Source organism: Bos grunniens, chromosome 8, assembly GCF_055505025.1.
Source record: "Bos grunniens cultivar Pamir isolate PY7600 chromosome 8, Bosgru_T2T1.0, whole genome shotgun sequence".
Lineage (NCBI taxonomy): Eukaryota > Metazoa > Chordata > Mammalia > Artiodactyla > Bovidae > Bos > Bos grunniens.
Window position 1 is genome coordinate 6069113 of NC_141172.1, and position 144179 is coordinate 6213291.

The following is a 144179-nucleotide window of genomic DNA, read 5'->3' on the forward strand; positions in this document are numbered from 1 at the left end:
CCCTTGAGCCAGCCCACTGTTCTAACAGCATCTCCCACTCTAATAAACTTTATTCTCCTCTCATTCTGCCTCCTCATATCTGGAAATTCTTTTCCAACCTGTGCATGGACCATAATTTTCCCAACAGTTCATTATTTGCCCAAACTGCCCAAACATACAGTTATGTTTAGTCCCTTCTAGTCTCTTTGCATTCTGCTGCTCGTGGAGACATCTGTCCAGGTCTAAGCACTACAGTTAAGGGTCCAGGTCCCAGCCTATCTCAGGACTGACTGCATTCTGATATATATTGTTTACTTATGATGTTTAGTGTCTGCTTCTCCTTGTAAACTGTAAGTTCAACGATGACAGACCTTTGTTTTGTTCACTAACATAGCCTCAAGTTTTACAGTGCAACTCTTTGATGTCCCCTGAACACTGCAAACTTAACATTGCCCCTAACTGGAATCTCTTGCCCATTGAAACTCCTTCTCCTTCTCCACTAACAGCCTCCCGATTGCCTAATTACAAAATCCATATGTCATCCCTAAGTCCTCCTTGCTCTCCCTACACCCAGTCATTCATCAAGTCTCTGGAGTCCAAGAAACACCTATATTTCATCTTAATCTCTGCTCCATCGAGGTTCAAGCCCCATCTTCTCTCTCCAACTATTTTGAGGACAGTTTCCCATCTCTCTCTCTCCATCCAATCCCATGTGACAGTTTGAATAATGTATCTAAAACATATATTTGATTATATTACTCTCTTGCCTACCATCTTTCCCTTTCATAAGGTATTATGATTTTAATCAGCTTATGGTGAGGCCCTGTGGGCTTTTAGACTTTGCTTTCATGAATTAGTCTGGCAACATAGAAAAACAGACTGAAGGGAGTTTCACGGAGAACTCATGTATCCATGATTTAGTTTCGTCTTACCTGATGTTTCAGTCAGTTCAGTTCAGTAGCTCTCGTGTCCGACTCGTTGCGACTCCATGAACCGCAGCACACCAGGCCTCCCTGTCCCACACCAATTCCCAGAGCCTACCCAAACTCATGTCTATTGAGTCAGTGATGCCAAACTTGATGTTTGGTCCTGCTTAAAACTCTTGTCCTAAAGGAAATCAACCCTGAATATTCATTGGCAGGGCTGATGTTGAAGCTGAAGTTCCAATATTTTGATGTAAAGAGCCAATTCAATAGAAAAGATCCCGATGCTGGGAAAGATTGAAGGCAGGAGGAGCAGCGGGTGACAGAGGATGAGATGGTTGGATGGCATGACCAACTCAATGGACATGAGTTTAAGCAAACTCCGGGAGATGGTGAAGGACAGGGAAGCCTGGCGTGCTGCAGCCCATGGGGTTGCAAAGAGTAGGACACAAGAGCCACTGAACAAGAGTAACAAAAACTCTTGTCAACTTGTAACATTATATCACTACTTGCATACTGCTTTTGGCCAGAAAACACAAAGCTAAGAGTTTTAGCACTCCTTCGCTTCCCTGTTACAAGGATCCTGTAGGAAACATCCCCTTCTTTCAATTTTAAATTCCACAAAGGAAATGCTTTCAAGATAAAATCGAGGATTCTGGCACAGAATAAAAATTACCTCATCATTTGGCACTTAAATTCCCTTTGGATTTCAGCCTCCTAGTCAGTCACTTGACTACTTTGAAACCTTTTTTGAAGCTTTTCTGAAGCTCCCTGGCCTCTCTCCTTTGTCTGTTCTTCAAATTTAATAAGCATCCATTAAACACCAACAACATGCCCCACACTGGGAATAATGAAGACAAGGTGGATGAGGTTCTACCCCAAAGAGGGAGAGGCGGAAGAAGTCCAGTCCAGAATAAGAGACAGATGTGTCTGACGTGATGTTGCTGTTCGCTAGAGACACACCTGGAGCCTCATCCAGTTCCCCAAGTCTGATCCAGGTGCCCAGCCAGAAACAGTATGGACAAATGGACAGTGGCCAGACCAGATAAGATGAAAGAATTCTTACCCATAACCTCTGCACCAGTTGGCCTGGAATGGTCAGGACTTGATCAACTACTTCTCTATCTTTTGTCCCTGCTTCCAACTCAGGACCAACCACAGAAAACCAAATATACTCCCCAAACCAGTCACACAAGACACCCCCACTTCTAGTTAGCTTGCTTCCAGCATCCCCTTTCCAACCTCCTCCCATCAGAGCAAAATGATTTCATTTTTTTTTTTTTTTTTTGACTATAAAGTCTTCCCACTCCCTGCCTGCCTCTGAGTTTCAGCCACATGCCAGTGATGGGGGCTGAGGCCCTTGCTATAGCAAGCTCTGAATAAAAAGCCTCATTTGCTTGTTCTTATTCCGGTGGACTTTTCTATTTCCACAAACCTCATTACTTCAATCATGTTTACCCATTACTCTCATCCAGAACTTTATGCTAATTATCCTTTGTCTGACTCTTCACCTCACCTTGAACCCCTCAAGGTCAGGGACTGTGTCTAAACAGGGCACCTGGCACAGTACTTGCCACGTAACAAGTCTCCACTACTTTTTATTGAATACCAAGGCTTGAAATGAGAGACTGTATTGGAACTTTTAGACCACAGATAGGCAATGGCACCCCACTCCAGTGCTCTTGCCTGGAAAATCCCATGGACAGAGGAGCCTGGTGGGCTGCAGTCCATGGGGTCACTGAGGGTCGGACACGACTGAGCGACTTTACTTTCACTTTTCACTTTCATGCATTGGAGAAGGAAATGGCAACCCACTCCAGTGTTCTTGCCTGGAGAATCCCAGGGACAGGGGGAGCCTGGTGGGCTGCCGTCTATGGGGTCGCACAGAGTCGGACACGACTGAAGTGACTTAGCAGCAGCAGCAGGCAGTCACTTGGCCCCCACCCTGACACATAAAGCACTTTTTCGTAACCTACTAAAATGTTTCCAACACTGTTGTAACAAGCTGGCCTTCTCCTACTAGTGTAGAAGTTTTCTTGTCTTGTTTATCATTGTATTTCCAGACCTAGCATTTAGGAGGCGTTTACGAAATAACTGGGGGCTCTTTATCCCTTCTCAGTGTCTATCCTGAGAGATTTGTACTTTCCTTCTCTTTAATAAATCCTATTCACTTGCTACCATGAGTGTCTGCGTGTTCATGAAGTTCATTCTTTGGCTCTGTGAACAAGAACTCAGATTCTCATTTCATCTTTTGGGGGCTCATCCGGGATCCTTCAACACCTATATAAGATCTGAAAAGTCAAATCCAGGCAATGGCTGATTCCACTCCTCCTTTTGAGACCACCTTATGGAACTGGGTATCAACTTCCACCTGGTGGAAACCCCTGGTCCTGAATGGAAGTCTTATTTTGCTCATATTGTTTTTTGGCCCTTGTATTCTAAATTGTCTTTCTTGCTTTGTAATGTCTCACATTGAAGCTATCAAGCTTCAAATGGTTATAGAAATAGAGCCTAAGATGACATACCGAGGTTCACTAGATCATCCCAGTGGTGAAGATCTAACTGCCATCCCTTCATGATGCCCCTACACAGCTTGGAGAAGCCAGATTGGTCACTGCCCCTTTCCCCAGACTGGCATTTAGTCTCCATCTCTAGAGGCGAGGATTGAGGGAGAAACTGCTAGGCAGTCAGTGTAGGACTCTGAGACCTCGGTCTTGTTTTCAATAAACATCTCACTCCATTAAGCCTAAAGCTATACCCTCTGTCCTGAGTTCTTGGAATGTGTCCTTTTGTTGTTGTTCAGTTGCTCAGACGTGTCTGACTCTTTGTGATCCCATGGACTGCAGCACTCCAGGCTTCCCTGTCCTTCACCATCTCCCATAGTTTGCTCAAACTCATGTCCATTGAGTTGGTGATGCCTTCCAATCATCTTGTCCTCTGTCATTCCCTTCTCCTCCTGCCTTCAGGGTCTTTTTCAGTGAGTCGGTTCTTTGTATCAGCTGGCCAAAGTACTGGACCTTCAGCTTCAGCATCAGTCCTTCCAATAAATATTCAGGGTTGATTTCCTTTAGTATTGACTGGTTTGATCTCTTTGCTGTCCAAGGGACTCTCAAGAGTCTTCTCCAGCACCACAGTTCAAAGGCATCAATTCTTCAGAACTCAGCCTTTTTTATTGTCCAGCTCTCACATCTGTACATGACTATTGGAAAGACCATAGCTTTGACTATATGGACCTTTGTAGGCAAAGTAATTTCTCTGCTTTTTAATATGCTGTCTAGGGTTGTCACTGCTTTTCAATGTGTCTTTGGCCTGATAAATGATCAGCAATCAGATCCAAGGAAGCAACCAAAAATGTAATTAATACTAGTAAAGATATAAAACTGCTATAATCCCCACCTTTTGGGGGACTCTTTACCCACCTCAGTGTCCATGCTGAGAGCTTAGTACTTTCCTTCTCTTTAATAAATCCTATTCATTTGTAAAAAAAATTAAAAAAACAATTATTGAATGGCTAAGGCCACTGAGAAGAGACTCTTGAGAGTCCCTTGGACTGCAATATCCAACCAGTCAATCCTAAAGCAAATCAGTCCTAAATATTTATTGGAAGGACTGATGCTGAAGCTGAAACTCCAATACTTTGGCCACCTGATGTGAAGAATTGACTCATTGGAAAAGACCCTGATGCTGGGAAAGACTGAAGGCAGGAGAAGGGGACAACAGAGGATGAGATGGTTGGATGGCATCATGGACTTGACGAACTTGAGTTTGAACAAGTTCCGGGAGTTGGTGATGGACAGGGAAGCCTGGTGTGCTACAGTCCATGGGGTCACAAAGAGTCAGACACGACTGAGCGACTGAACTGAAGGCCACTGAAGCCTCACATTAAATTCCAAGCTTTTTACAATGTCAATCATCATGAAACTCCAGCTCGTAAGTAAATCTTTTCCCTAACACCTGCGGAGTCCAAATATCTCACCTCTTACCCCTAAGTGAAACCTGGACTTTCCACCCCTCACCTGCAGCCTGTCAAGCAAAGCCTTTCCTCCCGTCGAACAGGCACACGGGCCACAGGCGTCATTCCCACTGTTCACCCCACCCTAGCCCTGCAGGTCCTGTAGCACCATCTTCTTCTCTCATCCTCATTCAGTCTGCCTCTACTGGCTTTTCCTTTCCTCCTCGCAGAACTAACCTGAAACTTTCTGCCACGAACCTCCTGCCAGGATGAATGGTATCTCAGAGCGGGCATGGCAGCCGTGTTTTCTGTGTTTTTGTTTCTTTCATGTTTCTGCTTCCCTGTCACCTCCACATGGAACCCAGTCCATGCAGTTCTGCTGAAGAACTGAAAACGTGGTCATCAACCTTCACAACTCAGCTACTAGGTGCTACTATTTTCCTCATTACAGACTGAAGTCAGAGAAGTGATAAGTCAGTTCCTGAGAGGACAGAGTAGACTGAGAATTATTCTCCCATGTTTTGCTCTATAAAATTTTATGTGGCTTGAATTTTAACAACTTAAATGATAAAATAAGGAATCTCCTTTTCCCTCTTGGCTTTCTACCATTCCTACCCTGACAACCTTCCACTATGGGTTCATCCAGCATAGCTCTTCTTTTTGACCCTAAGCTACTAGAGACTGCTGGACAAGGTCGGGAAATGGAGCAACTAACTACTCTGGTCTCCAGCCTGGTTCTACAACCTTCCCTTGAGCTCTAACTTCCCCTCACAGATGTTACAAAAGCTCCCTAACTCCTATTCTGTGCCTCAAAAGACCTCACCTCCAGCTCATTTTCTCTGTGTCTATTTTTCTTTTCCTACTCGAGCCCAGGCTTCTCTACATGCTGGCACTTGTATTTCTCTTCATCCTGGTTTCCCCCTCACCTGATCATACACACATCCTGACATCACTTCCGTCTGTGATCCTCTTTCTCATTTCCTTCAAGGACCACCTTCTTGAAGAGCAGAGCTCCCTCACAGCTCACTGGGCTCCCACCCAGTCCTCAGCCCCTACAGACTGGCTGCCATTCTGCACAATTGGCTCTCGAAGGTCATGACCTCAAATTTGCCCTACTGTCAAATTCAGAGGCCTCTTCTCTGTCCTGTGCACCACTGGCTGCCCCCAGAGTTCTCTCCTCCTCTTCGATCTGATCTCCAGTTGGCTTCTGTCATCTCTTGCTTCTTATACAAAAGATCTTAAGGCTCTCTTGTGACCATCCTTCTCAGGCCGCACGAGTACCCTTGTTAACCTTCTCGAACTGACCCTCCGCTCCAAGGAAAGCTCCCAAATCCATGTCTGCAAGCCTGCACTGGCAGCGAGCTTCCTGGCTGTTGTCCTCCTGCTTCGGTACAGGTACCCCAAGCTCAGCGCACAAGGTCTGTCTCCTCATGGAACCTGCTCAGTTCCCTCGACTTTCTATCTCAAGGGCAAAGTCGGGGTGGCTTCCTCTAGCTCTCAGCTGCCAGGCCTGAGCCATCCTCAGCCCCTCCCCAGCCATATTTCCACATCCAGTCAGCTGACATCCATCACCTTGGTGACCCTCCCATCTCTGCTCCTTTCCACTTCCACTGCTGTTTCTAGTTCTGTGGCTTCTTTTCTCAACAACTGCCAACAGCATTTTCCCTTTTCTATTAATCTCAGTGAGTGTCCACTCACATGCAGGCTGTGATGTCTGTCCAGCCCAGCCCTTCTTGTACTCCAGCCCCTTGCAGACACTAACTTACAGGAAGCGGCCTGTGTGGGTACCCCCTGGCCCCCAGCCAGTGCCTGCCATCAGGTGGCTTTCCCCACCCCACCGTGGGCAGCTCAGTGACTTCAGACAGACAAGAGTAACGAGTGCATGGCTGCCTTCCTCCCAGCCCCGCTCCTTGTAAGCAGACCCATCTGGCCAACTCAACACGTCTCACACGGTGCCTTCACAAAGAGCTCAGTTACGTATGGTGAAAGAATCTTTCCTACCAAATAAAGATGACAGCACAAAGTAATGAACAGCTTTATTTCCATGTCCTGGTTTCTTCGAGGTTTCGCTAACAACTTTGATCCCTGTACTGGTGAGCTTGTCAGTAGTCACAAATACATCACCTTGAGGAGGAAACAAGGTTTTGTTTTTGTTTCTATAACCCATTGGACACACCAGGAACATGGCCAGCTCCCTGATCCTGTCTCTCCTCCTCCTCCTGGTGTCTCTGTCCCACGGGAAGGGTCCAATCGGGAGGCTAAATTCGAGCACTACTCTCCTGTTACTTCCCCCTCAGCCCTGGATCCCTCTTGAGGAAAAAAGAAGGATGATAATTCCCTTTTTCTGGTTCTCAAATGGAGGATCTTAACTCCAGCCAGTGTTTTAAAACCAAAACCAAACCAAATAAAACATCTGCAAAGCAGAGCTGGGCCTGGCTGTCTCCCACTGGCTCTCACTTGCTCTGCCACACTGTCATTTCGGGAGGTCTTCCCTAAAGTGCCATTGTGACTTGTCTCATCTTTCACAATGGGGATCAGATAGGAAGAATTAACCAAAACTAGCAGAGAACAAAATCAAACTTTGTGAAAACCGCCCTAGACCGAACTCCAGTGAGATGGACATCAACAGTCCTAGCATCCCAACCACCCAATTCCTGTGCCCAGTCCCAATCTCTGCCCACAGCTCTGTCTGCAATACTCAGGCATCACAGTCCCTTCAGGGCAAAGCTCCATATAGGAGGAGGCTGGACGCTCTAGGAGGGCTGCAGCTGCTTGGGCTCATCTGCTGACAACCTGGGCTGGCACTGGGGGCACCACCACGTGAGCCTCTGGAAGCCCCCCGGCGGCCCCAGGGACTCTCTGACCACCTGGTGCCCGGCAGGGCACTGCTCCTTCTGGTAGATCTGCGTGTGCTGCCGTGTGCCCTGGAATTTGCCCTGCAGCCAGTCTGCACTGAAGGCCACCACATGGTCCACCAGGGCCTCGAGGCGTGGAAGACCCAGGAGGGAGCCTGGAGAAAGCGGGTGGATCCCGGCTCTGAACAGGGCCTCATTCTTAATGATGTTCCCTGGAAGAAGGTGGGGAGGGGACGAGGGAAGGCAAAAGGAAACGTCCATAAGAAAAGCTGGCCACAAAATTAATAAAACAGAGCAAAGCTAGCGTAGGGAGCACCTCAGGAGGAACCACGCGTCCTTGGGGCTCTCAAGGGAGTCACTGCACTGAGTCAGTCACACCATCTGCGAAGGATTTCCTAACACTTACCCATCTGGTGGATTACAGTCCATAGAGTTGCAAAGAGTTGGACACAACTGAGGTGACTTAGTATGCACACACCCCAGAGGTGGTTGTAAAGATGAAATGACATAAAACTCACACATGGCCCAAGTTATAGCAAAGAGATTAACAAAAGAGGCTTGGATCTGAGTGCCTGGCTGTGAATCCTGGCCCAACCAGACCCAGCTACCTGACCCTATAGAGTTTCCTGCCTTCCTTCAGCTTCTGTCTCCTTCTCTCTAAAATGGGGGTGGGTTACCCGGTTTTCGTGGGCGGAAAATGAGAATTCTCACACATACATACAAATGCTGAGCACTATGCTGGTATGTAGAGAGTAATAATAAATACTGCCGCTGCTGCTGCTGCGTCTCTTCAGTCATGTCCGACTCTGTGCGACCTCATAGACGGCAGCCCACCAGGCTCCCCCATCCCTGGGATTCTTCAGGCAAGAACACTGGAGTGGGCTGCCATTTCCTTCTCCAATGCATGAAAGTGAAAAGTGAAAGTGAAGTCGCTCAGTCGTGTCTGACTCCTAGCGACCCCATGGACTGCAGCCTACCAGGCTCCTCCGTCCATGGGATTTTCTAGGCAAGAGTACTGGAGTGGGGTGCCATTGCCTTCTCTGATAATAAATACTAGCTGCTATTATTATTTAAAATGTCAAGCTTAATGCCTGAAATATAGAAAGTGTTCAGAAGGTGTTATTTTTTACATTTTAATTTTTTAAAATATTTACTTATTTTTAATTGATGATTGCTTTATAATATTGGTTTGATTAGAAGGTGTTATTTTATTTTTTTCTACTCCTGTCTCATCTGCTGTGACGTCAACTTTGACCTCTCCTTTCAAAATCAGTAAGTTTCTTCAAAATGTCCCAACAGTGCATTTTCTTTAACCTCCACTAGGCATTTATCACAGTCTATCTTAAGTTCCAGGAAGTTGAGTCCAAGTCTGCTGGGTTATTAACACTCTCCTCCAGGAGAGACAGTGGGCTTAGTGGCAGGCAGACGTTTAGCATTCGTGGAGTGATGGATGGGTGAAAAGACTGCTCTTTCCAAGCACTTCACAGTCAGACAAAATTTCTAATTCACCAGTGGACTACCTGGTTCATATCTCAGCTGTGCTCTTAGAGCAAAGGGTCTTTTGCTTCAATTTTTTCATCTGAATGAAGGAAAAACTGGTAAGTGGCCATCCTGCAGAAGAGCAGTAAGGATGGAACTGTGTGCCTGGCAAGGCGGAGTCAGTCACCTGAAAAACGTCAGCTGTTATGATTACTGTCCACAATAGCAGCTAGTTTATAGAGTATTTCTCTTGCTGCTGCTGCTGCTGCTGCTAAGTCGCATCAGTCATGTCCGACCCTGTGCGACCGCATAGACGGAAGCCCACCAGGCTCCTCTGTCCCTGGGATTCTCCAGGCAAGAACACTGGAGTGGGTTGCCATTTCCTTCTCCAATGCATGAAAGTGAAAAGTGAAAGTGAAGTTGTTCAGTCGTGTCCGACTCTAAGCGACCCCATGGACTGTAGCCTACCAGGCTCCTCCATCCATGGGATTTCCCAGGCAAGAGTACTGGAGTGGGGTGCCATTGCCTTCATTTCTCTTGCTAAATTACCCTAAATGCTGCTCCTAGAAGCCTGTGCTCCTCTGGGTGCAGGAACTGTCATGATCCTACTATATGCTGCTAAGTCACTTAAGTCGTGTCCGACTCTGTGTGACCCCATAGATGGCAGCCCACCAGGCTCTGCCATCCCTGGGATTCTCCAGGCAAGAACACTGGAGTGGGTTGCCATTTCCTTCTCCAGTGCATGAAAGTGAAAAGTGAAAGTCGCTCAGTTGTGTCCGACTCTTCACGACCCCATGGACTGAAGCCTACCAGGCTCCTCCGTCCATGGGATTTTCCAGGCAAGAGTACTGGAGTGGGTTGCCATTGCCTTCTCCAGATCCTACTATATACGACAATTTAAAAATAAATTTAAAAAAAAAGGATGGAGGGATGTGACCCCTGCTCTCTAGAAGGTCATGCTCCAGGAGGCTGTCAGGCCAACTATGACTAACAATATAATCAGGGTAGGAGAGAAGTCAGAAAAGCCTGATAACTCCCTCATTTTAAAAAACAGGGAAGGGACTTTCTGTGGTGGTCCAGTGGTTAAGATGCTGCACTTCCAATGCAGGGGGCATGGGTTCAATCCCTGGTCAGACAACTAAGACCCCACATGCCACAAGGCAAAAAAAAAAAAAAAGAGGGAAGTAGAGCCAAGGAGCCCTGAGAGCTGTGGTGGGTCCCAGTGTCCCACCTCCCGGACAAGGGACTTTCTCACTAGGTCTATCGGGGGACCACCCTCTGCCATCAGCCGTACCTAAGCCTGAGAAGTATCGCTGGTCCAACAGCGTGTAGCAGATGGGCTGCTCCCGGCCCAGAGCCTCCAGGGCCTGTCCTCAGTGAAACTTTTCTGACAAGATGTCAGAGGTGGGACTGACCACAGGGGAAGAGAAGCGCCATGTCATCTGACAGTTATAGAAGGCCAGGAAGCCACTCCCGCTGAAATGTAGGACCAGCCTGGGAAGAGAGGAGAGGCCACAGTCCACAGGGTGATGCCAGCAGCATCTGGTCCTGCGTGCACACACGGCTCCCACTCCACGCAGGACAAACCTGGAGAAGCTCAGGTCCCAGAGGACAAAAGGGATGGCTCTGCCACAACTGTCAAACTCTCACAGCCAAATGGAGTAATTAGAAGAAAAAATATATATTCTCCTTTTTCCTGATCAAAACAATACATAGAAGACAACTTGGGACATACAGAAGAGTCTCAAGTTCAGGAGGTGTGGCTACGGCCCAAAGCAGGGCTTGTTAGGAAGGAGGGCAGAGCCGATGCTAAGGAGGCCCCTCTCCCATCCTGGGCAAGATCACACTCATTCCCCTGGGCTTCCTGAATTGCAGACACAGAGAAGAAACCTCCATGAACCCCGATAAGCAACAGTGGGTCACTCTGTGAGGGGAGAGACTCAGGCTGCAGCTGGACGCCAAGACTCACGCATCTTTATGTGAAAGTTAAGGGACAATTTGAGAGGAACAGGACTCAGAAAAACACCTGTGCATGGTATTTGAGGTGATTACTCAAGGAAAAATACATCCCAAATGGAAATGAAATCAGCAGGATTCAAGGTGGAGGAAGATGGAAAGGATGGGTGAGGATATCAGCACAGGACCCTGTAACATCTACTGCACGATCTGAGGTCTACAGTCATGGCAGAGCACCTGAGAATGTAAACCAAGTGTGAGGGAAGGAGGCGCCTAACAAAGGACACCCCTCGTATGTTTTTAATATCACTGAATTTAATTATACATAACTAACAATTTAGTTAATTAGCCATCTGGAACTAAAATTCTAAACTAGCTCAGCAGACACAGAAGATGGGGTACAAGTGACAGAAAAGTATAGAAGTAGAAATAGTAATATTTTAAAAGTCTCAACTTGGAGGGAGGGGTGGCAGGAGAGTGAGTGAAACACCAGTGTTCATAATAAGGGAGAAGATTATTAATGTAAAGCTATCAAAAAATTGATAGTTATTAACCCAGGGGGGAAAAACAACAGGTATCATTTAAAGATAAGATTACCACCAATAGGATGAAGATGAATAGCAGTACTTCCCAATTAACAGGGGTTTAAAAAAAGAGGGGGAAGAAAAGAAACGTGATAAATCCTGATAAATCCAACAGAAGAAAACAAGGGACAGTAAGACTGCAGATGAAAGAAAATCCAAATAGCCTAGTTACCCAATTTCAAAACAAGGAGTTTCAGTTTGAGTTTAAAGAGATACAAAAGCCTGCTATTCACTGTTGATAACAAACTTACCTAAAATAAGTGGAAAAAAATGAACCCATAAACAAGTGGAAAAAAAGTACGGGGAGTGAGCCAACCAAACATGGAACAGCACTGTTAATGTCAAAAGAAACCGAATTAGGGCCAAAGGCAGTCAGAAGGCACAGGATTATTTAATAATGAAGCTATAAAGAAACTGTGAGAGTCAGGGACCCTGATGCCCGCGACCCAGGGCAGCAAAACAAAGCCCCTAAAGTGCTTAGAAAGACACACACACACACACATACAAGTCGCTCAGTCGTGTCCGACTCTTTGCGACCCCATGGATTGTAGCCCACCAGGCTCCTCGGTCCATGGGATTTTCCAGGCATGAATCCTGGAGTGGGTTGCCGTTTCCTTCTCCAAGAAAGACAAAGAGAACCTATAAAAACACAACTACTGTGGGGGATTTCAATGCTCCTCTTCCCGAGCTTGGCATATTAAATAAGCAAAAAATAAGCAAGAATGGAGAAAATCTGAGTGATCAAAACAACTACCTGTTCTTAACATTTACAGAGTGTTTTACTTTTTTTGTTTGGTTGGTTTTTATCAGAATGTTTTACTTTTAATGAACATTTTATCTTCATTTATGTGTATAAAATGTAAGCAAAGATCAATTATGTGTTTGGCTGCAAACTTTGATGCCAAAAGTAGAAAATGTACAGGCTATTGTCCTGATCATAATCCAATAAAAAACTTAAAAACAATGACCCCAAACACTCAAAGAAAGTAGATATAACTCGGGCCATGTTCGTTGGGAAAATTATCCCTGCTCTCCAAGCCGCCAGGTGGTTCCTGTCCCTCCCCTGGCGTAGACCACAGTCTCCCTGCCATCACGGTGGCCAGGGAAGTGGGTTCTCTCTCCTAGAAGTGGGCTGCCAGAGGGCAGGTGGAGAGCCTGGCCCAGGCAAAGCCCGGAGACCCTGCACAGCCGCAGTCCCAGCCCATGGCCTACTCGACCACGCCTCACCTGGGAACAGGGTCCCTCCAGTCACCCCTCTTGTTTGCCTTCTTCGCTCTGGAGAACTCGTTCACCCGAATGCTGCCAAACAAACCAAAGCTGACCTGCAGCCACCTCTCAGCACCTCCTGCAAGGGTGTCTCCCCCCAAACACTGCAGACCATCGTCTCCACTGGGGACAGCACTGTCTCCTCCCGGGGACCAGGAGGACGGGTCAGAGGCTTCTTGGTGGTGCCTGGCTTTGTCCTTCTGCTCTCCTTCTCGTAGAGGCTCTGACAGTGGGGAATTGCCCAGGGACACAGCTTCTTCATCTGGATCAAATCTAAGGAATAATTTCTTTCCATGGACCTAGAAAAAGATGAACATGATCTAAGGCTTGGTATAGAATTATTTGTGTCTTCCCAAAATTCATATGTTGAAATCTACCCTCAATATGATGGTGTCTAGAGGTGGGGCCTCCAGGAGGTGATCAGGTCATGGGGATAGAGCCCTCATACATCGGACTAGTGCCTTTATAAAAGAGACTGCAGAGGGCTCCCCCACCTCTTCCTCCACATGAGGACACAGCAAGAAGACACCTGTCTACAAACCAGGAAGTTGATCCTCACTAGACACTGAATCTGCTGGCACCTTGACCTTGGACTTCCCATGCTCCAGACTGTGAGAAATAAATTTTTGTTGCTATAAGCCACCTGGTGTGACATGTTCTGTTACTGCAGTCCACAAAGACTGAGCCTTTTAGACCTAGAAAGGGGAAGACTGGAAGAGGTGCATCCAGCCATTTATCCTAATATAAACGTCTCCCCTTCTGCCTCTTCTACGAAGCTTTCCCAACTTGAGTATTCGGGACTTGCCTTTTGTTCCAGTCATATGAGCACTTAGTATACAGTTTTCAAAATGATTAGTAGCAAGTGGAACAATCGTATCAGCAATGAAAGAGATGCACGCTGGATGCAGGGCCACTCTAGAATGCCCAAGAGGAAATGCTTCCGATTTTTTAATGGATTAGCCAGTCTTCTGAGTCTGTTATGAAAAATTATTTTCTACGAGCCAGCTCTGTGACAGCAGATGCTAAGATGCAGGCCTCTGGGATCCAGAGACAAAGGGACAGTAGTCGTGTCCTGCAAACTTTGCAGGACAGTGTGGACAAAGAGTACAGGTACTCTCGTGCAGACCTGGAGGTTAGAGGGCTTGGGCTCCAGTCTCTGCCCCTTGCCAGCCTATGTCAGCTTGGGCTAACCACTCTCCCTTCCTTGAGCCCCTCCTTCAAATGCAGAAAACATGTGAAGGTCTAGCAGACCTCTTACAAACATCTTTCAGTTCTGAGGTTTTATAGACTGGGATGTATGTGTGAGACAGAGAGAGAGAAAGGAAAGAGAGATAGAAGGGCAAGGTGGAAGATAGAGAACTAGTATTTACTGAGTGCCTATTATGTGCCAGGCATAAAGTCTACTTAGTTCAATTTTAACTGGTAGGTGGTTTACCCCATTTTACAACTCAAGCAGACACCTGAGCTGAGACGTTGAGTACCTTGTTTAGGAGCACACAGCTAAGAAGCAGCAGAGCTCATAAGTTTCTCTACCACCAATTACTGTAAGTCTCCTAAGTACCGGACACTCAGTTAAGTGCTAGGAATACAATAATGCTGAGGTCACAGCCCCTGTCCTGTTTATTTGTCTCCTGCAATCAAAAGACAGGACAAATTTAGGAATGAGGGGCCAACAGGAGGACATATAAAGTACCCTGGAAGCGCATCAGGGTCTCTCCCCCGACCCAGCGCAGGCAGAACAGGCTTCTCAAAGGATGTGATGGCAAGGCTGAATCCAAAGGAGACTAGGAATTACCGTGGTAACATGAAGGTACAGGAATGGGGGTGGAGTAGGGAGAAAAAGGAAGATCAGCATGTCAAACCATAAGCAAGAAGGGCTGTGAGAGGAGCTCCAAATAGTTCAGCATGATTGGGGAGAGATCTAAGGCAGGGTGAGCTGCAGGCCAGAGGGGGAGGCATGAAATCAGATTGGCAAGTAGCCACGTGAGCCCTTAAGGGAATACCGACTGATGCTGAGGGCAAAGATGAGCCAGGCTGAAACCCAGAACAAAGGCTATGCTCAATTCTCCACCAATTAAAAAGTAAATTAAAAAAAATTTTTTTTAAAGGCTATGCTCTTTCCTCACCTCCTTGCTGGCCCCAGAGAATTAAATACTGTTTCCAACCAAAAGTGCACAGTGGACTCAGCTAGAGTCACCAGAATCACTTCAGACCATGAACATGAATATCCAGCTCACGCACAGTTCCATGGGCCACTGTGCCACTGACCTGAGGCTGAGAAACGTCAGCGGAGGAGTTGCATGGAGTCCCAGTGTGGCTACCCTCAGGAAAAAGGAAATAACTGCATGGAAAGTCTTAACAGAAACTGAGGGGAAGGACAGGCTGTGTTGATGGAGCTGGCCCACCGGGGTGAGGTATGGAACGAACCTGCTGGAAGACAGTGAACTCACCTGGCTGTCCTGCAGCCAGAGGGACTGGAAACTTGTGGGGTTTAGCTTCTTGCTGCTGCCTCCTGTCTTGACCACCTGCTGCCCCACAAAGGGAGAAACCAGATGGTGAAACTTCCTCACAGACGGCCCCTCTGGCATCCCTGCAGGCAGAAACGAGGAAAGAGGCTGCTGACTTAGCTGGTTTCTCCAGCATTTCCGGTGGGTTCCAAACTTTCAAGTAGCCACGTTTTTGCCATCAACTTTAAGAGCATATACAGCCAAAAAGGGAATGTGGTTGGGGAGGGAGGTGGTCAGATCAAAGAGAAACCCCAGGAATTCCCTGGTGGTGGAGTGGATAAGAATCCCCCTGCCAATGCAGGGGACATGGGTTCGATCCCTGGTCTGGGAGGATCCTATATGCCACAGAGCATATGTGAATCCCGTGAATTACAACTACTGAGCCGAGAGTTGCAACTACTAATGTACAAGTGCCTAGAGCCTGTGCTCTGTAACAAGAGAAGCTCCGGCTCACTGCAAATAGAGAAAGCCCATGCAGAGCAAGGACCCAGCATAGCCAAAAAATAAAAATAAATAAAATGTCCCCCCAAAATTTTTAAAAAGTAAGTCCAGCTGCAGCAGGGTATAAGCCAGTTTCCCAAGGAGGGTTGCCTCATCCAGACCCTCACCTTTCTCCAGGCAGCACCAACAACATGCCAGGCACCACACCACAAGCGTCCTCCGCTTTGACCCTGCAGCCTGAACAGGAGCCAGCCCTTGTCAACTTTTTTCCTGGACTGCGGCCCTAGCTCATCTCCATGCTTTCTCTGTCCTCCTCTGTCTGCCTTCCCAAATCATCTCAGCCCACTGCTGGTGCTTTGTCTCCCCTCTTTCAGTGGAGAGATGGCTGGGACAGAGAAAGCTGTAAGGGACACAGACACAGATGCCGATTCAGCATGCCCGGACCATCCTGCTAGCAGGAGCACTGTATATGTGACAACCACGCAGCGCTCAGGACCGTGACAAGTCACGGGGTCATGTCATGTCAGATCCACATCCAGCTTAACTAGAGAAAATTAGCCCTGGTAACTGAGAAACAGCTGGGGTTTCATTTTAACCCTGATGTAGGTCACCTGGCACCCCCATCTCTTCCTGCCCCAAATCATCACACTCCACTGGGGTCTTGTGGGGGGGCATTCATATGTTTGAGTCTAAGTGCTCAGCACCCCAGCTTCTAAGACACTGAAGGCATCCCCCCCACTCTTATACTACTTATCCACCAGCTTCCTCAACTGCACAGGCCTGCAAATGATGATGAAAACACAAGGAACTAAGCAGCTTCCTGGCATGGTGGTAGCTACTGCATTTCAGTAACTCTGAAAATAATTTAAAAATCTCAGAAATGGGTGTGGCTCTTACAATCCATGTTTTCTCACTGTTTAATTAGCACCACATTCCATAACATTAATATGTATTTTTACTTTGATGGCGCTTTAGACTCACTAAAATGTAATGTGGTTGCCCCTAATCAGACCTTCAAGACACTCGACAGAGTATCCTGACAAAACTGCGCGGCTGCAGGGAGACCGGCCACAGTTAAGTCGACCTGAACTTCTGCCAGCTCTGCGCCCTGGTCCTCTCCAACAGAGGAAGCTTCTGGAAAAGCTCCCGTCTGAAATGCATCTGATCCTTAAGATCTTTCGACACAAGGGCATGTGTTTTTTAGGTTTACTTACGGAGATGGAAAGCTGGGCTCAGTTACAGCCTTAAGAGGCAAGAAGCCAAAGGGACACCGGTTCCAAGGGGACACCCCACCCACCCTCGAGCCCCTCCCCCGAACGGTGAACCGCGCGACGCTGGCTAAGGGGCTGGCTTGCGGACCACAAAGAAAGGAGGAGGGGAGGGGGCGTCGCCGGCGTCCCCTTTCCTCTGCAGATCGACGCCCCCCCACCATCCCCACCCCTCCCCCACTCCCCAGAAGTCTAAAATGGCTGCTTTTCCCAACGCCGCCTCCGGGTGCTGTGCGGGAGAGGCGGGTGCAAAGACGGAGCAGACGGTCACTGCACTCCACTGGGGGTGGTGGGGTGGTGGGGGGTGGGGCGGTAGGTTAAAAAGTGGTAAACAGCCGAAAAGAAAGAAAAATTCGACCCGGGGTACGGGTTTTCATGAGGGATGCTTCTAAAATGTTCGGTAACTGAGTTTTCATGCGGCTAACAGGTGATGAGGGTAAAGCTGGGGAAAAGCCCTGCATTTCCAACTCGGGGTGGGGAGGTCGCTACCGCCGAGGACGCGACTTCCAGTCCTCACCCGCGCAGGTCGTGCGACGCCGCTGGTGGGGCTCGCGGCTGGACTCACCTGCTCTGGGCCCGTCCGGGACCCCAAAGGCCCGCACGGAGCCTCGTGGAGAGGCAGATGCGAGGTTGGGGACCAGGACGCGTAGGGCGAGGCTCCTCCCTCGAGGGTGGGGTCGCTCGGGGCTCCGCCCCCTGCTGAGCGTTGGAGGCGGGGCTCATGCCTGGGGCGGTAGGGGTTCCGGGCTCCTCAGTCCTAACAGGTGCAGTGAACGAGCTGGGGGTCCTGAACCGCATCGCGGAGGTTTCATGTGTCTCCAGGGGCACCTGGGGAACTTGGAGGGCGGAAAGTGAGGCTCCGGGCAGGGATCTCTTCCAGTTGTCCCCTTCTTTGGACTTGTGACTGTCGATAGTGAGCCGTATTCCCCAGTGGTTCTAGCTGAAGAGAAGTTGAAAGACTTCAGCTTGGAGTGGTACCTAGACCCAGGTTGTGCGGGGTTTCCAGGTCTTAGGTTTCCACTCTTTGGGAGTGGCGGGGGTGGGCTTTAATAAATGTTCAAGATTCTGGAGTCAGATTTGAATCCTGGTTCTGCCTGTACTAGTTCTGTACTAAGCAAGCTACTTAAAATCCTTGGGCTAGGAATTCCAAGGCTGGCCGTTCAGTGGTTAGGACTTCATCTCCCAACTTATGGGGTGCGGGTTCGATCCCTGCTCAGGGAGCTAAAATCCCACATGCCTTGCAGCCAAAAAGCCATAACATAAAACAGAAACAATATATTGTAACAAATTCAGTAGAGAGTTTTTAAATGGTCCATATTAAAAAAAAGATGTTAAGAAAGTCCATGTCTGTCTTCTTCATGTGTAAAACGTGCTTATAAGGATTTCGGAAAACTTGAATAAGTATATACAGCTGCTAGCGTGTCTGACGTGCAGGAGTGCTCAATAAGTGGCAGGTACTTTTTTAAGTCGAATTTCTGGGCTAGTCTCAGATGGAATGTTCGAAAATCACGCTGTTGCATTCTGGAGGCCATAAGAGAGAGAACGCTGGCGCCCTCACATGGTGAGTGTGTTAACTGCAAGGGCGGTATCTGACAACCTTTATGCCTAGTTAGAGTAGATGCTCAGGAAGCACCCCTCTTTATGGGGCTCTGTGACCTTGGGGGAGTTGTTGTTGTTGTTGTTTTGATGATGGTGGGACAAAAAGGTTTGCACCAAATGATCTCTAAGATCCCCTCATGATCTTTAAGTGCATCAGGCATGGTCTCCCAATCCGGGTATTCTTCTTTCTAGCTGGGTTGTTTCCCTTCCATTTGACTCTCCCTAACCAGCTACTGCGGAGAAGGCAATGGCACCCCACTCCAATACTCTTGCCTGGAAAATCCCATGGACGGAAGAGCCTGGTAGGCTGCAGTCTATGGGGTCTCGAAGAGTCAGACACGACTGAGCGACTTCACTTTCACTTTTCGCTTTCATGCATTGAAGAAGGAAATGGCAATCCACTCCAGTGTTCTTGCCTGGAGAATCCCAAGGACGGGGAGCCTGGTGGGCTGCCGTCTATGGGGTCTCACAGAGTCGGACGCGACTGAAGCGACTTAGCAGCAGCAGCAGCAGCAACCAGCTACTGGTGGGTGAAGGCAATGGCAACCCACTCCAGTACTCTTGCCTGGAAAATCCCATGGGAGGAGCCTGGTAGGCTGCAGTCCATGGGGTCGCTAAGAGTCGGACACGACTGAAGTGACTTAGCAGCTGCAGCAGCAACCAGCTACTCGAAGGAAACCTTAGCTATACTGCCCCTAATCTTTAGCAGCTTGTGTCTTGTAACTCCCCTATACTCCCACAGACCCCAGACTCAAATCCTCCTGTAAGGAAGGGGCTACCAGGAATTCCTCACACTTATCCTTGTGTGATCTGGTAGTACTTGTCAGCAGAGGTGAGCAGTTACGCTTTTTGTTCTTTAAAAATTGAAGTGTAATTTATATGTGGTTATGGTTTTAATCTAAAGTGAGGAGAAGCCCAATAACTATGCAGGCAAAATAATTTCCAAACATGGGCACTATTGCAGGGGTAGGCTGGAATGGGGAAACTAGCTGTGGTCAGGATGGAAGCCACATTAAGGAATTCTGCAAGGATGTCACTGAGAGGGGCTGGACCAGAAGACTTCCTGAAAGTGTTTCCAGGACACATCCCTACAGCGAAGTCTGGGGATTCTTTGAATAATGAAGCGACAACTTTACATTCTAAAGCGCCTTAGCTGGCATCACTCATTGCTTTGTTCGGCAGAGAACAACCCTATTTAGGATTCTGTTATTTCAGTCTTACCGTTTTTGTCCCGCATCCCAGCCCTAAAGTCTTAGATAATCAAGAACCCTAGAAGTAATGAAATTTTCATTTTTTAAAAAAATTTTCATAAGTTGGAAAAGGACAGGGGAACGAAAAATCTAAATGTTTCACATCTCTAATTACAACCCATTTCATTGGACTAAATCTTTTTTGGCGGAGACTAAACCTATCTTAAAAGAGAAGCAGCACAAGAGACTACAATATCTTTGTTGTAAGAGGGGTCTATTTGTATTGTTCACTGGTATCATTTACTAGTATTGAACTTCATCTGGATGAACTCCTTGCTGTCAGAGATTCAGTGATTTGGAAACTGAAACCACAGGCAGTGATTTGAACTTCAGGTGCATCTGGTTAAAAACCTATGCGGTCATGTTTATTTCTCAGGTGAAGCAGGGCCACCACAGCTGTAGGACAGAAGGCAGTCACCACACAGCTCGGGGATGCAGTGTGAGTGTGTGTTGTGGGGGGCGATGGGGGTTCTCATTTATCAGCCTTCACTGGAGATGCTCCCTCTTTGGGTCCTTCTGAAGACCTCCTGACACCACCTCTAAGTCAGGGCCTAAGAGCACCAGCAGGCACCTTACAGGATTTTTCTGTTTCCACTGTTCCTGTGAACCCAGAGCACAGCTGTGTGTGGTTGCCCCTCTCTCCGTACAACTGAGCCCACAATTTCCCAGGCTTCAGCCAGTGTTCTAGCCATGCACAGAACCAAAGAAAACTGGACTTTGAGAACCTAGGTATGCTTTAGTGCCATCTTTGCTTGGATCATTTAGTTCTCCTTGTCACTGATGTCTTTTTGCAAATTGGTCTGCCGCAGCTACTGGAGGGGAGATAATCGCACAGGAGCCAGGGTGGCACAGAACAGCTGTGCTCCCAGGAGGCTACAGAACAGAGGCTCAGTTACTGTAAAGAAAGGAACAGTGTCCAGGGCCCAGAGTCCCCTGGAGCACGGATTCCACTTCCCGGGCTACACTTGGAAGCTCTGAGCCTCGTCCTTGGTTCTGGGAAGATACCTATTTGTGTTGTTAAGGATGGAGGCCTGTTTGTGTTCCAGCTTCAAGCAAGGCAAGGATATAATCTGAAGAGTAGTCTCCAATGTCAGAAAATGATTTTTAAAACTGAAAACCAATCACCTCCACTCCAAGAGCAGCTTGCCAAATGACCGAATTTCTCATGCATTAGTGTTCTGGGGGCTTAGTAGGTTCTGGGGGCTTAGAAGAGGGGGCATCAAATAATCCCCAGCCCAGGTCTAGTTGGTGCACGTTCAGTGAATATAAACTCATGTTCACTACTGTCACCCAAGCCAAACATCTGGGGTGAAGCACATAATCATGGCTAAATCTGCTACTACTTACCCCCTAAAGGTATCGAAAAGTCAAATATTAAGGACTCATGCTCCCGAGTGTTAAAATGATTTGATCTGCACTTCAAAATTTTTGTCATAGTGAGGGGTGAGCCTGAAAGGGACCATGAGGGATGTCTCAACCTGAACAAACATCCCCAGGGGCTGCACTCACCATGTTAGGGCAGACACTTATTCTAAGGATGCCATCTCCCACCCCCACCTCCCCATCCTTCCTCTAGCCACTTTCCAACCATCTGGGAATTGCATCCTTTCAAATATCCTGATTGGTAGCAACTTGGCCTCCTCTTGACCTCCTGGGGCCTCCCTGGTGGCTCAGATAGTAAAAGAACCTGCCTGCAATGCAGGAGACCCAGGTTGGGAAGATCCCCTGGAGAAGGGAATGGCAACCCACTCTGGTATTCTTGCCTGGAGAATTCTATGGACAGAGGAGCCTGGCAGGCTGCAGACATTGGGGTCGCAAAGTCGGACACGACTGAGAGACTAACATTATTATTGACCTCTTCTAAGGATACATTAGGAGAAGATAATGGCACCCCACTCCAGTACTCCTGCCTGGAAAATTCCATGGACAGAGGAGCCTGGTGGGCTGCAGTCCATGGGGTCGCTAAGAGTCAGACACGACTGAGCGACTTCACTTTCACTTTCCACTTTCATGCATTGGAGAAGGAAATGGCAACCCACTCCAGTGTTCTTGCCTGGAGAATCCCATGGACGGGGGAGCCTGGTGGGCTGCCGTCTATGGGGTCGCACAGAGTCAGACACGACTGAAGCGACTTAGCAGCAGCAAGGATACATTTGATTTGAAAAATCAACACAGTCTGGTGAGCAAGGAGGATGAATAAAGCTGGATTTTACCATCTGGGGTGAAGCACAAGTTATGACCATATAAGGAATGAGGTCAATCTTCTGGTTCTGTGTGTGTAGGTATATATATATGTATCTCCATCCTCTGAAAGCCATTCCTAAAGGGAAGTGGCAAAAATGTTTTCAGCTAAGACTTCATCATCAGAAAACACATCTTCCCCAAGACTAATATAAATCCTGGTAGGTTTATTTTTGCTTCTGAATCTTTTTTTGCTACTCTTTGCTAGAGTTATCAATTACTCATCTTTCTGGATGGTAGATGCATCGAATAGGTTTGGCTATTTTATAGCCAGTTTAAAGGCTTTTCCAATTTTATATCGAGTGCTTATTACAGTTTTTTATCCTCATTTGCTCAAAAAATAACGTGGGTGCTGTGAAAGGTCAAAGACCTTCAGTTACCAACTGGGTATAAGCCATCTGAGAGGCAGGAAGCTGCTACCAACAGTTCTGAGTGGGAGCGGATTTGCCTGTCTGGGTTCTGTTCCACAAACCTTGGAGTCACCCCCCTCAACCCCACGCCACTTTTAAGATGAAGCAAGTAAGCAAGTCTATAAGCCTAAGTGAAGACAAAATGGACAAAGGAGAGGTTTTTCCCCTCCTCTCCTACTGGTATGGAACCCTTGGGGGGCTTGTTTGGATCAAACCATAATGGAGAAGATGGCAAACAACTCAGCGTGACCCTCCAGTACACACTGTAAAATAAGGTGGACTGGAGAGTACTACCTCGCAGCTCTCCTTCACACTCCAGCTACCGGTGTTTGCCAGCAGCTCTAAAGATAGCCCCCTTCCTGGGGTGGCAACTTCTAAAAGGCCACAGGAACTTCAGTTAAGGGCTGGTTCAACCCGCCCTAGGTAACCAAACCTAGAGGTTACCTGTCAAGTCACAGACTAGTCAGTAGCAGGGCTTGGATGCGTGTCCTCGTCACTAACCCCCAGCACCTACAGAGGAAGTCTCCGCCAACTGCCAAAAGGAATGGACGGAGAAGTGATTCAGCAAAGGGGCCTCGGTGGCTCAGGTCTGCCTTGCAACCGGCAGCAGTGAACCTCTTAGAAAACACCGCGGAGGGAGGAGGAGAAGGGAAAGAGGAATACAGATAAATTTATTAGTTAAATACTGATTTTACAGCCATTTCACCTTAAGACAACGTTAGCAGTTTTGTGGGTTAGGGAAGGGTATACAAGGGGTGGGGGGCGGCTTTCGTAGAAGAAAGCCGATGTAAATGATGATTAAAACAGAACCTGGGCTTAAAGAACTCTGCTACCTCCGGGAGGATTGCGGGGCGGGGGGCTGGGTGTTTGTGGAGTAGCACAGAGGAAGGGCAGTCAGCTACACTCTGCTGGCAGCCAGGGCACGGAACGCAGCATCTTCGCGAGCCCCGGGTCACAGATAGTGAGTAGAGATGGCGACGCGGAGAGGAGGCCGATTGCCAAACCGAGGGAGCAGTAGGCGCCCCCTCGCGCCCTTGTATCTTCTCTCATCACCCGTCGTCTTTCTTCCATGAGTTGTGTTGTGTTTGTTTAAATATATATTGGAAAATCCCTAGCATTTTTGCCTCCTGGACAGACGCCTTCTGCTGGAGAAAGGACGCGGGTGCAGGCAGCGCGCCCCTCAGATGGACTCGGCCCGCGGCCCAGGCAGCAGGTGCGTTTCCAGGGAACCACAGCGCATCCGCAAGTTCCAGGCCAACAACCCGGCCCCACGCAGCGCAGCCCCCGCCGGGTTGGGGGAGGCCGTCCACCAGACATCCTGTCCAGAAGGATCTCAAGTCCTAGATGACTGCTAGTCAAATTCGCTTCAGCAGCAGGACCTTTCTTGTTCTTACTCAGGAACCCCCCTGAGCGTGATGGGGCGGAAGAAGGATTCGGGGACTAGTACAAACTGCAGGCCGAGCAGAATCACCAAGAGCAGCGGAGGGGCGTTTCTTTTCAGAGGCCTCGAGGGGGGCGGGGGTGAAGAGAAGGAGCGATTTGAGCCGCGGAAGGAACTTGCAGGGAGGCAAGGTTGCCAGGTAGCGAGTTTGAGGAAGCCACTCTCCCCACGCAGCATCTGGTAACACTGGCCCTACACGCAGTGTTTCTGGAGTCAAGATTCAATATGAGGGATGCGGGTGCACTGAGCCCGAAGGGGAGTGTTGGCCGAGGGCAGGACCGGCCGCGGGGCCGAGGGATCCCAACACACGTCCAACAACAGATGACCGCTCTACCTGCCCTGGGATCCCCGGTGCCCGCAGCACCGTGGAAAGGCCACCATCTTGGGTGCAGTGGTGGAAACAGGGGAGAAGGACTTCTCGTCTCTTGTCGGGGGTGATGGGGCAGAAAAATGAGAAAGTCTGCAGCTCCGTGGGAGGGGCTGAGGTGTGCTCCTAGTGAAGGGAGTGGGCTCCTCCTGATCAGAGTCTGAGCTCTCCAGTCCCCCACCTTAAAAAGGTATGCGCTAAAATCCCCTAAGCAAATCATTGACTTCAAGTTTCTTCCCAGTTGTTGTCTGGAGTCATTCCCAGACAGAGCAGGCCGGCACCCTGGAGCCCAGAGCCTCGTCTCTGCTGTCCCCCGTGTCCCCAAGTCCGGGCAGAAATCCGAGGAGGGAAGGGGTGACATTATGCAGTGATTATGTCCCCGTGACTGTCAGCTAAGGCCAGGCTGTTCCAAGGGTCCTGCTTGGAGCTGGCCTGTGGTGACTGGCTGACAGAAGACGCGTAGCCTTGCGGGGAGAGCTTCAGAGCAGAGAGGACCGGGTGGATGGAGGACCCGTGGCCAGACATCGCACTGACCGAGAACGTCTGAAAGCGAAAGGTATAAAATACCATCAGTGGGATCCTTCCTACCGGAGAGGGGAGCCCTGCTCTGTAGCTGTGCCCAGGCTGGCTCGCACCCCAGGAAGGGGAACAGAGGACAGGGTCAAAAGACAAGGGCAGGAGAGGTACCATGCCGCACTGCTGGCCCCCTGATCCCCAGGTATGAGAGGCAACGGGTCTTCCTGACTGACCAGCTGCTTCTGAGCACTGACCTGGTAACTGTGACTATTCTGGTTTCTCAGATGCCTTTGATGATTGCATCAGACATTTTCTATAATCTTAGCACCATCAATCTCTATTTTCCAAAGAGAAGCCATTTCCCCCTGCCCAGAGGGGGCTCCTGGCTCTCCTGGTCCCACAGGATTCTCTTCACTCTGACAGCACAAAGCTCATTAGGACATGCTCACCTCAAGTACAGGAGGAGAAGAGGTCAGTTAATGGGAGACCATGACCAAGTTTGGAGGCATTCTGGTCCCGAATGGGGGAGCCACAGAGGGAAGAGGGTGGAGGAGCAGGGTTGCCATCTTATCTGACAGAGGGACAGGAGGGTCCCGCTGGCCCATCTCTGGACACGTGTGAAGCTGGACCTGCAGCCAGCTCTCATTACAATAGCATCCTGCCTGTGACCCCTCATCAACCCCAAGCCTCCCACCCTGCCTGCTGCAGCTTCCACAGGCCAGGAGGGACCTCATCCTCCTGTTGAAATCTACCTGCCGCCAAGATCAAGCCACCCTCATTGAGGAGACAGACTTGCTCAGAAAGCCCCGTTCTGCCTCCCAAGGCCTGCGATGGGTTCGCCACGTCCCCCAGCGAGCCCACAGTCTGATTCGGGTTGCAGTCATGCTGTGTGCCAGCCCGTCTTCACTGGCCTTGGCACAGTTGTTGCCATTTAGTCACTAAGTCGTGTGTGTCTCTTCGCAACTCCCTGGACTGTAGCCCGACAGGCTTCTCTGTCCACAGGATTTCCCAGGCAAGAGTACTGGAGTGGGTTGCCATTTCCTGCTCCAGGAGTTCTTCCCAACCCAGGGATCGAACCTGCGTCTTCAGCATTGGCAGGCATGTTCTTTACCATTAAGCTACCAGGGAAGCCTGGCACAGAGTGTATCACGGCTGTGTATCCAAATCGCTGTAGCTTGATCAGATATGCTGAAATATACCCCTGTGTGGACAGCCCCTTGCCTCTGCTGGGGGCCTGGCCACCCAGAGTCTACTCCTCCACGGGCAGTACCTGCGACAGGGAGCTGCTGGGCCCATAGTGGGATGACAGCCCGGGCTCTGTTTTGATGGGGCGCATCTCCTCACTGCTGCTGGTGGCCACGCTGCTGGAGCTGCTGGAAGCACTGGTGGCGGGAGGGAGGCTCTCACTGCCTGAGGGACCTGGAACAAGGCAGAGTCAGCACACCCAGCCCAGGGCCCGGGACACACGGACGGTGGCCCTTGGAGCCAGCCAGGGCAGATCAGCTCTAATGGCTCTGTCTACACTTGCTGGGGAGAGAAGAAGCAGGGCCCTTCATCAGGGCAGGGTGGCAGTTCTCATGATGAAGCAGAAGCAGCAGAATTTCAAGGGAACTTTTTCAGATGACTGGCTCATCCCCCCTTATCCCAGATCCTTGGGGCCACATATGTCTCAGGATTCAAAACTTTTGGATTATAAATGGGGCAAGACCTGTATATTATAGAATATCTGAGGCAGGGTCTGGGACAACACCCAGTAATTAAATACATTAATAGTTCTCCAGCAAAACGTGAATATTCACACGTGGGATAAATAAAGATTATAAGTAGCCTGTGTCAGTCCAGATTACATCTTGCTGCCAAATCTAGCTCCCTGGGTTTGGAGTTTCGGATTGGGGATCGTACACCTGAACTGACACCTGATCCCCCAGGACTCCACCATGTAAGGAGATGAAGTTCCCAGGGGAAGGTGCTGGACACACACACACACAACGTGCAAGGGGGAGGAAAGGCCGAAGACCAGCTACGAGACACTGCACGTGCTAATAATACGTGACTGCCAGCAGGGGCAAGCCACTGTGGAACCTGGAGAAGGAGCACTTCGGTCATGTTCTCAGCAGTGGAACAGGGAAAGTCATCCGAACTTGTCAGGCCTTACGTTAGAAGATAAAATTCCCATCAGATCAGCTGACTTATTTTCCCTGCCCCTGCCACATTTTCCAGTAAAATCTTTGACAGTGGTACTGACTGAGAAGGAAGTGCTCTTTTTTTAGATTTTTTATTTCGTATTAGAGTTTAGCTGATTAACAATGTTGTGATAGTTTCAGGTGGACAGCAAAGGGACCCAATCATATGTATATGTGTGTCCATTCTCCCCCAAACTCCCCTCACATCCAGGCTGCCACGTGACATTGAGCAGAGTCCCCTGTGCTACACAGTGGGTCCTTGTTGGTTATCCATTTTAAATATAGCTGTGTGTACATGTCAGTCAAGCAGGGAATGCTCTTGGTAGGGGACCCAAGTAGTCCTCATCTTGAAATCTAGAAATTGAGAGGCAGAACGTATATTGAACAGAATTTCCATATTTCCTAAGTGAAACCACAGGGGTTTCACCCATTCACAGCTATGTGACCCTTGTTAAGTCACTGCCCTGTCTGAGCCTCAGCTTGCTCATTAGTAAAATGGGGATCATAAATGGGGTCTAGTGAGGGTCTTTAAGGATCTACGAGACAGTATTTGTGAAGGAGGTTTGTAAAGCACAAAGTACACACAATGTTAATTATACACTAGCTTACAAATCAATATCCAAGTCTAACTGAACACAACTCATGGGCCCAGTGTTTCTTGACCCCATTTAGCCCAAAGCGAGCCAAAAGGACTCGAGTTCTTCAGTAGCTGCAGCACTAAAGATGGAGGGGCTGAGTAATTTTCCTTTCTCCTCCAAGATCGGTCTAGCTGGACCTCTGCAATCTTTGTAACTGGCAAAAATCAGGCATGACAAGAGTTGAACCTGCTTTAAAAGCTCCCAATACGTTCCATGGCAATGTTACTTTTGCACTAAGTTATTCATTCTGTCTTGAAAGGCGGGGAATGGACGACGCTATCATTACACCTCTGCAGCCTGGGCTGGCCCACCTGAGCATACAGGATGCTCATTCACTCTGAGGGCTACTGAGTTATTCATAGAATTCCACAGAGATCTTTTTCTCACCTGCTGGTGTCTTTGATTTGTTAAGGTTCTTGGGCTTCCGTTTTCTGGTTTGAATCCCCTCTTTCCTCATTGCAAGAGGCCTGGGGACCTAGGAGGTTGCAAGTCAACACACATGATTTTCCAGTTGTACATGATCTGTGACAGTATTTACACAACACACACACACACACAGAAATACACACTGGGAGGGCCAGATCTGTGCAATTCCTCTACAAACTTTGGGACTGAGCCTAAGTCAATCAGGCCTGGAACTCCTTTTGAGCAAGAAATCAATTCTATTAAAAAGATGAGTTGAACACTTATATTTTGGGATACTGTACTAGACCCTGGGGAAACAGACTTAAAGACACAGTTCCTTGCCTGTAGAGTTCACAGTGTGTTGGGAAAGACAGACAAATAGAAAATAACCAGATTTTAGGTGATGTGGGAAAACAGAAAAAATAAAAACACTGAACTCTGTCTTGGGTTGGGGGAGGGAAAGCAGCAGACTGGCAGGGTCCTCTTTCTAGTATTTTAAAATAGTGTGCCTTGCCTACATCTGACTTCTTTCAGGCCTGGCCAACCGAACTGTTCAGTCCCGGGTCTATGCTAGTCTCTCCTGTGGGACTAATACAGGCCACACCTGCAAAAGCCAAAGGAAAAGCCACAGCCACTTTTGAGATATGAACATGGAATTGTTAAAGAAGGAAGTGTAGGGAATTCCCTGACAGTCCAGTGGTTAAGACTCTGCGCTATCACTACCAAGGGCCCAGGTTCATTCTGTGGTCAGAGAACTAAGCCACCAGAGTGGCTAAAAAATAAAAGGGGGCAGTAGCATCCGTGAACTTGAACTGCCTTCCGGTCGACCTAGTCAGATGAGCCAGCACCTCCACCTTTGGAAGAAAGTGTCCTTCCCTCCCAGCCCTCCTCCCCTCCGCCCACCTTGAACCTTCTTGAACACCATCCTGACTTCAGAAGAATCCTGCCCTCATGTGCACCCCCGCCCACATTAGTACTTTAGAAACATTGTCATAAAGTGCACGTCACATGAAACTTACCATCTTGACCATTATTAAATGTACAGTTCAACACTGTCAAGCATATTCACGGTTATGCAACCGTCTCCGCCATTCATCTCCAGAACACTTTCATCTTGCAAAACTGAACTCTCTGCTCATTAAACAGGAACTCCTCATTTCCCTCTCCCCTTACCCCCTGGTTTTACTTTCTTGGGGTATCTTTTTCCATATACTAATATGAATTGGTATACAACCAAATATATCTTTTTCTTTTATGGCTTTAAGAGTTTTGAAAATTTGCCAAAGAAAAGTTCTCCTCCCATCCCCAAGGTTATATAACCTCTCCCTCTATATTTTCTTCTAGTATTTTTACTGTCCCTTTTTAAAGAGGTTTTACATTTCATATCTTTAATACACCCAAGTTTATTTTTGATTTTGGTAGGAGGCAGAGGCCAAGTTTCATTTCTGTGTTCCAGACTGGGTCAATACAAGCATTCTTAAAAAGCTATTCTTTATCCATTGAATTGTTACCTTTGTTATATATCATACTACCACATATACAGACTACTTTTGAGTCTCTTTCATCGGTAAAATGGGAATTAGACTTAGGTAGTATTAAAGATGGAAGTGATGTTCCCTAGCAATGTCTCTGCTATGGTCTGAATGTGTATCCCCCTCAAACTGACATGTTCACAAACCTATAGTCCAAGGTGATTGTATTAGGAGGTGGGGCCTTTGGAAGGTGATGAGGTCATGAAGTTGAGCCCTGATGAATGGGATTAGTGGCCTTATACAGGAGACCCCACAGCATCCTTGCCCCTTCCACCATGTAAGGACAGAGTAAGAAATCTGCCACCAGACAGGGGGTCCTCCCTTGATCTGGCCTCTGATCTCAGACCTCTAGCTTCTAGAACCACAGAAATTAATTTTTGTTGGTTAAGCTGCCCAGTAGGGCTTCCCTGGTAGCTCAGACAGTAAAGAATCCACTTGGAATGCAGGAGGCCTGGGTTAGATCTCTGGGTAGGGAAAATCCTCTGAAGAAGGGAATGGCTACCCACTTTAGAGAACTTGCCTGGAGAATTCTTGCCTGGAGAATCCCCCTTGGACAGAGGAGCCTGGCAGGCTACAGTCCCTGGGGTTGCAAAGAGTCAGACATGACTGAATGACTAACACACACACACACACACACACACACACACACACACACACAAGCTGCTCCGTGGGCCTCCCGGGTGGCTCAGTCAGTAAAGAATCCACCTGCAATGCAGGAGACCCAAGCTGCCCAGTCTATGGCATCGTTACAGCAGCCTTAATAGACTGCTGTAAGACAGTCTCTGGACCTTCCAGATTTAAGTATATTTAAGGAGACAATGAATTATGATCTGTGGGGAAGAAGAGGGATGAGACCCAAGCTGTGGAGGAAAGTACGGGACGTGGTGCGGAGGGAGCCTTACGCCATGGAGCTTCATGTAGAGGCCGCAGGCATTACACACTGGCTCGCCCTCGGCGTTGCGGCGCCACAGCGTGGTGGTGGTGGTCTGGCAGTTGGCGCAGGAGAGGCCCACTCGGCGCGAGGCAGACTGCAACACAGGAGACAGACCCTTCAGGCCCAAGGCAGGTGCCATGGCATCTGCTTCACCAGGAACAATCGCGGGGCGGGGCCACCGCAAGGGATGCTCCGATGCTGCGATGCCCGGATGATGGGAATCGGGTACCCCAGCCTCTCACGGGTGCATGGGACGGAGGGCTGGGCTGCCGGAGACAGCAAATCCTGGTTGTTCCTGCTGCGTCAGCGACATTATCTGTCACTCACGTCAGGGAAGAGCCCAGCAACCACTGGGCACTGTAGGCAGAAAAACTTCTCCGGAAAGTAGAATTAACCTGGGCCTCAGGGGCGGGAGTTGACAATTACTGTATCCCAGAGACTTCAAACACTGACTTCAAGAGAGGGAAGCAAGCACCACGGTTTATCCCCTCTGTTCTTCCTTCCCTAATATCTGTGAAAGCTATTGGTCAAAATTAAATCGTGGTAGAAATGACCAGGAAACTAGGAGCCAAAAACTTGCTTCTATCTCCTCCCCAGCTACAGGGCCCAGCACACCCTCACATAATCTTTGGGTTTGTCAACGGATCAGCTGAAAACTGAGTGAGTCACAACAGAAAAGGAAGAGTCAGCCTTCCTCACAGGGTTGACGTGAGCACAGGAGACACACCACACAATGCAGGCAAGGCACAGCCTCACTTTTCACTTCTGCATAATTAAGGGGTTGAACTGAATGGGCTGGACCATCCTCACAGTTCAAACTAACACTGAAGGTGGACGAAATGACTCTTTGCCACCCACCCAATCCTTCAACCTGCACCTTCTTTGACAGATAATTTGAAACCCCAGATTTGAAACCAGGAGCTGCCCACTGAGGCTGAGCCCGAAGCCGGGAGCTGAGAGAAGCAGAGAAGCCCGCTGCCCCCGCCCTGGCCATGTGGCACCTGCCCCCGCCCTGGCCACGTGGCACCAGGCCCTGCTTACCAGGCGGCGCTGGGGTTTGATGAGGGGCCGGTTGATGCCGTTCATCTTGTGGTAGAGGCCACAGGCGTTGCACAGGTAGTGTCCCGTCCCGTCCCGCCGCCACAGTGGGGTGGACATGGCCCCACAGTTGACACACTCTCTGCCTTCCGAGAAGTCATCAAACATATCTACTGGGTGGGAAGCAACACAGAGGATTAGCTCTCTGCTTATGCCCAGAAATCAGAGACCACAGAAACGATGGCCTTCCCTTGCAAGGAGTGGAAGACGGGCCACCTTGGGCTGCCATGTTGTTCCTCACTCTGCCCTCACCCTGGAGAACTGGCTCCAAGGCCTGTCCTGGGGAGTGGACGTTTCACCGCCGACATCACAGACACAGCAGGGCTCTCCCTGGTTGTGAGAAGGGGAAGGCAGGGCGGCAGAGACCACCAGCACCTGGACCCTCCGCTGCTTCAGAGCTGGGGTCTCACCCGACACTGCGTTCCACTCAAGACCTTCTTTCTCTCTTTTTTCCCTTTCAGAATTGAGATTCCAGTTCCTTTTCCGTAAAAATATAATAAATATTTACTTCAAGAAAGTTAAATGCTGAAATGTGTACAAAGAATATAGTAAACACATGTAATCCTATAACTCAAAGATCACCATGTTATTAAGTTTGTTCTATTACATCCTTTGTAATACTTTACACATTGACACAGGTTTGCCTACTTGAGGTCAGGCCATATCATTTTGAGCCTGTCTTTTCACTTCATATCAAAGCATTTCCCCATATTAGAAATTCTTCAGAAACTTTAGTGTATATTATCCCATCACAGAAATGCACCATCCTTTATTCTCACTGAATTTTTACTAAGTCATTACCCAGTTTCTGATTTTTGTAGACAAAGCTCATTCAGTAAACTACTCTTAGCATTTCTGGTTATTTCTCAGGATATTCCCCTAGATATAGAATTACTGAGCAAAAGGGACTCTCTTTTTTGAAAGCTCTTGAAATTTTCAAACTTCCCTGCATGAGAAGGTCGTAATTCATTTTTCTCATTTCAATATCTGTATGATCATGCTATGTCATACCTTGACATTTTTCTTGCTTATTGGAACAAAGGGATAAAGGTGCATATTATGAGCAATGATGCCTTAGAGTGGAACCTGTCCACAGGAACGTGGCCATCCCTGCCACTCCCCTGCACTCGCTCACAGGCCCCTCCCTCCCAACCCCCTTTGTCTTCCATTGTCTATAGAATTTTTTAAAATATTTACTTATTGATTGATTGATTAATTGATTTGGCCATGCTGGGTCTTAGTTGTAGCATGTGGGACCTAGTTCACTGACCAGGGATCGAACTCAAGCTCCCTGCATCGGGAGCTCAAAGTCAGCCACTGGCCCACTAAGGAAGTCCTAATGTCTATAGAAGGTAACAACGGACACATCTCACTCGTGTCATCCTGCTGAGATAGGTTGGGCCGGTTTTCTTATTCCCTGTTATCTATTTAAAGCCTGGCTGAGAACTCCCAGAAGTCTCTCTGACTCCATAGTATTGCTTCCTGTTTTGAAAAATGTTATATTCTTTCTAATTTTCTGTCCCTAAATACAGCCACTCTGGTGTCCAGATTGCTCTTATCGTACTACAAGAAGCAAGAGTGGATTTTTCTCTAGTTCACGGGGAGACTTGAGGAGGAGGGTAACGCCTTTCTCTGCCATCAGGACTTAGCCCCCTTGCCTTGGGGGTTAAGGTCTCACATTCTGCCAGTTCTGTGGCCCCACTACCTGCTCTAAGGGAACATGAGCTAAGAGAGGAAAGGATGGTGGGGGGCCCTCCCCTCAAGTCTGGGTACACAAACAGTCATTTGCACCTGCAAACAAGTAACTGTGAGTCAACAGTGTGCAGGTGTGAGGGGCTGTTTGCTCAGTCTGGGGAGCTGAGCACACACAGTCACAAGAGAGGCTATTTTTGCGCCCAGGTCACACTGAGAACCCTCCAGCAAGGTCACCGGCCTTCAGAGCCCCACATGACATGACGGCTCCTGGACTCAGCTTTCTTTCCCAAACCCGGGGGAGGCGTCAACAACCTGCACGTCACCCTCCACCCACCACTGCCACCCCACCCGTGCCTGTTGCCCTGCTCCCTTGGCCCAGCCTTCTGGTGAGAGGGCTGGAAAGGCCAAGGGAGTTCATAAAAGGCCCTCAGACCAAGGAGAGGCGCTTGCAATGTCCTCATTTGTAGCGTGTTTGCAATCAACACTAGATGGCGCTACAGCCTCAAAAGATCCTCGTCATTCGGGTCTAACTCCGGACAGAGGACTTTCTACAGCACCTTTCCATTCCAAACCCAGTACAACTCAATTATTCTTTTTGTTGTTGTTTGTTTTTTCAGGCCCAAATGTGGCCTGAATGGGAAAACGAACTCTTATTTAATTACCATCCAGCTTTCAACATTTTGTGGCCAATCGTATCTCATGTATACCTCCACCCACTTTCCCTACCTGATTTTTTTTTTTAAAGAAACTCTCAGACTTTCTGCCATTTCACTCATAAATATTTCAGAACGTGCCTCTCACAGATAAAGATTCACACTCTTTTTCTTTTAAAGATGAGCAAACCAACCTCTTTCCTATGTTCCGATTCATCTAAAGAAGGCTGCACAAACAGAGGTCTCTCAATCCATTCCTCTTTTTTTGGAGGGGACATTCCCTTTTCTTTTCACACTTACTGTTTTACCTCCCAGACAGGGTCTCATCTCAGGAGCCTCCCTAGCAGTTCCAGTCTTTCTGCTGGTTACTGGCCTGGAGCGTTGAGAACCCAACACCAAGGTTTGCCTTAAAAATACCTTCTCACCTGCCACACAGAATGGGTTACACAGTCAAGCAACTATTTTACAGGCTGGGGAAAGGCACTGGAGGTCGGCAAGTATGTATTTGTCACTAACAAATATTTACTGAGTACCTGCTATTTAAGCACTCTGATGGAGGTCATAGGAGCTATGAACACAGGAGCTAATGCCCTGGTTGGGCAAACTGGGCCACAGTATCAGCAATGAATAACAGCATAACTGAACTCATTTGGGCCATGTATCTTTAAAAAAAATTTTTTTTTTTTTTGGCTGTGCTGGGTCTTCATTGCTGCACAAGGGCCTTCTCTAGTTGTGGCGAGTGGGGGCTGCTCTGTAGTTGCAGTGCATGGGGCATATATGGGCTTCTCATCGCGGTGGCCTCTTTTGTTGCTGAACATGAGCTCAGTTGCTCCACGGCATGTGAGATCTTCTCAGACCAGGGATGGAACCTATGTCTCCTGCGTCGGCAAGTGGATTCTTTACCACGGAGCCACCAGGGAAGCCCCGGGACCCATATCTTAAGCAAGTGGGGTATTATGGTGGCAGAGACTGCTTGTCTAGGGTAGAAGGTGCAGAAGTCTGACCCAGATTGAAGAGTCGGGCATTACAACAGCAGCCAAAGGAAAGCCGTTAAGGACGAGCTTCCTAAAAGCATCGTAAATGTACCACGTCTGCCTACAACCTACCACACCTCCAAATGGGTAAAGTCTCCACGTCTTCTACCAGACAGATCTTGTCATCTGACCTACTCAGTGGGATGTTGCACACATGTAAATGATTATGACGAAGACAACCTAATGACAGAGAAAAATGCCTACTTCCCATGTTAAATAAAAAAACGCAACTTGCAAAACATCCTATACGCTGTGACAGCAGCTGAGACCACCAGGAAGGGGCTTCTATTAGGCTAATAAATTGTGTGGCTTTTTCATTTTTAAAAGTATCATTCTGAAATGTTATAATTGCTTAGCTTTTAAATACGATAAAAAAATAAGAAAACCAAAACTTCTGATCACCTACAGCAACTCCCACTATGCCATGGGGAAGGCACCTTTTATTCTCTTACATCTGACACAAGCAGGAACCCGATGGACTGAAGAAGGGGAAGAAAGTTCAAACACTACTGCTTAGCTCCCACTCTGGGGAAGGTGAGAGGCTACAGGCTGGGAGCCCCAAACCAGCACTAACATCTGTGTGAACCTTGGTAACAACCACCTCATTACATAGACGTGCCCTGGGTGGAACTTCCCGAGGGCAAGTGGGCAGCAGCCTGATTTCTAATGAGGAAGGCCACGGCCATGGCCTTGACTTTCAAAAGCCCCACCCACCCAGTGCCGGGCATCTTGGGATCTGGACCAACCACTTAGAAAGGCAATGGGAATCCAGCTCTCAGAAGTGGGTCAGTGTTACCCCACATTCAGAGGAAAGACTTGTAATAAAAGTTGTAAAGTACTTTGCAAATAAGAGGGGAAAAAACCTCACAACAATGGCTGTAAAGAGGTCTGCAAACACCCAATGAGATAACAGTGATGGGTTATTGTCAGGGCTGGTGGGGTTGGGAGAGAGTGGGAACAACCAGGGAGAAACTGGGGGCTGGGATTTTGGGAGCGGGAACAGATAGAAGAGCTAGATTTGGGAATCTGGCCTTTTCTCAATTGTAAGGTGTATCGCTCTTAAATTTGACCCAGTTTGAGACTCATAGGCAGAGTGAACTTGCAGACAGGTTGAGTGGTCTGGGGCTGCTCCTCATGGGAACTCTTAATTCACGATCATTTTAGCAACCAAAAGCAGAAAATGAATTGAGCCCTCACCCCAGGAATGGGGATTTAACTCCTCACTTCCATCCATGCCCAATTAAAAAAATGTTTTAAAGGAGGGGCGAAAACCCAGCCTGGTTTGTTCTGTGCCCAATTTATTAATAGTACGGATATGCCTAGGAATTAAGGCAGACTACGCCCACCCAAGTGCCTGCAAGAAAAATGTGGGCCAGGAGGTTGAAGGATCCCACCCTGACTTCCCCCATGGCTAGCTGACGCAAACACAGGCTGGGAGCTGACCTCTCCCGGCCGGCTCCATCAATCTTGGGGAACCCACCCACAGGCTGGCCAGCAAGTCAGGGCTGGGAGAGGGGCTGACGGGAGAGGAAGAGAGGGGAGCTGGTGGGGGAGAAGTGAGAGGACTCAGAGACCGGGATTACAGCTGGCAACATCCACTGGGTACTGCGAGAAAGCTGTTTTGTCTCCCTACAGCCGGAGAGCGAGCTCAGGCTGATGGACTCGGCCACGTTCATGCCAGCCGCTGGGTTGGAGCTGCAAAGCTGGCTCTGCTCTGCTGCAAAGGTGCCCCTCGTGCCTTCCCTCTTCAGGGGGGCTACCACTTGCTGGGTCTTGAGCCAGAGCTGGGAGGGAGGAGACCCTCCTCTCCCTCAGTCCTCAGATGCCGAGTCCGTCAGGTGCCTGTGTTTCTGGTGGGGGCACCAGAGCCCAGATACATGCCGTGTGTGTGTGTCCACTCTGTTTGCCTTTGAAGCAAGTGCTGGACACAGAGATATATTAGGCAAAGTGTAAAACGTGGAAGTGTTAGTTGCTCAGTCGTGTCCAAGTCTTTGTGACCCCAAGAACTGTAGCCCACCAGGCTCCTCTGTCCATGCCAAGAATTCTCCAGGCAAGAATACTGGAGTGGGTTGCCATTCCCTTCTCCAGAGGATCTTCTCAACCCATGGATCAAACCCAGGTCTCTTGCATTGTAGACAGATTCTTTACTGTCTGAGCCACCAGGGAAGCCCATATTAGGCAAAACTGGGGCAAAAATCTCTGCCCTAAGTTGTCTCAATCTAGCTGGGGATGCACAACTCAAAGCAAATAATTAAATGCGACAAATTGCAATGAAGCCTGGGCTGCATCACTAGGCCCCACCCCTCACCTCCACCCCCAGCACATCCTCAGCTGCCCCAGGTCACTCTGCAGTCTATCTCGGGAGGGAAAACACACAAACACAATGGAAATTATCCATGCCCAGAGCGCCAATTCAGTGGTGCAAAATCAAGGCCAGAGTGGGTGGGAGGCCAGGCCGGGTGAACAGAGTGGAGGGGCCGCCCAGAGACGGGACAGAGCCAAAGGGGCTTCAAGACGTCCAGCCCCACCCAGAGGTCCCTGCTGAACCCCAGCCCCAAGTCCCATCCAAAGTTCAGCGGAGATTGTGCCTGGATTTCCTGACAGGCCAGGCTCTGTCCCTGGGCTGGCGCCTCGGTTTGAGGCACGAGCAGCAAACAAATCCCGAGGTTTTTGGGCAGCGACTGAGCCTTCGGTCTTCTGGGCTTCGTCAGGCCCAGCCGGTGACAGGCAGCTGGGCGGGGAGGGCAGACACAGCTCAGGCAGCGACCGGCTGGCTGGCAGGATTAGAGTACCTATTTTGGAAGCTCCTGCTAAACAGAAGCGGTTCCTGCTGGGCCGGGCTGCAGCTGCCCTGCGGAGCGAGAGCTGGGGGCCTGCCTCTGAGTGCCCAGCAGGGCACGCGGGAGCTGCACAGAGAGTACCCACTACATCCCAACCCTGACCCATGAGGGTCAGGATAGCTTTAGAAATTTACAAACAAGGAAGCTGAGAAGAATCTGTATGAAACATGTGACCCACTATATTTCTTTTTCTTTCTTTCCTTCCTTCCTACTTTTTTTTGGCCACACCATGTGGCTTATAGGATCTTAGCTCCTGGACCAGGGATCAATCCCATGCCCCCTGCAGTGGAAGCACAGAGTCGTAACCACTGGACCCCCAGGGAAGTCCCTGAACTACATTTCTTAATAGCCACTGAGCAATATGAGAGACCTTTAAACTTTTCTTCAGGTGAATATTGTAATTGTACTGGAAATAGATTTCCACCAACACACACACTCCAGTAGCATTTACCGAGGAGCCTGGCTTTGGACTTGAGGTGAGAGTTAAAGAATGAGTCAGGTTAAGAAAAAAATCACAAGTAAGCAAGGACATCCTGAAAGGAAGGAACCACCAGAAACAGGGAGGGAGGGAGGAAGGAAAGGAGGAAAGAAAGAACAACCTCTTGCTATGATAGACTGGAGGAAAATATTTGCAGCATGATGCCAAGGATTAATACTGCCTAATATGCTTTGGCGGGGAAGGCAGTGGCAACCCACTCCAGTAGTCTTGCCTGGAAAATCCCATGGACACAGGAGCCTGGTGGGCTGCAGTCCATGGGGTCGCTAAGAGTCGGGCACGACTGAGCGACTTCACTTTCACTTTTCACTTTCATGCATTGGAGAAGGGAATGGCAACCCACTCCAGTGTTCTTGCCTGGAGAATCCCAGGGACAGAGGAGCCTAGTGGGCTACCGTCTATGGGGTCGCACAGAGTCGGACACGACTGAAGCGACTTAGCAGCAGCAGCAGCAGCAGCAATATACTTTGGGCACCTGATGTGAAGAACTGACTAACTGGAAAAGACCCTGATGCTGGGAAAGATTGAAGGCAGGAGGAGAGGGGGATGACAAAGGATGAGATGGTTGGGTGGCATCACCGACTCGATGGACTTGAGTTTGAGCAAGCTCTGGGAGTTGGTGATGGACAGGGAGGCCTGGCGTGCTGCAGTCCATGGGGTTGCAAAGAGTCAGACACGACTGAGTGACTGAACTGAACTGAATATGTTAAGAAAAATGACACATCACACAGAGAAAGGCTCCGTGGGGCAACCAATGATGACACTGAAGAAGCTGTGGGAAGAGACAAGCCTTTCCATTCTGTGGACCAGCTGATCCTTTCTTGAAGCTCTAACCAACGATGACACTGGAGAAGCTGTGGGAAGAGACAAGCCTTTCCATTCTGTGGACCAGCTGATCCTTTCTTGAAGCTCTACAAGCTCCCAAGTGTCTGCCTCCATTCCTATTTGGTCTGCATTCACAGCAGGGGCAGAGTGGGAGGGAGGCCCAGAAAGACGTGTGTTAGTGGGGTTCAGAGAAGTAAGTCTTGTCCAGTAAATAGAGGAGCTCAGCTTTCAACCCAGAAAGACTGGCCAGTCTCTTAACCGTGGACCCAGAGTTCCACCAGGTTCTGCCAGCAGATGGATGGCTTGACCATCTTGCCGGGGGCCTGATTCTCCTCCCAGTAGCAGACAGTGATTTTTGAACATGAGCAATTCAAAAATCACTTTGTGAAAGACAGTCATGACATGACATGTTAGCAGCGAGGACCACAAGAAGTCCAGCACCCACATATGTATGCCTGTTTATCCAGCTCACCGGCACCACAGAAGCATCTCAAGGCACGTGCGTTTCAATGCCCTTCAGCACACCAGCTTGGGAAATGCCTCCTGGCCTGCCTCTTTGTGACCCTCAAGAATCCCCAGGTACAGGGATATAATTACAGTGTAAAGATTTCCCCATGACTGAAGGGGTAGTCACTAACGTGGGAGAAATTTCTGGGAGCTTTAAATTTTTATTTATTTATTTGGCTGTGTCTTTTTTGCTGTGCGAGTTTTTCTCTAGTTTCGGAGAGCAGGGGCTACTCTCCAGTTGCAGTGCTCAGGCACCTCTTGTTTCAGAACACGGGCTCTAAGGCACGATGGCTTCAATAGCTGCGGCACGTGGGCTCAGTAGTTGAGTCTCCTGGGCTCTAGAGCACAGGCTCAATAGTTATAGCACGTGGGCTCAGTTGCTCCATGGCATGTGGGATCTTCCTGGATCAGGAATCAAACCTGTACCTCCTGCATTGGCAGGTGGATTCTTTACCACTGAAGCACCAGGGAAGCCCTCTGGGTGCTTTAGAATTCACAGTTGGTCCTTGGTGAGCATGATGTCCTGAGCCTCCTGCATTGTGCAAGGTTAAGTCCATGAAGGATACAGACCGCCTCATGATTATCCATGGTGTTAGGTTCTGAGAATACTACTTTGCTTGCTGTATATATAAGTGAAACACATGTAGACTCCTGGGAGAGGGTCACCATGGCCCCTTTCCACTTGTGATGCACAGGCTTGGGAAACTGTCTTCAAAGTAGACAAACAAACAAAGAGACACTCAAAAGATTGTGTTGTGTTTTAATTTCGATCTTAAAACTCTTCCTAATGTTGATATTTTATCCTTCTGACAATAAATGTTTTTACAAACACTGTTGTGCCCAGTGGTCTCCTGGTCCTCTGTGGGCTCCCCCTCCCCACATCCTGTCCATTTTTACCCAGTGGCTGAGCTGCCCAGAGTCTTCCCCAAGGGGCCTGGGGAAGAACCCTGCAGACATGAGTGAGGACTAGCCTGGGTCTCTGTCAGCTGCTGCATCCAACGGACACCCTGCCCTGCAGCCTCCCTCCTCTAAACCTGGAACCAACAGCTCCTCCTCTTTGGCTCCCCCCGCCTCACCCACTCCGTTGGACTGGCTAGGATACCACATAACTCACAAGTTACAGTAGAACACTTCTGAGGGAAAGGTGCTTGTTACTAATTATTCTGGGTTACCGTTTTGTTGTTCACTTGCTAAGTCATGTCCAACTCTTCGCCACCCCGTGGACTGCAGCACGCCAGGCCTCCCTGTCCCTCACTCTCTCCCTGAGTTTGCCCAGGTTCATGTCCATTGGGTCAGTGACGCCATCCAACCATCTCATCCTCTGCCACCCTCTTCTTTTGTCTTCAATCTTTCCCAACATCAGCATCTTTTCCAATAAGTTGGCTGTTCACGGCAGGTAACTGGCTTAACATCAGACTTATGGCCACTCTTGACAGAACTCAAGTATAAGACCTACAACCCTGACACTTACTCCCCCGGGGTCCCCCAGACACTCGTTTCTCGGTGTCACCACCTCCCAGACAAGGTGTATGCAGAATGCAAGGAAAGAGGTGCCCCAAACTGCTCTGAATGCTGGGTTCTCTAGTTGGCCACCAACATCTCCCATCTCCCCAGGTTCAGGCTGGGTTTAGCCTTTGGCTCAGCTACAGCCACAGGAGCCCTGGGTGGGCATCGGCCACTGAAAATATTTGCTGCTTCCTGGACTCTGGGTACTGAGCCCAAAACACACCCCCATTCCTTCTCTGCGCCTGATAAGCTCTGAGCAGCCCCTCATCCTGGTACTCTTGTGCTGGCTCCTGGAGGGTGGGCACACAAGTCTTGAAAACTAGAAGAGATGTCTGGGTGACTATGTGGACGTTTGGTGGAGGAAACCAAGGTCCGAAGATGGTGAGTAAGTCATCTAAGCTTCCAGAACATTCTGTGACCTGATCTTTGCCCTCCCCAGCCCCATGCTGCTCTCAGGCTGGTTCACTTCATCTGCAGTGCTCGGCACACAACAGAAACTCAGAACATTTTGACCGAACAGATTTCAAAATCCAGCGCCCTAAAGCATTCAATGAGGCAGCAGTCACACCAGTAGGACAGTGTACATCTGAAGGCTCCGCTCCTGGCCTGCCTGATTGCCTGGTTACTGAGATCCATGTTCCTGGACACACATCATAATTCAGTTGAGGGAATTATATACACAGGGCCACAAGTTCTCCTAGCTATAAATACACATATACACATAGTGTACATATACACCCATCTCTGTGTGTGTGTATATATATATATGTATATTATACATCCATCTGGATGTATGGATGGATGGATACAGGAAAGTACTCCACGAAATGCATTAAAAATCAGCCAACTCTAGTGATAAAATTGCTCTAATAATTCATTAAAATACATCGAAAAGACTCCCCAACACTCCCAGAGATAAAGAGACAGACAGGAAGGCAGAAATATTTATATGTTAGGTGTTAATGGCAAAACACTAGCAACAACTCAAATATTCACTGGTAGGGGAATGAGTAAGAAAACTAAGATACAGTAAAAAAAGAAAAAAAGAAAACTTGGGTTGATTTTTTAAATGACAATTAGTAGACTATGTCAAGAATTTTCTCTTCCTGTAACACAGTTCAAAATTCACTAAATCAGCAGCTAATTAAGCAAACATCTTTGTATTGGGGGGAACAGCATTGGAGGCAGAGGGAACAGCAGTGTGAAATTCCTGAGCTCAGGGGAAATGGATGGTTAAAAATAACATTAATACCGCGAAAGAAGCCGGTCACAAAGATCAGAGTGCGTGGTCCCATTCATATGAAATGTTCAGAATCCACGGGCAAATCCACAGAGAGTAGATTAGTGGTTGCCAGGGGCTGGGGGAGAAGGAACGGGAATGTCTGTTGACGGGTACAGGGTTCTTCATGGAGTGATGAAAATGTCCTCAAGTTGACTGTGAGACAGACACACAACTCTGTGAACATATTACCATCCATCCACTGTAGTGCACACTTTAAATGAGTGAAATTTACAGCCTGTATATTACATATTACTTGCATAATGCAGATTAATAAGGCTGTTGCGAAATAACTAATATCATGTTCAATTTACTTTTCAAAAGCATCTCTGCCTAGGCGCCAGGGGATTGGAGATGTCAACTTCATTCCTGCAACTTCCCAGGATCCTCCCATTCCAATGACCAAATGCCTTCTGCAGGTGGACCTCAGGGCTCAGGTAGCCACTAAGGCACAGGCTATTCTTCCCACCCCACAGAAGGAGAGAGGAAGGTCCTTTCCACAGTGGGCAGGACCAACAAGTGCAGGCATGTACGTGACAAGCCAGTCAAAAGCTGCCTGCCAATCTCGCTGTGGACAAAGTCCGGCGCTGGTTCTGGCTCCCCCAGAGTCCAGGCCTCCCGCCAGCCTGCCTCAGTCTCCTAATTGTGCCCTGGGAGAGGACTGTGGGTAAACACGCAGACCGGACATTGATGGAGAGCAGGGCACGGGGATAGGGAGGTGGGCAACATGAGGATATCTTGACAAGAGGATAAACAGAAGTGCATTTGATCCAGAAACTCCACTTCCAGGAATTTATCCTGTGGATGCCCTGGCACTTTCATATAACGGCTCACGTACAAGCATAGTTAATGTGGCATTTTTTCCTGTAACAGCAGAGGATTGGGAAAACAACTTATATGTTCATCAATATGGGACTATTATTAACTCAATGAGGGTGTGCTGTGTAGCCATAAAGAATGAAAATCTTTTATACACTGATAAGGAATTCTTTCAGAGAAAGCACTGGCGACCCACTCCAGTACTCTTGTCTGGAAAATCCCATGGATGCAGGAGCCTGGTGGACTGCAGTCCATGGGGTCACTAAGAGTCGGACATGACTTCACTTTCACTTTTCACTTTCATGCATTGGAGAAGGAAATGGCAACCCACTCTGGTGTTCTTGCCTGGAGAATCCCAGGGACGGAGGAGCCTGGTGGGCTGCCGTCTATGGGGTCGCACAGAGTCGCACATGACTGACTCGACATAGCAGCAGCAACAGCAGCAAGGAATTCTTTACAAAATATGCTAAGAAATATTAGACGGTACAGAACAGGGCATAGAAGACTCTCTTAAAAAAGAAGAGGCGTCCAACACTGCTATATTTAAAATGGATAACCAACAAGGACCTACCGTATAGCACAGGGAACTATGCTCCGTGTTATGTGGGGGAGGAGTTTGGGGGAGAATGGATACACGTATCTGCAAGGCTGAGGTCCTTCCCTGTTCACCTGAAACTATCATATTTGCTAGTACGCACACCAAGTATCTCTAGGAGGACAGACAAGAAACTGATAATACTGACTGCTTCTAGGGAGACTATAATCTGGTGGCTCAGGAGTACTTTTCAACTGTATTCCCTTGTGAACCTTTCGAATACTGAACTATGTTAATTTATCTCCTCATTGCAATTAAATAACTCTTTTATAGGTTAAATAAAGCAATAAAGCAAATAATAAGCCTCCACCAGCATCACCACTGTTTCATGTAGTGATGTTTTTAATTTAGAGCAGGGAAGATTCCTTTTTCTGATTTCCCATCAGAGCATCTTATCTCCCACAATTTCCCAAGCAGGTTCTCAGTCTAATTGACCCACTGCCATCTCTCAGAGCACCCCAGTTCTTATCCCGAGGTGCCCCCAAGTCCAGTCTCCTCGACCAGCTTAGTTCCCAGCCCCCTGGCGAATCCTGCTTGGTTTCTAAAGCTAGGCTAAACCCATGCACGCTGCCTGTTTAGATCCTGTTCCTTTTATTAATTAGGAAGACTGAGAAGGCGCTATGGCCAGGCCCTTTATCAGGGCCGTTGGAGGAGACTTATACCAGGCCAGTCTGGGCCCTTTTGACTCTGCAACCTCTCTTCAAGTTTGTGACAGGTTGGAAGGACAGAAAGGAAATACTGAACAAATTGCCAGACCAGCTCCCTCAGGGATCCAGACAATGGGTCTGGAGGGAAAAGCCTTTTCCTTCCAGCCCAGTGGCCGTCAAAAGGAAACAACTTCCCTTTCACCTCCTGGAATGGCAGCAGCCAGCCAGCCAGCCGGGGAGATTTATGGAGATATAATGTGACCTCTTTATTGCTCTGAATGCTAGGGAGGCATTTCAGGGAGATTTACGCCTTTTAGAAGGGGAGGGGAGCTAAGGTGTAGCACTGTATACATGGGACTACTTTCCTCCTCTGGGGGTTTCTTAGGGATTATTTAATCAAACCCAGGTTAAATTCAATCACCAGCAGTTTATATTTTCTTCTCCCACTAATCCACCTAGTTATCCTGCAAGCTTTTTGCATGAAACGTGGATTCTAAGGAGAGTCAGGAGGGCTCTGTTTAGCTTTGCATTCACTTAACATAAAACAAAAAGAAGGATGAAGATCACTTACAGTAGGGCCAGGAGACTGTGTTCCTCCCAGGCAATGGACCGGATAGCACTCATTTTATGCACCTATGTTTAGGACCTTCTTCGTAAAATGGGAGTGTTAGACCACATATCAAGGTCCTTCCTAGTTCAAAAATTATCTGGATTAATATCAGATCAAATGTATAAATGACTCTGTCAGCGATTTTTCTGTCATTTGGGTTTTTTTAAAGCTGCAGAACCCTTCCTTCAATGAAAACTTTATTTAGGATTGATGTATGGCAAAACCAATACAATATTGTAAAGTAATTAACCTCCAATTAAAATAAATAAATTTATATTAAAAAAAAAAAAAAAGACAGAGAAGTGCAGCTGATTGAGTGAAAGGATGACCCAGACTTTTCCCAAATCCCCCTCGATACATTTAAACTCACACAGTGGCCTTGAGGAGGTCCTCCAACCACCAGAGTACTTTTCTGTCATTTGGGTTTTTTTTAAGCTGCAGAACCCTTTCTTCAATGAAAATTTTCTTTAGGATTGATGTATTTAGGATTAGTATAGCTGCAGGAGTGTTACCCAGGACTCTCTACCAATGATGTGAATGAGATCCATCTACTGCTTCAATACCACAAACTACATTTACTAAACTTATAGGCTGGGAGCAATGAGAACCTGCTCCAGAAGCATTACAAGCCAAAACATTCACCAACAGCAGCTTTACCTCTCTTGCTTTGGTCTCCAAAACTCAGAAATAAAATATTTGGAAAAGATGATTTCTAACTCTCTAGGTTGTATATTTTTTTTTTTTAATGTGGACCACTTTTAAAGTCTTTATTGAGTTTGTTACAATATTGCTCCTGTTTTATATTTTGCTTTTTTGGCCGGGAAGCATGTGGAATCTTTGCTCCCTGACCAGGCACTGAACCCGCACCCCAAGCACTGGAAGGTGAAGCCTTAACCACTGGACCACCAGGGAACCCCTTTAACTCCCTACTTTTTGAATCATCTGACTTGGCACTACACTGGAACTCTTTCCATTCATGTATATATGTATTTTATTTATCCCTATATTTATGTTTAAATTGTATAAATCATTATTGCTTTAAGAATACAAACAGTACAGAAAGATGGCACACGAAAGATACAAGTCTCCACCATTACCACTGTCCTGCTCCCTAGAAGCAATGGAGGTTAACAATTTTTCTATTTCCAGACATTTTCTATATTATTAATTATAATTTTCATATTTAGAAATTATAAAAAGTACCAAAAATAATATAACAATTCCTTTTATTCTTTATCACCATCCCTATCCAATCACTATTTTGAATTCACTGTATATTCTTCCAATTCCTGTTCATCCTCTTACACACATAGATATGTATCTCTGAACATGATAGGCATGGCTTTGTATAAATTGAAATTTTACTTTACATGAATACCCTCATACCGTACACCAAGTTTACAAATTTACTTTTTTTTAACTGTGAAATATTTCAGTAATTGAGAAGAAAAGAATATTACACCACTTTTGAAGCCAGCATTTGGCTTTGTTAAATCTTAACATTTTACCATATTTCCTTCCAATTTTTTAAAGAAATAAAGCACTGCAGATTGTTGATTCCTATCATCCCAGTCTCTTCTTTCCCTCAGTGGATCTTGAATATGTTTACAATTCATGTGAATGCTTTTACTCTGGTAAATATATGTGCACAGTTTTCCAAAAAAGTACATAGTTTTTTTGCATGTCTTAAGCTTCATTAAGCTTCATAGAAATAACATGATATTTGTAGCTTTCTGTAAGTTTTATTTTTGCCTGTTAATATGTTTCTGAGTTTTAATTATGTTGATACATATGCAGCTACTTTATTTGCTTTACAGTTTTTCTTTATATTAACACAGAGCATTTAATTTGTCTATTTCATTATGATGTATATTTAGGTAGTTTTCAATTTTTGCCACAATAACCACTGCAACAGGAATCCTTGTACTTATCTCTAGGATGTATTAGGCTTGTTCAAAACCTTCCATCCCTGGTAGTTATCCATTGCAAGTGCCAGACCTCTAGAAATTAGCATGTTAAACTGAACCAACTTGAGGGGAATAACTTCCACAGGACTTATTTTCCAAAGAAAAACATTGTTTAGAGTAGCAAAATTATAAGCCTACCAAGGCATGTTGTAAAACCTCTAAACAGTGACCCAGCAAGCTTTGTGAATGGAAATGTAGTACTCAAATCACATCTGCTTTAAAAGTTGTAACAAATATAGATGCATTAAAGAGAAACATATACATTCAACAAACACTTATGTTTGGCTGGGGTGCTGTTTAACAATGTATCAGACATCTTTTGCTAGGTTATGTTGTAGTAAGCAACCCCAGAATCTCAGTGGTCTACTATGTTCAAGCGTTGTTTCCTGCTGTTCATACTACACGTCAGCTGGCTGCAGTTCTGTTGTATGTGTGTAATTCGATTCAATCTGAGACCCAGGCTGACAGTGCAACCTCTACTTGGGTCATGCTGGTCTCATGGCAGGGGCAAAAAAGTGATGTCAGCTCTACATAATGACTCTTCATACCTGTGCTTGGAATCTGTGCAAGTGACTTGTAGTCACATGGCCTTGATCAAAGCAAGTCTCACAGGCAAGCCTATGTTATCAGGGTGGGAGATGTAATCCTCCCCCAGGAAGGGGCACCTGGAAGGGCCCCAGGCATCAGGGCACAGTGCCATCTGCCCTGAACACAAATGGGATCGCACCATACAGGCCTTTCTGCAGCTTAGTTTCTTCATGGAAGCACATGTATTTGGACACTTCCCCCACCCTCCCCCCAAAAAAGGCCTAAAAATATTAGATCTTTATTGACATAGGATAGGAAAATGGACTGAAGTTCCCTTATGCCCAGGACTTTCTCTTATAATCAACAGCCTGGGGCTGATCAAACTCAGACCCCCACTCCCCCAGAGGGACAATCCCTGCTGGTATCAATCTGCCCTTGTTATCAGGGCCAATTTGAGCACTATCTGGTCTAAAGTTTCGTTATAAAACTATGACCCTGGAAAAATAAGGTTTTTGACAGTGTGGTCATAATATTCTTTAGACTCCAGAGAAAGCTTGAAAAAAAAATTCTCTTTAAGAATTCTTGCCCTGAGGAAATAACTCCTCCTATGCCTTAAGAGGGGCTTCCCTGGTGGCTCAGATGGTAAAGAATCCGCCTGCAATACGGGAGACATGGGTTCGATCCCTGAGTTGGGAAGATCCCCTGGAGGAAGGCATGGCAACCTACTCCAGTATTCGTGCCTGCAGAATCCCCATGGACACAGGAGCCTTGTGGGCTACAGTCCATGGGGTTGCAAAGAGTCAGACACAACTGCCTGACTAAGCACACACCATCAACAAAGATCTATCTCACTCTTTGAAGAATATTTATTAGTTTTACATGGTAAAAGTACATTTACATTCTAATCCATAATTCCCAAAGTTGTTTAGCTGCACTTTGATATCTGAAAGGATCCACTGCTTGCTGCCAGTCTTTTTATACCATGGGTTCCCCTTTCCTAATGCCTTGGCTGTCTTTCAGCAAGTAATTTTTCACTGCTGCATACAGCAGGGCTGTAATGAACATCATTGCCTTAATTTCTGTGCCAGTACCTGTTTATTTTAATTTGTTTTGATTTCTGGCAGGACAAGTTCTCTCTTCTTACATCTTATTCATAAAAACTATCTTGGCTATTCTTGCACAATAACTCATCCATATAAATTTTATAATCATCTTGATAAGTTGAATTTAAGAAATCCTGTTGGGATGTTTGCTGGGACCGCATTAAATTTATAGATTTTCTTTGAGGGGGAATCTGGAAGGAAGAATACTGCTAAGCTTTCCAATCCAAGAACACAATATCTTTTCCCATTTGTTCATGTCTTTTTTATATGTCTTTAAGTTTTATAGCTTTCTCCACAGTGATCTTACATATTTGTTTACCAAAGCTGACCATTCTTTCATCTGCAAATAATGAGAACATTGCCTCTTCCCTTCCAATCTCATTTATTTTATTACCAGGTAAATAAATTTACACCAGCCAGAGATCTGAGAGGTATGGACCAGTTCTCAAAGTCTTTCCCTCAATGTGGTTTGAATTTCCATCCTATTTGAGAGTATTTCTAAAGTTGGGGGAATGAGTTTTTCCCCACTTTTCACTAGAGATGAAGACATTTTGTTCCTAAACCAAGACATAAGTACATGGATATCAGAATATATTTTATATTCATTTATTGTATTAGTTTTATTTTCTTTTTCCTTTTTTCACTCTCAGAGTGTCTGCTGGGCCTCAGTGCCACCAATAAATGTCACAACTTCCTCCAAATGGCTCTCCAACTGGACAGGTTGGACATGGATGAGGATGGGGACCCAGGCTTCATATTTCTCCTCGCTGCCTGGACCTCTGCTGGGCTGTTGTCCTCAGACCCTAAGGAAAGGCCCAAAGACCCCTGCTTTTGCCAGTAGCTGCATAAATCATCCTTCAGAGGTTCCTGTTTTTTTCACTCTATTTCTATTTGTGCTAAAGTCATTAAAATCCACCCCCTCCAACACACACCCCAAGACTTCACCCTCACTGACTCTCAGAGGGTCAGAGCTGGACATGAGGTATATGGTTCCAATCCACTTGTTTTTACAAAGGAATCAGAAGCCGAGGGAAGCCCATATGGACAATGCAGTTTTCACCTTATAGACAGCCTGATCACCTCTTCTGAGAGGGACACCAAGCCCACATCACTCCCACAGTAGAGACAGAGGTACAGAGAACCCTGGATCAATTCTAGCCCCCCAAATCACTCAGAGGTAGGAATGTCCAGGAAGATGCATAAATTGGGTTACTTAAATAAATTAAAAAAACAAAAACAAAAACCCAATACACAATTCCTCCTTTTCCTCATATTCTTATCCAAATCCACTGGGAATCCAGCAGCCACCGTGGGATAGGTACATTTCCTGGCAGAAATCCACCATGCAGGCGACCTGGCCTCTGCTTTCTGGCAAATACAACTTAGCACCATGATGGTGTGAACCAAGTGATGCTGGCCTGGAACTCTAGGAAGAGTCCACTGAAGGGGCTCAGTGAGGAAGAGGGTCTCGCTTACTGTCAGATTCCCAGAGACAGACCCTGTCTGGGCCTCCTCAGGGCCTGTACTCTCTTCCTTTCTAAGTGCAACCCAAAGGGTTTCTTTGCTTTCCCCTTTTTTTCAGCTCTTGATGGAGGCAGACAACTGGCTCCAACTTCCTTAGAAGGATTTTTAAAACATTCCAAAGCTATGACAAAAGTCGTCCTCCAAGTACCTACAACCCCAATTAACATCTGCATATGTACATGTGGCTTCCCTGATAGCTCAGTTGGTAAAGAATCCTCCTGCAAAGCAGGAGACCCTGGTTTGATTCCTGCGTCAGGAAGATTCCCCTGGAGAAGGCATAGGCTACCCACTCCAGTATTCTTGGTCTTCCCTTGTGGCTCAGCTGGTAAAGAATTTGCCTGCAACTGTGGGAGACCTAGGTTCAATCCCTGGGTTGGGAAGATCTCCTGGAGAAGGGAAAGGCCACCCATTCAAGTATTCTGGCCTGGAGAATTCCATGGACTGTATAGTCCATAGGGTGGCAAGAGTCAGACACGACTGAGCAACTTTCACTTCACTTCACTCATACACGTGCCCCCATATGTAGAAAAAAATCAGATGTTAAGCTGGATATGTCCAACTGTATGCCTAAATGTACACTAATACTGAGACAGAAGGTAACTCCTAACAAATATTTACAAAACTCCAATTTAATTCCACCTGGCAACCTAATCTTTCATTAGTAGAAGTGAAAAAATCCTATTCGAAATAATACCTGCTTGGTGATAACAGTGAGTATTTATTAATAGGTGACTGATGACTAACAGTTAAGGATGCTATGCTTTAGGAACATTATTTCTGTTACTCTCAATAACCTGATGAAGCGGACGTGAACGCTGGAGAACACTGCAGTGAGTAGTAGAGCCGGAATTTTAAATCAGGTGTCTTGACTCCAGACTCGTGCCCTCAACCACAAGCCTCTTCTGCCGCTCTGTTATCAGCTGCCAAATAATAAAAAGATGGAGGTCCCAACACGAAATATAAGCAAGAGTTCCGAACATGCCAAAAAGAGGTCTGGCTAATGGGCTCTGCCTTCACCGGGAACAGCTGGTCAGACGGTGCATTCGGCCAGCTCTCCCTGGCCCAGCAGATCCGTCCTCCCAGTCCTTCGCCCCCCACTGCCCCTTGTGCTTTGTCTTGGGAAAGGGTCCCCTTTATTAATGCCATTCCTGGAGATGTGTTTACACAGGGCAGGAAACTTAATATCAACATTCCCTGAAGGAGAGTGTCTTGTCACTTCTGTGAAGCACTTCAGGCAGGCAGAGACCAGCCTTCCAAATCAACAGGCACTTACGCCCTTTAAACAGAGTCTGATGGGAGAGTTTGTTTCTACAGAGAATCTTTGAGTTCCTGAGCCGGTTTGTTATGATGAGGTTGAGAGGCGGTTACCCGTATACACAAAACCCTCCTGGGTGCCTTAAGAGGCTCTCTAAAAAGGATCTCAAGGAATCTATTCGCAGTGAGGAGGAGGGAGAAGCACAGATTCAGACACTCAATGAGTTGCAAAGGACAAATCTGCTGAGGGAAATGCTACAAGTCTCCATATGTTGGCAGGGGGAGATTGTATGGTTCTGGCTCCAGGGCCAGAATCTAAGAGGATGCGAAGGCTTGGTGTGTGGTTGGCGGGGGTCAAGCAGTTTAGGAAGTCAAAGAGGGCACCGCCAGGGCCCAGCAGAGCATCACGAGATCAAGGAATGAGGTCGCATGAATTTTACAAGGTGAACATGGAGAGCACTGCTGCTGCTGCTAAGTCGCTTCAGTTGTGTCTGACTCTGTTCGACCCCATAGACGGCAGCCCACCAGGCTCCCCCGTCCCTGGGATTCTCCAGGCAAGAACACTAGAGTGGGTTGCCGTTTCCTTCTCCAGTGCATGAAAGTGAAAAGTGAAAGTGAAGTCACTCAGTCGTGTCTGATTCTTAGCGACCCCATGGACTGCAGCCTTCCAGGCTCCTCCATCCATGGGGTTTTCCAGGCAAGAGTACTGGAGTGGGGTGCCATTGCCTTCTCTGCACATAACTATCGATTTTTTTTTTTTTCAGCTTCCTTTCTTGGTTCCTCTTGCCAGGCATCTCTTAACCTGTTACCACTCCCACCTCCACTAGAGGCCAGTGCTGCCTAGCCACCCCCACCCTCCCACCCCCACTCCCCCACCAACTCTCCCCACAACCCTGGGGGCTCTCTCCTGTTCTCAAGGCTTCAAACAGAGTGATGATTGCAGACTCCAGACTGGCTTATCTGCCTCCTGCCACCTACCTGTCCCTCCCCCACGCCTCAGGACCACCGTGTCCAACATACTGACCCACCCCTAGATCCCCTGTTGTCTTGTTGTTACCTCTGAGAACACATCACTGGAGTTTTCTATGCTCTCCTCTCTCCCCTGGCCTACTAGGTTTGGGCTGCCTGAGCCTGATTCTTTTTTTTTTTTTTTTAATCTTTATTTGGCTGCATTGGGTCTTAGTTGCAACCTGTAGGCTGTAACTCCCCGACCAGGGATCGAATCCTGGCTGCCTGCATCGGAAGTGCAGAGTCTTAGCCACTGGACCAAGAGGGAAGCCCCTGAACATGGTTCTTACAACTCCTCAACCGCCTCCCCTCCCACACCCAGTCCCACCAGTTCCTTCTCCCTGTAAAACTGATCATGCTCCTCCCTGGACCTCTGCCTCTCAGGTTCCTTTTACAAGGATGATCCCCTCCTCTCAAAGTCTCAGTGGGGCCAGACTGCAGGCATGAAAATGTGAGCCGAAGGGGCCACAGACTCTGATGAATTCCTGATTTTATCTTTTCAGATATTAAACGCTCACTTAGTATCTTCCCTGTAATTGTATCACGGACGGCAAAATAAGTGAGGTGGGATTCTTACCCTGGCAACACTTCCCGTCTAGTAGAACTATAATCCAGATTAAAGGGCAGTGCCAAGGATAGACAGGTGTGTACAGGTTGAGAAAGCTGGTCGTGCACAAGTCTCAGGAATTCTGTCTGTGGGCAAGTCAAAGGCTGCCCACAGAGACGAGCCCACGGTGAGATTCCCAGCCCAGAGCCTACCCCAGCTCTCGTGCATTCATGACAAGATCCAGCTCTGCTCCCTCTGGCCTACAGAGAGGCAGCGTGAACCTGATTTCTTTAATTCTTCCTTGTTTGCTTCTAGTTCTTCCATGGTCAGGTGAGTGAGAAGAAACAAAGTTGTTTGCCTTAAAAAGCCAGAATGAACTGACTAGGGTAGAAGGAAAAATGAGGCCACGCATGCCTAGTCGCCCAGTCGTGTCCGACTCTTTTGCGATGCCATGGACTGCAGCCCACCAGGCTCCTCAGTCCATGGGATTCTCCAGGCAAGAATACTGGAGTGGGTTGCCATGCCCTCCTCCAAGGGATCTTCCAGACCCAGGAAACAAACCCACATCTCCTGTGTCTCCTGCGTTGAACATGGATTCTTTAGCACTGAGCCTACCTGGAAAGCCCCGCCTCTGTGTATACATGTTCTCAATTTACTGTCTCAGTCATGTTTTCCCTGTTCACAAAGCCCGAACTCCTCTGCCTGATTTTCAAGGCCCTCCACATGCAGCCCCATGGTGTCAACCTGGGCAAACCAAAAGGAGAACTAGGCTGCACCTGGAAAAGGTCCATGATGTGTGTGGGGGGGAATATCCAAGATGCCAAGGTGGTCCTCCAGGCTGCAGAGCTGTATCAGGGAGCAAGAGGCAGGGGGCGTCGCTGTGAGCAACCAGCTCACGTACTTGCACAAGAGCCCAGAGCCCAGGGCTGGAAACACTGGAGGTAAACCCAAAATCAAAACAGACAGAGCAGGTTCCAGCAACCAAGCTTCAGTGTTAGCATCGATACTGCTTTTCTCAGACTCTATGGATGGCATAAAGCAAACGAGGAATTCTGTTGGGGTTTTTTGAGAGTGAGATTCTTGATATGGATGAAAGGATTTAAAGATGTAAAGATGCATGCTGCTGCTGCTGCTGCTAAGTCACTTCAGTCGTGTCCAACTCTGTGCGACCCCATAGACAGCAGCCCACCAGGCTCCCCCGCCCCTGGGATTCTCCAGGCAAGAACATTGGAGTGGGTTGCCATTTCCTTCTCTAATACACGAAAGGGAAAAGTGAAAGTGAAGTCGCTCAGTCGTGTCTGACTCCTAGAGACCCCATGGACTGCAGCCCTCCAGGCTCCTCCGTCCATGGGATTTTCCAGGCAAGAGTACTGGAGTGGGGTGCTGTTGCCTTCTCCAAAAGATGCGTGAGAGATGTAAAATGGTGCAGTTGTCATGGAAATCACTATAGTAGTACCTCAAAAACCACACACAACTACCACATGACCCAGCAATCCCACCTCTGGGTATATTCCCAAAAGAAGTGAAGGCAGGAACTTGAAGAGATATTGGTGCATCTGTGGGCAAACAGCTTGATTCACAACAGGCAGAATAACCCAAGTGTCCATCAACAGGTGAATGGATAAATAAAATGTGCTCTATCCGTGCAATGGAATAGTATTCAGTATTTAAAAGGAAGCAAAGGGACTTCATTGGTTGTCCAGTGGTTAAGACTCTGTACTTCCAATGTGGAGGCATGGGTTCAATCCCCGGTCAAGGAACTAAGACCCAATGTGCCATGTGGTGCTGCCCAAAAAGGAAGGAAATTCTGACACAGGCTTACAACATGAATGCGCCCTGTGGACATATGCTACGTGAAATAATCCAGACACAAAAGCACAAACCCTGGATGATTCCACTTACATGAGGTAACTGAATGGTCAAATTCCTAGGGACAGAAAGGAAAATGGTGGTTGCCAGGGGCTGGGAGGAGGAGGAAAAATGTACAGAGTTTCATTTGGGGGGGATGAAAAAGTCCTGGAGATGGAAGTGGTGGTGGACGTGTGAACATGTGGACACACTTAGCGCCACTGAAATGATAGCTAAAAATTGTTAAAATGGCCAATCTTATGCTGTGTATATTTTACAGCAGTTAATACAAAAGGTACATAAAGGGAAGTGAAAGCCTTTCAGTCCTAAATTTGAGTTGGAAGTATTAGCTTCACCACACGATGTATTTTATCTTATCTTCAGGTGGACAGGGGAAGTATTTCCTATCTATTTTGAATGACTCATCCAATAGCAGAGAGCTCAACTAGCAGAGCCAACTCTAAGAGTGGTGTCCAAACACCATTTCTCATTAAAAGGAGCCAGTGTTTCTTGGAGACTTGGCCAAACCCAGGTCTGGGAGGAGGAAGTGCATAAGAAGAACTTGGAACATTTTACAGTATGCAAATCAGGAAAGGATCAAGCCAAGATTTTGTCAAAAGAACTCAGGAGACAATTTGAACAAGTTCCCTCTGGCAAAGACGGGACAGCGTGAACATCAATTAGGATAATAAGGAAATAGACTAAAACACATCAAGTATGTTTAAATCCATGAGTTCTTAATTATACTAGAAAGCTTTTATTCCACTGGTAATCTTGGAAAGGATGCTAGTGAACGAATTCATTATTTTGAACATTGAAAAGTAAAGTGAAAGAAGCAAGCATTTACCCTACTTTTCTTATATAAACTGTATCTCAGAGTAACCAAATATTTGATAAATTAAAGTCTTTTTGCTGTCATAGATGCATTTCAGCTAATAAATGAAGAAGGAATGAGAGTATTAGAATGTCACCATTTGCAACCCCAGTGAAGTAACAGATCTAGGCAATGACCTTCAGCTGCTGAACATAATCTAGCCAATTTTTCCAATCACAGATTTACACAAAAAATCCAGGATGGGGGTCCTCTCTCATGGTGCAGTGGCTAAGAATCCGCCTGCCAATGCAGGGAATACGGGTTCAATTCCTGGTCCAGGAAGATCCCACATGCCTCGGAGCAGCTAAAGCCTGAGCGCCACAACCACTAAGCCTTCACACTACAACTATAGAAGCCTGTGTGCTCTAGAGCCCGTGCACTGCAAAAATAAGTAGCCCCGCAACTAGAGAAAGCCTGCTCACTGCAACGAAGATCCAGCACAACCAAAAACAAATAGATAATTAGTTAGTTTAAAAAAAAAAACATGGGATAGAGAAACTCATTAAATGAAGGGAATGCAATCAATAAAATCCAGGTTGTGGGGAAACCTAACGGAAAAGCCTAGTTTCTTTAGCAAATATTGCTGCTGTTCATTTGCTAAGCCGTGTCTGATGCTTTGTGACCCCTTGGACTCATTTCACCTCAGTCTGTGGGATTTCCCAGGTAAGAATATTGGAGTGGTTGCCATTTCCTTTTCCAGGGATCTTCCCAGACCAGGAATCGAACTCCCATCTCCTGGGTTGGCAGGCAGATTCTTTATCACCGAGCTACCAGGGAAGCCTAGCAAATATATTCCAAGAAAAAGAAGAGCGAAAGGGGGAACTCAGGTTAAAAGAGACTTAAGAGACATATTAACAGAGGAAGTGAATGGACGTTTTAGATCCGGATTTCAACAAACTGTTAAAGAAAGTTAGACAAATAGGAAATCTGAACACCAATTGGATATTAATATTAAGGTGTGATGGTTAATTTGTATCAGAGTGATGCTGATCCTCAGGCTACATTTTTTTTCAGTGTCCTCATATCTTTTAGAGATATGTACAAAGTATTTAGAGATAAAATGATAAGTTGTCTAGAATTTCCTTCAAAATAACATAGTATGAGGGATGGGGGAGATACAGATGAAATACAGCTGGTCTTGAGTCAACATTTGTTGAAGCTAGCAGGATGAGTAGTTACTCTCAATTTTGCATATGTTTGGAAATTAACATGTTTTTTTGAATGTGTATGAAAGGCAAGAAGTGAGCGTAAAATCTTCATCTTCACCTCTAACCCCCCTGGGAAGTAGGTGCTGTGGCATCTGGCTCTGCACACCTGCATGAACAGTAATCTACCGTCATTACCTGTATTCCTATTCAAGACCCTCCTGGTCCCTACATCTCACTTTTAGAGACAGAATCACTAAGAAGGGAGTGGGGTTACAAAAGAGGGTGGGACTCCACCTCTGAGGTCAGATTAGCCACATCCCCATGCTTCCCACGGCAGGGAATCTGGGTTTGGGAGCTAGAATCAACCTGGATTTTTGCCCCTTCTTCCACCCCGGCATGGACACAAGCCACACAGCCACACTATGCCCTAATCTAAAGCACACATAAACACACAACAGCTCCTCAACATCCCTATACTGCGTCTCCTCCTTTCCATTTGAGATCTTTCTCTAATTGGGAACAGGTGGGTGGCTCAGGCATCAAGAATCTGCCTGTCAATGCAGGAGACACAGGAAACTCAGGTTGGATCCTTGGGTCGGGAAGATTTCCTGGAGGAGGGCATGGCAACCTGCTCCAGTATTCTTGCCTAGGAAATCCCATGGAGAGAGGAGTCTGGTGGGCTACAGTCCCTGAGGTCCCAAAGACTCAGACACGACTGAGCATGCATACACACAGAAATGCAGGGGGAAGGCTGTCATCACCTTGCAAGAGTGAGGCAAAAACAAAACAAACAAGAGCCACTAATTTTAACCTGTCTACACTATAACCAAAGTGATAGATCCAAAATGCTACTTGAATCCTGCCCCTCCACTGTCTAAGTCTTGCCTTCCCAAGCCAAGTCTGAACTCTCCAGATGCCTCTGCTGGCCGCATGCTCCCCCACACTTCACCCCCAACACTGCAGAAAAGCCAACTCAAGAGCCTCAGCTTACCATGTCTTTCCCCCACAGGCAGCAAACTCCTAAACGTTTCAGACCCCCGTAGGAGTCCAGACCTGCAGGAAGCAGGCCTCTACCAGTTGAAGCATACTGGGCTCTCGAGGAACCCAGATTTACCCCGCTGAGTAAATCTGAGTAAATCTCCATGTGCTCTCCACACACTGAGACCCTCACTTTTTTAACTCCCCTGCCAGATGGTAAGCTGTTGGGATGAAGAGACAACCTTGTTCATTTTCAATCTCCAAAGCCTAGCAAGTGCTCAGCTCCCAGGAAGCAGGGGGGAAAAAAAATCTGTTGGCTGGTTGGCTGATGAGACAAATGATGTGTCTGTACTGGTGTCGGTAACAGAGCTCTAACCCTCTGCAGGTCTCCAAGAACCTCAGGCACTGAATGGGTTTAGTTAACAACAGAAAAACAAAACCAAAGGAACAACACACTGAGACCCCCAACACTGGAGTCATTTAACCCATGCTTTCCCACAGATGTTTTTACCTTAAAGTATTTTATTTTGTATAAGAAAAAAAAAATTAACCCATCAAACCTGAAATTTCAGATACCATTGCTTAAAATGGGATTCTCAGGTGGTGCTAGTGGTAAAGAACCTGACTGCCAAAGTAGGAGAACGAAAGACAATGTAAGGGAACATTCGATCCCTGGGTCAGGAAGATACCCTGGAGGTGGATATGGCAATCCATTCCAGTATTCTTGCCTGGAGAATCCCATGGACAGATTAGCCTGGTGGCTTATGGTCCATGGGGTCACAAAGAGCAGGACATGACTGAGGCTACTTAGCACACACACATGCAGTCATGGAAACCTACACTACCCAGAATGAATGAAATCGAACGGATGCCCAGCAAGCTCAGAAGCATTACATGTACCATTGCTGTGAGGAAAGACAAAGCCAGTGAACTATTGTCATGGGCGATGCCATCAGATCCTGGATTTTTAAAGTTAGTTTATTTCCACCATGTGGCTTGCAGGATCTTAGTTCCCTGACTGGGGTTTCTCTGTCTTTTTAATTTGGCTGTGCTGGGTCTTAGCTGGGGCATTTGGGCTTTTAGTTGCAGCGTGCAAGGATCGAATCTGGGCCCCGCGCACTGGGAGCGTGGAGTCCGAAACACTGGACTGCCAGGGAATTCCCCAGACCCTGAATTTTTAAATACCCTTTTCTCACTACTTCTGTGCCTGGCCTGATTTCTTAACCTTGACAATGCAGATGCTCAGACTAAGAGAGGCTTAGAAAGTTGTGCAAAGTCACACAGCAGGAAGATGAGAGCATGAGACAGGATCGCAGGGACTCTTGGCGCCAGACTGATGCGCTTTCACCTCAGTGGCCTCCCCTTCTAAAAGTGGGTTGGAAGCAGCACACTCATATTTCCCGCATGTCAGAGCCTCGAAAATCAACATATCCTGTAGCTGGTCACCTCACTTCAAGAGGGCAACCACTTACAACTTAGAAAAACGCCCTAGCTTTAAAATGGCTAAGCACAACATACTGTAAGATTTGAGAACTATGCTCCGATTTGATTGGCTATTTATTACTGCCCATTCTTTCAGTCATTTCCCCAGTCTTCCTCTATTTAAGGCGGTGGTCCCCAAACTTTTTTGGCACCAGGGTCTGTTTTCGTGGAAGACAGTTTTGCCACGGACGGTGCAGGGGGATGGTTTTAGGATGATTCGATCAAATTATTACATTTATTGTGCACTTTATTTCTATTCTTATGGAAATACTAATTTCTATTATTATTATATCAGTTCCACCTTAGATCATCAGGTATTAGATCCCAGAGGTTGGGGACCCCTGATTTAAGGGATCAGTCTTTAGGAGCCAGTCTGGGTCACTAATCTTATAAAAACTTTCTTCAATGTTTAAATAACTAAACAGTAACTTTTTATGACTGTTTAAATATATAGATATACACATGCCTGTATATGGTAACTAAGAAGTCAAGGATTAATGCCTAACAGTGGTTATCTTTGGACGGTAAGATTACAACTCTGTGCATTGGTTTATAAGAGTTTTTCATTTCTCCATAGTAAATACACACTGTTTAATAAAATAAAAATAATTACATTTTATTGATACTATTTGAAAAAAAAATTTATGAAGCCATCTTTGACCTGGAAAATATTTTCTTTTCTCAAATAAGCAGTATTTCCCTCTTAAATGTACACTCAGAGAGAACCACATTCTTTATTTAGGGTCAAGTTAAGTTCTCTCTATATGCTAGGGAAAGGTTTTATTTGTTGTTTGTTTTCCCCGCCTACTCAATTTTGATGGGTAACCTGTATTATTGCCTCTCTTTACCTGGTTTGATTTATGATCTTGGAAGTCAGGTCATTCTCTGCTGGGTCGAAGAAAGAAGGGGGAAAAAAGGTCTCTCCACCTAATACCTGATAAAATATCTGAAAAGGTCATTGCAGACCTTGACAGAAACACATACAACTTCAACCCAATCTGATAAAACAGCAACTTGAAAACTTTTATCAGAAGAAAATGTAACTTGCCACTTCCCAGCTCAGTTGACTGAACTGTTTTTTAAATCTGAAATGACAGACATCATAAGATAGGAAAAGCTGCAGATAAGAAGCCAAATTGGGTTGTCTTGAATCAGATCGGATTGTCTGCCTGGGTTCAAACTCCCACACCTGCTCTGAATGTGTCAATGAGAGTCTCTTGGCATGGTCCCCGAGGGGTTTGGAAACACTGCAAAAGTGGTGAACTTTGAGACTTCAGCGTTTATTCTGCGATTATAATTAACCTGCTCACCAGTTGCTATCGATCAATACTGAATGGCGCTGATAAAGTCTGACTGCATTTCTAGAAGTAGAAATAGAGATTTAAACTAGGAAGCAAAAAAGGAAGATAAAAAAAATATGTTAAGGACCAAATTCAATTTTAAGAAGCAAAACTGGATCTGTGACTAAGGAATCTCAAAGCCTGTAGCTTAATAATCCTCAAAACTTCCCACCAAATTCTGGTGGGAACTCCTTGATTTCTCATCCTCCAAAAATAAAGTCAGTCTATGACGATTCAATACAGAGTGACAGCCTTACGTTCTGTGTTCATTCCACTTGCAAAGCGTGAACCAAATGGAATGGGTTACCTGTCTGTCTTTGGCAGAAAAAAAAAAGATTATTTAAAGACATGAAGGCAATTCGAGGGCTCTTGCAAAGTACTGAAGGCCAGAAAACCCAATTCCCTTCATTCAGATAAGAGGCTTGAATATCCTGGCTCAGTTCTGATTACAGAGCAGTAATAGATAAAACCCTAGGCCCCCTGCCAGAAACGAGAAAGCTTCTACTGATGGCTTCTGTGATCAGCTCAGACCAAGTCCATGGGCTTTTCCAGCCTAGGGTTTTATCCACTATCTTGATCCAGGCGTCTATTCACATGTTCACTAAACAATATAACTACTGTGATTCCCCTCTTTCTTTCTCAGCTCTGACCTTCAAAGAAAAGGCAATAAAGAGAATACAAAGAAAAGGTAATACAGAAAACTCTAGAAAAGGATTTTTGTGAGAGGCATATGGTTTTGCCCTTCTTCTGTAGCCAACAGTCCCCAGGAATAAGAATTTTCTAGTTTGGAGGGTCTCAATTCTGGGCAATCTCTCTTTTAATTCTCTACACCCCCAAATCGGGATGCTGAAAAGACGCTTCTGTGAGGCAGGGACTCGTGGCACAGCGAGTTCTGCAGCATCAAAGGGAGACGGCGAGACATTGGTAGGAAACAGGAAAACACAGAAGAGAAACCACAGTGGGGAGAGAGAGCAGGCGGAGAACAAAGTAATACACATGCCTGAAGTTGACCTGAGACCTTTGACCACGACAGACCTTCAGGATCTGAAAGGATGAGTGCCCTTAAACTAGGGCAAGTGAAAGGGTGGCAAACGGGGAGAAAGTGTATTCCTGGAAATTGAGACTTACCTGGGTTCTAAGTCGGACCTACTGTTGGCTACCAGAGAGAACCGGGACAGGTTAATCTTTCTGAGCACCAGTTTCCTCTTCTGCAAAATGGAGATCACAGTATCTAATTCTCAAGAAGAACTTTCAAGTCCCTCTCACCTGACAACTTCCTCACGGAATGGATTCAGCTTACTTGCATATTCGCACGATGTGCTGTGTGCTGTGCTTAGTCACTCAATCATGTCCAACTCTTTGCAACCCCATGGACTGTAGCCTGCCAGGCTCCTCTGTGCATGAGGATTCTCCAGACAAGAATACTGGAGTGGGGTGCCATGTCTGCTTCCAGGGGATCTTCCCAACCCAGGGATTGAACCAGGGTCTCCTTCATTACAGGCGGATTCTTTACCAGCTGAGCTACAAGGGAAGCCCCATATGCATGATACAGGCATTGTATATGTGTGTGTATTACAAGATAAAGGTTTCTATCCCTAAAGTGTTGTTAGCTGGTTTTCAAACATTAATGTACCCAAACTTGTAAACTTCTTTTGTATAAATTAAAATACTTCAGAGGTTACTATTATAACCCCATTCATATTATCTTCCTTTACCTTCTTTAGAAGGAAACAGAAGAACAGCTCTACACAGAAGAATAGTTTTATTAGCCAATAAAACATTTAAATAATCCTGCCTGGAGAGTGTTACCTGAGACCACTTCATGGGCCATGGCAGGGCAATGTAACAGAGTGATACTTTCCAAGCCATGAGAGAGACTTAGCACCAGCAACTTACGCAGGACTGCAGGTCAAAGAAGTCACCAGCAGACAAATACTTTCGGATGTCAAAAAGGGCCCCTTCAAGATCTTAAAACAGCAGTATCCCGGGACCTGGAAGAACTGCCCACTTCTAGAGCAAAGCAATGGAAAAAACCAGGGGTCCTTTTTCTTTCTTAAGCAAACAGAAGCAGCGATATTTGCAACCTGCTTCAGCTCTAAGTCCACAACACCTTAAAGGTCTTAAAAGGACAGGCTGAAAAGAAGTGGTTAAAAGACTGACTTACCTTGCCCTGGAGGAAGGTAATTTGGTTTTCTAACACAATCCCATCACTGCCCTGGGTTATTAGTTTTTCTGGTTCTAGCCCCAATATAATCTGAGTGAAAGTACCCACACCAAGAATGGTGGCCAGTGTATGCACCAGTGAGGGCATCTCAGGAAGTCATGTCAGTTGTGGGGGGCAGGGAGTGGCATCTGACAATTTCGGACTGAGATCTGCTTCCAGAAGACATTACTGAGGGTCGGATAAGGGTTTTTGGACCCCTCAGTAAAGCAATCACCTGTTGGATAAGCAAAAATCAAAAGCCACATTCAATAAACAACAATTTATGTTTTAAAGTGCTTTTCCTGTGCATCCATAAACTCTAAATATAGAACCCTATTTTTTTTTGAAAGAAGGGAGACTTTCAGGAAGTTAATTAACGAATACTTATGTGTCTTTAAAATTTTAACCAGTTTCATGTTTTTTTAAACTGGTAATATAGTTATATGACTCAAAAGTAAAAAGGTTCCACGTGTATACCCATATCCACAGCACCACTATTCACCAGTCAAGAGGAGGAGACAACTTGTGTCCCTGACAGATGAAAAACAAAACGTAGTACATACAATGGAATGTTGTTCAGCGTTAAAAAGAAAGGAAATTATATCACAGGCTACAACGTGGGTGAAAGTGGAAGACATGCCCTTGTTGTTGTTGTTAGTTACTCAGGGTTCAGCTCTTTGTGATCCCATGGATTCTGTAACCTGCCATGGGATTTTCCAGGCAAGAATACTGGAGTGGGTAGCCATTCCCTTCTCCAGGGATAGAACCCGCATCTCCTGCATTACAGGTGGATTCTTTACCGCTGAGCCACCAGGAAGACCATAAGTGAAATCAGCCAGTCACACAAAGATGAATACTGTTTGATTTCCACTTACATGAGGGATCTAAAGTAGTCAAAATCATGGAGACAGAAAGGCAGTGACCAAGGGCTGGTAGGGAGTTTGAAATTTGGAGTTGCTGTTTAATGGGTATAGAGTTTCAGTTTTGCAAGACAAAAAAAATTCTGAAAATCTGTTTTACAACAATCTAAAAACAACTTAGGCTTTCCAGGTGGCTCAGTGGTAAAGAATCTGCCCGTCAATGTAGGAGATGCGGGTTCAATGCCTGGGTTCTGAAGATCCCCTGGAGGAAGACATGGCAATTCACTCTAGTATTCTTGCCTGGTGGGTGGAAGTCCACGGGGTCACAAAGAGTTGGACATGACTGAGCATTCACACACAACAACACTGCTGAACTGTACACTTAAAAATGGTTCAGATAGTAAAGGAAATCAACTCTGAATATTCATTGGAAGGATCGTTGCTGAAGCTGAAGCTCCAATACTTTGACCACCTGATGTGAAGAGCCGACTCATTGGAAAAGACCCTGATGCTGGGAAAGACTGAGGGCATGAGGAGAAAGGGTGACAGAGAGCGAGATGGTTGGATAGCATCACCGACTCAATGCACATGAATTTGAGCAAATTTTGGGAGATAGTGGACGATAGAGGAGCCTGGTGTGCTGTAGTCCATGGTGTCGAAAAGAGATGTGACTTAGCCACTGAACAACAACAAAATGGTAAAAAACAAAACAAATAAACTTTCACTTTAACCTCCCTGGATGTGAAATGTATTTTCTTGTTATTTAATGACTTAATAAAGAAATACAAAAATGACAATGAAAAACGGTTAAGATGGTTAAAAACTCAAAAAGTTCCCAAGCATATATGGTGAAAGTCCTTTTCCCCTCACCCCCCACCATCCCATCCCATCGGGCAAGCATTGTTACAAATTCCTTGTGAACAGTTCCACAGAGAAATTAAACATTTTCAAACGTACATCATCTTTTCTTGTCCTTTTTTTAAAAAATACAAATACACATACATCCTGCACTTATACATGTCTTGGCGAGGATTCCAAGCTTATTCTAAGTTCATTGCATAATGAACTTTCTAACTTTTTCTGGAGAGCTTTTTGCATATTCAAAGAATATAAATTCTTTTTTTTCTAAACAGTGTTAATTTTTTTTTAACTTCCTAACTTTTTACGCTGACAAGATCTCCTATTGTTTGTATGCACCATATGTAAGCAAACAGTCGCCTAATAATGCACATTTAGATTATTTCCAATTGTGGTTGGAATAATTATTTCCAATGACAAACAGCGCTGCAACTAACATAGGCCCTTATATTTGCAGAATCAATTCCTAGAAGTTAAATTTCCAGGTCAAGGGTATCAGTTTTGTAATTTGTCAGACATCACAAAGGGCTCTCCACAAAGGTTGTTCCAATTTTCACTTCCATCCACAGGTATCAGAGTTCCTATTTCCCCATCTCAGAGTATGTTTGTTTTCTTAGCTCATTTAAGGTAAAAAAAAAAAAAAAATAGGGAGGGATACCAAAGAAAGTGTTATCTAAAACCATCTCCCGTGCATCATTCTACCTGAGTGCTTAGAAAGTACCTAGCAAATGTGGCTTGACCTTTCGGTGGGACACAATTGGGCAGGTGACAAATCGTACTAGAAGCAGTGACACACCCCTGGCTCCCCCCACACACCTTCCCCATTTAATTGGTTCTCAAGCCAGCACCGCAGTCCAGCCCCAGCTCCGACTGACCTACTTGGGGTGGTAACCGGAAAGTTAAACAACTTTGGTTTCTCAAAGACTGACGAATCATTCTCTAGCCAAACAAGCTACTCACGAGTCTATCTTACAAAGTTCCCTACATAAATGAACTGGCTCAGAAAGCAACTGGCTTTGTTGATAAGCAGTTACCAAAAGATTCTAAAAGTTTGTTTATGCTGTAGGTTTGTGGAACTCACCAACCTACACCATGAACAAACTCTTAGAATACAGCGAATAAGACAAAGCTTTCAAAGAAACCTCTGGTTAACACTGTTATACATGCATTTTGTTGTACTGTTGTTTTTTTTAATCAACCCTTAAAATGATTCTAAATTGTTGAGCTCCTTTAAAAATACAATCCCTTGTTTTTCTACTACACAAAAGAATTATTTCATCATAAAATATATTTCCATAGCTTTCCAGTAACATCTATCATAATGTTATTTTATTTAAGATATATTTACATATAATTTCCAGTTTCCTTTTCAGCCTTAAGTATTTACAAGCATTAATTGGTAAAAAAAATCAACTTTATTGTGGTGTAATGTACACACAATAAAATACTCCCATTTTTTTTTGGCAATTTTATTTTATATACTCCCTTTTATTTATTTTTGGCAATTTTGTTTATTTTATATACTCCCTTTTATTTAATTTTTCATCCAAGGCCTCACAGCTTGCAGGATTTTAGTTCCCCGACCAGGGACTGAAGCCACACTCTGGCAGTGAAAGTATGGGGTCCTAACCACTGGACCACCAGGGAATTCTCAATGCTCCCATTCTATTGGTACATGTCCATGAGTTCTGACAAATGGATATGCCTACTTAACAGCTGTGTTCTCCACAAGGAGACAGCTATATCATCCTGCATAGCTAACTCACACGCACACCTCCGTGGACCCGAGCCCTTGAACACAGCTCCACTGGCAGATGGTCACGTAGTGTATCCTTAAGAACTTTCAGCGCCCACATTCCATTTCAACAACTACAGTCTCATGTGTGAAAGTGTTCTTCTCAAGCCCAGTATCTGCTCACATGGAACAACACGTTTAAAGGCCACAGATTTTTTGTTTTAAACCTTTTGGCCATGTTGTGTGGCGTGTGGGATCTTATTCCCCGACCAGGGATCAAACCTATGCCCTCTGCAGTGGAAGTTTAGAGTCTGAACGACTGGACCACCAGAGACGTTCTTAAAGGCCATGGACTCTTGCATTTTAGATATCTGTACACAGTCCCTCTCTCTGCTGAAGTTGGCCTCTTCAGCAGCCCAAGTGTGTGGTTTGTCCTGGGCAGAGGACTGTGGCAACTCCCTCTTGGATTTCCACTGAAATATTTGCTAAGTGCCCAGCCTCTGCCAGGCACTTAAACATGAGTGATTCTCTGTACCTGGCCTCAGTAAGGTCACATAATTCCATTAGTGCAGCCTAATTCACGAACTCAGTGGTGTGTCACGCACATATTGAACTTGGAATGAATTAACGTTTATATACATGCAGTCAAGGCAGAGTAATTCCATCCACCTGAAGTCCAGAGCTCTACAAAGGCCCTTGTTTGCTTTTATTACTTTGGGTTTTCCCTTATTCCAATAACCAAAAAAAAAAAGAACTCTGGCAAGATGTGAACTATTGTTAATATTAATGCTTAATACTTCATAGAAAATAAAAGTATTTGCTTCTTTCTCCTCACTGAAATTAAAAACAGTTTCTGAGTGAAGGGTGAGTTAGTCTGTGTGGTTTTACCTATAGTGACAAATATATTATTTAAACAAAAACCAAACTGGGTTGTATTATTTCATGGTACCAGGCTATGTGACTTATAGATGAGGGCATATGTTTTCTTAATCTTTTTTTTTTTTCAAATTGCAGGCACTTCTGGTAAAGTTCTATTTACCCTTCAGTGCCAAGTGCAGACAGTACCACCCTGGTGAAGGCTTCCAGGTTCCTAGACAGAAGGGAGGCACACGTCTGTCATCTCTCCTCTACTATCAGTTCATGGCCATAGCTCCCTGCTGAGTCACTCACTGGCCTTCTTGTGTCTTTAGGGTGATCAACCATCCCCATTTGTTGGGGCCTCTTCTAGGTTTAGCATGAAACATTACCAATCCTAAAAAAAAAAAAAAAAAAAAAACCCCAGTCTTTAGAAAATCAGAACTGGTCACTCTGCATGATAGCGAGTGACTGTTTAATAAAATAGCCATCATTTCTGAGATGCCAGAGCCAAGTACTTCACAGACATTACAGTATTTTTCTACTTTAAGACAACATTAAAAGTAGTTACAATCATCTCATTTTACGGAAAAAGAGAGGAGATTTAGAGAGGTAAGTACCTCGCCCAAGATCACAGGGGCACCTGGATCTAGGTTTGCTTTTGCCACACCCCCACACCGTACTGGGTCTTAGGTGTTGCTGTTGTCCACCAGGCTCCTCTGTCCATTGGATTTCCCCGGCGAGAATACTGGAGTGGGTTGCCATTCCCTTCTCCAGGGGATCTTTTCCACCCAGGGATTGAACCTGTATCTCCTTCATTGGCAGACAGGTTCTTTGTGGCTGGGCTACCAGGGAAGCCCTTCAGTGGGTCTTAGGACCTAGTGTTCATTCCACACAGCAAGCTCTCAAAAAATATAGAATCAGTCTTAATCCTTCTACCACTCAGCATCAGTTAACATGCCAGTGATGGTCTTTGATAAAGCTATGAGGCATTTACAAGAGGGTCATGTGATGGGAGGAACATATAAAAAGCACATGTACATATACTGCTTTTAACTGGCTTTGATATAAGTGCCACTGGAGAACATACTGGAGACGTGAATGCCAACAAATTCAACATGCCTCCTCCCCTCACATAGATAACATGGAACCTTTCATAACTTGACCACTTAAAACACTTGGCTGTGCACAGAAGAGAAAATCCGACGGCTTGGCCAGACCCAACGGCTGTCTTCAGGTGGGACTTGCTGAACCAGGAGGACACAGAACAGAGCACACTTCTCAGCAAGGATGCCATCCTTAAAGGTCAGCTTGCTGACACTGGAATGTGGGAAACTTTACTGACTCCAATACCCTCCTGCTTGGTAGGGGTTATGTTTTTTAATCTAAATACTTACTGAGTGCACTTCTCAAACGGTACTTTTATTTTCTTTTAACATTGCTGCGACTGTAACTCTCATGACCACAAACTGTCCCCCATCTTTGGATTTCAGACTTCTCTTTCTTCCTCTAACACCAAATTCTCAGTCCAGGATTACAGGAGTTTAGGAAGCAATCTCTCCAGCCCACTCCCAAGTTAAAAGAAGTAAAACTCTGAACCATTCCTATTTTAAAATGGAAGTTCTAGAGTGAGTTCTAGAGAGAACTCAGGAGAGTTCCAAGAATGGGAGGCCTGAGGGCCCCACCCCTAGTACTCCCACCTCCAACTGCCATTGTATGGAGATGCTGTCCAGCTATCTCTCAAGGTCCTCCCAGAGGCTAGCAGCCTGGGGGAGGGGGGTCCTCCTCCCTGGGGCTGGGGGGGCTGCCGTCTGGCTCCCCCGTGAGGGGGAGGGGGAAACTGGGCGCCACATGCACGGTTAATCAGTTTACCTAAGATGTGTGTCTGGTCCGACACCCCTAAGGACCTTCCTAGGCCACCCAGGGCCAGAGAATAATTTAAAAACCTTCAAAGCCAGGATCCTTCTTGGAGCCAGCCCGAGACTGGAAACCAGGGAGGGACAAAGCTTTCCTCTTCAAAGTGCGAAAGGATTTAGCACTTAGTAGGCAGTCAATAAATGTTAACTTTATTTCTCAAGTCTGGGCTTCCCCTCCTCCTCTAAAGCCACTTCCATCCAAACCCGATTCTGTCCCTGCCTGAAATTCCACAGGACCAAAGGACATTTGAATTCTGAATTCGTGGTGCCACTTCCTTTTCCTCTCAGCACGGAAGACCTTCCTGGGACTTCATTTTGTTCATCTGTAAATCAGGCCAAGGGGCACACGCATGCTGTCCTCAGGTCTGACGTTCAAAGGAACTACAACATTGTGCCTGTTACAATTGTAACTTCTAACCCCAGTGCTAGGGACAGGAGGAGGCTGAACACGCAGACCTGCGTCACAGTCTCCACAGGCGGGCATTATAAAGAAGCACCTGTGTGCCAGGACTTCCTATGCCTAGCTCCCTGTCTGCCAGGACACCCACCTGGGGAGTGCTTCTAACGCAGCCCTGGGCACCTCGGTCTGGCCGACCAGCCAAGGTCACAATACACTCTGGCCCTGAGATACGACCCAGAGACACACCCCTGGCACTGGTCCCAATTCAACCCATCTCCATTGCTGTGCTTAGTCGCTCAGTCCTGTCTGACTCTTTAGGACCCCATGGATGGTAGCCGGCCAGGCTCCTCTGTCCATGAGGGTTCTCCAGGCAAGAATACTGAAGTGGCTTGCCATGCCCTCCTGCAGGGTATCTTCCCAACCCAGGGATCGAACCCAGGTCTTCCTCATTGCAGGCAGATTCTTTACTGTCTGAGCCACCAGGGAAGCCCTCTCCATTGCTAGGTCCCTCATTTGTTCCCGGTGTGAAATACTCAACAGGAAAATTTACGGCCCAGAGGGATCCTCTAACTGAGCCGCCATATGGAGCCAGAAGATGTTGGGCCCAAACCATGGACTGAGTGCCCTGCGGAGGACTGAGAGGCGGTGGGAGCAGAAACCCCGTGGTCTCGGCGCTGTACACCAGGGGCGCCCGGTGGCCTCCCCAGTCACCCAAAAATGGGCGCTGCCTGGGTGCACGGCGGCCCAGACTTATCCTACGTCTGGGGCCGCGCGGAGGGCTCCCCCAGCCCCTGCCATCCTGCAGTCGTCTCTCCCGCTCGGGAAAGGATGTAGAGGGCAGGCCCAATCTCACTGAATCTGGGCTCCTTGGAGCTGTGACCTTCACCGCCATCATCACCCTGGCCACCTGGCTCGGTATCCCAGTCTGCTTTCCTTGAAAATTCACGCATCCCTTCTACCTTCTGCCCCCACCCCCATATATTTGTGAAAAATTAAATGCCCCAAACAGGGCTCAGGGCTGCTTCTGTTCCGGCCCCGGGTACTCGCGCGGCATGCAGCACTCACCGAGATTGGGGTGTCGCGCCGCGGGGTTGGCTCGGCCGGGCAGGCTGTGCAGGACCGGGCTGTCGAAGGGTCCGGCGGAGGCGGCGGCGGCCGCGGCCCAGGACGCGCCCACGTCGGCCATGTAGGCGGGGTAGGGGCTGGAGTAGGAGCCCGCGAAGCCGGCTCGCCCGTACTGCTCGCGGCCCGCCAGGCCCGCGCCGGCAGCCCCGCCGCCACTGCTGTAGGCCGCGGCTTCCCGGGCCGCGGCGGCGGCGGCGGCGGCAGCCAGGGACCCAGTGGTGCCCGGGAAGGAGAAGCGCGGCGACACGGGCGGCGGGGTGTAGGCGGCTCCCTCGGCTCCCGCCTGGCTCCAGCCCGGGCTGCCCTGCTGCGTCCCGGGCCCTGCTCCCGACGGCGCGGCTCCCGAGCTGCCGCCAGAGGCGGCCCCGGAGGCCGCGCCCCCGCCTCCGCCCTGGAGGTAGGACAGGCCGAGCACCGAGGAGGGCACCCGCGGCGTGGGCACGTAGACAGGCGAGGACGCGGCGCCCGCGCCGTGCATGAAGGCACCCGGGCCGCCCGCCTCGTAGGGCCCGGGAGGGGGGCCGTGGTTGGCGGCCATGGCCAGGCTCTGGTACATCGCCCCGCGCGTGCTCGCAGCGTCCGAGTCCTCAGGCCAAGGAGTAATGCGGATAGAGAAAATAGTAACACAAAAATTAAAAACAAAAAACGAATAACGTACAGGGGAGGGGCTGTCAAAAAACCCGAAGATCAAAAATCAAAGGTTAAAAAAAAACACACAAATCCTTCAAAAATATATACATATTAAATCCAGCGTTGAGCAAAAAGACTGAGGTTCTGGTTTACTCAGGAAAATCCCAAATTGAATTTGTGGTTGTTCCCCTTGGTGGTGGAGTTGAGGGGTGGGGGGCGAGTCCACTAAAGGTCCTAGAGGATCCGAAGGCGCGGGATGGCGCCGGGGCGCGGAGTCCTTCAGGGTGACGCGGGCCAGCCGGTCGTCAGAACACCCCGGCCTGGTGCACAGGGTGCGGTAGGCTGGCTCCAAGGCTGAGGCCCGGGCCGGCTCCTTTCCTCCGAGATGTAGCCGCGTCTAAAGAATGAACGACAGAGGGAAACAAGGTCATCCAGTGCTTTCAGGGCCTATTTCCCCTAAGCTTGGTTGCTTCTCTCGCCCTACAAACAAAATCGCCACTCTCAGGGGCCCAGCTCCTCGGAAAGCTGATCTGCAGAGGCCCGTGGGGTGTGACTGCTGCAAGGAAGCCTCGGGGAGGGGCGCCTTAGAGGCGTAGGGCTCTGCGGTTATTGGACGTGTAAATTACTGGTTGTGATCTCGATCAGCGTTTTTCTTTTTTGTGTTGCTTGTCAGGAAGGACTTTTATTTTACCTTATTTCTAGCATATTCTTGTCACAGTATTTTAAAAGACCAAGGGTTTCGGGTTTCCACGAAGAGCCTAGAAATCTAAGAAATCTCTCCCCAACTCCTTTCTCCCCCACCTATCCCCAACTGATCCTGACTGTGAAAGAACTTTAGATTGCCCGTGGAAGACAGGGACAAACTTTATTAAAAAAAAAAACAAAACAGCAATCTAAGAAAATTTTGTTTGCAATCTTTTTTGTTTGTTTGGGTTTGTTTTTTTTTTTGCTTTTAAACTAGAGGCAGATTCTAAATATTTATAAATGAACACAGCGTCTGGTAAATCTCAGTGAAAAGGCTTGTGAACTCTTATCTATACAACTATACAATGTGGACATCAAATTAGACAAGATACACGTTTCTTACAAATAGTTTTATTTTGGAGATTTTGCAGACTGGATATTAAGATGAGAAAAGTGAGAGAAATGTACAGTCGCTTTACAGAACTATAGAACTCACTGGATCTCCAATTCATTGAGTGGGTTTTGCACATGGAATCACAGGTCCAGCCACGTATGGAATCAGAACACCAATGAGACTGCTTGGGGGACAGAAACAGTTTGTAGGACTTGATTGTTTCCTTGCATCCTGTGTTTGATTTCACCAGGCAATTTTTCTGATAAAAACCAAGCATGCTACGTTCTGAAGCACCTGCTTGGTTCCAGGTCATTTTCTTTACAAGTCCACTAAGCAGAAGTTTCTCTCCTCATTTTACAAAAGGCAGAACTGAAGCATCCAAAAGTTTTAAAACTCCTCTAAGATCAAAGTACAATTAAAAGAGGTGGGGGACAAAATCTGAAGGACTCCAGAGTTTAAGTTTGTCCAGTCCGTGCCCACTTTTCTCCTTAAGAAAATGCAGGTACTCTTAACAATTTTTTTTATTGCAATAGCAAACTTATAGAGTTATTAACTGAATTATGTACTAAATCCAGGCTCTGCCACTTACTAAATGAATGACTGTAGACATATTACTTAACCCCCAGGCTTCAGTTTCTTCATTTGCAAAAATTCATATATTAAAGGTAATTATCTGGTAGGGTCACTGTGAGGATTATAAATTCTATATACTTGGCTATTATTACTATTAAAAATTTCTAATGTATCAAAAGAAAGTGCTTCTGATGTATTATGTACTATAATAAATGGTCATCTTTATTCCAGTAAAAGTTCTGGAAATTGAATTTCTAATATAATATATAATGCTTTTCATCATTAATAACATCACTAATAATAATAGGATAGCACTATATTATATAGTCATATGTTAACTCTTAAGTGGTTTATTATTTGCTTTCAAAACTCTGATAAATTATTGGTTTGGTGAACATTTCCTTCCAATAAGAAGTTTAGTTAGAGGATGGATATTAAAAAATTTGACCTGAAATCAATTTTCCCCTTCAAAAATGAACACAAAAAATTAATACCTAATGGAATACCTAGGCTTCAACAAGTAAATTACACAGGTTTACCTTAATAAAATATTCAGTATTTAATTTTAAAATCCAATAGTTGACCTATTTCATTGAATTTTCTGGAATACCCCCCTAGTTCTAAAACAAACGTTATATATTTCTTTTCTCACATAGCTGCAGGAAAGGAAGATTTATAATTTTGTAATCCAATTTCCAATATACATACAGATGCTAACTTAACAAGCTTTAAAATGTAAACGCTGAAAATGCCATAAGTCTAACATTTGTCTTTACTGCATTCTCTGCCTTTTTAAAATGGCTGATACATTACCTAAGAGTTGGATTACTGAACAATAGAAGGTGGAGAAAATACCACCATAGACCTTTCTGTTAAGACAAGAAATTAACTGCTCCCTTTAAAAGACTGTTGCTTGTTTCTGTAATTGAGATCCGACGCAGGCCACCCAGAGAAGATACAGACAGAACTCCTGAGAATGGCAGAAAAGGTCTGGCCTCTGGAGATTCAGACTTGCGCCCAGTTTTCCCTCTCCTCCTGATCACTCATCCCAGTTCACCCCGATTCACAGGCCGGACAGGAATGCTTTTTTTCCTTACTGAGTTAGCGCACAGCCCTTTTCTGATAAATTCTGCCAGCGGGGAGGATGGAGAGCGCCCTAACGTTCTCGTCCATTTACAGTCACTCCTGCTCCTTCGGTTCTGCTGGCGCCTTCCCCCGCGGCCTGCTGCCGAGAAAACTGTCACTCCCGAAAGCACACACTCTCTGGCAATAATGAACCTGATCGCTGAGGGGGACGTGAAGATCCAGAAGTGGGGGGGTAGGGTGGGTGGGAACCACCCCGTCACCCTAATAAAAACTGTCTCTCTTTTAAAACCTCTAACCTGCTCTAGGCTGCAGTTCCTTTTCGGAGAAACACAGGAAATACTTCCCCGAGGCGCTTCCCCAACCTTCCCGGCAGCGCTGGCCCGGACTCCCACGAGCCCTGGGTCCCTCCCCACCCTCTGAGACTAACCCCAAGGCCCCTTGTTCTCTCAGCCTAGTGGCAGCTCACCACTTGGGCATCCTCTGATCCCCTAGATCACCCCCCAGCCCAAGGTCAAGCGACAGAATTTCGTGGACGCGGTAGCTAGCCCTGGCCAGTTGAGGGACATCACCGCTCTACGCCGGGTTCCCGCCCTTCCCTACCACCCGCCCCCCCAACCCCAGCTAATCTCATCCAGAAGCACTGTGGGTGGGTGGGGTTGCTAGCTGCGTGAGGGGCGTTTAGTTCCCTGGACCCCGGATGGGAAGACTGGGAGGCATAAAAAGAGCGGGCGCTCAGCAGCCATTCCCGACTTCTGAGCGCCTCCCCGGGGCCCTGAGGCCCAGCTGCGCCGCCTCCCACCGCCACTCTGTCGCCCATGGGCGACAGTCCTCCGTCTGAGTCTCTACGTGTTCGAGCCGCTGGGCGGCCGGTCCCGGGTCAGTTGGTCAGGATGATTTCTCACGGCCATCATCGCCACCAAGGCCCAGTCCTGCGAGGTGCAGACAAGGGCTGGGAAATCCGCACGAGGGGCGGGGATTAAAAACGTCCAAGTTCATACAGAAAAAATCCAGAAGCTCGTAGAAGATTCCTCTCCACTTTCCCCCTAAATCTCACTTAGCTTTAAAGAAACTGCTAAGCCAAAGGAGAGCCGACTCTGGGCAAGGTTAGGGACCCGGGATGACCGACGTCTCCTTTCCACTCGCTAGTTACCTCTCTCTACTCCCAGGCAAGCCCGCACGGAGGAGATCGGGGTTCCGCGACTAGGGAGAAAGAGCCGGGAGAGGGATGGGAAAAGCCGTACCTGCCGGGGTTCGAGCTTTCTGGAGGCCAGCGCGCGCTCCCCCGGGCGCCGCGGCAGCTTAGGCGGCGGCAGAGCTCCCGCAGCCTCCCTGCCGGCCGCCGCGGAGTCCCCCGGCTCGCGGCGCGGAGCCCCTGGCCCCTGCGCCCGGCTCGCCGGCGTTGACTGGCCCGCGGGAGTCACGTGCAAGGGAAGGGGGTGGGGGGTGCGCCGAGGCGGCTGCACCTCCACCGGGCGCCGGGCTGCGGGGCTGTTCAAAAAAACTCCCCCAGCAGGCAAAGTCCAGGCTCTGGGATCTCCTCGGAAAACGCCAAAGTGCTTCTGCCTGGGCGCGGGGCTTCACCCCACCTCACGCCCTGCCTGAGGTCGATTCGATTTTGCGGTTTTGCCCTGGGTCAGCTTTATTAATGAGACCTCCCCTGCCTTCCACCTCGTCCCTCCTCCCCACGCCTCCTGGTGGTCGGGTTCCAGCCGAGGCTAGGGACGCGGTGGGCGAGGGGCGGGGCTGATCAGGGGAAGGTGACCTCTTGGGAGCGACCCTGGCTCGGGTGTGGGGCACTGGGTCACCGGGGAGTGCCCCGGCTGGCTGCAAGGCTCCGGGTGATAGTGGGCAGTGGGGATCCTCGTAGTCCAAGATCCCGGGTAAGTGGAAGAGACACCAAACTTGGATGAGCCTCCTCAAGCGGAGCGCGGAGACCTAACCCGCCCTCCCTTTCACCTTCGCAGTAGCCCAGGGAGTCCGTGAGGCTCCTGCCTACAGTTTTGTGTTTATGCAAAAAGTCCACGCTTTCATGGCGAAGCTCCCAGCCCCTGCGGCCTCCTGCCTTCAGATTTTTCCGATTTCTCTGCAGCCTGCGGCGCCGCCGCACTAATCTAAGAGACTTAGCAGGGGCTCGGGGAGCTCAGCAATCCAGCGGGGCTTCTCCGACGAGATGACTCTTCCAGGGGCTCAGCACCCCGCCCCGAGCCGGGCGAGAAGGGTGGCAGGCCTGAGTTTGGAGTCGGCGTCAGTGCCTAGAGGCCCCAGCGCAGCCGGGCTGCGAGCCGGAGAGTCCCTCAGACAGGTCTAAAGGTTAATAGAGCAATCACAGGGCCCTATTACCGCGTAAAAATAACCCATCGATTACCGCAGCCTTCAGCTCCAGATAACAGCCGGCCGGTGGCTCTCAAGAGCTTTCGGTTAAACACCCCCCACCCGCCAAAGGTCGTGTTTCTATCCCAAGCGCAGGTTTCTCAAGCCAGATTGGAGGGGTCGGGAGGGGGCCAGGATACCTCCCTGCAAGAAACCTGTGCGCCTCCGAAGTAAGGGTACATACAAGGCGAGACCCGCTTCCGCAGTCGGTAATCGGTCTTGGATTCCCGGCCTGCGCAAGGGCGATCCGGGCGCCGAGAACCAGGCTAGGATTAGGGGCTGGCTGGAAGGAAACCCCCAAAGGGATCGTGGCCAACTCGTGGGGATTCTCAGGAAAATCCCGGAGGAAGGACTGAGCGCGGCTGCGCGGGGAAGTCTCTTCCCTGAGCTAAAGGTGCGGAGATCTAGAGAGGCTCAGGCGAAAGAGAGAATACTGAGGTGCCCAGCAGAGGGGCGGAAGGGCTGCTGCTGGCTGGGTGAACCGACGCCGCTCCCTGGGCTGCTGTCCGCGGGGTCCCTTCGCGCCCCGGAAGCTGAGGGTGGCGTGCTAGGTGTCGGTCCCTTCTCCAGCTTCCCCCAACTCCTCGCCAGCGCCTGGCAGAGTTTGGTGCTGCAGATCCCAGGCCTGGGAACTCAAGGGGGGGGGGGGGGTGGGCGGAGGAGGGTCCTGGGGATCCCCGAGGCTGGACCTGGGAAAAGGCGCTTTCTCGGGGACACTCCGACCAGCGCACTTTCAGATGCAGCCGAGAAGGGTGCACGGCCCCTGCGCTCTTTGAAACGGGTCCTCCTTCCCACTGGAGTGAGCGAGAAAGCCACGAAGAAAAAGGCCTGCGTCAGGGGCCTACGAGGGCTTTCTCAGGAGTTGAAAGGCTGAGCTCAGCCGAGCAGGAAGCTGCGTCGGCATCTCTCTTCTCCCTGGAAATCTGTGGCTCCAGCGATGCCCCAAGTCTCAGAGCTGCCTCCCGTCCGCGCGACCCCCAGAGGGCGAAAAGGGATGAACCTGGAGACTGGACCTTGGAGCTTAGCATCTGGCGGAGCGGCCATCTGGGCGTCCTCCCCAAAGCCAAGGACACGGCCACTCCCACGCAGGCTACCTCCACAGTGCCGGGTCGGCCGCGGCGTGAGAGCGCGTGCTGAGGGTCGCATTAGCCCGGTAACCGGCGGGGGGCCTCGCCCCACTTCCCCAAACTCCAGTCTCCAGTGCAATGGAGGGGTCACTTAGCAGTCCCTGCTGTATGTGGCTGTTGTGAGACCCCTGATGGAAGAGCCTGATTTTTCTAAGCGCTTGATTTCGAGGCAGCCGGGATTCACTAGGGGGCCGCTCCAGGCAAGGCCTGCGCTAGAGCTCCTTTACCAGCCCCCACTCCCACGCCACACCTCACCGCCCCCAACCCCCAACCCCCGTGCTCTCCTGTGTGCTGAAGCCCAGGAGTCCACGAAAGATTCCTTGCTTCTACGAAGGCTACTGGGACCGAGAATTTTGTGTCGATGTATTCTGTGTGCTCCCACCTTTGGGCCCAGCGCCCCAAGTTTCTTCCCAAAGGGCCCAGCTCAAGGACAGTCCAGAGGGTGGTTGGCGAGCCGCCCACTCTTTTAGGGTGTTTCTTTTTCCCTCGCTCCCTCCCTCCTTCCTTCGCTCGCCCCCTCCCTCCCTTGGGCGAGGCGGGAGCCGCTGGGGCCGGCTCGCCGTTGCCAGGAGCAGAGAGCATTTCAAGGCCTCGCTGGCCCGCGGGCTGGAGGAGGTTTATCGGCTGCCGCTAAGTTCCCAGGCTTCTCCCACGTTCAGGAGGCCGCTAGGAAGGGGGGTCGGGGGAGGGGGGCGGTTGTGTTTGGAGGTTCGAACTCCTGGCTATTTTTAAGGAGAAGGCTCTGAATTGGCCTGGGATATGGCCCAACCCCATTCACGTCCTCTTTCCGCTTTTCTTTCCCATAGACTGCAAGGAAAATGTAATACTGTGAAATTCTTTGACCTCTTTTACTAGGAGTCTGGGTCTAATGAAGAGTCAAGTGGTGAGATTTTTAGAGAAATAAGAATTACTAAAATGTGCTTTACGCTTAAAAAAAAAAAAAATCTCCTGGACACAAGAATAAGATGCGTTTTCTTGCTCCATTAAGACCTCTGGGACTTGAGCCGGTCCATACCTTAGAGACAGGTTTGTAGGCAGGACACGTTGGACAAAGGGATCGGAACTCTAGTTCCCTGAAAAAAGAAGTTAATAAGCAGTGGACGATGGGATTCACAGTGACACCAGCGAGGGTCTCTCCGTGTGGGGTTCTCCGGATTTCCTGGTGGGACCGGAGTGGGCTTGCTTTAAGCCAAGCGCAAGGCGGTGCCACAATCTCGGTTCTGGCTGGTGCAGTCGTTGGGGACCCCGCGGAAATCAGCCTCGGCGGCCGCCAGCCCTAAAAACCAACGACGCCGGAAAGAACAGTGGGCCCCCAAAGTCTTCTAATCAAGAAACCCGCAAAGAGAGAGAACCAGAGAGGGGACCAGAAAAGTCACCCCTCGTCCTGTGTAACGAATTCTTTCGAGGTGTGGACGATACTCTGCGAGTCTGTGCACAGGGACTCTGGGCAGACGGGCAAAGGGACCCGCGCTGAAGCGTTTTCCAGCTCGAGTCCCCTCGCTGCCCTCCAATTGCCCCGCGGGGCCTCGCGCTGCGGGCGATTCCTTCTCCCTCTCCGACAGTCGGTCCTCACTCGCGGAGCCCGCACTGAGCGCAGCGCAACCCTCCGCGAGTGGAGCACCGAGGACTAGCGTGCGGAGCAGGGCCATCCCCGTGGACGGAAAAATGCAGAACGAATTAAGCTAGTAGACCTTCTTTCCCTCCTGAACCCTGTGCCTTGGCACTGGGAATTCTTGGTGGGAGGGGGGCATAGAGACCCTCGCCCCCTTCCTGAGGGTAGAGTGCTCTGCACCCCGGAAAGGAATTACCAGCCTCAAGGCCGGCAGATGTGAGAGGAGAAGGCAGCTCGGCTTCTTAATTGTCAAACTTGTAAAAATACTACCCGGTGTTGCAAGGCGAAGCCATGCTCTCACTCAAAGACCGCAAACGCTTCCTCCTGCTTCCGGCCCTGAGGACTAGAGTTTTTGGCACATCCTACCATATTTTAGAGTCATTTCCAGATTACAGAACACTTTCGAATTCCTTTTTTTTTTTTTTCCTTCGAGGAAACAACAGCATCGCTGTGCTAGAGGGAGAGAGATTCCCGTCCTCGAACAAACGGAAACTCAGAGACCCAGAGCGGTTAAAACCATTGTTGGAGGTGCAAAGCCAGTGCTCTCTGAAGTAGGTCTCAAATCTAGATTTCTGAGTCTTAATTCTTTTATTTATTCTACTTAATAGAGAAGGAAATGGCAACCCACTCCAGTATTCTTGCCTAGAGAATCCCAGGGACAGAGGAGCCTGGTGGGCTGCCGTCTATGGGGTCGCACAGAGTCGGACACGACTGAAGCGACTTAGCACCAGCAGCATTCTATTTAATATCGAGTTTCTACAACGAAATGCTTTAAAAAAAAAAAAAAAACCCTCGTTTTGTTTTTCAAATATTTCTAAATTTCATTGAATATGCCTCACATTTAAAAATTAAAATCAAGGTTAAATAAAACAGCTCCTGTCTCATAATCTAAGAGCCCGTGGGAAGGGAAAGAAAGGCTAAAAGGAGTCTCTACGTTTTCATTAATTTCGGGAAGGATGCCAAAAGTTTTTTGAATGGGAAGAGTGATCCTCAGGTCCCGGGGCAGCAGAGGCCAGAACTGAAACCCGGTCCAGGCGCCCGCAAGTCCCGGCTTTGCCGCCAGCGGGGCGCGGGGCGCGGAGCACCGGGCGCCCTGCGGCCAGGCTGACGCCCTCTCATGCCTCCTCTTCCTTCTCCCAGCCTGGATCCCTCTCCCCTTCCTCACAGAGGACTTCGGTGGGGGGTGGGGCTGGAGGGCAAGGGAACAGACGCTAGCGCTAGCGGAAGCTTCTGGCACCCACTGCCCTGGCTGCCCTGAGCTTGCAGAGTCTTTGAGCTGACTGGCGGGGCCCTACTCTTTGGGACCTAAGCTGCCACCTCTGGGCTCTCTCTTGGTGATGTGGGCACCCTTCTTTCACTTGTGGACTCTCCCTCCCTCCTCCTCTATCAGGGACTATTGAAGTTGCAGCACTGGCTGTGCCCAGTGCAGCGGAAGAGCACAGTAAATGTTCCTGGAATACAAAAAAACGTGAATTAGCTTAATCCCTAGGCCTTCTGTTCCCCACAGTTAGAAATTCGTTTATCTGTGGTTGCCTGTACACACCCCTTCCTCCCCCATACATGCCAGAATGCAGGATGTATGAGGGCAGCAGGGGCTGGCACATAGTAGCTGCCCAGTAAATGTTTGTTGAATGATTACAACTACAAAAGGAATTGCTAATAGAATCTCTCAGGGTTGCTGGGAATTGGAGCACAGAACACTGTCTCAAAAGGGAGTGAGTCTCTTGGCATACAGTAGGTGCTCAGTCACCGCCATTTCTCTAAGTAGAACCCTGAGGCCCAGGCCAGACACGGGGAGAGGAAGGCCCACTCTGAGTCTCTGGGGAGTGTTAATCTGTGCAGCTGCCTACAAATCTCCCACCCAAATCTAGGCTGCCTCTAAGGACCAAGGACTCTGGGGTCTGCAGGAAGAAGGGATTTCCAGGTGTAGTCAGGATTTTAGAGGTTGAGTTCTGCTAGGAACCGGGTTAGGCGTTGAGCCTACAGCAATTGGAGACGTGAGCTGCCAGGCTCCTTGGGACAAAGGCCGACAAGCGATGCCAGGTGTATTGTCTCCCGGTAGGGAGGGTGGAGGGCGTGGACCCCTACATTTTGGAAAGCTGGAGGGACCATGTCAGTTAGTAGGACCAAGAAAAAAAGTGAGGGAGGAATGGAGAGAGACAAAAACAAGAGGAAGCTGAGACCAAAGAAGGCAGGCAGAAAGGACAGAGAAAAGACTGGCTTGAGAGCCCAGAGGGGCTTCCCCAGAGACTCAGCAGGGGACAGGATTCATTCCGTCCTTAGACAATTCATTCATCCAGTCATTCATCCTATTTTTACTGAGCACCTACTCGGTGCCAGGAGCTTTCTGTGCTGCTGGGAGTCAACATAGAACAAAATAGAGAAAAATTCTTCCTGGGAAGCTTACATTCTATAAGAGAAAGAGAAGAAGTAAGTCAAATACAGAGTATTAGGCCGTGTGGAGTGTTAGGGGAAAAAAACAGCTGGGAAAGGACTGACAGAGGGCACAGAGTAACAGAGACCCTGGAAAAGAGGGGGTGTCGACAGGAGAGGGAAACACAGACTCAGAGAAAGAAGAGATAGGAGTCAAGAGACCAGGCGACAGAAACAGAGAGTGAGACCCCCAGGGAGAGACGAGGCCAAAGAGAGAACTGGGAAGGAAAGGCCAGGGCTGCCGGATGGAGGAGAGGGGACCCCGCAGGGCAACTTCAATTCCAAATCGTGCCCCCACCACCCCTCGCGCCCCGTTCCCAGGAGGGCAGGGGGCAGTGACGGGGATCCAGCGCCTGGAGAGCTGCCAGTCCAATACCCCGACATGCATATCGGGACCTATGGGGCCACCGGAGAGGCGGTGTTTCCAGCGCCAGCCTGGGCCGGTTTCCGCACAGGCCTCCCCCTGCACCCTTCCCGGGGCCACTGAGCCCTAGGTGACCCCGGAGCTGGAGAAGACGCCCAGGCAGGCGCCGCGACGTGGCGGCAGAGCGAGAGACAGGAAAGTGTCAAGGAAGCGCAAAGCTCAAGTGCAAAAACAGCATCTCCTCCCTGCCCCCCATTCCCTGGAAATCTCTCCACCCCGGGCAGGCCGCTCCCAGAGCCGAGGCTGCAGGGCTGAGCTGAGCGGACCTGGGGGCTGGTGGCTGGAAGCCCTGTGATCCTGCACGTGGGGGAGGAGCCTCTCTGCCCAGGCCTGGACTTGCCTGTAATGGACCCAAAGTTAGATCAGAGGCCACCACTCCTCAATGGCAGCAGGTGCCTGAAGGGAGTGGACTGCCCTCTTTCACACACTGGGCACTTGGAGATAATTATTTATTGTTGTTGTTGTTTAGTCACTCAGTTGTGTCCAACACTTTGCGACCCCATGGACTGCAACACGCCAGGCTTCCCTGTCCTTCATCATCTCCTATAGCTTGCTCAAATTCATGTCCATTGAGTCAATGATGCCATCCAACCATTTTGACCTCTGTCATTCCCTTTTCCTCGTGCCCTCAGTCTTTCCCAGCATCAGAGTCTTTTCTAATGAGTCAGCTCTTGGCATCAGGTGGCCAGAGTATTGGTTATTTATTAATTATTTGTAAATGATTGGTTTCTTGCAACAGCAGAAGAAGGAAGTGGAAGGCATGGAGCTTCCCACACAGCTCGACCTACCTATTTTGGTCAAAAGAGTATTTGTTGTATTTTTACCTGAGTGAAGAGAAAGACTGGAAGATCCCTGATGTTCCATTTCTCTAGGCTAGTTTCAACTTCCCTGTTGTGCATTCTCCTGCATCCGCCTGTTTGACTGAAAGACAAGGGTGCTCTACCTTTAAAGTCTGCTTTCTTCCACAGCCCAAGCCCTTTGTAGCAGAGGTGCTAATCAACAGCAAGATGCCAAAGCTCCAGAAACTAAAGGGGGAAAAATAGAGAGGCAAGGGTCCAAATGAAATGGAATAATGAGCACCTAGCTGGGGAAGAGTTGGCAGGGTTTTGCTCTGGGGGGTGGAGAGCCCAACCCCAGGAGCCTCTGCACACAGAGCCTATCTCCCTGCTCCCATCTCATACCACCGCTCACAGAGGCTGGAATCTTTCCCCTGTGAGGGCAAGAATCTTTGCACCTCTACCCCAGGAAGTCTCTGGAGATGCCCTGTTCCCATCGCCCACACACTTCTTGGTGTGGGGTAAGGATGGGATGGAGGGTTGTCACATAAGACACAGCCTTATGTGACAAGAACAATCAAATTCTCCTTCACTAGGTGAGTAACTGGTCTTTATTCCTCTTCAAAAGCCCTGAACTCTCATTCTCTTTCCTCTTCTCTTCCTTCCCAACCTCCCTACCTCTACATACTGTGACATCCCCTCCCCAGACTTCCTGAACATGGCTGCTCAGCAGATGAATTATTTGCGACCGGCCTCAGGATAAGACAAGCTCAATGTAAGTTGTGTTTTAACCTATAAAAGAGGATTGCTGGCATCTTTAAATTTACAGTTTTATTCATAATTGTCCCAAACTGGAAGCCACAGAAATGATCCTCAACTGGAAAATAGATACATGGAGGGACATCCATGCAAGGGAATACGACTCAGGAACAAAAAAGAATGAACTACAAATACACCCGACAACATGAAAGAATGTCAAGTGCCCTAGGGTTGCATCAAAGAGGTGGAACTCAAAAGACTAAATGAACCCATTTATCTGACATTGTCACAAAGGCAAAACCGTAGGGATAGCAAAGAGAGGTTGGCAGGGGCAGGAGTGTGGAGGAGGGGTGACAGCAAAGGGGGAGGAGGAAATTTGGGGGTGTGTTAGAACTAGTCTATGTTTTGATTGTGGTGGTGGTTACACCATTTGTATATTTGACAAAACTGTACACTAAAAAGGGTGAATTTACTGTATGTAAGTTTTACCTCAATAAATCAGAAAGAGGGGATTTGAAAAAGTATCTGAAAAACCAGGGGGTTGAAGAGTATTTCTGGGGCAGGATAAAATTCTTCTCCCTGTTCTCTCTGTCTCCACACACACACACACACACATCTCCAGTCTTTAGTGAGACTTCACATCCCTGGTACATGTTTCACTCCCACCTAAGATACTTCAGAAAAGTGATTTATATACAGAAGACAACCTTGCATCTCTTCTTTTGGCCCTCCTTATTTCAGGAAGGATGGTTGTTCTCTCATCCTGACAGTCCCCGGACCATGTAGCAGAAGCTCAGAAATTGCTAAGTCACTTTCAGTCACATTGCTGCTCCCCAAGGCAACCAGCTGGCAGGAAATGAAGGGTGGAGAGACCCAGTTGGCCAGAACCTAGTCAATCAGGAGACTGGGTTTTCTCCGGCTGGTCCCATGAAGTAAGAGTAAGCCAAAGTGTGCCCTTGAGAGCATGAGTTTGGCCCCAAGAAGAGAACTGTATTTCCCTTTCCATTGGGTGAAACATGACCTTTTCTGTAAACGATTATATTCAACCCTCACAACAGTTCTGCAGGATAAGTTGTTCTGACTCTGATTCTTATATCAATTTTCATTACATTCAGCTGCAGTTCATGACCTGCCTGTGGAAGGGCTACCATGTAGGTAGATAGTAACCAGAAAAAAGTGCACATTATTCCAGATAAAATTACACTTTTTACCTGTATCTACAGAAATCACGGTCTAGTGGACATCACAAGCCAGCCCAAAGCCACTGACTACCTGGACCATAGGATGGCTCTGATGCCTTTCCCGCTCAACAAAAGTGGTGTGAGTGTGTGTGCATTCATTTCTACCCCTTCCAGGAGTTGCTGATATCATTGTTTCTAACTCCAATCAAACGAATGCTAACATTAACGGACACCCATTGGTCTTTGGCTTTAATCTCATCCTGTTCACGTGAATTAAAAAATCAATAGCACCAACAATCACAAAACACCACCATCTACAAAGACAGAACAAAACCCCACAAAATACTGTTTCCTGTTAGAAATAAAGCCAACAGATTGGCTCTGTCGCTTTCTTTTATTCTCCTCCCCACCCTTTGAAAGCTTGCTAATTTGGCAGTGGAAGATCCAAAAGGTGGGAAGGAAAGGGAAGAAGTAAAAAGCATGCAGGAAGTCACAACTGGGAGAGCCTGTGACCAAGAGAGATTTGATCCTACTACCAGGCAACCTTGAGTAAACCAAGAGTCAGTCTCTGTCTCTCCTGAAATGAGACAAAACACTGTAATCTGAGAGTTCTTTCAGCTTCAGTGTCCACTGAACTTGTATTACTTGGATTCCCTTACAAGAATTGCAATTTACATATCAAACATGTATTTAATGCTTGCTGTATGCCATGCATCAGGCAAACTTTGGAGATCTAAGGATGAACACACGTCTCCACCTCCAAACTGGTTCAGACCAGTGAGGAAAAAGAACCCTGCAAACAGGCAACGGAAAAGTGCTGCAACAGAGAAATTAGAAGAGAAACCACCTTAATGCTTGGAGGGGCGGAGAGTAGGGGAGTAGGTGGGAAGAGGAAGTAAATAATTCAAGGAACTCTATTATTTTTATATGTAAGTGTCCCCCCCCCCCGACGCCCATACATTTGCCTCATTCACTCTTCTCTTTCTAGACCTCAGCACGCGCGCACTCACACGCGTGTACACACACACGCGCACACACACACGCAGGAGGCGATCTGACTTCGGGGTAAGAGATTGTGTCGACCTTGTAGAGTTCATGCACTAGCGGGCACACCGAGAACCTACAACACGCAGGACTTCGTTCATTCCACATATTTGATGACAATCATGCATATGGATCGTGGGTCCCGCCCAGTGCCCAAGTGGCCGGCGCGTGGGCTGGGAATCCGGGGTCAGGAGACCTAGGCTGTCGTTTTCACCGCCACCAGGTTGCGTGACCTCAGGCATGCCCGCTTCCCATTCTGTCTCAGTTTCCTAATCTGTGATATGGGCGGGCTGTGTTAAATCATTTCTAAGCACCTTTGTGGCTCTTTAAAAACAAATGAGCATGTCCTTAAAAGACTCTGAAATTAAGAACTGGAATAAAGTCAAATATTTGTTGATGGATAGAAAACGCTGCTTCCGAGCTGCGCGGGGCTGTTTTCGCGCCACGTGGAGTCGGTCCAGCTCCTCGGTGACGGCTGGACTTTCCTGTCCTGCTCTCCTGAAGGGCCGTCGGCTCCTGGCCCGCGCCCGCCCCCCGCGCCGGGTGCCCTGAGCCTCGGGCCGCGCGGGCGGGTGATGGATGGCCGCGGAGCCGGCGGCCTGTCAGGCCTTATTGATGAGGTGCGCGCCGACAGCCGCCGCGTAACCCGAGGCGGCGGGCGGCGAGCGCGGGGCGGCAGGCGGGCGCAGACTCTGCGGCGCTCGGGGTCAGCTCCCGGCCGGCCGCCCCCGCCCCGCGGCGCGCCCCGGATCGGCTCCGCGGAGGGGGCGGCGGGCGCTGAAGCACTTCCCCAGCCCGGCGCCCGGTGCGCGGCCCAGCTTCCTCCAGGCTGTGGCCCAGCTTCCCGCCCCCGCTCGCCCGCGCCACTTCCCCCCGGCCGACGTCGCAGCCTCCTGGGCGGAGGTCCCGCGCCCGGACCTCGGCTCTTACCCAGCAGCCGCGGTCCGTGCCAGGGTCAGAGCCCGTAGCCCGCCCTCTCCAACCGCGCGCCGCGGGAGAGGAGCGCCTTTCCCAGCGGAGGGGCCGCGTAGTATCTCTGGCTACACAGCTCAGGACGGGAATCGTCAGTTTCTCGGGTATCACTCACGCCCGCGCGAGCGCAGCAAAATCAGGACCCCGGCGCACATTCCATTTGAGTTCATCGAATTTTTACATAATGATAGAAACCAAGACAGGTAGATAAATGAAAGTCAGTGCACCTACATGTAAAGACGGTACGTTTCCAGCTTGGAATCCGCCCCCCTTCCATTTTTGTACATTTCGACTGAACTGAACTGAATGTTTCAATTGCGCTTTTATAATAGCGAATACACTTTACTCGCTTGAAAAAATACGATCCACCTTAGTTCACGGGCAACCTCAAGCTCACTCTCCCGTTTCCACCCTCCTCCATCTTGTTTTTGGTCAGTTTTCCTTCCCATTGTCTTTCAGACCAGAAAAGCGGGCACTTTGACCTCCTGACAGGTTTTGTAACCAGGGCAAGTTGTCTTCTTCCTCTGACTTTCTACTGAAAGCCCCCAGGGTCACCTTCTCCGTTGGTGACACTCCTGTGGGGGGAGGGGCCATGCTCATAGCACCTGCAAAGCACTTTCGTGAGAATTGAAGGAGTAAGTCAGCTCTGGAGACAACTTAACAGGAAGTGCTAAAGGGCTCAGATTTTTCTTTTGTCTCCCCCCACCCCGCCCCTCACCCCAGTCTGAGTTGGGGGCTAGCTCTGACAAGTAAGGGCCTTCATTCTACGTTAGATGTGACCTAAGAACTGGGAACAGGTAGCCTTTTCTTTGGGACACAGTAGGGAGAGTGGGAGGAGGCAGTGTGGCCCAAGAGACTCACAGCAAAAAGCAGCCTTGGCCAGGGAGTCGGATCTAGGGGTCAGGTGTCTGGTGGAAACTCATTGATTTGGAGTTGGAAGTTTGGGGTTCTAATCCTGACTCTGCAGGACCACAGGCAAATCGCTTCTTTGCGCTTTAGTTTTCTGTCTGTAAGTAGTAGAGGCTGGATCCTTTCCTACATCAACACTTTGTGACTCTAAAGCTCCCCAGGTGGGCATCTCCAAATGGTTCCATTCTGTCCCTCTAAAGGTTCTATAACAAGGGGCTCGCTGCTGGTCCCACACAGAGGGAGGGTAGGAACACCAGACCTTTAAGTCTGAACTCAATTTTAGCCACAGATAATGAGTGTGTTCAATGAGGAACCCAAAATGTCTATATCATAGACATCTGCATGTCTATGATAGAAGGCTCAGACTGCAGACAAAACTTCCATTTCCTAGACAAACATTTATTGAGTAACAGCTACCACTGGGCACTTACTATATCCAGGCATGGTGCCAACGATGTGGGACAGATTGACTATCTCATTTATCTAGGCAATCACTTTATTCTCCCATTTTACAGATGAAGAAACGGAGACACAGCACTGTTAAATAACTTGCCTAGCTTACTAGCCGACAGCGCCAAGATTTACAAGCAAGTAGTTTGATTCCAGAACCCAAATGCTGCTACTATGAGCAAAGCATTGGTACTGTGAGGGATGAAAAAGGGAAAAAACAAGAGCTTTAACCTCACATTGTTGTTTTTTAGTGGCTAAGTCGTGTCCAACTCTTTTGTGACCCCACAGACCAGATTCTTCTGTCCATGGAATTTCCCAGGCAATAATACTGAAGTGGGTTGCCATTTCTTACTCCAGGGGATCTTGCCAGGGATTGAACCCATGTCTCCTGCATTGACAGGTGAATGAAAATCCATTTTTAAAGACTTCAATTCCCAGAATCGATCCCTTCCCCCCTCCTTATCCAGATTTTACCACATTAGTTCCTTTTAGTCTCTCCACATGTCTGCCTGTCTCCATAACCCTCTCTTCCAAATTTCAGCTTTATCAAGGGCAGAAATCCTATTTGGTATCTCTGTATTTGCCATAGCTTCTAATATGTAATAGATGTTTTTAAAAGTTTGTTGAATTGAGCTCAGAAAATGGAAGTTTTCAGTTTGTCTTCACACAGTATAAACCCCTGTCGTTTATGACTGAAGATGATGTACCATGTTACATGCGAGCTAAGTCACTTCAGTCACGTCTGACTCTTCGCTACCCCATGGACTGTAGTCCACCAGGCTCTTCTGTCCATGGGGATTCTCCAGGGAAGAAAACTGGAGTAGGTTGCCATGCCCTCCTTCAGGGGATCTTCCTGACCCAGGGATTGAACCCGTGTCTCCTGTGCCGCCTGCACTGCAGGCAGATTCTTCACTGCTGAGCCACTGGTGGGATACGGCAAAACGTGTGCTGTGGTCCCTTCCATTGTGCAAACACAGAAAAGCTCACATACAGAAGATGCCTAATGAGGCCTCACAAGCATCTTAGCCTGAGTGCCCCTATTGTGGGAGTGACTATGACCCATGTACCTTTGGTCTCTTATTTTGACATTGACACTGATATGGAGAGCTGGAGTTGCAAGGGGCCTTGGGGATTCTGGTCCAATCCACTCATTCAATAGATGAGGCGATTAGGACCCAGAAAAGGGCTACAGGCTTGTGCAGAGTCACACAGCTATTTAGTGGCAGAGCCAGTATTACAGCTGGTCGTACCCTATTCTTCCATTTCAATATGCTGCTGTAGGAACTGATAGCTCCCCTCTATAAATCTGAATCCCAAGGCCAAGCTTTCCTCACCCTGATGCTATCACCAGGGTGAGAGGATTAGCGATAAGGCACACTGAGCTCTGGGGTAGCCAGAGTACATGGTGAGTCCCACCACCCCCACGCTTTGCAGGAAGGTGAAGATGGTGACCAGGCTCAGTCCCGGTGGGGGTGGGCGGGGGAACGAGGCTGCAGTAAAGGGTCTCAGGGAGTCAGAGACATTCAAAATGACAGTCATTCCTTGCACCTCCTAGACAGAGGATAAACCAAGCCAAAAGGGGCACTGGGTACATAATATGTTTCTGCACAATGGCTTTCAATTATCCTCATAAACATTCCAGCCTTCAAAATGAAATAAGATAGCCGAGTTGTGGGCAGGTTGAGAGGTATAATAGACATGGTTCTGGGTTAGGTCCTTGTCATGACCCTTATTGTTTCATGGGATGATCCCATGTCCCAGTTTATGCCCCCTACGTCCTGCGTAATTATTTGTAATACACACTTCACTCATCATTTCACATATATTGAATGGTCACCTTTTGCCACTTGGACTCTCTGAGCTTTGGTTCCTCATCTACAAATTAAAGTTTGATGTTGTTGTGCTCAGTCGCTCAGTCATGTCCGACTCTGTGACCCCATGGACTGTGGCCCACCAGGCTCCTCTGTCCATGGCAAGAATACTGGAGTGGGTTGCCATTTCGTCCTCCAGGGGATCTTCCTGATCCAGGCATAGAACCCATGTCTCCTGTGTCTCCTGCATCAGCAAGAGAATTCTTTACCACTGAACCACCAGGAAAGTCCCATAAATTAAAGGATTTTGAGTAAATATCTTGGAAAATGCTTCCATTTTTTGAGAGTGGGGCTCCGAGAGGAGCCTCACAGTGTCTTTTGTCTGGGCAGCGAGAGCAAAGTCACTATGGATCTGTGACTGCCCTGTTATTGACATTGACCTTTGGGCCTCAAGGCTTACCCTTGGGGTACTGGGATTGACTTTTAAAAAATAATAAAATAAGCCAGTCCTCCTGAAGAACAATATGAGAATTCATTAGAGCTCACCTTCCAAATAAGCAAATCAACTGTTAATTTTACTCATCATCAGCATATGTTACAAATATTCTAACATCTGTTCACATCCTAGGGGACCCCCTCCATCTCTTCACCAGTTTGTTTGTATTTAACATGGAGCTGAGTGGAGGAAATGTGGTTTTTTTGATTCCTTCTTAACTGGGGCAGTCAATTCACAGCCTTTTTTTTTTTTTCTGCCCGTGATGGTTCCCAGCACTGTGCTTATGATAAAGAAGTGTTGTTGGGGACAAGGTTGTGGCAAGGACACCTCCTCAGTGTGCTGCTTGTTGTGGCTTCCCCAGCAGTCAGGGCAGTCTCCCTTTCCTCCTTTATACCCACTAACTGAGGTTCAAGTGTGTGTGTGTGTGTGTGTGTGTTTTATTTTGCCACTTTATTAAGCGCAAAAGGTCCTTGATGGCTGGAATAGTATTTAATCATTCTCCATACCTTCCACAGTGCCCTGCATTCAGTAGGTGCTCAATACACACTCCAAAGGATGAATTAAGACGGGATGCATCTGGAAGCAAAATATGGAAGTCTGTACCACGAAAGTGTCTATTTGTGAAATGCACAAATTTCTTTCACTTTTTTCACATTTCAGGAGACCTGGGGGCCAAGCCACATTGTAAATGATGGCTTCCTGAACCACTTTATTTTCACTGTTTTGATCTCCCATGTATGGGGGCTCTTAAACTGCTATTTGCTTCACTTTATAACTTGCACCTTGGAGAGGCTGGATGATAAATGAGAGATGAATAATTCCTTATTGCTACTTATCTGTTGAATCTATAAACTAGTGTCAGCATTTACTCAGTTGGGTTTAAAGCTATGCCTGGTATACTTATTAACCTGCTTAAAATAAGCCATAAAAATGGGCTTGGTAGGAAATTGTTTTAACTAATTTTTAAAAATGACATTGGTCATTTCCCACCAACTTGTGGGGTGACCTTTGGCAAATCACTTAACCTCCCTGAGCCTTACCTGTAAAATGAAAGGGAGTGGGGTAGTTAAATAGGCTTTAAGAGACTTGCAGCTCTGTCATTCCTTGATTTCCAGATTTTCAGATGAGTAAATTAAGGGATCCTGATGAGATCATTTACAAATTAGTTCATACAGACCATGTCAGGAGTCCTTGGCATACTCCTGGAAGGTGGAGGAGGCAGCACAAGCTAGATATAGCAGGGCATTTTGAATTTTATTCTGTTACTTATTAGCGATGTGACCTTTGGCAATGCAACATCTCCAAGTCTCAGTTTCCTCACCTATAAAACGGGCATAATACTATTAATATCCACACTGATTGCCCCAGGGAGCAATCAAACGTGAGGATCAAATGTAATATGTACTTGAAAGAACTCCAATAAATGCTACTCCTTGTCCCCAATTTACAAATCGGGCAATCGATTGAGGCAGTTTGTTTAATCAGTTTGTAGTGGGGTCAAGGGAAGGCTTGTTTGACTTCTCTCGTTCTATTTTGATTACATGTGGAAATTATTTTAAAACTATATAAAGTACTTAAGGATACTTCCCTGGGGTCAGTGTGTATTCAAGAAAATCTTGCCTGATGAGACATTTATGAGAATGCTAAATGGCGCAGTCTTAAGAAAATCAGCCTGTATCTACTGGCCCACGGATCTAGGAAAATCCTAGTTAATAGAAAAATAAAGCATTTTGTAAAGGCTTTGGAAATATGCACCCTTCGTAACTCTGGTTGTCCTTACTTCTTCTTATACCCCTTGCTTTGGGATGTATCCTGGCCAGGTGGAAGGTACATATGGTCTGTCCAAGGCTTAAGTTTGTTCCCTTCCGAGACAAGGGAAATCAGTCGTTGATAAGGATTTTTGTTGTAGAGAATTCAGTTAGCAAAGATGTCTAGAATGTGCTCCTGTGAGATCAGTCTTTAAGACATCACCTACTACCATGACTGTGCAGCGAAGGGGGCCTGCAAATATAGCGTGAAGATGAATATGGTGCCTTACTAGAGCCCTGCTTGCCTCACAGATGGGGCAGGATGGACAGAAACTCACTCCAGTTTACAAAAAACTTCTGCAGTTCTACCAAAATTCTATTCCTATGCCTTTATTACCAAACCAACCAACCAACCAACCAACCAAAGGCTGACCTCAAAGTTAAACAAACAAAAAGTATAGAGCTTGGAGAGAGAGGATAGGAGTGGTATTTTAAGTCTCTATCCCCTACTGTATTCAGACTCCAATTTTTAAAATTTGCTTGTTTATTCCACAATTAATATCAATGAAATCAGCCTTCAGCTCCATGCTACTTTTATCTTCTGTTGACCCAATATGTTATATTAAATTAAAAATCTCAATACAAGACCTTTGAAGACTCTCTGAGTTTATGATGGGATTTTGTTTCCATTTATTTGTGTTACCACCTTCCCCCGCAACCCCATCACACAATGCACATATAAAGTAGAAGGAAGGCAGCCTTCTTCTTTATAAATTGCTACTTAATCCTCTACAAATTAAAACTATTTCACTAGATACTTGTAATTTATTTTGTCCTACAATGCATTCTCAGTGGTTAACTTCCTTGCTTTCACAGAGGTCTTCCCTTCTGAAAACCCTCTCCGGTTTTTGGGCCAACACTAAATGTCTGCCTTCCCTCCTCCTCTTCTCCTGGGTCTGAATAAGCAGCTTTTATTTGCAGTTGGACCAGCACCTGGCCTCACATTCCAGCACATCCTTCTGCCAGCAAAGGGAGTTTTGAGAAGAGGAAAAAGTTACAAGAACTTAGACTGTTGTTTTCAATTTCAGAAACACTCAAGGTTGCAAGTGAAATTCTGAGACAATCTGGATGACTTTGAAAAGATTTTCTACAGGAGGAGGGGGAATCTGTGTGGAAAAATCACTCCCACCAAGTATAAACGTCTCTAGAGTCCAGGACTGTTTTTGGAATTTGAGTCCATTGAGTTTTGGAAACTTTAAATTCTCTAAAATGAATAAGTGTTTGTCATAAGCACGATAGTCATGAAATCTTAGGAAGCAAGAGAATTGATCTTGGAGCTGACCAATTATCCCCACCCCCTTCAAATAATTTCTTTTTCTAGTTTCAAGGAAACAGGAGCTCATTGTAGTTCATTTGGAGAATACAAATAAGTATAACACAGGAAAACACAACCTATCCTTAACCACATCACCTAGAAAGAAAAACAGAGAACATTAATATTCTCCATCTATCTGATTCTCTCTTCCCTCCACCCCACTCAGCCAGTTTCACACTGTATAAAGTATTCCATAATCTGCTTTTTATTTTTTTATAATCTGCTTTTTATTTTTTAAAAATATATTATGAGATTCCCCATGAGTTAAATATTTTAAGAAAAAATAGTTTGATGGCTACATTATGGATTTTGCACAGTTTATGTAACTTATTTTTCAGAGTTTATATTATTTTCTATTTTTCACTAAACTAAATATATGTTTGAAGGGTCCTTGTCAAGTTCACACAAATATTGGCAAGCAAAGCATCTTGTAAACCTCTGATTATTTCCTTGGAGTAAATTGCTACTACTGGAAAAAGTGGGTCAAAAAATATGAATATTTGTGGTTTGGGATACATATTGTTAAATTGCCTTTCAGAAAGGCTGCACCTAAAATTCCCACCAGCAACACTCCATTTTGGGTGAGATAATTTTAAAACATAGTTATCAATTTTACAGTAAATGTCTACCCATTTGTAGACAAATTTAACTATTGAAGTGTTTTGAAGTTACAGGTTAAGAAACAAACAAAACCAAACCCACAAGGGATATTGATGATAATGAACTAACATTATGGAGATTATTTTAGGGACTGGGAGAGGTCCTCTCTGCCCTTTAAGGTCTGTGAAGATTTCAAAATACAAGAAACAGAAGCACACAAGTGGTAAGTAATTTGCCCAAGACAATATAGCCAGTGGGGGCTTCCCAAGTGGCTCAGTTCTAAAGAATCTGACTGCCAATGCAGGAGATGTGGGTGTGGGCTCGATCCCTGAGTTGGGGAGATCCCTGGAGAAGGAAATGGCAACCCACTCCAGTATTCCTGCCTGGAGAATCCCATGGACAGAAGAACCTGGTGGGCTACAGCCCGTGAGGGTGCAAAGAGTTGAACACAACTTAGCCAGTAAGCAGTGGAGGTGGGATTCAAATCACATTATTCTAACACAGCCTAAATTCTCACACTCACCGAGTGACAGTGTGCCCTTAGTTTCTCATCAGTTCTAAAGTTTCCAGAATGTTCTCTGTGATGAGGTCATTGTCCAGAAGTTGCCTTTTGTAACTTTGAAGTTTTTAAACAGCAAATGACAACAATCTCATTACTAATGAGGGGGTATTTTATCTTTGAAGAAGGTGGTATCCTCCAATACTGAGAAGCACATTCATGTATCTTATTTCTAGAATATGCCAGAAACAGAAGTGAAATAATTTGCTCCAGGTCACCCAGCTTGTAGGTAGTTGTGTTGAGACAAAAATCCAAGCTCTGAAGATTCTTTGGCTATTGCTGACCCAGCAGCAAATACCTACTATGGGAGGGGGAGGCAGGTCAGCTGGACTAAGGCCTATAGTGCCCAAGCATTACCTGGGGGTTAATATCCTGTACTTGCAGATTCCATTCCCAGGGGAAGTCTGAAAGGAAGGTAGCCCAGCTCGTTAGCAGGACACCTGGGGGTTCACAGTAGCTGGAGGGGCTTAGCATCCTGAGCTTAGGTGAAGGCAGGCAGAGGCTGATTTCTTCCAGAACAGACTTTCCAGTCCTGGGAGCCACATTCAAGCCCACGCAGGCCTCGTAGCCTGCCTTCTGAGGAGGGGATTCCTGCATTGAATGGTAGGCTGGACCGGATAACCCCTGAGGCCCTTGCAACTCCCTGTGTTTCTGATTTGTGTGTTTTAGGGGAAAGAAGTGAGCAGTCACAGGGCTGGAATAGTTGATTTAGGGTTCCGCCTCTGTCGCCAGCATAGCCCTCGTCTTGGGCAAATAATTTAACCTGTCAGAACGAAGCACAATGCCTGGCAGAGAGAAGCTTTGTAAATGTTTGCCGAATGACTGAATGAAAGAATGGGTGGATGGATTTAGGTCTCCCAGGTCCTGGGAATCCTGGTGAAAATTGGAATCTTACAGTGCCCTGCAATTGGGGTGGAGTATGAATGAGACATTGTGAAGTGTACACTGAACTGCCTAAGATAAAACATATAATACTCCAAACTCAAAGGGATCCTAATTCGTCCTTACACTGATAATAGGTAAATTGTAATTTACCAGCATCGGAAGCACACCAAGCAAGGGTGAATTGTGAGTCCACACAAACTCTGCTTCACCAGTTCCCCCCACCCCCCACCCACACCCAATCCAGGCTCCAATGGGCCAGCTCAGTGCCTCCTAGTCCTGGTGGGGCACGCCAGCCCCTATCCCTCCTTCCTCCCCCGCCTCAGATAAATGTCGAGGTCTAATGGATTGTTCATGCTGCTGTCCAGATTAGATAGCTGGCCCCTTCGTTATCGCAGCTGGAGCAAACCCGAGCGGCCACCATGCTGAGAGCTTTCTAAGGCAGCCCCGTGCCAAGCCCGGGAAACGACAGGCCCGGGAGAGCTAACAAATCCCTGTGGCTTCCAGGCTGTCTCCTCCTAGAACTTCTTCTCAGAACTTGCCCTGAACCCTAACTCCTGCCGCTACTCCCATAGCATTTTAGGAAGCAGGTATCCGATGTGCTCAGCAGCTACTATCTGCTGAATTCTAGCGAGAAGTTCTAAGACTGGTAGATTCTGCTTGTCAAATTTCCAGAAGCTAGGAACACTTTGAACACCTTTCCCATGCACTCCGCTCCCCTCCCTTCAATTAATACTAGAGAGAGACTTTTGCAGTAATACGGTGACCAGTAGGGTAGTAGTTTTCCTAATTTTTGTTGTTTTTGAATCATTGCAGAGGAAGCATAGCTTCCTCTATGTTTTCTGACCTCCACTCTGAATTCCCTGTGGTCAAGTTTTATCTGTTAATGACTTTGTTTCTTTAGAGTTTCTTTGTTAAAGTTTCTTGAAGAAATAAACCTCAACACATTTTCCCCTGGTATGAGCTATCTTTTCGTGATCTCCAGTCATTTTCTGAAAATGAAAAGGATCTATTATTAATCAGCACTCTTACAGGAAACTACATTTTCAAGTAGGCTCTAACAACAAATTCGGCAGAAAACATATAATAAATGCTCAAAATGATGACTTATCTACAAGGAGAGACTAATTGTTCTATCATTATTACACTGGAACTACTCTGATATAACAGAAAGCAAACACAATCTTAGCTGATGAACAACTGAAAGTTATCTATTTATACCGTATCAGTTTCCTGCTAAATCTTTGGAGTTAGTGGAAAGCCATAATAAATCGTGCGGTAGGACAAATCAACTGGCTCAGTAGTAAATGTTTCTACAACATTAAAAGACAACAATATCAACACCATTGCATCATGATTTTGAGAGAATGAATCTTGTTAGACGTCCACCTAGAAGCTGGAAAATAATTTGTAGGGTGCTATTTAATTAGAGGTGGGAATTTAAGAAATTCCTTAAAGGCGAGAAAAACTGCTACCATGTAGTTCAACATTCATGAATTAAAATGAGTCGCGAACAGGAAGGCCCCTGATTCATCCAACAGGACATCATCGGGTAATTTCTGGGTGGGAACTGGACACCCGAATTAATAAAAACGAATTTATCATAAGGAGTAAGGGTCTCGGGCTGGGATGAGGAAAGATCAAGCCAGACCCAGAGGAAAATTTAAAGGCGGAGCGTCTAAGTTAAGAAGACAATATTAAACGAATAAAGAATATCCCTAAGAACGACGATTGGGGTGGGTGAGGGAGACATTACACCTCTCAGTAGCTAAAGAAAAAGCACCAGCCATTCCAACCCCAGCCTCACGTCGACACCCGCCCACGTCTTACTGGACCCCGGCCCCCCCTCTCCCCGCCCTCACCCCCAAGCGGGCATCTGCGCGGGCTTTGCAGCCTCTGCCCCCGAGTTTAGAGACGGGTCGTATGGGAAGGATCTGCCAGGAGTTTTCATCCAAGACTAGGAGGAGGTTCGCTGGGGAACAGTCGAGTTTGGCGAGCGGGCTGAGAAGTGATTAAAACACTGCTCCCCGACCCCCAGAAATCCGCGTGCCCAGGCCCGGGAACCCTTTATCCTATGTAAGTTCCAAGTCCAGAAGCTGCGCAAAATCTACCTCCAGCCCCCGCGCGGGCAGGGAACGTGCCTGAAATACTACGGCTCTTTGAGCCGGGCTGAGCGAGACTCCCTGAACCAGGTGTCCGCGGCCACTAAGCCTTCCAGCCCGGGGTGTTTGCCATTTATTTCCTTCCCAGATCCCATAATCCTCCAAAGCCGGCCCAAGAAATGACTGATCCAGTGCCATTCGGAGTCTGCGGAGGTTCGCTGCGACCCTCGACCCTGGGGATAGGGGATGCTCCGTACGGGATGTTGAGATGCAGAACAGCCTAACTGGGGATTTGTGTGTAAGAATAACCTTTCTGATTAAACTCCTACAGTGATTCTTGGACTGTTTAGGAACCTCACAGGGCAGTCGCGACCGGAAAGACACCAGGGGGGACGGGGCTGCACTACAAGCCTTGCTATCCCGACCACGGGGGCAACGGCGTCTGGGGCCGCTAGAGCTCAGCTCACAGAGGGAGAAGCGGAGGAGGCAGGCAAAGTTAGCACACTTACTCCTGCCCGCCACCTAACCTGTACCGCGCCCCACCCCCGCCCCCGCCATGAGTGCGTCCTGAATCCTGCATCCCCAGACCCCTAAAGGGGTCTCCCTTGCAGAGGGCAGCTAGGGCGGCGTTCTGATCAGCGCCACACTCAGGCCCGAGGTCACTCGACTGACCACGCCTGTGGCCTGGGCTTTCTCGCCTACCAGCCCTGCTGCGCTCAGGAAGTTCGGTTGCGCGGGGTTCCCAGGGCCTGAGACCCGACCCTGGAGACCTCGGACTCGACACCCGTCCGAGGTGGCCTGGCCTACATAGCACCACAGTAGCTGAAATAAGTTCAAACCAAACCAGCTTCGGCCGCGCCAGGAATGCGAATAAGTTGGACCCCGCAGCCTCGTGGGCCAAGCGTGGGAGAGTGGAAAGAACTCAAGGCGGGTGGTGTTTATTTGCGGAAATCCGTCGGTTCTAGGCGCTGTGTCAGCCGGGATCCTGTGAGCCTCCAGGGGAGCCCCCTCCACCACCAGCAGCAGCAGCTCATCGCGCATCTGCTCTCGTCCGGGCTTTGCACTAGACTGCTCAGCGGGAAGGACCAGATCGCGGCTGTTAACTACCCCAATCGCTGGTCCAGGCTTCCGTGCACCGGTTTTCAGCAGGGCTGCGTACTTATCCGGGCTCTTTCCTGGGAAGACCTTCTCTGATGACGAGGAGTGACTTAGCAACCGGTTTGAATCCCTTTGCGGGGAACCCTGGCGACGTGCTGTAACTTTGGGCAGAATAACTACTTCCAATCTTTCCTCTCGCCATGCGAGGAGTGGGAGAAACAAGAACTATATGTAAAAGGAATTTGTAAACTTTTAAACGCCATACAAAAGGGATTAAAATGGATGACTAATGATGAACACTGTCATCCTTCTCCTAGTTTCTCTCGTTTTGGGACAATTCCCTGGCTTTTTCAAGCATCCCAGAAGTTTTATTGAGTGTTCTCATTATTTGAGAGTCTCCACCTCACCCCTCCTCCGTTTCTTAAAAAAAAAAAAAAAAATTGTTCCCTCCCCAAACTTTTCGTTTCCTTCTTCAAACTCTCGGCGAAGTTACGATTGATCGCTGGGGATCCGATTTACTTTTCAAGGTCGCCGCCTTCACTGCCGGTCAGGGGGCCGCGCCCGAGGGGACCCACCCAGCCGGGCCGCCCAACTCCCTCCTGTGGGCCGCGCGCCCCACACAGCGGCCCAGTCTCGGCCCCGCGCGCCCCACGCCGGCGCCCGGACCCGGACCTCCTCGATCCTCCGTTCCTTTCCATTTCGCTGACAGCCTCAAGACGGCTGTCTTCCCTTCCCGCCCCTGTCCTTCCCGACCCTCCGCCAGAGCCTGACGCCGCCTGGTTTATTGACCTTAGATCGGCTTCGGGGCTTTATCAGACCCGGCGGGGGCGTCCCGCGGCGCAGGCCCGGCGGGCGGGGCACCCACCCTCCGCCTTGCCCAGTGGTGCGACGGGAGCCCCTTTTAAGCTTTTTCTGGAAAGCTTTCTTTGCCATCCCTAAGTCTAATTCGGAGAATTTAAAGAAAAATCGTTCGAATTCGCGTGATCCCGGAAAAAGCCGAAGCAGAGCCCTCCCCGTGCTAGTTTTTTTCCTGTGTCGCCCTCCCCTTTATCCAGACAGTTCAGGTGAAAGTGCCTCCCCACCCCCACCCCAATTATTCGGATAATTGTCTCAAATCTCCACTTGGTGCTGTGTTTAGACAGTTGGAGATTGATAGCTTGAATTTCTTCAGTCTCTGTGCTGCCCCAACCCTAAACCCCCTCCTTTCTACTGTCCCCAGCGCTAAACCATCTCTGCACTTACACACGCTGAACTACAATTTTCCGCCCCATAAATCACTTGGCAAATATAACAAAGCATTAGAAAGTCATTTGAAATGGATATTTTATTGGGCTTGAGAAATAGAATGGGATAAAGAGCAACTTATTAATATTTCCTCAGTACCAACCACAGGAAACTGAGATTCTCACCTCCCTGCCAATTGAATTCACAAATGCAAAGTCACTTTCAGGAATGAATTCTTTAGAAGAAACAGGATATGTCTGTTTTGCTACAAATGAACTCTAATGAATTATGTTTAAAAAGTTTATAAAGCAGGACTTTTATATATCCTTTTATGCTAGGCTTATTTATTCAAATAAGACTAACAGAAATAAACAAGCAAACAAAAACCAACACATTACTACTAATAATAAAAAAAATCAATTTTGTGATGATAAATCATGGGATTCTAGTAGCCTTTCACAGTAAGATTTTCATTCAATTCAGAGGGGCACTTCCTTGATTTTGCCGAGCTAAAAACCTCTCAAATTCCCTTAATTTTGGAGAACACACAGAAGCCCGAGAATAAAAACCTTTGGGGGAAATGGGGAAGGTGAAGGGACTCAGAGTTGGGCAGGGGAAAGATAAGTCAGGCAGAACTTATGAACCACCTGGCTGAAAGACTGCAAGAGGGAAACAGGAAAAGTTTCCATTCTCTTCTTTGCAGAGCTAATATTTGTAGTAACTGTACAGACACCAAGAGACTTTGCACTAACTCCTTCCCAGTTCCCGAAGAACACTGCCTAGTCCTTGAAAGGCTACAGAGTTAAAATCTGCCATTATCTATTTCCAACTTTTGGGCCAGCGGAAAAAGCTCAACCTGCCTGGTTTCAAACCCCACAGAGCCTTCATTTTTTAAGCACTAATTTGTCATTCTCAACCGTGCCCTCTCAAAGCTATCCCTCTGTCTTCGCCACTGTATCTCCTTTTCTCAACTACTAATAAGATCCAAAGCTCATTTGTCCAAGGAATGGGTTTATAGGGAGCAGAGGTAATTTTGATGTGTTTGCAAAAACCATATGCAACCAAACTCTTGCAAGTACAAACTGAACTCAGAAAAGAAAAGCATGATCATTGAGGTACACCTGCAAGACCCACCCTCATCCCCTCCTTCCCACCACAAGTCTGGCTTCAGAATTAACGAAAAATTAAACCGGATACCAAGCCTGGTTGACTTTCGACCTGTTAATAGGTAAAGAAAATGATCAGATCCTGAAGGCCGTGAGGCCTGTTCACTAACTCACCAATGAAACCAACAAAAAATGCCAGTGAGATTTTTTCTGCCCCGAAAGCATCCTGGGCAAGTCTGATCTGGGTCAGGAAGGATTCTCCTAAGCTTTCCAACCAGGTTCTCAAGACAGAGTATCCACAGCAGGGACTCCAGGGGAAAGAAAGGCCATTGGGTGTGTTGGAGGAAGCAGAGGCAAGGGGCCCAGGGGCAACTGGCCCAATCACTTGATATTTTTGCATGGTGCATATTCTTTTTTTTTTTTTCTTGAGAGACTGCTCATCCCCATCAACTTCTGATTGTTCAAGCAGGAAGCCGAATCAGGAAATGAGAAACTAAAATGCCACCCGATTGTAAGAAAGAGAAACCAAGAAAATGAACCAGAGAGCGAAAGTGGGAAAGGAAGCCTTGCCTCTGTGACTTGGCCTGCAAAGAATCTCATCCTTCCTGTCCCCAAGGCCCAAGAGCCCTGTGCACCCTCGCTCCACACTGGCTGGTCCTCTCCCTGACCTCCTCCCCCCACCGACCGCCTCTCCTCCAGCCTCTCTGCTCCTGGCCCTCCCGACTCCCTCGGTGCATCTCCTGCTCTGCCCTGGTGAAGGGGTCACCAAGGGGGCCAGGTGGGGACTCACCCGGAGCAGAAGCGATGTTCCTGCAGCTCCTCGAAGCGTCCTTCAGTCCCGGGGACTCCAGGCTGTTCTCAGCGGGTGGGAGGGAGGCGTTGTGAGCTGTCTCCCAGCTCCCTCGGAGCTCCCAGCTTTCCCCTCTGAATTAGATAACAGGAAAAATAGATAAGAGAAGTGGTTCATTAATTCAGCAAGCCTTTTTTTTTTTTTTTTTGGTATGTGTGCAAGTGGAAGGAAACCCTCCTAGGAACTGAAGCCCTAGTTGGACATTAAAAAAATAATAGTCAGTGTTCACACGGTTCCAGAGATGCTTTTGAAAGTTCGCCCGCTCAGAAGGACCAGAGATCAACAGGAAAGAAACGGAAGGAATCGCTGTTCTTGGGGAGAAATGCTGATTCAGAGCATGGCTCCTCTACCCCAAGTCCCTCTCAGACTCTAGTCTTGTCCTTCTGAGCGGGGAGGGCTGCCCTGTGGTATTTGGTTGGTTTGTGCAGTCGTCCTCTGAGGGCAGGAGTAATAATAACAGCAGTACAATTCTTCCCAGCATGGCAATTAAAAAAAATAAGGTCTTCAAAGCATTTGCTCTGTAGCATTTTCTGGACTCCTCAGGATAGGATCAGGAAGGCAGATTACATAATAATAAGAGATAATTGAGACAACTGAGCTCAGAGAAGTTAGGAACATGCCTGTGGTCCAGTCACACAGCAAGGAAGGGGATGGAGCCCATATAAGAACACATCAATTGACTCCTATTTTGAGGGGCTCTAAAATCACTGCAGATGGTGATTGCAGCCATGAAATTAAAAGACACTTGCTCCTTGGAAGAAAAGTTATAACCAACCTAGACAGCATATTAAGAAGCAGAGATGTTACTTTGCCAACAAAGGTCTGTCTAGTCAAAGCTATGGTTTTTCCAGTGGTCATGTATGGATGTGAGAGTTGGACTATAAAGAAAGCTGAGCGCCAAAGAATTGATGCTTTTGAACTGTGGTGTTGGAGAAGACTCTTGAGAGTCACTTAGACAGCAAAGAGATCCAACCAGTCCATCCTTTTTTTTAAAATATAAATTTATTTATTTTAATTGGAGGCTAATTACTTTACAATATTGTATTGGTCTTGCCATACATTAACATGAATCTGCCATGGGTGTACATGTGTTCCCCATCCTGAACCCCCCTCCTACCTCCCTCCCCTAACGAGTCCATCCTAAAGGAAATCAGTCCTGAATATTCATTGGAAGGACTGACGCTGAAGCTGAAACTCCAATACTTTGCCCACCTGATGTGAATAACTGACTCATTGGAAAAGACCCTGATGTGGAAAAGATTGAAGGTGGGAGGAGAAGGGGACAACCGAGGATGAGATGGTTGGATGGCATCACCGACTCAATGGACATGAGTTTGAGCAGGCTCCAGGAGTTGGTGATGGACAGGGAAGCCTGGCATGCTGCAGTCCACGGTGTCGCAAAGAGTCGGACACAACTGAGCGAATGAACTGAGTCCAGTAATAAAGAAATCAATGGGTTCTTAAAATTGAAAGAGACCTCAGAATTCAGTCTCTTTCACAAAGCAGAAATTCCCTGTGATGTGACTAGTTGCACTCTAATTGAATACCCTTGGTGATGGGGAGCTCATCCCTTTACATTGCATGGAGGTACAGCTCTACTGGCCACCACACTTCCCTGTCCCCCAGGTGACCCAGAATTGTGGGCTATGCCAGGCACACAGAAAGAGACAGGAAGAGGCAGTTGCAGCATGATTTGAGGAACCAGGCAAACCAGGTCTTTTGACAGGTCTGCTGTGGGATTCTCTCCTGTCATGTCTGGCATTGTTTAGGGTAAGTTTCTCCTGTGGAGTCAGTGTCCTTCAAAGGCAATTCTTAATAATAATAAGAAGAAACAGAATGCCTTTGTATTTTTAACATATTTCCCTCTTCACAGTCTCCAGATTTCTTACAACAATCTCTGCAAGGAAAGGAAAGAACAATTTATAAGTAATACAAGTTATTACTTATTTCCAAATGTAGTCCAGAAACCCAGAACAGAAAAGGTGAAAGAACTGCCAGAAATTAAAGAACAAATGTTTGGTGGAAAAGCAACTAGAGAGATGAAGGCCTGGGAAAAAAGGGAAAACATAAGGGAAGATAAATATTTTTTTCCTTCCAAGAATTTTTAGTTATGAATATTTTTGGAAGTGATAAATAAGGTGTCTATTATTGTTATCTGTCTCTATACTCTTCCCCTGCCAAATAACTTGTAGAAACTATGCCACAGGAAGATTTTAGTGTACAACTCCCTGTGATGTCAGATCATTAAAATTCCTAATGTGTGGGCTGAGCAGGACAAGATGGTGATGCAGAAGCAGGGTCATACCCGCTTTTTTCTGGGGGGGGGTCTCTTAATTTTACCAGAGGACTGCCCTTTCCCCTGTAGCCTCTCTTCATGAAGTTTAAACAATTATTATGGTAAATACATATACTTATATATATACACAGTATGTAGACACAGGCACAGTCATAAAGAATCCGCCTATCGGTGCAGGAGATGCAAGAGATGTGGGTTTGATCCCTGGGTCAGGAAGATATCCTGGAGTAGGAAATGGCAACCCACTCCAGTATTCTTGCCTCGAAAATTCAATGGACAGAGGAGCCTGGCAGGCTATAGTCCATGGGGTCGCAGAGTCAGACGTGACTGAGCACACATACATATATATAACATAAAATTTACCATCTTAACCACTTTTAAGAGTTCAGTTCAGTGACTTCCCCGGTGGCTCAGATGGTAAAACGTCTGTCTACAAAGCGGGGGACCTGGGTTCGATCCCTGGGTCGGGAAGATCTGCTGGAGAAGGAAATGGCAATCCACTCCAGTACTATTGCCTGGAAAATCCCATGGACAGAGGAGCCTGGTAGGCTATAGTCCATGGGGTCGCAGAGTCGGACACGACTGAGCGACTTCACTTCAGTGACACTAATTGTATTCAGATTGCTTACAGCCATCACCACCATTCGCCTCCAGAATTTTTTCATCTTCTTCAACCAAAACTCTGTCCCCGTTAAATAACACTTCCCCGTTCCTCCTCACTGCAGGCCCTGTTACTCATCATTCTACTTCCTGTCTCTTTAAATTTGACTACTCTAAGCACCTCATACAAAGAGGAATCACACAGTATTTGTCCTTTGGTGACTGGCTTATTTCACCGAGCACAGTGTCTTCACGGTTCATCCATTGCTGTGGCCTATGTCAGAATTTCCTTTCTTTGGAGTATTACTCAGCCATAAAAAGAAATGAATTTGAGTCATTTGTACTGAGGTGGATGAAACTAGAGCCCATTATACAGAGTGAAGTAAATCATAAAGAAAAAACACGTATTGTATATTAACATATATATATGGAACCTAGAAAAGCGGTACAGTTCAGTTCAGTTCAGTCACTCAGTCCTGTCCAACTCTTTGTGACCCCATGAATCACAGCTCGCCAGGCCTCCCTGTCCATCACCAACTCCCGGAGTTCACTCAGACTCACGTCCATCGGAGTCAGTGATGCCATCCAGCCATCTCATCCTCTGTTGTCCCCTTTTCCTCCTGCCCCCAATCCCTCCCAGCATCAGACTCTTTTCCAATGAGTCAACTCTTCGCATGAGGTGGCCAAAGTACTGGAGTTTCAGCTTTAGCATCATTTCTTCCAAAGAAATCCCAGGGCTGATCTCCTTCAGAATGGACTGGTTGGATCTCCTTGCAGTCCAAGGGACTCTCAAGAGTCTTCTCCAACACCACAGTTCAAAAGCATCAATTCTTCGGCGCTCAGCCTTCTTCGCAGTCCAACTCTCATATCCATACATGACCACTGGAAAAACCATAGCCTTGACTAGATGGACCTTTGTTGGCAAAGTAATGTCTCTGCTTTTCAATATGCTATCTAGGTTGGTCATAACTTTTCTTTCAAGGAGTAAGTGTCTTTTAATTTCATGGCTGCAGTCACCATCTGCAGTGATTTTGGAGCCCAGAAAAATAAAGTCTGACACTGTTTCCACTGTTTCCCCATCTATTTCCCATGAAGTGATGGGACCAGATGCCGTGATCTGGTACAGATGAAGCTATTTGCAGGGAAGGAATGGAGACGCAGATGTAGAGAATGGACTTGTAGATACAATGGAGGAAGGAGAGAGTAGGATCAATTGAGAAAGTCGCATCGACTTATATACACTATCATGTGCAAAATAGATAGCAAGGGGGAAGTTGCTGTATAGCACAAGGAGCCCAGCCTGACACTCTATAACGACCTAGAAAGGTGGGATGGGAAGAGGGGAGGGAGGCTCCAGATGGAGGGGTGGGCTGTGTGCGAAGTCGCTTCAGTCATGCCTGACTCTGTGCAACACTATGGACTGTAGCCGCCACGCTCCTCTGTCCATGGGATTCTCCAGGCAGGAATACTGGAGTGGGTTGTCGTTTCCTTCTCCAGGGGATCTTTCCAACCCAGGGATCAAACCCGCATCTCCTGTATTGCAGGCAGATTCTTTACCATCTGAGCCAATGGAGGGGATATATATATTAATATAATTATGACTGGTTTGCATTGTTGTGTGGCAGAAACCAACACAACACTGTAAAGCAATTTTCCACCAATTAAAAAATAAAAATAATTTCCTTCCTTTTTAAGGTTGAATAATATTCTATTGCACATATACAACACTTCTGTTTATCATCATCCGTAAATGGCTATTTTGGCTATTGTGAATAATGCTGCTATGAACAGGGGTGTGCAAACATCTATTCTAGTTCTGTTTTCAGCTCTTTTGCGTTATATCCACAGAAGTGGAATTGCTGGATCATATGGACCAGTGTAAGCTAAATTTTTTGAGGAGCTGCTGTACTGTTTATGTTTTGTTGTTTTATTTTCAGCCCTGCAGTATGTGGGAACTTAGTTCCGCGAGCAGGGATCAAACCCGTGACTCTTGCAGTGGAAGCACAGAGCCTTAACAAGACTGCCAGGGATGACTCCCTGGCAGGGAGTCATGACTCCCCATCATGCTGTTTTTTCCCACCCCTTGTGGAGTTCTGATTTAAAATGGGTAGAGGATGTCTCCATCCCCCTGAAAAAATGAAGAGCTGAGGCAGCTGCACCTACTTACTCCAGCTGGGGCTCTATCCAGGCAGATCGACGCCTGCTCAGAGGCTCCCAACATCCGCTCTGCTGTCCACTCCCTCCATCTTCCACACGTGACCACAAGTTGGGGTCCTCACAGCTTCACTGTCCAGCCAACAAGGTCAAGGAGAGAAACACAAGTTCCAGACAGCACGCTTTTATGTTCAGAAATTTAAAAAGCAAAACTAATCACGGGAGCATTAATGCAATCTCCTGTGTCTTTGTTTCTTCCCATGTTACTGAACGTTTTTTGTGAGGTAGAGGCAAGCCCATTTTTGTCCCCTGTGGTTTCAAACTTTCCAGAGGTTTTGTATATTTTGGGGAACTTGAAACTCTGTTGTCCTGAGGCCTAGCCTGGGGCTCTGGCCATACAGTCCAGGTCAGGGCCAGTCTTTCCTGGGAGGATGGGAGCCCTTGCTCTCTTACTGCCCATGGGCGGGGAGTAGGGTGGTGAGATGTGCCCAGGAACTCAGATTAGGCAAGGGGTAAGGAAGCCCCCTGCCAGCTGCTCCTTCGTGTGTTGGTTCGACAAAAAACTTACTGTCATCTACACACCCCTGCTTGTTCTGTATTAGGGCAGAGGGTAAAACCCAGGGATGATGAAGATGATGTTAACTGCTAATGAAACCAGCCAGAACTCTCTAAAAACCACTCAAAACCTACCCCTGGGAGAAGATCAGAGAGAGAACTTCTGAGGAACATTCATTACAGATCTGCTGTCCCTGATCTTCAAACATACACACGCGTGCACACATACACACTTTTTTTTTTTACTAGTTTTTATTATGGAAGTGTGGCATAGCCACTGCTAAAATTAAAAGTACTGTAGAACGTGAAAAGTGATGGTCTTTCTCATCGCCGTCACCTCCCCCTTCATCAGATCCCTCTGAAATTCTGACTTTTCTTCTGAAGACTTCTATTTTCCTGGGTGGTTTGACATTGAACATGTGATTAAGAGATAGCCTCCAGAAATCACATTTCTTACTCTTGTGTGAGCAAATTAATGGATATTTTTCAGCCTCAGCCTTCAAATGTGTGAAATGGGTATGAAAATAATTTTTATCTCATAGGGTTCCCGTGAACCTGAGATTCCTGAGATGGGAATCACTTAGTATGTTGCCAGGCACATAGATGAATGAATCGATAGATGAACAAATAAATAAAATATTACTAACTGTGGACAGAAGGGGAAGCTTGAATTCAGCCCAGTGACCCTATTCAGGCTACCTGTGCTGACCTGTGTCCAGGCTGGAGCTCTGTGGACAGCTGCCTGACAAGCGTTGACCATCTGTGAACGCTCCATCTGGCCCTGGAGCTCGTGGCTGTGCTGTGTTCGGCAGGTGGCTCCCCCGCATTGTTGTGACAGAAGTATTGGTAAGTGTGTCCCCTGGGGCTGGGAGGTCCCTGTCATGTGGGCAGAGGTAAGGACAGTTTGAAGACAAGTGCCTTCTGGGCCAGGCTCTGGCTTGGCTCTGTATATTCACTCTGTTCTGACCTTTGTTCTCTGTCCCAGCCTGTCAGGCTTTGATTTTTTTTTAACATTGAGATAAATTTTGCATATCATAAAATTCATTCTTTTAATTAAAAAAAATTTTAAGTATTGTTTTATTATGGTAAATCACATGATATAAAACATACTATTTTAATCTTATTTAACTACAAAGTTCAATGGTGCTTAATACATTCACATTATTGTGCAACTCTCAACTTTCACCATCATCCATCTCCCCAATTTTTCACCTTCCTAATGGAAACTCTGTTCCTCTTAATAACAACACTAGCTCCCCATTCCTGTCTCCCCAACCCACCTCACACCCTGCGCCTGGCCCCTGGCCAATTTGAAGATGTACTCAGAATTCTCCTGAGACTTTATAACCGGAGATGCTTGTACTTTCTGACTCTATGAATTGGACTATTCTAGGTACCTTGTATAAGTGGAATCAAACAGTAAAATTCATCCTTTAAAATGTACAGTTCAGGGGCTTTTGGTATATTCACAAGGCTGTGCAAACCATCACCACCATCTAAACTCAGAATGTTTTGGGGTCATAATTTGATTGGATTTAGCAGGTTTATTCGGAGAAAGGCAATGGCACCCCACTCCAGTACTCTTGCCTGGAAAATCCCATGGATGGAGGAGCCTGGTAGGCTGCAGTCCATGGGGTCGCTAAGAGTCGGACATGACTGAGCGACTTCTCTTTCCCTTTTCACTTTCATGCATTGAAGAAGGAAATGGCAACCCACTCCAGTGTTCTTGCCTGGAGAATCCCAGGGACGGGGGAGCCTGGTGGGCTGCCGTCTATGGGGTCGCACAGAGTCGGACACGACTGAAGTGACTTAGCAGCAGCAGCTGCAGGTTTATTAAAAACTTCTTAGAGAAAGTCCCAGACTTTTTAGTTCTCGTGGCCCTTGGGGTTGTTTTGGTCTAACCCCATTCCAGCTTCACCTTCTGGGTCTGCCTCCCACCTGATCATACCCGGTCCTTCCTGCTCTTCATGTTGACTTGGTGAACCAGGACCGCGGCTTTGAATGGTGGCTCTGCGCTGGGTTCTCACCCTCTCCAGGCACCACCCTGAGCTCTCCATGTTCATGTTTTCTTATCCTTTTATTTATTTATTTTTTAATATTTCTGAAGTATAGTTGCTTCACAATGTGTTACCCTTTTCTGCTATACCGCAAAGCGAACCAGCCATATATACACTAATGCATATAAGTGGAATCTAGAAAAAATGGTGCTGCTGCTGCTAAGTGACTTCAGTCGTGTCCGACTCTGTGCGACCCCATAGACGGCAGCCCACAAGGCTCCCCTGTCCCTGGGATTCTCCAGGCAAGAACACTGGAGTGGGTTGCCATTTCCTTCTCCAGTGCATGAAAGCGAAAAGTGAAAGTCAAGTCGCTAAGTCGTATCCGACTCTTAGCGACGCCATGGACTGCAGCCTACCAGGCTCCTCTGTCCATAGGATTTTCCAGGCAAGAGTACTGGAGTGGGGTGCCATTGCCTTCTCCAAAAATGGTGCACATGAACCTATTTTCAAAGCAGAAATGAGACATGGGCATAGAGAACAAACATATCCTTTTATTTTATCTAGGTTCACAGAAATCCCTTGAACCCTGACATGTTGCTCACTGTGCTGCTGACTCTCTGAACTGGCTAACTCTGATACTGTGCCCTCCTCAGCTTGGGGATGTCCTCCTATCCTCCCTGGTAAATCACGCCAACAGCCAACTGTGTCACAGGTGACGGTGACCAAGTGTTCACATTGTTCTCACTGGACCTTCCCATTAATCCTGTGTGTTCAAGAGGCAAAGCCCTCTCCCTCCTTTGAAACTGCCCCTGGGCATTTCCCCACATGAGAGCCATCTGAGTCCTGTCCCTCCGGACACTCCAGCTCAGCACTTCATTATTAACGTTTTACTGGCCTTTTACTCAACCCATGTCTTCATAAAGCTGAGATTCAGTGTGTTCATATTTGCAATCTGCTGCTACTGCTAAGTCACTTCAGCCGTGTCTGACTCTTTTCAATCCTATGGACTGGAGCCTGCTAGACTCCTCTGTCCATGGGATTCTCCAGGCAAGAATACTGGAATGGGTTGCCAATGCCTTCTCCAGGGGATCTTCCTAACCCAGGGATCAAGTCCATGTCTCCTGCATTGGCAGGTGGATTCTTTACTGCTGGTGCCACCCGATCTCCTACCTCTCGTGTTTATATGTGAATTGTGCATTTGGGTTCATCTTGTTTCTCTTTTTGGAAAGTGAAGTCTGCAGGGATGGGGACCACTTGGTAATTTCCCTTTCAAGGGCAGAGAGGACTCCTTTGGAGGGCTGGTCCTGGGTCTTGACTTCTCTCATCCCTTCTTCAAGTGGCAGAAGCCTCCTTCCTATGGGATACTTGTTCCTTGTGGCTTAGTTGGAGCAGGTATCCCAAGCTGGCCAATTTGAAGATGTATTCAGAATTTTCCTGAGACTTTCTAATCGGAGAAAGCCATCTGTCTATTCCAGCTGGGTTCCAAAGTTGGTGGGATGTATGTCTTCAGGCTGCACATTTGGAAGAGAGCCTGCTGGATCGTGAAGACTCTTATGACATATTTTAATCCCCTAGATTCAACTCTGCCTTTATTAAGATAATCTGAATTATTTTAGACTCTTAGAACTGAAAAAGTCCTAGGCTGCACAAACAGAATAATCCAGGATTCTGTTGACTTGATTGGTCCTTATAAATGTGGAGACTGTGGAATGAAATAAACTAAATTTCCTTTCTTCTAATGGTTTGACAAGCAATTTATATCAAATTCTAAATGATCATGCCTTGCTCTGACATTCCATGTTTTAAAAGGAAGAAGGTGCAGTTATTGTTCTCATCCCAGACCAGCATCTATGCTTAATTGAAAGAGAGACATGGTACTGAAATGGGAGGAAACTCATTACAGCCCCAGGCTCTTCTCTTTACAGGCCTTTCTCATAGGAAAGTCCCTTGGCTGCTGATACACCACGGATTTGCATACACATATAATCATAGGAAGATGCAAAGACAGCGCAGAGTACATGTACTCTTTACCTGTTTCCCTCAATGATTACGTCTGACATAAGGTACAATATCAAAACCAGGAGACTGACATAGTGCCATGTGTATAGTTCTGTGTCATTTGATCCCGTGTAATTAACGGTTGATCTTGTATTCTGCAACCATAGAGAACTCATTTATGCATTCCAGAGTGCTTTCTTTCATAGGTTCTTTAGGGTTTTCTATTTATATGACCGTATCATCTGCGAATAGCCATGCTTTTATTTCTCCCTGTATTCCTTTTATTTCTTTTACTTGCTTTATTATTTTGGCTAGAACTTCTGGTAACACTATGTTGAACGGAAGGGTTGGGAGTGGAAATCCTCATCTTAGTCTCAATTTTATGGAGAAACCATTCAGTCTTTCACCATTAAGTATGATGTTAGCCGTAGGTCTCTTGTAAATGCTATCAGGACAAGAAAATATTCCTTTGTTTCTGGTTTACAGAGAGTTTTCATCATGAACAGATGTCAAATTTTGTGGAAAGCTTTTTTCTGTACCAATTGATATGATCTCATGACTTACCTTTTTTTAGCCTATTAATGTGGTGAATTACACTGAATAGTTTTCAACTACTGAACCAACTTTGCATCTCTGCAATAAATCTCTTAGTCATGGTACGTAATTCTTTTGAGCTGTTGTATTCTATCTGCTAACATTTTGTTAAGATTTTTGCATCTATATAAATGAGAGACATTGGTCTGTCATGTTCTTTTCGTGTATTTCTTAGTTTTCTTTTGGTACCGCTAGCCTCATAAAATGCCTTGGGAAACGTCTCCCCATGTATATTTTCTGGAGGAGACTGTGTGGAGCTGGTGAGATTTCTTCATAACACTTGGTAGAATTCTTCAATAAAATCCTCTGGGCCTGGATATTTCTTTGGGGGGGAATAAAATTATAAATTCAGCTTTCTTAAGAGTTGCAGGGCTATTCAAATGGTCTATTTTATACTAAATAGGTTGTGAGGAACTGGATTTCTTTAGATTTATCCTGTTTGAGCTTCACTAAACTTTTTGAATCTCCAAGTTTATATCTTTTTTCAGATTTGGAACTTTTAAGTATTTTTAATTTTTATTTTTTTAAATGTTTAAAATTTATTTTCAGCCGTACCCATTTCTTTTCTCTTCTGGAGCTCCAGTGACTTGAATGTTAACTCTTTTGTTACCAGACTAAAACAGAATTTGTTATTTATCTGAAATTCAAATTTAACTGGGTGTCTAGAGTTTTTATTTGCCAATGTGGCAACTCTAAGTGTGGAGAAAACTTGCAACAATTTTGGGGTCCGTGGACGGAGGGGTGTGTTGATGGGAATGGTATTTGTATGCACACGTGTGTGCTAGGTCACTTCGGTTGTGTCTGACTCCAGGCAACCCCATGGACTGTAGCCCGCCAGGCTCCCCTGTGCATGGAATTCTCCAGGCAAAAATACTGGAGTGGCTTTCCATGCCCTCCTCCAGGGGGTCTTCCAGACCCAGGGATTGAACCCATGTCTCTTCTGTCTCCTGCGTTCCAGGCGGGTACTTTACCATTAGTGCCACCTGGGAAGCCCTGTGTGTGAATAGGGGGTGGGTTCCTTATATTTGGGGGTGACTGGAGCACCTGCTCATGAAAGAAACCTGTTCCAAGGTTTGGATTAGTCCATTATGTGCACCCAGAGCTCAGCATAAATGAGAGTGTTATGAGGTGGTGTTTGAATTGGGTCCTGGTGGATTTCCCAGGAAGGTAATCCACATACAGGCCACATGATGCTTGCTCGTTGCACCTGCTGTCCTCAGGGTTCTTCTTTTACGATTTGTTTTTCTCAGGTCACTCACGCACACTGACTTACTGCTGCCTCCGAGCCTCCCTCCGTCAGACTGGCCTCTGACTCATCAGTGGTGGCTGAGTCCACAGGCCAACACACTTGGGTGCTTTTGGGCTAAAGGGGAAGAAACCGAGCCAGGAGGAGCCAGGCTGAGTCAGTGCTTTTCTGGGAGTAAAGTCTCCCCTTAGGAAGGTGAATGAACTGTTCTCACCTCGGTCCACAGTCACATTTTCCTGGTTCCAGTGGAGAGTACATCCTACCCCGTCCTCCACGCTCCCCGCCGCCCCACACACACTGTTGTGTCCCAGGACAGGTTGCTCCTGGTTGTTGAGTAGTGAGACTTGAGAATCTCTCCCCCTTTTCAATGAAAAAAAAAATCAATACAAACGTTCAGAGTCAGGTTTGTAGCTAGGAAAGATCTGGAAATACATGTCTAACTTAAAGCTAGTTCACCGGGGAGAGCAAGATAAGAGACTGGGGAGTCACGGTGGAGTACACTTTTACACTTCTGTATAAAAGCACTTTGGCAAAGAGAGCGTCACAACTTAAGAGACCAGTGCCAATGCAGTAACATTAGAGACTAACATTTAAACGAAAACACACCCTCAAGCATGACTATTTCCATTCATTTTGAAATACTGCTTTCCCCAGACACACACTCAGCACAACTGCAATTGTAGTATACGTACTGCTTTTTGTTTGTTTTAATTTTTATTGGAGTACAGTTGCTTTACAATGTTGTGTTAGTTTCTGTTGTATTGCAAAGTGAATCAGCTATACATATACATATATCCCCTCTTTTTTGCGTTTCCTTCCCATTTAGGTCACCACAGAGCATTGGGCAGAGTTCCCTGTGCTTCACAGTAGATTCCTACTAGCCATCCATTTTATACATAGTAGTGTATATATGTCAATCCCCATTGTATTCTGCTAGGTTGCTTAACATTGTATCCTTACTGATTCTCCGCCTTGCTAAAAATTCTAAGTATCACTCTTCAGGAGAGAAGGATGGACTTTGAGCTCCCAGTGACTTGTAGCTCGAACTTATCTTCCCTGGATACTGACCTGACCAGCAGAGGGAAAGTGGGGAGGGGAGTATGTGTGTTTTTCTTTTTTTCAGTTTGGAAAATGAGCCACTGGAAGTAGGTTCTCTCTGGCGATCTCTCCAGGCATCATCTATCACCGTCCCAAAGCACATCATACATAATGATCATTTAGACATAATTCTTTGTAAATCTTTATTTAATCCACCAGCCTTCCTGTTTTAAGATCACTTGGTGAAACACAGCTCATTTATCCTGACGATAGCTACATGGTGGTACATACAGTTTTCCCTTTCATAGGTGGAGAAACTGAGTCTGGAGGTGTGGGTGATTTATCCCAGCATCAGCCTCTTATCAGGGCAGCCCTGAGTTTGGCTTCCCTGTGGTATGGTTGATGGATTGCAGATATCTTCATGGAGCAGACATTATGGGAAGGCTTAGGTATGATTATTAAATAGATTCATCATCTTTCTGCCATCTTCCTTTTTTTTTTCCCCCTCTTTGGATTCCAATCACTAATTCTCTGATGCATTTCTTTGGGACATATTCATGAACAGGTCCTTGGAACACACACACACACACACACACACACACACACGATAATTTGGTCGCACCTACAAAGCAGATAAAGCCAAAGGGAGCCTGCAAAAGAATCTATAGATAAAAAGTCTGGTATCTGAGCAGGTAACACCCAATTACAACAGAGCTGTGTTGACTTACACTTTTCCTTATCAGGGGAATCAGGGATTCATGTAAATCAGAAAAGGATTTGATGGATGCTACTTCATTGGGGTTTCCAGCCAAAGGACAGGTCTGGTTAAACAAAATATATATCCTTCTTATCTACAGTGGCAAGTCTCATGCAACTCCCAGCCTCTCTTCCACTCCTCCAAGCCTTATAAAGACCAGGGCCTTATCTAGAGTTTGTAAGAGCCTCATGTCTAGCAGAGTCTGTGCTAAAATCACTCTGACAATGCTGCAACTCTGGCCCAACCCAAGGCATTTGGGCAGACAGACAATCTTGTCTTATCTTCAATTGTCTAGGCAATAAATGTCTTTTTCTTCAGATGCATGTTTAGACTACCCCAGGGGAGAGGACAGGTAACATCTCTCTTGATGGAAGAAGACTTGTAGATTGGAGGGACTTAAAAATTGGTCCGTGAGGTTCAAGGGCCCTGGTGGGAAAGAATAGGCTTGAAGGGAGAAGTTGCTGCCTCATACCAGCAACAAACTGGTGCAGAAAAGAGCGCACCCCTGACAATCATGGAGATGGCTCTTCGGGGGAGCAGGAAGCCTGAGTTTTGGAGATAAAGAAATAGGGATGGATTGAAGCAGAGAGCTGAAGGTGGTGAGGGAGGGTGGCTGAAATTAGATGTGAAGGGGTGGCTGGGATTTTGCTGACCTCTGAAGTCTGTTGGTGTCCGGCAGGCGGTTGGGGGTGGTGAGTGGATGCGGGAGGTGGAGTCAGAGAGCTGGGTGGGGCTCTGCCTTTTACCTGCAGGGAGGCCTGGCCCAAGCCCTTCCCACCCCGGCTGTTCAGCTGGTCCTTGCCGAGTGTGCCCAGGGATGCAGGAGGGCAGCAAGAGTGCCAGCTTTGCCTGAGCTCAAGTTCATGGCCCTGGAACTCGCACAGGGTGAGCAAGGAGTCTCAACTCATGCTTCAAACACTGCAGTGAAACAGCCTCACCCTTCCTGGATAAAGCACTTCAAAATTGCATAGGTCTGCTGGCATTTTTTCACCAGCTGTTTAGTGTAAACTTATTTTCCTTTTTTAGTTCTGATTTGCATGTCCTTAATGATTCATGACATCACTTTGTCAACAAAGGTCCATCTAGTCAAGGCTATGGTTTTTCCAATGGTCGTGTATGGATGTGAGAGTTGAACTATAATGAAAGCTGAGCACCGAAGAATTGATGCTTTTGAACTGTGGTGTTGGAGAAGACTCTTGAGAGTCCCTTGGACTGCAAGGAGATCCAACCAGTCCATCCTAAAGGAGATCAGTCCTGGGTGTTCATTGGAGGGACTGATGTTGAAGCTGAAACTCCAATACTTTGGCCACCTGATGAGAAGAGCTGACTCGTTGGAAAAGACCCTGATGCTGGAAAAGATTGAGGGCAGGAGAAGAAGGGGATGATAGAGGATGAGATGGTTGGATGGCATCACTGACTCAATGGACATGGGTTTGGGTGGACTCTGGGAGTTGGTGATGGACAGGGAAGCCTGGCATGCTGCGGTACATGGGGTCGCAAAGAGTTGGACACGACTGAGCGACTGAACTGAACTGAATGATTCGTGAAAGCACCTTTCATGTACTTACTGGTTCTTTGTGTATTTTCTTTGGAGAGATGTCTATTCAAGTCCTTTACTCATTTTAAATGGGGTGATCTGATTTCTCTATTGTTGAGTTGTAGGACTGTCTTGAGAATCCCTTGGACTGCAAGGAGATCCAACCAGTCCCTCCTAAAGGAAATCAGTCCTGAATATTCATTGAAAAGACTGATGCTGAAGTTGAAACTCCAATACTTTGGCCACCTGATGCAAAGAAATGACTCATTTGAAAAGACCCTGGTTCTGGGAAAGATTGAAGGTGGGAGGAAAAGGGGCCGACAGAGGATGAGATGGTTGGATGGCATCGCTGACTCAATGGACATGAGTTTGGGTGGACTCCAGGAGTTGGTGATAGACAGGGAGGCCTGGCATGCTGTAGTCCAAGGGGTTGCAAACAGTCGGACATGACTGAGTAAACTGAACTGAACTGAGTTGTAGGAGTTCTTGACATAGTCTGGATGGTAACTCCTAATCGGGAATAGAATTGGCAAATATTTGATGCCATTCTGAAAGATGCCTTTTCACTTCACTGATTGTATCTGTAAAAAAAAAATTTTTTTGGCCACTCCCCGCATGGCTTTGCAGGATCTCAGGTCCCCCACCAGAGATGGAACCTGGGCCACAGCAGTAAAAGCCTAGAATCCTAGTCTTCAGATGCACCAAGGTTTGATGTAGTCCAGTGGATTTTTTGTTTTTCTTGTCTGTGCTTTAGCCTGTCTTAGTTTTAAGCCATTCTTGGTCTATGCGGCCACTAGGGCTTGTAACATTAGACTAGCTTGGAGAGAGGCATTTTGTCACTTGTCTTTGAGGTGTTTGCTGCCTTCTCCCTTCAACTGACTCTAGTTTAAGATCCTCCTAAGTTACTTTCTAAGGTGACCATTTTGTCTACTTCAGACGCCAGCCTGTGATTAATTTTATTTTTGTTGCTAAAAATTATATTTTAACTGTAAAATTAATTCACACTCACTGGATATGTTTTGGAAAACATACGCAAAGAAGAAAGCAGGAACCCCTCATAAAACACGTGTTCAGATAGAGCCTCACATCACCTTCTGATTTACTTCTGTCCAGGCTTCATAGAGGGAGAGGGGGCTGGTATGTAGACAGAGAAACGGCTACACAGACGTAGATGTGTATTTTCATAGTTGCCGTCAGCCTGTGTTTCATTCCTTCTCTCTTCCTGGACCTCCAACATCCACCCACTCTGTCTCAGCTTCTTATGTCACTGAGAAAACAGGAGCCACCCATGTGCTGCCAGCCCCTGCCTCTGCCTCTGGGCTTGTCTGCCTCTCCTTCTCGTCTGGGCATACCCACACTGTCCTTGCTCTTACATGAGCCACTGTCTCCCTGCCTTCTTGCTGACTTCATTCCTTCCCCATGTTCAAGGACGTGGCTCTAGCAAACCTCCCTTCTCTCTTTAGACTCGCCTGTTCTTTCCTGGATTGTTCCCACCACCATCAGACACAGTATGGTAACTCCCTTCTTTAAAACTAAATTTTTCCTTCTTTAAGTCCATATTCCTCTGAAAAAAGTGAAGACCATACACCCATTCTCTGAAGGATGAGCAGGTGCTCTTGGTTTTGGCGTGAGGTACTTATACCGAGGTCACGGAGGAAGTGCTAGAAGGGCCAGCTGGGGTCAGGGTGCTCAGGGCTTTGAGCGCTCCGTTCTGTGTAAGGTGGGGAATCATTTAGGACTTCTGGGCATGAAGCCCTGGGGCCCCTGGTGTTGCCCAGCAAGGTTACTATATGCAGCAGTAAGGAGGGTGGGGAGGTCAGTGTCCTGGCCCAGACGGGAGGGGATGACAGCAGCGTGTGTGACTATCTATGAAAAGACGGTTTCCTCACTTTTTACAAATGGGCCAGAGAGGAAGATGCAAAGGCAGGTGATTTCTACAATGCAGAGTTGGGACATCGTCCTGGAAGTGAGGCTTCCACCACAGAGAGAGGTGATGAGGTTTGTCACCTGGGTCTTCCAGAGAGTCAGCTGGGATGACTGATGAGGGTGTGAGAGGTCCAGGGCTCCCTGGGAACAAGGGCAGGCTGGTCCTGCTGCTCCCCGCAAGCCCCTTGGGGCGAGTGGTCCACAGTGCCCCACCCCCGGGCTTGGAAGGAGATGAGGAGGATGCTTCTGGGGATGGTCTCTTGATTTTATTCTCCACCAGTTATTAATAGTAACAAGGTGAGAGAGCCTCTGTAGAATGGATTTCCTGGGAAAGCAGGAAAAGGGAGGACTTTTCCTTCCTGGGATCCAGGAAGGAAAATGGGGTGGTGGTGAAGGTTTGGGGTGAAGCCCATAGCTGCTCCCACCCCCTTGTTACAAGTAACAAGACCATGGGGATACAGATAGGCTGGAAGATGGGGTGAGGCAGGAGAAGCAGAGGGGTCGTGAAGGCAACTTGGCCTGGGGAGAAGGGCCTTTTGGAAGCAGATAGGACCCGGCTCAGAGGGGACCTGGTGAGCTTCACAAGGTCTCCTGGGCTCCTCACCTTGTTGAGGTGAAAGGTGACATTTTCACTTCTGGACTTGGAAAGGAGGACCCTCCCAACCTCTCCCCTGTTAAAGGGAGCACCAACAGCCAATTGGTTATTTATTTCTTTCTAATCCTGTCGTTTTATGGGGCCGTAAACGAGGGCAGCAGGGAATTAATGAAAAAGGTGTAGCCAAGACAAATAGCAGAGTCCTTGCCCATGTGGCACTGGCAGTCTAAAGGTGTGCGTGATGCAATCCCAGGCCTGTGCTCCCAGGAGGGCAGGGTGGAGCTGCCCGGGAAGTCTGGGCAGCCAGAGGGTGGGCAGGAGGGGCGAGTGACCTTGACCCTCAAGGGATGGCCGACAGAAGTTCTTTCCCCGAGCAGTGAGGTGGGCACAGGCAGACAGCCAGACGGCGGGGCAGCTGGCATGAGGCAGGGTGGGGAGGCCCCAGGAGTCATCTTCATTCTGGAAAAGTGAAGCAAGGGGCCTGTGTTTCAGCGGATGGCTCGAGCAGGCAGAAGACTAGAAGAAGAAGGGCCGCAACCGCCCAGCTCTACAGAAAGTGACCAAGAACCTCCAGATCCAGGAGCTGCTAATTAAGGATGCTTGCCCCAAGGGAGCCTCCACCCCTCCTCCCTGTGGTGGTGGTGGTGGTTTATTTGCTAAGTTGCTTCTGACTCTTTAGTGACCCCATGGACAGTAGCCCAACAGGCTCCTCTCTCCATGGGATTTCCCAGGTAAGCGTACGGGAGTGAGTTGCCTTTTCCTTCTCCAGGGGATCTTCCCCACCCAGGGATGGGACCTCAGTCTCCTGCTTGGCAGGCAGCTCTTTTACCACTGAGTCACCTGGGAAGCCCCTCTGTGGTTGGGGATATATTTAGTCCTGATGAGATTAAGGGACCCACGAAGCTTTCCTGGGAAGCATCCTGCAAAGCAAGTTAGTGAAGAGTAATCCGGGGGACTTCCCTCGTGGTCCAGTGATTAAGACTGTGCTTCCATCGCAGGGGGCGTGGGTTCAAGCCCTGGTCAGGGAAATAAGATCCTGCATGCTGCAAGGTGTGGGCAAAAATTAATAATAATAATTTTTAGAAGTGCTTAAAAAATAGAAAAGTAATCTGGACACCTGGGGGCTTTAGCGAGGTCTGGAAGGGTGCAGACACAAAAAGGAGAGCTGCTGTCACAGCACGGCTGTATTGGAGGTGTGGTCCACAGGGCAAGGCCGGGGTGGGCTCCTGGGTGGTTATCTAGTGCAGGCCAATTGGTGTGGGATCCCTCCACAGAGCGGGTGACTCACCAGGCTGAAGCACTTGATGCAAAGGATTCTTAAAATTCCAGGTTCGACCTTGAACATGTTATGTTAAGTGAAATAAGCCAGCCACAAAGGGATGAACGCTGGATGATTCTGCATACACGAGGTCCCTAGAATAGTCGGATTCACAGTGACAGAAAGTAGAAGGCTGGGTGCCAGGGGGCTGAGGAGAAGGGGGGCAGTTAGGGTTTAATGGGGATGGAGTTTCAGTTTGGGAGAATGAAAACCTCCTGGAGATGGACGGTGGCGGTGGCGGCACGGCAGTGTGTGTCCTTCACACCACTGAGCTGTGCCCTTGAAAACAGTTAAGATGGTCCATCTCAGGTGCATTTTATCACAACAAAAAGTCCTGATTTGGGGCTTTCCTGGTGGCTCAGTGGTAAAGAATCTGCCTGCCAACATAGGAGACATGGATTCGATCTCTGATCCGGGAAAATCACACATGCCGTGGCGGCAGCTAAGCCCAAGCACCACCGCTACTGAGAGCCTGTGCACTAGAGCCCGGAGCCCCAACTACTGATGCCCACTCACCCTAGAAATGTGCTGCACAGCAAGAGAAGTTGCCACAATGAGAAACCTGTGCCTCGGAGCTAGAGAGCAGCCCCTGCTCTTGCAACTAGAGAGCAGCCCACGCAGCAGTGAAGACCCAGCACGGTCACAAATAAATAAATACGAATTTTTAAAGTGCTGATTTCACTTTGCATGGACTCTCTGCATATCAGTCTGACTCTGACCTTGATTTCACTTCCTGAGCCAGGAGATGGTGACTGATTGGAAGCCAGGCATCCTGTCACCATCTGGTCATAATAAATGTATAAACACCACCCTGCTTTCAAGTGAGTCTCGTCTGAGTGGAGGTCAGACCTCCAGAGACTGCTCATTTGGAGGGGAAGGTGAATGTCAGCCCTGGGCCTGCGCAGCACTGGTCCATGGTCTGAAGTCTCAGCACCCAAACCCTCCACCCCCACCCCTCCGACCCTGCCCTCTTCACCATCACAGCAGAGAGGCGGGGAAACAGAAGTCGGCAGCAGCTGGCCGTTTGGAAGAAGCAGGATTTGGGGTTATGGGTACATCTGAGCTTACATCCCCAACATTAACGAGCAAGCTGCTAACTCCTTGTAAACCTTGGCTTCCTGATCTGTAAAAGGGCTAATATTGCATATTCTTCAGGAATGTGAAAGTTCTATGATGTAGAGTATGTTAAACATAGAGCACAGTGCTTGCCCAGAGGAACTATTCAACAGGTGCTGATTACCTTTCCCTCGCCTCCCACCACCCACACTTTTTGTTTTCCAGAGTCAGGTGTCTTTCTTTTTGAAGTATACTTGATTTACACTGTTGCGCCAATTTCTGTTATACAACAAAGGGACTCCGTTCTATACACATATGCATTTTAAAAATATTGTTTTCCACTATCTCGGTATCATAGGAAATTGAATATAGTTCCCTCCGGGAAATAGTGGAGGACAAAGGAGCCTGGCAAGCCACAATGTATGGGGTTGCAAAGGGTCAAACATGACTTAGCGACTAAACCACCACCACCTAAGTAAAACACTGAGCACACAGAACCCTACAGAAATTGGGAGTTCTGGAGGGAAAATACATTGGGAGAGTGAATATTTCCACTGATCACTTTTGTAGTAAGTCGAGAGAGGTTGAGACCTGTAGTGAGGAAGACAGGGCTGAACAGGGGGCTTCCCTGGTGGTCCGAGGGCTAAGACTCTGTGCTACCAATGCAGAAGGCCCAGTTCAAGCCCTGGCCAGGGATCTAGATCCTGCATGCCGCAATGAAACCCAGCTCAGCTAAATAAATAAATACTTTTTAAAAAGAGCTGAGGAAACAGAAAGTAACAAGTGTGGGGAAGATGTGGAGAAATTGGAACCCTTGTGTATGGCCGGTGGGACTATAAGATGGGGCAGCTGCTGTGACAGAATGGTGGTTCTTCAAAAAATTAAAGAGAATTGCCAGATGACCCAGCAATTCCACTTTGGAGTATAAATCCAAAAGAACTGAAAGCAAGATTTTGACATCCCTGTTCGTAACAGCATTATTCACAGAAGCCAAAAAGTGGAAACAACTCAAGTGTCCATCAATGGATAACAGATAAACCAAATACGGTCCATCCATACAGTGGAATACTATCCAGCCTTAAAAAGGGAGGAAATTCTGATCCAGGCTACAGCATGGAGGAATCTTGAGAACATTATGGTCATTGAAGAATCCGGTCACAGATGGACAAATACTGTAGATTTCACTTATACGAGGTATCCAGAGTGGCCAAACTCATAGAGACAGAAGTAAAACAGGGGATTGCCCGGGGCTGCAAGGAGGGGAAATAGGGACTTAGTGTTTAGTGGATACGGAGTTTCAGTTCCAGTTACTGCGGTTAATTTTGAAAAAGAGCTGAGGACATGGATCCAGGCAGAATTGACTCAGGCGTTTGGGAAAGATGGGTGGCCCCTACTTTCCAGTAATGACTGACAGAAGGGTCTTCTCTCAAACTTGCGGGATGACACTCCTCTTCTTTCATGTCCCACAGCGTCAAAGATGGACCACATTTGAGTGAGGTTGACTTTTGCTAAAGGCCTGGGTAATTGGAAAAGGGTATCACCTCTTAGGACAAAACACAGCAAACACATTTAAATGCAACATTGGAAAAGGAATGCTAATTAAAAGTAATAAAATATTATAATATAGTTAATATACAGAGGAAGAATAAAGTTTTGATTTACTTTGTTATTTGAAAAAATGCAACATTGGGGGCCTTCCCTAGAGGATCACTGGTTAAGACTTCCCCTCCCAATGCAGGGGGTTTGTGTTCGATCCCTGATCAGGGAACTAAGATCCCATGTGCTTCAGGGCCAAAAATCCCCCAAATATAAAACAGAGCAACATTGTAACAAATCCCATGCTTTAAGAAAAATTGTATAAGTTTAAAAATAAATGTGGGAATTTCCCAGTGCTTCAGTGGCTGAGACTCTGTGCTCCCAATGCAGGGTGCCCAGGTTCAATCCCTGGTTAGGGAACTAGATCCCTTGTGCCAAAGCTAAGACCTGGCACAGTCAAATAAATAAATATTTTAAAAATCTTTAAAATAAATGCAACATTGGGCATATTGTCTGGGGTTCTGTGGCCTGGACAGGAGGATTTTGTCTTGGCAGCTCCCCTGTGCAGGGCACCAGCCATCATGCTCTTCCCTCTCCCCTGACCCTCCTCCTGGTCTCACCTTCCTCCTTCCCAGACTCTTTGTTTCCTCCTTGTCTGGTTGCCCAGATACTCAAAATTCCTTTCAGTTTATTACGCAGGACAAGACAGCTCCGTGCCTGGCTGCTCGGAGTGGTGGGAGGCACCTTTCTCTTCCGAGACTACTGGGTCAGGCGTCTCCCGAGAACAGGAGAGAATGCTGGTGCAGCCGAATGTGAGCAGATGACGGCTCAGCCACCACCACACCCCATCACTTACCCTGACCTGCGGGTCGGCTCCTGTGATGAGGGAGTCCAGCAGGCTGTGGCTGTCTGGCCTCGGATCTGCAGCAGCATAGGACGCGGGTCTGTCCAAAAGCCTTGGGGGTGGTGTTCCCAGACTGGAGGCTGACGCCCCAGGTGAGAGCCCCATCATCAAGTGTGCAGATGAGTTCTGCACTTTTTCCGTGCTGGTTCTGGGCTTCCAGCGGAGGGAAGCTCTCAGGTAGGACCACGAATGCTGGTTCTGCCCCGCCTTCGTTGGGTGACTGGGCAAACGGGTCCCTCTGTGCCTTCTGTGAAGAGTAATCATGGCTCATCCTATGCGGTTGTTGCAAGGAGTCAGTGAGATACTGTGTGCAGAAGAGTTTTGTACACAGCAAGTACTCGACAGAACTCTGCTGCTGGTGTGGTGGTTATCGTGGTGGCTGTGTCAACGCAGTCATGGTAATATTAATCATAATAAGGCTAGCAGCAGAGAGGGCAGTGGCCACCAACTCCAGTATTCTTGCCTGGGAAATCCCATGGACAGAGGAGCCTGGCAGGCTACAGTCCATGGGGTCGCAAAGAACTGGACACAACTGACTGACTAACACACACACACACGCACAGGAGTGGCAGCACAGTTAATAGTAGCAATGGTAGTAGTAACAACCACGGGTAGTAATAGTAGTGGTAATGTTAACGGTAGTGCCGGTGCTGGCACCATTGAGTGGCCCTACTGTTAACGTACTGTTAATGGCAGTAATAGCTAACATTGACAGAGTACTTAATCCGCCCAAGCCACTGTTTCAAGAGCTCCACACGTGTTATTTCAATGGTTAAAAGCAAGTTCTTGCAGTTAGATGTTTGGGTGTGAACTTCACCCCCCTAATACTGGTGAACCTGTGGAGAACCTGTATGCACTGTTGGTGGGAATAAAGCAGCTTCTATGGAAATCCGTACAGGCAGACCTCATTTTATTGTTCTTCATTCACTACATTTTTGTGGGTTTTTTTTTTTGAGGGGATTACTATTATTTTCTCTCTTTACAAATCGAAGGTTTGTGGCAACGCTGCATTCTCAGATGATGGTAGCATTCTTTAGCTATAAAGTATTTCTTAATTAAGATATATGTATTTTTTAGACATAATACTATTGCACGCTTAATGGACTCATCAAGAAAAAAAAGGGAGAGAGCTTAAATCAATAAAATCAGAAATGAGAAAGGAGAAGTTACAACCAATACAACAGAAACACAAAAAATCATAAGTGACTACTACGAAAAACTCAATGCCAATAAAATGGACAACCTAGGAGAAAGGGACAAATTCTTAGAAACGTACAACTTTCCAAGACTGAACCAGAAGGAAATAGAAAACATAAACAGACCTATTCTGAGTCATGAAATTGAATCTGTAATTTAAAAACTTCCAACAAACAAAAGTTCAGGACCAGATGGGTCCATAGGTGAATCCTACCATTCTATCAGGAATGGTTCTATCAGGAATCAAACCAGTGTTTCTTATGTCTGCTGTATTAGTAGGGGGGTTCTTTACCACTATGCCATAATTGAAAAAAAGAGGGAGGGGAAAAAACCCCTCTGTTTCAGTTTCCTTACTTCTAAAACGGGGGAAAACCTCTTGTACTTCTGAGGTTGTCAGGGTTGAGTGTGTGAATGGAGCCGTCCCCTGAGAGAAGTGGCCAGTCCAGAGTGGCGGCCAGAGATGCTGGCAGCTACCAGTGTCCAGTAGCTGGCAGCTAAGTCAGTGTCGTTCTGCTGGCTTTCCTGTGTGGCCCCGGGCACACCCCTGCACCTCTCTGGGCTGCAGAAAAGAAGGACTGGCACCACTGCCAAGTCCCCTGTCATTCCCCAGCTGTGACGCTCCATGTGGGCTGCCTGCGGGAATCCCCTTGCCTGGAATGGACGTCTTGAGGGGGACCTGACACGTCTATTCTGCCAGCAGAGGGCTGAGCCCACTGCCAGGACAGTCCATGCTGGGGTGATCTGTGGGGTGAGCCAGGGCAACTGACTCATGCCCCATCACCCAGAAAACTTGTCTCCAATGGGTTTAGGACAGAAGGTCCCGGCGTGGGCCTGCATATGCCTGATTGTGGGTCTGCATGTGCAAGTAAATGCCTGGGGTCCGCTGGAGGTGGAAATGTGCGGGAGAGGGAGTGCTGTGCTGTGCTGACTGTCACGCCTCTTGGGGACAGGGACAGTAAATCTCTCCACCACATTTGTAGATGGCTGCATCCCTTTGGCCTTGGCTGCCCACCAGGGAGCCTTATAAAGAATCCGAGAGCCTGAGGTTTGAGTCCCACTCCCGAGGCTCTGATTTCACTGGTCTGTGGTGGCCTGAGCACCAGAATTTTTCAAAGCTCCCCTGGGGGTTTCCACTGTGCTCCCGGGGCTGAGGAGGGGAGGCCCCGGCCCAGACCTGCCGGGGCTGGGCCCAGTCCAAGGGCCGAGGAAGTTTGTGTGGTGTGTGAGGGAGGCTACCTGTAAGCTGTTTATTGCCCGCTTGAATTACTGGGTAAATATTGACCCACGGCTCCGGTGGCCTGGGAGCTACCTGTTGTTTCCACGGGCACATCTTTGGCAAAGTGGGGGCTCTGCCAGGCAAGAGATGGATGATGCAGAGGCAAAAGGTCCCCCCGAGGGGCACGGTGCCAGGCCTTGAGCAGACACTGGGCTTGGTGGGCAGCCCGGCAGATGTGCCGGAGAAGGCAAGGAGCGCCGCTTCTGAACTCGCTTCTGTGAGCTGTGAGAACATGGGCAAGTGTTCTGAGCTCTCTGGACATCCATCTCCAATCTCTACAACAAGGATGAGAGGAGCTGCCTGCATCCCCCTGTGAGGAGGAAATGGAACCGCACATGACATACCCATCCCTCAGCAGTGGCTCAATTCATGACTTGTCTTGTTTTCTGGACTGGAGAGCCTGCTGGTTGCCTTGCCCGTGGGACATCTCTACAGTCCTCCTGCTGGTAAGTCAGCATCTCTGAACCAGTGGGACCCTGACCACTCCCAGGGAAGTGTTGGAGGAGACAGCTCAGTGCCTTCCCATTGGGGGCTGATGGCCTCCCAGACCCCAGGTTCTGACTTCCCAGGCCCTTAAAATGGGACTGTATTTCAAGATCTCTAAAGAAGCATTAAATAAAAATGAGGTAATTGGTGTGGGCCTTAATCTAGTGTGTTGTTATTATTGTTCAGTCGCTCAGTTGTGTCTGATTTTTGTGACCCCATGGACTGCAGCACGCCAGGCTTCCCTGTACTTCACCATTTCCTGGAGTTTGCTCAAACTCATGCCCATTGAGTCAGTGATGCCATCCAACCATCTCATCCTCTGTCGCCTCCTTCTCCTCCTGCCTTCAATCTTTCCCAGCATCAGGGTCTTTTCCAGTGAGTTGGCTTTTCACATCAGGTGGCTAAAGTATTGGAGTTTTAGCTTCAACATCAGTCCTTCCAATGAATATTCAGGGTTGATCTCCTTTAGGATTGACTGGTTTGATCTCCTTGCTGTCCAAGGGAATCTCAAGAGTCTTCTCCAACATCACAGTTCAAAAGCATCAATTCTTTGGTGCTCAGACTTCTTTCTGGTCCAACTCTCATATCCATCCATGACTACTGTAAAAACCACAGCTTTGACTGTATGGACCTTTGTTGGCAAAGTGATGTCTCTGCTTTTTAATATGCTATCTAGCTTGATCACAGATTTTCTTCTAAGGAACAGGCACCTTTTAATTTAATTTAATAATTAATTTAGTAAATTAATCTTTTAATGAAGTAATTGGGGTGGACCCTAATCCAGGATGGCTGGTGTCCTAAGAAGAGTGGATGAGGACACAGACACATGCAGAGGGTTGACCACATGGGGACACAGGGAGGAGACAGCCCTCGACAAGCTGGGGAGAGAGGCCTCAGGAGAAACCAACCCTGCTGACACCTCCAGAGCTGTAGGAGGATGCATTTCTGCCTTTGAAGCCCCCGGTCTGTGGGGCTTTGCTACTGCAGCCCTAGCAGACGTGCAACTCCCCACTCCAGACCCCACTCCATGTCAACCGCATTGGCATGTTCCCTTCTCCTGCAACTTCTAAATCTTGACCTCTGCCTCCCCCGCTCCCTGACAGAATCAGTCGCTAAGTTCTAAAATATCCCAGATTCTCCTATCACTGTCGTAATCTGTCAGCCAGCTGCGCCCTCTGCTTTCTTGCCACTGCCTCCTCTCTCACGGGCTGCCTGCTCCAGACCACCCTCCACACACAGTTCATCTTCCAAGTTCAAATGTGACCATGTGACTGGGTTCCTCCCCACCTGCCCAGCCCCTCTTGTCTCCTTCACGACAAGCCATGCTCTAGCTGCACAGACACTGCAGGGTTCTGCAATGTGCAGTGCTACTCGTACACCCCCAGGTCTCTGAGCCTCTGACCCACTGCCTGAGTCCTCTTCCTCTCTTCCCTGCTACCAAACTCCTATTCATCTGTCACAGCCCTTTTCTAACGGCCCTTCCTTGGAAGTCCTCCTGGATCTTCTGGGGGCAGAATCACCCTTTCCTCTTCTCTCTGCCCACGTGGACTTGTGTGCAGCCCCCATTTACAGGCAGTTTTGACAGCTCTGTCTCTGGGCCTTTTTTCTTCACCCAGAGTGTGAGTGGATGAGATCAAGGACCAGGCCTGATTTATCTCACATTCCAAGCGTCTAGTTCAGCGTCTGGCCTGGTTGGTGTTCAGTAGCTGCTTTTCAAATGCACGGGTTAGTTGAGTAGTTTAGGCCAGGGTTTGGGGCCAGATAATGCCATTTGGGAGGTGTCTTACACATTGTAGGACATTTAGCAGCCCCTGTGGCCTCTGCCCACTGGAGGTGGTAGACCCACTGCTGTCAAATTGTAACAATCTATTTACCTCCATGGGATTCTCCAGGCCAGAATACTGGAGTGGAGCAGGTTGCCATTCCCTTCTCCAGGGGATCTTCCCGAAACAGGGATTGAACCTGGGTCTCCTGCATTGCAGGCAGATTCTTTACCCTCTGAGCCACCAGGGAAGCCCATTTACCTACAGTCACGTCCAATTGTCCCTGGGCCCAGAATTGCCCCAGTTGAGAACTACTGGGAGGCCTGCAATGATATTTGAACTTCTCAGGAGCAGCATTGTTGGCACATTCAAGGTTGGAATGATGCTGACCTTGATTTTCTTAGAAAACAAATCAGGGAAAAATAGAAATTTTTGGAGGCTCTGTGTGTGAGACAGTTGTAGCCAGGCAGGGGCAATAAACCTAGGAATAAAGTTGAGGAAACTCTTATTTTCTGAAATTTTGGCTGGAATTTCCTATTGCATTGGGTACAAAACCAGTGGGAGTGGACATACATGCAGGAAGCAGAGGCTCTGATGGCAGGTGGGATGATGATTTTCGGAAATTGGATCCATACTCATTCCACTTCCTTCCAAATTCAACCTTCTCTTTTCCTTTATGGATTTGCCCCCAAATCACTTTGGTTCTGAAGCTTCATCAGTCTCCCCAGTAAGTATCAGTGCCCTCTGAGCATTCTGCATAGAGCCCATTTTATTAGATTTGTCCACTAAGCGTCTGGTCATCCCTCTGCATCCGTGTCTACCTCTGTCCCTTGCAGGCCCAGCAAGGGAGGGCAGTTTCCCTCTCAAGATGACCCAGATTGTCTCTGGGGGCCTTTGTCTTGGTGGAGAACTGAGGCCTGTTTTCCGATCTCCCTGACCTCAGTTTCCTCTTTTATGAAAATGGAGTCAGAATACCTACCTCACCTCAAATGTCAAGTGCCAGGTGCTCAGGAATGTCAGTTTTTACCCATCCCAGGGGCCAAGGTGCAGAGCTTGGTTACTCAGCCACACAGCAGAGAACAGTGGACAAGCTGCTCTTTCTGAATCCAAGCAAGTTCTTGGGCAACAAAAACCTCTTACCTGGCACACCAGCACAGGCCCACAAAAATTCCCTTCTCACCCCATTACTGTCTACTCTTGTCCTCTTAAAAATCAAATGCCCTTGGAAAGGTAGCATAGTGGGCCTTACCAAGTAGAGTGACAAGATAAAATACAGGACACCCAATTAAATTTGAATTTCAGATCACCAGCAAAAAACTTTCAGCATAAGTGGGTCTGAATACTGCACAGGACAGACATACTCAAAATTATTCACAGTTCATCTGAAATTCAAATCTAACTGGACATGACATATTAAAAAATTTTTTTTTGTTTTATTTCTTGGCCACATGTGGAATCAGTTCCCTGACCAGGAATTGAACCCATGCCCCATGCATTGGAAATATGGAGTCTTAACCACGGACCACCAGGGAAGTCCCGGGATGTTCTGTGTTTTTATGTGCTCAATCTGACCACCATACTGAACAGCCATTTACTTCTTGGGTAAATTCGTCTGCTAGGCCCGTCTCAGGGAGCTGGTTTTGGACACGAAGAGAACATGGAGCTCATGGAACGGCCTCTTGGTGGTAACCGGTGACAAAGACTGCCTGACCAAACTGTAGTCAGGGTCCCGAGCCTTCTCCTAAGCCCATCTGTGTGCTTCCTTGCAAAATTTAGTTTTAGGAAGAACCCTGCTAAGTCAGTTTAACCAAATCTCCCCAACTTCAGTATCTGATCACCTTTGATCTGATCAGTTTCCTCATCCCACACCGTACCCCAGTGATGTCTGATTGTCCTGTCTCACCTTCATCAAGAATCCTGGAGCTTCCCTGGTGGCCCAGTGGTTGGGAGTCTGCCTGACAATGCAGAGGACACAGGTTCGATCCCTGGTCTGGGAAGATCCCACATGCCTCAGAGCAACTAAACCCATACTTCTGCAATAAGAAAAACCACTGCAGTGAGAAGCCTGTGCACTGCAGTAAAAGAGTAGGCTCCCCCTCCCCCCACCCCACCCCCACACCCCGCTGCTGCAACTAGAGGAAACCTGTGCACAGCAACAAAGATAGAATACAGCCTAAATAAATAAGTAAATGAAAATTAAAAACGAATCCTCTTATGTCAATTTATGAAGAAACTTCCTCAGCCCTGATGTTTCCTCCCAGGAATTTTCCAGCCACTAGTCCCCACCAGGCTCCTTGGCTATAAATCCCCACTAGTCATTGATATGTTCGGAGTTGATCCCATCTCTCTCTCTCCCACTGTAAAATCCCATTGCAGTGGTCCCTACACCTGTCCTGAATGTCCTGAATAAAGTCAGCATCCCCACCTTTAACAAGGGGCTTTGATTTTTTTTTTCTCTCTTTACTCACAGTATGGTAGCCCTGATGGATCATTCTGTATGGATGGATTCACCACCAGCTGAGTTTTATCTGTCATGAAACAGCTTAAAAAATTAAGGAAGCCTAGTTCCGAATGATTTTGTGGCTTTTACATGAAACATGCATGTAAGGCTTCTGTACTGGCCCCTTTTCTCAACATTTTTGGCAAAGATGACCAAAAAATAGCTTCTGTGGAAATTATTTATTCAGTATTAATGGGGCAAAGTTAGATCTTGGCTAGACATTTCAAGTAAACAGGATCACTCCACATGAAGTTGTTTGAAACCAGAGATTTCCTGTGACCCCGAGTTTTAACAAGAGCCAGAGAAGTTATATTTATAGAAATCCCGTTAATTTTACCCCACCCCCTCCCACATTTAATCCCAAATACAACAAATCCCGGAACGTCTGCAGACAGTGGCCTGTTTGATGGATGAGACCAGGAGGTGATCCCCTGATGTGGTTGTGTTGATAAATGGACGGCTGGGTTGAGGCTGTTACAGTGGGACGGGGGGTGGATGCCAGTGGGTCGACGATATTTTCAAGAAGCTGCAAACACAACCAATTAATAAAAACATTAACTCCCAACACAGAGCATCATTCGGTCAAGTTTCTTGGAGGGCTTTGCAAATCACTTCTGACCTTAGCAGCTTAAAAGAGTTCCCAGGCAGAGCTGGAAGCACTGTTGCCTTCCCATATTTCTTCTTGAGCAATCCACTGTTTCCGTATGTGTGCGTGCATGCTTAGTCACTCGGTAGCGGCTGACCTATGGACCATAGCCCACCAGGCTCCCCTGTCCATGGGATTCTCCAGGCAAGAATACCAGAGTGGATTGCCTTGCACTCCTCCAAGGGATCTTCCCAACCCAGGGATCAAACTTGTGTCTCTTAGGTCCCCTGCATTGGTGGCAAGCAGGCTCTTTACCACTAGGGCCACCTGGGAAGCCCCTACTGTCTCTGTATAAATCCTCAATATTTGCTCAAGGGCTTAGTGGAAGCCCTTATTATAGGCTATCAGTTGGATAGACTGCTGCAAGATGATTATTAGAAATTTCTCCTCCTCAAGGACCTCTCCAGTCTATTCAGAGCTTAAGAACTAGGAGAGATTTCCCAAGGAAGAGAGAAGATTCCCCTAGTCCCAACAGAGAACCATCAAAATGTTGGGGAAGGGTCGTGGTGGAAAGAGCATCAGAAGACTCAGGTCTCAGCCCTGAGACCTGGTGACGGTGGGCAAGTCACCTGGGCAGGCTGACTTCTACTTTTCTCACTGGTTAAACAAAGGAAAAACTCCACCTATTCTGCTGGGTTGTTCTGAGGGATTTCTAGTGAGAAAATGTGAGTGAAGTATAAATTGTTACTGTAATCAGAGACTGTGCAGCAGGCATCTGGGCTGAGGCATGTCCTTGGACCTATAGCAGTGAGAGGATCCACGGAGGCCGTGGGAACCTCTTGGGGTCAGAACTCCAGCTTCCTGATAAGGACATTCAGCCACACCTGAGCACAGCCTCACTGCTGACCTGCCATTACTTCCGGGTCACTCAGTTCACCACAGTCCTCCCTTCAGCTGGTGTTTGTCTGACTGCAAGTAGCTTTACTTTTAAATGATAGAGAAAAGAAGACACTAAATGAGAAAACACCAGAATGCTTTGCAAATAGGATTAGTATCAGTTTGTGTGACCTTTGTTTCAGATATTTTATACACCTCCACGGGTATATGTGTATTGGACTGCAGTGAAAAAGATGCTTCTCACCATGAATTGTGCTTTAAAATAAAAAAAAGCTAAAGTGCTGCTTTGTGTGTGCATGCTCAGTTGCTCAGTTGTGTCCGACTCTTTTCGACCCCATGGAATGTAGCCGGCCAGACTCCACTGTTCATGGAATTTTCCAGGCAAGAATACAGTGCTGCTTTAGGCAAAGACAAATATGATTTCATCACTTGGGCAGCTTTGAGTCCAAAATAAAGCCAAGGAAGTGAGTGCTGATGGAGTCACCAAGGTGACCAGTCCAGAAATACCTTCTTGAGTCACAGGATGGGTGTCATGACACCAATGTCATGCCTGCAGACAGGTTCGAATCCCAGCTCTTGGCTTAGTAGCTCTGAGCCTTTCTAACGCCCAATGCAGTGGGCTGGCTCCCCTAAGCTCCAGGGCCTCTCCCAGTGTGAATATTTTGAGGTTTGTTGCCTCTTTGGCTGCTCTCAGGGAACTGTTTGGTGAGAATCTCCTGCTTTCCATATGCCCTCTTTTCTTTTTTTAAACAATTGAAAATTTTTATTTATTTTTGGCTGTGCTGTTGCTGCAGGGCTCTTCTCTAGTTATGGGGAGTGGGGCTAGTCTCTAGTTGCAGTGCCCAGGCTTCTCACCACAGTGGCTTCTCCTGTTGCAAAGCACAGGCTCTGGGGTGCGAGGGCTTCTGTAGTTGCAGCATGTGGGCTCAATAGTTGTGGCACATAGGCTTAGTTGCTCCGTGGCATGTGAGATCTTCCCAGATCAGGGACCAAACCCGTCCTGCATTGGTAGATGGATTCTTTACCACTGAGGGAAGAATCCACCCTCTTTCCTTAAAGATGCTTTGGCGGGGGCAGAACTTTCTGTTTCATTGCTAGCTACTAGCTGCAGAATCCACAGATCAGTTGTGCTGCTTACACCACAGCACGTGGACCTCCGCCAGAGTGGTTACCAGGTTTGGGTGGTCGGAAAAGCCAACAGCACCGGGAGTGGCTGTGAGTGAATCAGGCATTATCGACTTCCAATGGGCTGACTCGCTGGGGCCCCATTGATCATCCTGAGGCCATTCTTGGCTGTATGCTCTCAAGGGAGAGTTGGTTACCCCTTGTGAGGATGTATGCACATTTTCAGTGCCAACTGCCTGAGAGGGGAGCCCAGCCCTTGGGACCTCTCTGTTGTTGTTCAGTCGCTAGGTTGTATCTGACTTTTTTGACCCCATGGACCATAGCCCATCAGGTTCCTTTGTCCATGGGATTTTTCCAGGCAAGAATACTGGAGTGGGTTGCCATTTCCTTCTCCATCTGCCCCTTAGCAATTTAGGTACATTTTTCTCCCCTCCTGTTTCCCAGCCTGGGTAAGCCCTGAGGCCTCCCGAGATTCCTGTGAATGACCAGCCTCACTTCCTTATGGGCCATGGTCTCTGTCCTTGCATTCTGGTATACCAGCTCTGTTCACCCTCCTGCCAGCTGACACCACTTTGGGCCCTGAACTTACATGAGAAATCTAATCATACTTGTATTTTGTAAGGTTAGTAAGTTGGCTGAGGCTCTAGGTTTCATGGAGAGGAGTCACCACATGGACATCCCTCCACCATCTTTCTTCCCTCCCCCCTCACTTCACATCCTTTCCCCAAACCTGTGTTCTCTGCAGCATCTGGGCCCGTGAGGTCAAACTCAGGTCCTCTGGGGAGGGTAGCCTCCTGAACTCTGTGTTCCTCTCCTGGGTGCTTCCCTACCGTAAGACTGTCTTCTCTCGGGCCCCTGGGTTCTGGCGAGGAAGACAACGCCCCATCTCTTTGTAACTGTTTTTCTGTAGACCTTTTTTTTTCCCCTCTAGGAATAATTTTAAACTTACAAAAGAGTTGCAAAAATAGTACAAAGAACTCCCACATGCCCAGATTTCCCAAATATTAACATCTTACAGAACCACAGTATAAGGATCAAAATGAAGAAAATGACATGGATGCACTTTCTTATCTAATCTGCAGGTCTTATTCAAAATTTCCAGCTATTTCATTAACGCCCTTTTTCTGGTCCAGGATCCAATTCAACAAAGGCTCACGAGCTATATTTAGTGGCTATGTGGCCTTAGTCTCCTTTCATCCAAACTCAAGGTCAGGGGTGAGCAAATATTTTCTGTAAAGGATCAGAGTAGATATTTTAGTCTTTGCAGGTCATGTGCCCTCTCTTACAATTATTTTTATTTGTTCTAAGGGAATAGCTGTCAAATTAAGTTCAATGAATTCAGTAGATGGAAATAAACAATCTCCCATTCACAGTTCCTGCTAACCATCTGCATTTAGTCACTGTCTTTTTTTATATTTATTTATTTTTAATTGAAGAATAATTTCTTTACAATATTGTGTTGGTTTCTGCCATACATCAGCACGAAAAAGCCATAGGTGTACATATATCTCCTCCCTCTTGAACCCCCTTCCGTATTTATTTTTTATATATATTTTATTTGTTTATTTGGCTTCACCAGGTCTGTGGGATCTAGTTCCCCAACCAGGGGTTGAACCCAGGCCCCCTGCATTTGGACCATGAAGTCTTAGCCACTGGACCACCAGGGAAGTCCCTATTCAGTGGCTTTTAAGCAAACTGTTCCAGTGAATGATCTGTCCACAGGAGATGCCTGAGTTCTTGCCATCCCTGTTTCTCAGGCCAGGAGGAGCAAGCATTTTCTGAGACTGACAGCCTCAGTTCAGTTCAGTTCAGTTCAGTCACTCTGTTGTGTCTGGCTGTTTGTGACCCCACGGACTGCAGCACACCAGGCTTCCCTGTCCATCACCAGCTCCCGGAGCTTGCTCAAACTCATGTCCATCAAGTTGGTGATGCCATCCAACCATCTCGTCCTCTGTTGTCCTGTTCTCCTCCTGCCTTCAGTCTTTCCCAGCATCAGGGTCTTTTCCAATGAGTCAGTTCTTCACATCAGGTGGCCAAAGTATGACAGCCTAGGCAGGCGCTGTCGAGCAGGTGCTAAGTCTAGACAGTTTGTTCTTCCTGTCATTTACACACAGGCTCTGTCCCCAGGTGTCTCACTCCCCCCTACATGCCCCACCATCAGAATGCCTGGGGAGCAAGCTGTTCTTCAAGTTTCGCCTGCACACTCAGTCTCTAAGTTGTGCCCGACTCTTTGTGACCCCATGGATGGTAGCCAACCAGGCTCCTCTGTCCATGGAATTCTCCAGGCAAGAATACTGGAATGTGTTACCTTTCCCTTCTCCAGGGGATCTTCCCAACCCAAGGATTGAACCGGGGTCTCCTAAGTCTCCTGGAAAGGCAGTCGGATTCTTTACCACTGAGCCACCTGGTAAGCCCGTTCTCCAAGTTTCCTCTTCCTCAAAGTGAGACCTTTGGAATCCTAGATAGGCGGAGTCAGCTGAGGATGGTGGGAGAGGGCAACGGGAGTAGGGGGGAGGGCTGGAGGGACAGCTCTGCGTCTCCCGGCAATCAAAGCCGTCATTGTTCTCAAAGAGTTAACTGCATACCAGGCTTGCAATTAGCAAGGAATAATGGGGTGTGATGGGTGTCGAACAACGGCTGGAACTGATTTTCAGTCCTAGAGTGAGAAACTGCCCCGCTGATTCCCTTTCCTTACTTCCTGGTAACTGGCAGCCAGCGGGCTCAGTGGAGCAGAAATCCTTGGGGTGGGGGAGGGGACGGCAGGGGCGCAATCTGTCTTTGAATAATTTAAACAATGCATCCCAGCCAAGCTAAATGGAGCTTATCAAATGTTACACCTCTTAAAGCTGCAATCAGAGGCGGCAGTATATTAACTGTAAAGCCCTCCTTCTGCGCAGAGGGAAACCGAGGAACAGTGAGCTTGCTACTCACTGGAAAGAAAGGGGAGTTTGAGGCCCAGAAGGAGAGAGAATTGGGTCTGTTTTGAGGGTCAGATCAATAGCTCAAAGTGGATATCTGAGGACTGGACAGGACAGCATTTACTGGGCAGCTACTGTATGCAAGGATGGCAGGCTCTTATATTCAGGATATTTTCTTTAAACTTTGTTCTGGTTCTAAAAGTCACATTCTCTTATTCGTTGTTGTTGTTCAGTCACTCAGTTGTATATGACTCTTTGTGACCCCGTGGACTGCAGCATGCCAGGCTTCCATGTTCTTCACTGTCTCCTGGAGCTTGATCAAACTCATGGCCATTGAGTCAATGATGCCATCCAACCATCTCATCCTCTGTCCCCTGCTTCACCTCATGCCCTCAATCTTTCCCAGCTTCAGGGTCTTTTCTAATGAGCTGGCTCTTCACATCAGGTGGCCAAGGTATTGGAGCTTCAGCTTCAGCATCAGTCCTTTCAATGAATGTTCAGGGTTGATTCCTTTAGGATTGACTGGTTTGATCTCCTTGCTGTCCAAGGGACTCTTAAGAGTCTTCTCCAGCACCACAGTTCAAAAGCATCAATTCTTGGGTGCTCAGCCTTCTTTATGGTCCAACTCACATATCCGTACATGACTACTGGAAAAACCATGGCCTTGACTACACGGACCTTTGTCAGCAAAGTGATGTCTTTGCTTTTTAATATGCTGTCTAGGTTTGTCATAGCTTTTCTTCCTAGGAGCAAGTGTCTTTTAATTTCACTGTCTGCAGTGATTTTGGAGCCCAAGAAAATAAAAACTGTCACGGTTTCCACTTTCTTCCCACCTATTTGCCACGAAATGATGGGACCAGATGCCACGATCTTAGTTTTCTGAATGTTGCAAGAAAAATACACTCCAATCCATACACACAAGTGACTTTTCAAATATGTCTCTTAGTGGCTCTTTTGGATGTCGACTAAATATACCTCTAAGGACTTAAGTGGTTATTAATAATTTTTGATAATGATTAAGAACATTTCTTCATGCTTTGGTTTCCTTTGCACCCAAGAACTGCTGAGTTTTTGAAATGCAGGAAAATAAAAAATATATTTTAACAGCTTTGATTTACCCTGGAAATAAACTCATTCAGGCTATTCTATTATAGTCACCTTCAGTTATGTATCATTTGTAAAACATGGGCTTCCCTCATTGCTCAGTGGTAAAGAATCTGCCTGCCAATGCAGGAGACACTAATTTGATCCCTGATGTGAGAAGATTCCACATGCCACAGGGCAACAAGGCCTGCATGCTGCAACTACCTAAGCTTGTGCTCTAGAGCCCAGGTCTGCAGCTACTGAGCCTGTGAGCCATGCTACTGAGCAAGCTGCAACTACCTAAGTTTGTGCTCTAGAGCCTGTGCTGCACAACAAGAGGAGCTACCGCAATGAGACGCCTGTGCTCCTCAACTAGAGAAAAGCCCCAGCACAGCCAAAATAAAATGATAAACCCATTACAGGCAGCATTTATTTTCACTTCTAGTTCAAGATAGACTATATTGTTTATATTTTAAAGCCAACATATCTTTACTTTCTGCCTTTTTCTAATTCAAAGATTTACTTTCATTACTTTCATTTCATAAGTGAAAGCCAGGTGTCATGTTTTGCTTTTTTTTCATATTGCTTAAAAGTGAAGACATCAAAAATAGTGTGACTATTACAAGTTTTTGTGTTTTACAGATATTCAAGAACAATTTACCTTTTATTTTTAAATTTATTTTAGTTTTGTTTTAATAATAAATAATTTTATAATTTAAATAATTAATTTTAATTATTTTAAAGTTTACATTTTATAGTTGATTTACAGTGTTGTGTTAATCTCTGCTGTGCAGCACAGTGACTCATATACACATATATACATTCTTTTCCATTATGATTTATCCCAGGATATTATATATAGCTCCCTATGCTATACAGTAGGACACAGTTATTTATTTTATTTATATAAATATATTTAAATTTTATTTCCTTTATTTATTTATAAACATTTTTATTTCATTTATTTTGATTTTACTTATTTATTTTTATTTTTGGCCACACCAGGTGGCTTGTGGAATCTTAGTTCCCTGAACCCATGCTCAATGAAAGCATGGAGTCCTAGCCATTGGATTGTCAAGTAATTGCCCCCTCCTTTGTTTTTGGTACCTAAGTCTCCTTGAAGGGCAAGAGGACCCAGGTGAAAAGCAGTTCCAGGGAGCAGAGACAAGTCTCTCTGACTCTAAACCTGCCTACTTGCCTACCTCAGGGAATCCCACCTGATTTCAGAAGATTTTCTCAGAGAAAGAAGGCAAGTGCTCATGGTTGAATGTGGCTTCTGTACCAGGCTCCACTCTGTCCTCCTTAACCCCAGCCACCCCTCTTTCCAAAGCCTCCTGCAGTTTACTAAAAGATATGTGGTTTCCACTAGGTGCCAGGCGTGGTGAGAGATGACAGGGCTATAAAATTGCCCTTTTAGCCCAGAGACCAGTGGGTAACATGTTGCTATAATCAGATAACATCCATTTGGTGCAGAAAATGTTTCTCATTTTTAGTTGTGGTCAATTATACATAACGTAAAATTTACATCGTAACTGTTTTAAGTGTATCGTCCAGTAGTCTTAAGCACGTCCAGGGGGTTGTGAGTGTTTCTGTGTCGGGTGCATCAGGGCACAGAGGATAGTTCATTCAGTCAGGGATCAGAAAGCTTTATTGTTTTTGTTCTGCTTTTTAATTCTACATTGGAAAAGTGGATTTACAATGCAGGGAACTACAGAAACGTGGAGAGAGGTGCTCACGTGTGATCGTACATTCAGGCCGCTCTTGGATTTGCCAGCCGAGAGGTTAGCTCACTGGCATCACAAGCCGGGGGTGGGACGGCCCGGAGTCAGGACTCTCAATGATCATTACGTCCCCCTCTTTCCCAGTGGCTTTGAGGCTTAGACCCTTAACCCAGCAAAGTGGTGACACCTCTGACAGCAACAGGGGAGTGGAAGTTTCTGTAGAGGATGAAGATGGTTCACAGTGAAAGATGTCAAAGGAACTGAGGGCACTGTCAGTGGCCACATCCAACGAGTAGTTAGAGACTGAGAATGGGAGCCATTTTACCCTGGCTTCCCAGCCTGGGGGAGGGTTCTGGACAAAACGTTTCCATAAGTCCAGCCTTGCGATCAAAGGAAATTGCTTCTCTGTACCCCTGTGAACACACAGGCACATGTGTGCACGTTAACACATGCACAAGACACACAATGGCACATGCTCACACACACACACATTGATACACACACTTTGACACACAGACCAGTGCCCTCACGCAGGTGACGTCCACAGCCCGTGCTGCAAAGGTGTTTCGCAGTGCTTTTCCTTCTTGTCCTCGCCTGGAGTTTACAGCACTTGGAAAATGTCAAGCGTGGGAGGCCTCTTAGTCCTGGGTTAGGTGAAAACTCCCTCTACATATTTGGAGGGCGTCCAGGCCCTGCGAGTGCACTCGCAGAGGAGATAACAGTGACCTTGCTGGCAAGGGAGGACAGCCCCGCTGAGGCCAAGGAGCCTCGCTGGCTGGGCTGAGGTCACTTCCCCTCCCCTGCGGCACCTGGGTTGACTCTGATGGGTGAGCATTGGGTGAGAAGCTCTGCTCTCAAGGAGGCCCTGCAGGTTTGGGGGGAGGAGACTCCTTCTCTGCCCCTGGGGGCCCACAACGAAGTGTGTTAGTTGCTCAGTTGTGCCTGATGACTCTTTGCGACCCCATGGATTGTAGCCCGCTAGGCTCCTCTGTTGGAGAAGGCAATGGCACCCCACTCCAGTACTCTGGCCTGGAAAATCCCATGGACAGAGGAGCCTGGTAGGCTGCAGTCCATGGGGTCGCTAAGAGTCCGACACGACTGAACGACTTCCCTTTCACTTTTCACTTACACTCACTAGAGAAGGAAATGGCGATCCACTCCAGTGTTCTTGCCTGGAGGATCCCAGGGACGGGGGAGCCTGGTGGGCTGCCGTCTGGGGTCGCACAGAGTCGGACACGACTGAAGTGACTTAGCAGTAGCAGGCTCCTCTGTCCAGGGGATTTTCCAGGCAAGAAAACTGGAGTGGGTTGTTGCCATGCCCTTCTCCAGGGGACCTTCATGACCTAGGGATTGAACCCAGGTATCCCACATTGCAGGCAGATTCTTTACCATCTGAGCCACCAGGGAAGCCCTCGGGGAGGAGAGTTTGGGGGACGAGACTCTACCTTTCTCCCTGGAGGCCACAGGCTGATGGTCACATGTCCACCAACCTCCTTGTCTTCCCAAAGGCACCCAGCGTGCCTCTGCAGAATGGTGACAGGTTCTGGGTCCTACCAGGGCTGCGTCTGGCTCCTCAACAGCTCAGAGGCTCAGCCTGGCTGGGCCTGACTGGGGCAGCTCAAGTCTCAGCATGACTGGTGTGTGACTGGAAGCTGTGGAGGTTTTCTCATCTAAACGTAATCCCCTCTGTCGTCATCCCTTTAAGGGGCCAGCCTGTCCTGTTCAGTGACCACAGGTGACGGGGTCCTCACTGCCTCCTGGAGCAGCCTATGGCAGAGGGGAGGCCCACCGGGTTCCTGCCCCTCTGTCACTTCCACTCACTCGTCCTGACCGTGCCACGTGGGTTAGGATGAACCCTCCTTCCCCAAGACAGCCCTGTGATATTGGAAAACAGCTGGCATTCATGTGCTGGCAAATACCGAGAGGGTTCCTGCTGGGTGCTGGGCCAGGCCTGAGAGCTGAGGGCAGACATGTGCCTGGTGGTCTGGTGGAGGCGAGGACAGGAAGAGAGCTGGCCCTGTAGGGTAATAGTCTGCAGGCTGGGAGAGCCCCTGGGGGCTGGGCAGTACCCAGAAGAGAGGAAGCCACGTGCTGGAGGGCACATGACGGCTACTCAGGCGGGGTGCTGGAGCTCTGTGTGCTCCAGACAGAAGGGCTGGGACATGGGAGTCCAGGGTGCAGCCTGGCGCCTGCACTGCAGGTGATTCAGAATGTGTGGGGAGACCGACAGCTTACCCGAGGCAGGGCACCAGCTGGACCTTATTCTGAGGCCCTAGCAGGGGCGAGGGTGGGCACAGACCAGGGAGTTTTGATAGGGGAAAGGCAGGATCAGGTGTGGAATTTAGCAAGGTCATGCCAGCTGCCAGGTGGAGAAGGCATTTCCAGGGTGTCCTCTGGCTGGAGCAGAGAGTCCAGGGGAGGTGGCTGCAGGCAGCTTGGCCAGAGGCACTGGGTGCCTGGGCTAAGGTGGCACCCGTGGGTGGAGGGCAATGGGTGGGGTCGAGAGACGGTAACACGTGGGTCCAAGGGGAGTTGGCAAACTTCTCTGGACGTGCAACGTCAGGTCTGCACATGCTCACTGGACGAAACCTTGGAGTGCTTCACCAGCCAACTCAGCCCCTTGGGTTGGGCTCCTGTTTACAATTTAAGGTAACTTCAAGCATGGTGCCCAGAGTAGAACAAAGGATTTCAGCTACTGTCTGGATGGTGTGGATTATCTCAGCCTTTTATCTCTCCTTCCAGCCTGTGCCCTCTCTGCCACCAAGGTTGACATCCGAGGTCTGGTAGCTGGAGCCCACAGTTGCGCATAGAAACACACTGTCTTCTCAAGGCCGTGAACCTTCACTCTGGATCGCTTCAAGCCATGTGCCCCTGTCTGGAACCCAGGCAGCTGGTTTTTAGAACCTATTAATAAGAACTCGCATTTATTACTTTTCTTTGTATTTTTTGTAAGAAGTTCACTTTTCTTAGATTCAGCGCTTCCACCTCCAGCCCTTTACCCTGAAGACACAGCAACCTTGGGTTAGAAGCTGTGACGCTTGGCCTCTGGGTTGATATGTGACGTCCCACTGTAGTTTCACCCACTGTGTAAGAGGAATTTTGTTTTCTTAAAAAAAATGTTTGTTTAAAAAGCTTACTACTTGAAACTTTAACAAACTTTAATAAGTTACTTCCCAGCATATTTTTCTTTCCATCTTGAGGAAACAATGAGTTTCCATTTGTATGGAGAAGAGAGGCAGCAAGGTGGTGTTCTGGCTTCTTCTCCTCCATGGCCCCCAGGAAAGCTGGGGGAAAGACATAGCATGCAGGCCAGCCCAGCCTGAAACACCCCACTGAGGTGTTTCAGGCTCAGCAGCCAGCTGGGCTTGGCCTTCCAAGACGCCATATAAAAGTGCAGTGGCAGTGTGCGCATGTGAGTGAGTGTGTGTGTGTGTGTGGAGCGGGGGCCAGGTTATTGGGGTGGAGGGAAGGGAACTGTTTGATTAATGGGTGTCCTGTGAACCTGCACATTTGGCCAAGGCTGCATTCCTGGGCTTTCAAACCCGGGGCAGTTTGATAAGCTGAGACCAAAGTCCTCTTTCCTCCCAGCAATGAGAGCAAACAGGGCCACTTGCTAATCCCAGCCCTGGCCTCTGGGGCCGTCTCTCGGCAACCAGCCCACCAAGTGGCCTTTCACAGGCCAATCAATGGGGCAGCTCTGGGGTCGGGAGCCCGATAGCCAGCCTGTCTGAGTTGGGTGGGAGGGAAGCCGGGACACACTGACCTCCAGCACGCAATCTGGAGGGCCATGCGTGGCCATGAGGCCCACCACAGTCACAGCTCCTCCGGAGCTGGACTCCTCCGGAGCTGGACTCCTCCTCCTCTTCTTCCCACCACCTCCTTCCCTACCTGGGCAGCTTATCAGTAGGACTCTCTCCATTCCTCTAGTGCCTGCCTAGAATGTTCTTCCCAATCCCTGCCGTCTTCAAAAGCCTACCCTGGTTCCTCCTCCTCTAGGAAGCTTTCTCTGGTCACTCCAGTCTACATGGATCTCTCCCTTCTCTGGATCCCTGGAGCCCTCAGGGTCACGACTCATGGTTTAGTACCAGACACTTCTTCAACTGGTTTGCATGTCTTGTCTTGCAGTCACCAGCTAGATTGTCAGCACTTTGGGGGTAGGGCTCACACTTGGGGATCATCCCTAACCCACCCAGTGGAGGGCACACTGGAAGCTTTAGAAGGATCATACCAGTGTGGATGAAATGGGGGAACAGGGGACAGATTGGGGTGGAGGTAGGGGCTGAAGGACTTAATCCCAGGAAGATGTGGAGGGCAGACTTTGAGATGAAAGGCAGTATGGGGGTCGATCTGGAGAGAATGTTT

The 144179-nt window shown here is 47.5% G+C and overlaps 2 protein-coding genes across 6 annotated transcripts; both read right to left on the reverse strand.

The window, feature by feature from the left end:
- Window positions 1-6875: 6875 nt before the first annotated feature.
- On the reverse strand, window positions 6876-17901 carry NEIL2 (nei like DNA glycosylase 2). The gene is given in 5 exon segments (XM_086414740.1): window positions 6876-7921; window positions 10483-10682; window positions 12956-13293; window positions 15445-15584; window positions 17776-17901. Coding segments are annotated over 4 exon segments (990 nt in total). The 5' UTR covers window positions 15583-15584; window positions 17776-17901; the 3' UTR covers window positions 6876-7607.
- Window positions 17902-23362: 5461 nt separating this feature from the next.
- GATA4 (GATA binding protein 4) lies at window positions 23363-102543 on the reverse strand. Of its 5 annotated transcripts, none has more exons than XM_086414735.1 (7): window positions 102099-102543; window positions 70824-71910; window positions 31768-31934; window positions 30695-30820; window positions 28243-28330; window positions 26305-26453; window positions 23363-25061 (listed from the first exon to the last, which is right to left on the reverse strand). In XM_086414735.1, the coding sequence occupies exons 2-7, from the start codon at window positions 71437-71439 to the stop codon at window positions 24879-24881; spliced, it is 1329 nt and encodes a 442-aa protein (XP_086270861.1). In that variant the 5' UTR covers window positions 71440-71910; window positions 102099-102543; the 3' UTR covers window positions 23363-24878. The 5 variants fall into 5 exon arrangements, with proteins under 5 accessions (XP_086270861.1, XP_086270859.1, XP_086270860.1 ...); XM_086414733.1 differs by having other exon boundaries at window positions 31768-31937; XM_086414734.1 differs by lacking the exon at window positions 102099-102543 and adding an exon at window positions 75492-75603.
- Window positions 102544-144179: the final 41636 nt, after the last annotated feature.

Excerpts from the sequence above, each read along its gene's own strand:
- GATA4 (XM_086414733.1), bottom strand. The coding sequence starts at position 71,439 with ATGTACCAGAGCCTGGCCATGGCCGCCAACCACGGCCCCCCTCCCGGG. Across the intron at positions 28,331-30,694 it reads TCTACATGAAGCTCCATGGC|GTCCCCAGGCCTCTTGCAAT; the intron begins GTAAGGCTCCCT and ends GCAACCTCCTAG. Across the intron at positions 26,454-28,242 it reads CAAATCAAAGACACCAGCAG|GTCCCTCAGGCAGTGAGAGC; the intron begins GTGAGAAAAAGA and ends GCCTTGTTCCAG.